Genomic DNA, 116,611 nt, shown 5'->3' with positions numbered 1-116,611 from the left:
AGGGCAGGAAGTCAGCTGGGGTCATAGGATCCCAGCAAGATAAGCATGCAATTTACTCTTGAAGGTGTTCAGTGTAGGTGCTTGAACCACCTTCGGCAGCAGGCTGTTCCAGACCTTGGGGGCTCGGACAGTAAAGAAATTCTTCCTTATGTCCAGCCTGAAACGGTCTTGCAGGAGTTTGTGACCGTTCGACCTCGTCATCCCTTGGGGCGCTCTGGTGAACAAACGTTCCCCCAGATCCTGGTGGTCACCCCTGATAAACTTATAGGTGGCCATCAGATCACCCCTGAGCCTGCGCTTTTCCAGGCTAAAGAGTCCCATGGCTCTCAGCCTGTCATCGTAAGGTCTGTTTTCCTGACCTCTGATCATGCGTGTGACTCTTCTTTGCACCCTTTCAAGCTTCTCCACATCCTTTTTGAATTATGGGACCCAAAACTGGACGCAGTACTCCAGCTGCGGCCTCACCAAGGCCGAGCACAAGGGGGGAACGACGTCCCGGGATTTGCTTGAGAAGCATCTATGGATGCACGCCAGCGTTTTGGTCACTTTACTAGCTGCAGCATCGCATTGCAGGCTCATGTTCATCTTGTGGTCAATGATGACCCCACAAGTCTCTTTCTTCCGTAGTGCTAGCCAGTGTAGCACTGCTGAGCCTATAAGGAAGCTGCAGATTTTTTCCCCCAAGGAATTTAAATAGATTTGCATGTGATTAAGTCAAAAAGCCAAGAAGGAAGGGGGAAATGGACCTCTTACATGGGAGTATACTGCTTGTGCCTAAAAACCTGGCATAAAGAGAGGAGGAGGGAATTTCCCTTGCTGGCTCTTTGCAGCTGGGATCCAGCACTACAGTAGGGAGCAGCATAGGTGTGAGAAGAAGGAAGCTTGAGGTGATGCTTGTTAATAAATCAGAGCACCAGTCATTTGGTACGTAGGCAGCACCAAGCACAATGGGGCCAGAGCTGACTGAGGCGACACACTGGTCATAAAATGAAAGCAACTGGATTTTGCCCTTCTAAAGTATCTGACCTGTCAACAGGCTTTCCCGGTAACTAATGGCATCTCTGAGCTGCCCTGCGGGGTAGGAATGATCAGCCTTATTTTGCTGAGGGAGAAACGAAAGCAAAGGGGTGTGCCCAGTGTCCCTTAACAAGGCAGTTATAGCTATGAGGCCAGAAACCAGGAATCCTTATCCAGTTAACCCTGCTCCAGATCTGTCCTGCATAGCCTTTCGAGGAGAAAAAGCACCATGCCCCTCGGTGCATCCATCTTCTGTCCCCTGCTGGCAGTTAGGGACAGGATTTTAATTGCACTGCACCTGGCACTGACTTTTCTTGCAGCTCCTTGTGCTGCTCGCAGCAGTCAGGATTGTTGCAATTTCTGGGGTGCTGCCCTTGGCTGAGGCCCCATCCCCTCACTCTGGGTGGCTAGATTTTACCTGCTATTGGTCAAGCCCTCCTGGAGACTTTGAGCGAGAAGGGAGAAGCCCCCTCTCACTTGTCTTCCCTTTGGCACACATTGATTATTCTCTCTCCCCATAGCTTGGTGGGAGCTGAAATTAGTCTTTGTTCAGTAACTTCAGTTTCTATTGCAGAAAGCCTTATCATGTGGCAAACAGCTGTGTTTGTGCAACTGCCTCTTTGAATGGGGGGGCATATAACTGTGTTTTCTGCATGCAAAATTGCTGGCTGGTGACTGCGTTAACATATTTATTTCTCAGGCTCAACTGAGGTGGCAGGGCTGCAGAGGTCTGTTTGACATATATAGATAGAAACTTCTTCAAGGCATCTTCTTCCTCTGCTGATCTGGTGCGTGCATCCTGTATCCTATTGCTGTGGCAGCGACACACTTTATCTTAATGAGATCTGAGGCATAAGCGGAACCACAGCAATATTGGAATTGTTTCTTTCCCTCCAAATTGCTGCTGTGTTTTTGCTGTATTGCTGATCTGGCTGCATAAATAGTGTTTTTTTTCTGTCTTAGCTTGCAGGCTTGTTTAAGGGGTCACATAGCTGAGAGGGTCACTAACCAGAGCTTCAGGAAATCTTTCCTCTTTCCACAGCATGGAATCACTGTGAGTGTTTGCTCCTCCTGCTGTCCCACTCATCCCCTATGAGGTTTGGATGCTAGAGGTGCTGCCTTGACCCTGGCCTTGACACCATCGCTTTGTGTGAGGGTCTCCTGGATAGGACTTGAAGTGTAAAGGACCAGCAAAAAGGCTTTGCTTACCCCCTGTGGGATGGCTTGGCCCACTGACGGAAAGAGGAGGAGCTGGGGAAAGAGAACCACGCAAGCTGTTTCTCAGGCACCAACCCTTGTCCCCTGCACCCAACCTCCCCTCACTGTTTTCGCTAGAGCCAGGAACTGAATTTATGTTGCAGAAGGTCTTGTGAAGGGGCAGGGCTTATAGTGTCTGGACCAGTCTTCTTGTCTAGGAAGCACCTGCCAATTATCAGTTGGTCACATAATCAAGTCTGTACTATAAATAAAAACCACAGATAAGCATCAATCTCTGGTAAGGCACTGTTCACCCATACAGCACCAGTCCAAATGCAAATATCACTGCATGAAAGATAAACTGTCAGAGCACTGATTGCTGATAAAATGCAAAGGGTCACCGAATGAGGGCCTGCTAAAGTAAAACAAAACAACCCAATAGTTATATTCAAAAGTAAATGAAAAAGAAGACTCTGGGATTGTGTGGCTCTGCCACTGATGTGCTGTTAGGATATTGGAGCCCTTCATCTCCAGGTCTCCAGATTCAAGCCATGCCACACTGGTAATGGCTGGAAACATTCACCCGCTGATGACTCTTCAGTAGCCCAGGAAATGCCCACAGGACAAAAGAAATCACTGTTATCCATCTCATCATGACTGCTGACTTCACTCCTTGGAGCAGCAGTCTCCCTATATGAAGGTTGAGGCCTGCCGGTGTGTTTGGGCAGGAGAAGTCTGCCCTGGCATTGCAGAGGCAGAGGACATTGAACTGTGGGCTTGTCAGTAGTCTCATCTCTATCTGTGGGACAGGTCTTTAGGTCTGGCAGGCTTTGCTTAACCTGTGCCAGAATGGAACCAGGCCTGTCCTCACCTGAGTGACAGCCTTTGATCCTTCCAGTGTCCCCGATACCTAGACCTAGCAAGAAATTCCTAGGAAGAGGTTTTGCATGCGATGGTCTGCCTGACAGGCCTGGACACCAAACTTTTCCATCTGCAAAGCCAAATGGGTAGGGACAGCCACAGTGAAAACTTCCCCCGTGCTGCCTTATCCATGTCCCTTCCCAGGCTGCTGTCAAAGCTGAAGAGGAGTGGGAAAAGACAGCCAGGCTCATATGTTACCTCCATCTTGAATGAGGAGGAAATAAAAGAGGCCAGATTCCTTTTGGTGCCCTGCATATGAGCCCAGCAATGAGCCTATGCCACTGCAGGAAAAAAAGACACAAGGGACTAGAAGACAAAAGCCAGGGAAACCAATTGTGCCATGTTGACCTCTCAGTAAAGTCACAGAGAAGCTACTGATCCTCTACAGCAAATTAATGTGCAGTAATGGCCTCTCTACACAGACCTCAGGGCTATTTAGAAGCCAGAAGGAGCTGGTAGCTTTTCCAGGTGGAGCGGTTAGCTCTTTCTTGGCTGAGCACTCAGCCCTGGTATGAGCTGTACCAGATATGACCACTCAGGTGGCAAAGGCCACCACTGGAAAGCTGAAGATGGCAGGGGGAACATCCGTTCTGTAGGGCGTTCCAGTCCACTCTAGGGGCTAACTGGCTCTGGGTACAGCTCTGGAGCTGATCCAGATTTGAGGGTTACTGTCAACCCATCAGCCATGTGAGCCACACTACCAACCACTGGGAGTAAGAGCCATGATGACCCAATTTCTTATAGCACTGTCCGTTGAGTCATAGATTTGTCCTTTGTCCACAGAAACAGAAGCTGTCTACAAGCACTGCATGGGGAGATGGTAGACAGCACAGTGTCCAGCCATGGTTGTAGTGTGATTTGCAACTATGCTAGTTCTGGATGTAATGGTCAGTCCTAACTACTGTATGAGGACCCAAGGTAACATGCGTTGCAGAGCTGTGCCCTACACACAAACAGCCCATGCTTTAACCATATCCCTGATTGTGACTCCTTGGCTAGAATCCAAAGAGCAGACTCTCTGCTATGACCCTCCGAAAGCTGAGCGCAGAGGTGCCCGTGCCTCCCAGATTCTGCCTTGCTCTGGTGGGCAGGCCTGCTGCAGCATAAATTAGAATAGCTGCAGGAGCTGCTTGATGTGTAGGAGCATGAGCTGGCTCCAAAGGTCTCCTTGGCACCTCAGAACTGCCAGACTCCCCCCACCCCCACTAATCATACTCCCGCTCCCAGCTCAACCCTAAAACTGGGTACCACGGGGCAGAGGTGCCTTTTCTTACCTAAAGGACCACCAAAAAGGGGACCTCACAGCGGGGCCTCAAGGTTGTAATATCCCAGTTTGGAAGTGTGGTTAAAACCCATTCCCCACTTCAGTTCCCTACTGAGCTATGATTATTGGGCTGCAGTCAGACCCCTGCCTATGACCAGGAACTTTTGAATTGGTCGGCCAACTGGCAGCAGACAAGTGGCACAGAGTGGATAAGGCCCAATAATTTGCAGGACTCAGTGCCCACCCTCTTGTGCATACTAATGACGTCCACTGAGGCTTTTCTCCATAATTACTGCTGTTGTTGCGGGGTGGGTCAGTAAGTACCCATAAAAATTATCCCTCAGTTATGCAGGGTGGGTCAGGACTTCCTCAGGGATCTGCTCCAGCCTGATAGGTGAATACAGCTTTTCCTGCTGCCATGGCTTTGCGAGGAACCTTTCTTCAGAAAGGCTGAAAAGAGGAGACCTGAAGAGTCAGCCGTGGTCAACTGAAGCCAGCGCAGGGGCTTTGGCGGAGGGTTGAGTCATCAGTTCTCTTCATTGTGCAGAAATCCCCCTTCTTACGAGCGTGATGGCAAGGGGGGGAATGCAGACCTCATTACTGCAGGAGTCAGGGCAGACTAGCCTGATTAAATGAAACAATAATACTGCAGTGCCTCGGAGGGCGCTTGATTGTCGGGAGGGAGGAGGAGAGCTTTTGGAGTGGCAAGACAGGTGTACGTGCTCATTGCTCAACTCTAGCAGCAGGAGCCACGTTCAGGAACAAGGGGAAGTAAACATGGGGGGAAAAAACCCCTCTCTGAACTGGAAACTGTTCGTCAGTGGTGGTTGGCCTGGGGTGTCTGTTGTGCAACGGTAACAATTTTGTTTGCAGTGGTTGCTGAACAAAGCCAGATATGCTAACCTCAGAATGTCACAGCCATCAGACCCGAGCTCAGTGGCTGTGAAGATATGGTGCAGTGCAAGGCATTTACTGCTAGCAAGCCAGAGACTGCTTTTAAAGGGGTAAATAAATAGCAAATATCCTAGGCATGAGGAAGCAGCTACAGCTTGGAGCGCTGCAGTAGTTTGTTTGTTTTTTCCCTGGGCATTACAGGCACTTGGCAAACTTTTCCGAAGTCAGTCTCATAACACATGGGTAAGGTCAGGCAGTTCTGCTCTCCAGGTGGGGAAACTGAGGCCTGGAGAGAAGTGACTTGTCCAGGGTGAGATCATGAGTCAGTGGCAGAATTGGAAATGGAAACCACAGCTCTCCGACTACTTGTCATGGGTTTTAGCTACTGGACCACTGGTATTTGGCCAGGGTGCTGCAGCACCCTGCTGTGAGATCCTTTTAAGGGTTCTTCAAGGTGCCAGGCAATATTAGCACTTTTAGGTGTGCATACTCCTACACGTGGTTCATATGAGAAACCCAGAGATTTCAAGTAGGTGTCCACATGGTCCAAAACATTTTGTACTGTTGTGGGGTTTCCAAATTCTTTGCAACAGGGAAATTGCTCCAGTATTTTTCCGTAGTCAAAAAGCAAGTGAGCGCTAAGACAGCTGGGCATTTTCCAAGGGGTGCCCTGAGTCTAACAAGGTAGACAACCACTGCTTGGATAAGTACTCTTTTCCAAGTATGCAAGGGCTCAAAGGATATCACTTTGACTAAATTCTGACAAAACAGAGCCCAAATATCAGCAGCTCAGAAAACTAATGGTTTCCTTCCCCTCCCTTCTGGTTAAAGACCTTTCTAATGCCACAAAAAGATTCCTGCTTAATATTGGTCCTTCCTCTATTGCAAAATAAAATAAGCCCCAAGAACCCTTGCCATTAGGGTAAGTCTTGTATATAGAGTCATGTAACCCCCCTGAGACCACAGAGAGTACATGCATGACTCTTGAGGTACATGTGACATTGGATCATGGCCTGCAATGCCAAGTTTTGCAATAAACCACAACGCAAAAAGATTAATGTATCAAGAAGTCTCCAAAAGGCTTTGCATTTGATGTGGGAGAGAGCATGAGATCAGAGCATGGAGGAGCCAGGATTAACATAAAATTACAAAACCTTCATTATTGCTTGAAGGGACATCCCAGACGGGGAGCTCCCCCCCTCCAGGTCCTGCCTCCCCCTCCCATGTGACCTCATGGTGCCCTAGAATGATAGAACGCGTGGGAACAACACCCGCCCCCCCCCCAATACCACCAAAAACACCTCCTCCCCATAGCCCTGTTTCACGACACAGACACAGAGTCTATTATCCATTTCGTTGGGTCATTCAGATTTCAACAGCGATTAATCTTTAGCCAGAAAATCATGAGCTCAGATCTTTGTAGAAGTTCACAGGTTTCATTGCCAGGGTTAAAATAAGACAGAGAGGGTGACAGAGGGAGAGCGCACATGCCTACTTGCATGTATGTGTGAGCAGGTGTGTATTTTGATGCCCATGGATTTGAAGATGCAAAATAGAAGAAAGGGTCCATTATGGACTTCTCCCTGGAAAAAAAACCTCAGTTGGAACTTGAATTTCTATTCAGACCACTTCTGGCCCATGAAAAAGGCCTTGATGAGGCTAATATTGCAAGGTACTGCAAGTCCTTAGTGCCTGTCAGGATTTGGCCCCCTGCCACTTGATGGCTAGCAAATGGTTTTTAGAGGTTTGCTTTTGGGAACTGGTTTGTAGGTAAAGTAGATATGCATTAGAATAATGGTTCAGGGCAATGGCAAAGGTTAATTGATTTCTAAAGGCCTATTTGTGCGAGTCTCCTCCAAGGTCCACTGTGTCTGACAGGCAAGTAGCAAGCAGACACACAGGCCGGCGAATGGAAGACATGTACCACGCTGGTCCGTAACAGAGATAAGGGACTCAGCAGCATTGGCACTAGGACACAGTGCCTGAGTGCAGAGCCCTTGGGATTTCTGGTTTTGGTAGATGAACCAAATTAGGAGAACACCAGAAAGAACCAAATTAGGAAGTGTGAATGCGATGGGTTTGTGAAACAAGGGAATATACTGACAGGACAGAATGTAGACAGTATGATGACCTGGGTTCCTGGGTTCCCCTGATAAAAATGGCAAATTCTCTGATAAACAGTCATAAATTCTCTGATAAAACCCCCAAACTCTGTTATTAAAATGAAAGGCCCCCCACAGCCCCCTGGCCCTGCTGGTGCCCTTCACTTCTACCCCCATAGCCCCTGCTCCCCCAGCCCTGCTGGAGGGGCCCCCAGCTGCCAGGCCTATGGGGTCAGGGACCCAGGTGCCAGCCCCCTGCCCCTGGCAGGAGGTGGTGGATGCTGCAGTGAAACAAAGCCTGGCTCTCCCTCCCCCCATCTGCCTACTGAGGGCTTAGCAGGCGGTGCTCCCTGCCGGTGCATGCACTGCCAGTGGAGGCAGGGGGATCTGTGCTGTGTGCAGGGTGGGCACAGGCTGCTCACTGTGGGCTTGGGCTCCCCACCCTGCTGCTCTCCCCTGGGGCCTCCACAGCCTGGTGGATGCACAGGCAGGGGGCAGCTCACCAGGGCAGCACAGAGCTCACAGTGGCAAGCAGCTTCCTGTATGGCCCCACTCTGCCCTTCAACACCTGGTCACACCTGTGTGGCCGGGGAGGCCCCAGGAGAGGGCAGTGGGGTGCCCCACCCTGCACACAGATCTGGGGGGCATGGGGCCTTCTGCCCCCTGCGCAGTAGCAAGGAACCAGTCCCTCCCCTCTGCCCCCCTGACGAAGTGCCCGTGGCTCAGTCCTGCTCCCCAAGCCCCGTGCACCACCTGGCTGGGCAGCAACTCCAGCCCCAGCTGTGCCCAACTCATTCCCTCCCAACGGGGGCCTCACTTCCCCACTCCCTCCCCACTTATCTGCAAGAGCTGCTCTCCAGGCTGCCCGGTGGCCACGTGGAACATGCACATGGTTCCCCCTGCCTGACCACCCTCCTTCTGCTGCCCCCAGCCCCTTGCAGACTGGAACTCTGCCGGCCTACAGAGAGCTCTTTGCAAAATTGCAAAATCCATGGGTTTCTCCACTAAAATGAGAAGTCCGCATTTTTCTCCATTAAAGGGGGAAATCTGCATTTTACTCTATTTTTCTGTGGGAAACAGAAAACCTGGATCCCTGATGCTGACCACAGAGAGACCAGTCTGTGATGCCCAAAGATGAAGAGTCATCCGAGGAGAGAAAAAATACAAAAGGAGGGATTTTAGAGGAGCAAAGTGTCCCCAAGAGGGGAACCCAAGGCCACCATGGACAGAGGGCACACTGCCAGCATGTATCACCCACCCCACTGGGGGGGGGGCGGGGGGCGGAGGAGTTAGGCCTCAGCCTCCAACCTCCAGGCTGCTGACATCTGACATTCAAGAGACAACCTCAAAGTGAAGCTCACCTACTGGCCAGACATACCTTCCCTTTGATGACAGCTCTGGGACTGGTAGATAATAGAATCGTTTGCATTATTCTTATCTGGTATCATTGTGTAGCAATAACATGAACCTATTATTGAATGGAGAGGTCATCGTCCATCTGAGGGTTTGGATTAAATGGCACCCCTGCCCCTTCTACATCCTTCTGGGGACCTGCATGATAGCACTAAGCCATTTAGACAGGTGGGGGTGGCTTTCTGGGTTGGCCTGCCTTTAAACTTAGGAAAGGGGCTGCGCCTAATGATAGGAAGAGCAGAGTTGTAGGGCTTTGCTTCTCTTTAAGGTCTAGCTGGCAGCTTTTATTTGGTCTGAGCTATGCAATAGCTATTAGTCTCCCAGATTTGCAAAGGCTGCATGGATGGAACAGTGTGTGGTACCCTGGGTTGCCAGTAGGATGACTCCCTCACCATTGTTCAACACAGGGGACAGAGCCCCTCAGCAGAGAAGCACAGGCTGACCCCTGCCACCCTTGAGAGGGAGCAACACTTGGCACCAGTAGTCTGCTTTTGTCCCCCGGTGGACCTGCCACAGTTAGACTCCTGGTGCTGAGGAATTATGCTGGCCGAGGGACTGGCTGGGATGCTGAGGTGGAGCCAGAAGTCCCTCAGCCAGGGGACTAGCCCCATTCTTATCAAAGTCAACAGTAAATCTTCCATTACTTGCAGGAGGGGGCCTTCTGTTTGGGGGGGAGGGGGCAACGGCTCTCCTATGACAAAATGCCCTGGGCTGGCCCTGAGAAAGACCTCAGGCTGATATCCCAGAATGAACCACCTTTAGCTCACTGCAGGCACAAACTGTGGTCTCCCTCCCCCATGCTTTATTTGCCTAGGGAATTAAGGTCCTGCTGAGAAAGCCTTCCCCCTGCTCTGATAACTGCCTGCATAGTTGGTCTCTAAATGGCCATTTGTAAATGAATGATCAGGATTAACTAGGCTACCCTCTGCAATGTTTACTTAGTATCCAGCCCCCCGCCACTCTGAATCCTCCAGCTCTGCCGTCCAAGGTTCAGGGGCACAGACAGAAAGAAGGATCCCATCAGCAGGAAGAGATTTGGGAGGCCAGAACAATCCAACCCCTCTTCTCCTCAGAGCCTGATTTCTGCCAGGGTGCCTTGGACCACCAAGAAGCCAACGCATGCAAGAGAAGAATGAGATGCTAATAGCAGCCCCAAATCCCTTGTGCACAAGCCAAGAAAGGTCTGAAGGTCTCCAATCCAACATGTAGTGGAATTTCCCAGAGTGGAGAGTCTGATATAACAGGGTTGCCTGGTGATTTGGCCAGGGTGTAGGGCTGCTGAAGTGCATGGTGCTTCCTGGATTGTGTGTTCAGCAAAATGCAGAATAACAATGTCTCTCATTGTCCAAATCTGTGCAATGCTCCGAGGTGAAGACCCCAGAGTGACCTTTCTAACCCCAATATCTATAGATCAGGCGCATGTCTGCATCGGACCAATCAAAATCCAGACAGCTGTAGAGAAGGGCATTTATTTTCTAAGCACCTGCAGTTTTCAAATAATTTGCTAAACAAAGTGGGGTCCAAAGCAACCAGCCCATTTTATTTCTCAGGTCCTGCTTAACCTCTAACATGCCCACCACCACCTGCTACCCGATGGCTGATAAATCAACACATCATAACTCATATCATAAATCAACTGCTCAAGGGAGTGATCCTTGGGGCACAAAAGGAGCCTATCCCCTTATGCAGGAAATGGGGTAAGGGGATAGCACCCCCCCCCTTGGCTGAACAGGGAACTCCAGATAAGACTGGGGGCAAAGAAAGAGGTTTATAGGCAGTGGAAGTGGGGGGCAGCCACCAAGGAGGGATATACCTCCCTGGCATGCTGTTGCAGGGAATCAGATAAGGTAAGACTGAAGCTTTGGCTGGCTACAACAATTAAGGACACTAAAACGTCCTTCTACAGATACATAGCAAGCAAAAGGAAGGCGCAGAGTAACACAGGGCCCCTGCAGGACAAATCAGGACAGCTGGTGGTTGGTGCAGGGAAAAAGGCAGAGCTCTTCAATGAGTTCTTCTCTTCAGTATTCCTGAGTACTGACCCTGACAATCCCCCCACCTTGAGCATAGACAGAGGTCCTAAAGGCACCAGACTGCCAAAGGTTAGTGCTGACTTAGTTAAGGAGCACTTGGAAAGGCTGGATGGGTACAAGTCAGCTGGTTCGGATGACCTTCATCCGCGGGTGCTGAAGGAATTGGCCAGTATCATAGCTGAGCCACTGGCATGGCTGTTCGACTACTCATGGTGCTCCGGCCAGGTCCCTGAGGACTTGAAAAGGGCCGATGTGTTGCCTATTTTTAAGAAGGGATGAGCCAGGTCACTTTAGATCAGTCAGTCTTACTTCTGTCCTGGGGAAAATACTGGAAAAAGTCATCAAAGAGTGCATTTGTACAAGCACAGCAGGGGAAACGATGCTGAAAGGAAACCAGCACAGGTTCATCACAGGTAGATCCTGCCTGACAAACATTATAGCCTTTTATGACCAGGTCATACACTACTTTGACACAGGAGCTGAGGCTGATGTCATCTCCCTGGATTTTAGGAAGGCCTTCGACACAGTTTCGCATCCTATTTTCACAGGGAAACTAGCAGGCTGCGAAGTGGACGCTATACAGTCAGGTGGGTGGCCAAGTGGCTTAGGGACCACACCCAGAGAGTGGTGGTGGACGGGTCGCTCATGGCCTGGAAGGAGGTGGGCAGTGGGGTCCCACAGGGTTTGGTCCTTGGACCGGTGTTATTTGATATCTTCATCAGCGATTTGGATGAGGGTGTGGAGAGCATCCTAAGTTCGCAGATGATACCAAGTTATGGGGCAAAGTTAACACACCGGAGGCAGGGAGCACATACAGGCCGACCTAGACAGGTTGGATCAATGGGCAGCACAAAATAGGATGCAATTCAACAAAGATAAATGTAAGGTACTCCATCTAGGGAGGAGGAATCCGCAGCACACCTATAAGTTGGAGGATGACCTCCTCAGCAGCTCAGAGGCTGAGAGAGATCTTGGAGTCATAGTTTACTCCAAGATGAACATGAGCCGGCAGTGTAACGAGGCCATCCACAAGGCCAATTGCACCTTGCCATGCATTAGCAGATGCACAACCAACAGATCGAGGGAGGTGATGCTCCCCCTCTATGTAGCATTGGTCAGGCTGCAGTTGGAGTACTGTGTCCAGTTTTGGGCGCCGCACTTCAGGATGGACACAGAGGATCTGGAGAGGGTCCAGAGGAGGGCCACTCACATGATTAGCGGCCTCCATGCAAGACCCTACGAGGGGAGGTTGAGGGATCTGGATCTCTTCAGCCTTCACAAGAGACGGCTGAGGGGAGACCTTGTAGCCACCTATAAGTGTATCAAGGGAGGACAACAGGAAATTGGAGATACACTATTTACCAGAGTACCCCTAAGAGGAACTAGGAATAATGGGTGCAAACTAGTGGAGAGTAGATTCAGGTTAGGCATTAGGAAGAAGTTTTTTACAGTAAGGGTGGCCAGAATCTGGAAAGGGCTCCAAGAGAGGTGGTGCTATCACCTAACTTGGAGGTCTTCAAGTGGAGGCTTGACAGTCATTTAGCTGGGATCATCTGACCTCAGTTCTCTGTCCTGCCAGTGGCAGGAGCTCGGACATGATGATCCTTTGTGGTCCCTTCTGACTCTACGATCTATGATCATTGATGTGACAAAAGGGGCCGGTCGAAATATTTCTGCCTTGAGTCAGGAGTTCTACCTCGGGCACTGCCACTGACTCATGGCATGACCTTAACTAAGTCATTTCACCTTTCCAGGCCTCTCTTTCCACCTCTGTAGTAGACAAGGACAGGTTGCTGCATAGATTCCTCAAAAATCATGAAGAAGGAACAGCACTAAGTACTCCCCACCTTCTTCCCAGTCTCCTTTGATACATCTCCTGTGCTTAGAGTTTGCTTTCTATTCACCTGTGGCTGCTGGATCCAGACACTACAGCCTGACCTACAGGCAAACACTGTACTGAGCTAACTCAGTTTGCAATGCCTGCCAGACTCAGCTAAATGGAGATCATGAAGTGAGACGCTGAGTTATGAATGCCCAGCCAGGGGGGTGGCATAGATTTAGCTAAATCAGCTGAAAAGCTGCCATGCAACTTTTGTGGTTAGATCAGGCCCATTAATCAGGTAAGGAGAGAACAGGCAGTTGCTCGGAGCTTTGCAGGGTGAAAATCAACTTCTAAGGTGCGACTCTCATGCTGGATCAAGGCCCCAGTAACTTCAGTTACTGCGCAGTAAACGTGCACATGTAGACGCATGTAGATACACCCACTGAGAATCAGACTCCTAGCATGGACAGAGCTCCAGTTCCTAGTTCAGTTCAGTCACCAGGCAAGTGTGTTTGTGCCACCATGACTGGTGACTCAAATCTTGAGGCAGTGCTGGGGCTGGGCCCGGTGCCTTAGAGATAGGAGAAGTCTGCCACAAATCTGCTGCATTTTGAAAACATTCAAGGCTATAATTGCGTGCTTCCCAGAGTAGAAGACAGAGTTATAAGGTAAGTCCGCAGTGGCAGACAGGCCTGGACTGAGATTTTCCTCTGGAGCACAGAAGCTTTTAGCTTTTAAGCACAGACGTCTCCGGGTGAAATTCAGGCCCCATTAAATGTTGGCTATTGACTCCACTGAGGCCAGAACATCACCCTCTCTGTGCCACCCTGTGGACCCTTCACCTGGGCCACCATGCCCCCTTTAATGTAGGTTGTTAGTGGCTGAAGTAACCACAAATTGTTCCCTGTAATGGAGCTTAGTGACCTTTGGATATTTAGACATTCCTTCCTGTTAATGTGTCTCATGCTGAAAGCTGCTGGAACAAACCATTACCTCCCGCAAACACAGCGAACTTGGCACGTGTGAAACCACAGGCCAACTCTCAGGGTACCCGGCTGATCAATCATAGGAAAGTAGGGCTGGAAAGGGCCTCGCAGGGTCATCTAGTCCAGCCCCCGGCTCAAGTGTCAACCATCCCAGCCAAGTGCCTCTCCGTATCCCTCCTTCACATCCTCTCCCCATCCCACCCTGCTGGGCTGTACAAGCAATCAGTGCTGGGGCTTGAGCGCTTTCCTCGTCTCTTGTGGGGAAGGGGTCTGGAGTACTCTTCTGCTCTGAAAAGCAGCTCTGTAGAAAGAGCGTGGGGAGGCTGTGGTGTACAAATGGCTTCCAGAGCATGGCTGAGATGCTCACAAGCAGAAGAAAGTTATCTTCTACCTACCCACCCTCCAAATGCTCTCTGGGATCTGACAGCCAGGCTGGGTCCTTGTGGCTTGGAAGCCGCCACTAGTCCTCTCAGAACAGCAAGCTCGTCTGCGGATCGTGCATGCGGCCGGGTAGAAGAACATGGCTCCTCCTCTGAAGCACCAGGTGATGTAAAAGAAGAGGATACATCCGTTTTAGTCAGAAGAGTCTAAAGGGGACCTCAAGTCAGAAGGGGGTCTAACTTTTCCAAAAGTCAGAGGTGATTAGTTCCCTGATGTTGATTGGCATCCGTATAAAGCAGAAGGGTCAAACTCACCCCATGCCCCAGACTGGACCCAGACCATGGGACTTCTTAGGGGGTTGGATCCATGAGGCTGGCCATAGCAACTATGGTGGCAGCAACTGCAGTGGGGATTGCCTCACTGTGGGCTCACAGCCCTCCCTCAGCCCCTTACCAAGGGCCGTGTCCACAGGATCCCCTGTGTCTTGGATGAACCTGCCCGGTGCTACCCTCACCCTGGCATGCCAGTAGCCCTGCAGGCCACATGGAGCAGCTCCGCAGGATGCCCCTGGTATAAAGAACAGAAGCCACATGCAAAGTTAAGGATCAGATTCAAGCTCCCCCAAGAGTTGGGCAGTTAGGGACCTGGCTGTCCCCAGAAGCCAGGCTGACTGCTGACTCTCCACTGCTCAGTACCTTGTGTAGCTACATCTGCCTGGACACTGGCTTGGCCTTGTGGTAGGTGCCTCCGCAGAGGCCACCTTGGTGGGGTGTCACGTCCACAGGGATCCCGAAGTGCTGCCAACTCTTGTGAGAGCTGATGTTTCTTTGCAATGCCCGGGTCATGGAGTGAGGCCACGACCTGAGACATCCCTGCTTTCTGCTTCTGAAAATGTCTGCGTTAAGCTCTTGTGATGGCAGAGGAAAGTTGGGAGGGGAGTGGGGCTGGCCAAAAGCGATGCCTGAAGGCTGAAAATCTAGAATTCAAATCAAGATTTAAAATAAAAACCTTGGGATTTTCGTTTTTAAAACCGCTCGCATGATTTCTGCCTGCTTGGGGTTCGCACTTGAGCTCTTCAGAAAGACGCAGCAGATGCTTTTCTACCCTCAACTGCGCTTTTAATAGATCTACCTTATCCCTTCAATCAAACGGAGACGGAGGGCAAAGTGGCTTTTATACGACACGGCAGCATGGCAGCAGTAACAAGAGTTAAAGCCTCTTTCCCCACCTCCCTTTCTTAAGCACTGGAGACACATCTCACAGCGTGCTCTGCTTGTCTCTCCTTTGCAAAGAATCCCCTTTTCTCCCTGCTTCCCTAGCCAGCCGTCGGGGCCGCCACTCCCCACCGTCCTGGGCTGGCTTGTGGTTTGCCAACTGCCAGCTGCACCTACCCGGGCACGTGGGAGCGGGCGGCGGGGGCTGGACTTCACAGCAGTCTCCCCCCGCCAGCCCCGCACAGTGTCCAAGGCAGCGCCAGGAGGAACTAGCTGCACCTGTCCGTTCGGGCACTGCTGGCCCCGCTCTCCCAGCCCCGTTTCTCTTTTCATGGGCAAGCCCTGACCTGCCGGCCCATTGTGTGGCATTCACCGCTGCAGCTGAGAGGCACGTCAGGCAGTAACGGCTGGATGCCATGGCTGTTGTTTATATTTGTTTGCCACCCAGGCCTCTCCTGGGTGCGGGGAGGAGGGAGGCAGCGAGAGGAGGGAACGGTAATAACAACAGCCGTGGAGTGCACGGGCTCCCTCGGGCTCCTCGCTCAGTAGGACACACAGGTATGCACACACGCTAAAGCTGGCAAAGGTGCCGGCGTGGTGCACAGATGGCAAAGGGCTGCATTGCCAGCCCTGGGCACGGCACTGCCTCGGCGATGGGGGGAAACCCGTGAAGAAAAGGCAGAGTCCCCAGTCCGCTCCCTGCCAGGTTTATGGGGTGATGCCGAGACGCAGATGTGGTCCCCTAGAATCTGTCAACAGCCGCGTATTTGCAGTACCCCCGATTGAAAGCCGGGGGGGGGAGGGTACTACTTTCCATCACACCAGCTACACCCCTTTTTTTTTTTAAGCGGGTACATGCAGCCTTGGGCCAGCGAGTTAGAGAAGATTAGCCAAAGGCATGGCCGAGCGTCCCGGTGAGAGGAGAAGGCAAACCATCACAAGGAGACAAGTAGTTCGGCTTTGGGTATCTCTTATCTATCCAGGGGTCGCCAACCGGCGGCACGGTTGCCACAAGTCACACGGGCAGCCTCTGCATGTGCCACACAACAGGTCAGTGAGGGGGTAGGAAGCACAGAGGCAGATAGGGCAGGGAGCAGAAAGCAGAGCAGTAGATCAGCAGGGAAAGGGGATCAGAGAGGCACTCAGGGAAGATTTGGGGCTAATTTGGGGCATGGCTGCCAAAAAAGGTTGCCTTCCACTGAGGAGGCTAAAAAAATTAGCAATTCCTCAAGTGCTTCCCCCTCCATACAGCATGTCTACATCTCATCCCCGTGGCTGTTGGGGACAGGTGTTCTTGAACATGCCCTAACCACCTCCTCCTGCTCCCAGCTGCCAACTGGGAAAGGTGATGAAACCACCCTGGGGGTCATCCCCCGTGGCCTTTCTCAAGCATGCTAGAGACTGAATCGGCAGAGCGATACCAGGCGATGCCCCTGGACTGGCATTACTGTCTTACTTCTGTGTGTGGCGTATACGACTGGCAGTGGATGGCGGGAGTGTGCTCAGGGACATCCACCCTGACAGGGCAATGTCATGGTTGTAGCCAAACCAACAGATGCCAAGGCTAACCTCCTGATACCAGCATGGCTTCTGGGTTTCTTGGTCTAGACATGAAACGGCTTCCAGGTTGCGGTAAGCTTTCCTTCTTAGTTTCATAGTTTCTAGGGTCGGAAGGGACCTGAGTAGATCATCTAGTCTGATCATTCTTGCAGCAATACATCTCAGACCAAGTGTCCTCAAAATCTGGACTAATTCTTAGCCTGCTTTGCTTCCCTGCCCATGGGTTTCTCTTTGCAGTAGCAGCACCAGTAGCCTCACCAGTAAGTTCGTTCCCGTGAGATTTCTCAGCCCTGTCTGCAAGCTCAGAGAGGGCTTGGATAAAGCATGTGAACTCCGGATGCTTATTTGGGAACCTGAATTCCCAAACTTTGGAGGTTCCTTCATTACTATGCAAAGGGTGTTCAACCCCTTCCCTCCCCCAGATCCTGCCCCCTCCCCTCTCACCCTAGTATGTTAAAACTGGCTGAATTTTCATGATGAGAAAAAATAAGGGGGTGGATGGGGGGACCCATCAGCTGTGACCTCCTCAGATCGCAAGGCATCAAACCCACACAAGGAAAACAAAAGGCAGTTGGATTAGCATTTCCAAACAGAGCAGAGATGGGCCCCAATCGCTGAGCTGTTTATTCTAGGCGTTGATTTTCAATATTTAGAATGATTAGCAAGTGAAAGCAGGTTGTTGCCAGGATGGCTCTGTGCCAACTCCACGTTCAATGGAAGAGAGAAAAAGAAGGCAAGAAAAGGAGAGAAAAGAAGGGCTTATGTGTATATTTTCCTTCTGTGAACAGGAGATTGGGTTGGGGCGTTGATGTTTGCCCATTAAGAGAGGCTGATGGATTAAGGGAGAGCTGGGGGAATATGGCAAATAAATAATAAAGGAATAATCATGATGATCCTAATGAGTGGCATTGAGACAGCACCTTTCAGCCCTAAGCACCCTGCAGATTTCACACACTACTTTGCAAACTAGAAGCCAATCAATCCCTGCAGGTCTATGCCCAGCCAAGGCATCCATTGATTCCAGCAGGAGAGGCAGGGACCTGTCACCTCTCAGGATACTGCCCAGGGACTACAGTGCAAGCTTTGGATGAATAAGGACTTTAAAAAAAAAAAAGGCTTCAGGATTTGCCTAGACACTCATCCCTCTCCCCCCACCCCCAATTCTCCATCACTGAAATGAAGCCACCTCTTGAACAGTTTCTTTTAGACCCTGGAGCGTGGTAGTTGAAGACTTCAGTCTAGCAACACCCTTACCTGCCAAAGTCCCCACTGGGCAACTCGTGTGTTTAAAATGATGCATGTGCATAAGTGTCTTCCTGGATCTGGGCCACAGAGTGTCCTCCGTGGCAGCGGGGAGAGAGAAGGGAGGCAGCGTGCCATTGCTGACTGAAACCGCAGGAGGAGGCTAGGCCAGAAGACAGAGTTAACCAAACGGGAATGCAGCTAATCCCCTGCCCATTGAGAGCAGGCAGGGGCTTTTTTTCAGGTCTGACCAGCAGTATCATAGGAGCTGTGAAGGGGGAACCATGAAGAAGGGGATAATTATTCCACCAAGCTGGGGTTGTTAGGTGTTTCCCTTGAGCATTTCCTACTGTTGCCCTTGCTCCGCCAGCAAAAGTAATGATGGAAGAGAGATCAGCTCCTGATGTCCTGTCTACCCCTGCCCAAAGCAGGTCTATGCAACACTTGCATCTTTTTCTTGGTCTGCATCTTGGTGTACCTCACACCTGGCAGCATGGCGATTGCTGGTAGAGCCCTACTGGCAGTCGTATGCACGTGAAGGAAAGCCTTCCCTGCCCTGGCTTAGGTACCTAGATCTCTGTTGCCTTGTACGATACGTAGTTAACTGTCCCAGGGCACAGTGTGCACACACAGGGGGTAATGCAGTACATCAGCATGTCATGCCTGCTTGGTACTGCTGTTTAAGGAGTACATACATGGCACAGGGTAGTGGAAAAAAAAAATCAGACCCTGCAGCCCAATATCGGTCGTACCTATGTTATCCATCGTCCCTATGTCAGTCACCCTTTTGGCTTTGGAGCTGCACAGGAAAAGTACACTAACCTGGGAGCCATCTTGGTTACAATCTCAATATGCAGGATGGCAGGAGGCAAGAGCATCACTGGTAGTCTATATAGTCCTCGCACTTGTAATCATTAAAGTAGACATTAGGAGCCACATCACACAGTCAAATGAATCCTTAATTACCTTGGCATAAAGCAGGAGCTCCCACAAGGCCAGGGGCGAATGCTCCCCTCTGTGAGAACAACCCAAGCAGGGGGATGGGAACATCATGACATTGCACTTGCCGAGCTGACTCCCAATTCTTCCCAGTAGGGATGTGGTGGTGGGGGAGACATCCCCAAAAGCCCATGTATCTCAGGGGGCGTCTTAGAGGCCAAGGTCTTCCACAAAAAGCTTCTGCCTTGTAGGGTGGCCATCATAGAGGACATCCCTGTTTTCTGCTATTCTGTCCTCTGTTGATACGAGTCCTGATGAGTCCTGAAGAGAAAAATAGAGGACATAAAGGCATCCAGTTTTGTATCAGCTGAGGACAACCAGACTGCCATCTATGACAGCCACCCTAATGGTGAGAGAGAAGAGAAGAAACGCAAGGAGCGGAGACGGAGAAGAGACTGAGACGGTGAACAAACACCCAGGGGCCATGGTGCAGGGCATGGCTGATGTACGGAGATCAGAAAGAGAAACCAGCTGTGGGTAAGTAGAGACCAGCGCCATTGACTTTGGCAGGATTATGGACAGGAAAGGGGGAGGGGGAGGAGTTGGGGTCTTGCGTCTGCTCTGGGGAGATCCACTGGAGGGCACAGGGGTCTACGGGAGATCACGGGCCATCTCCCTGCCGTGCACTTCAGTTTGATCAGCTCCTGTCCGGGCCAGTCCCCTTGCAAACTGGAGAGCCATCTCAAACCTCTTTGGGACCTCGGTTGACTAAACAAGCAAATCTACTCCTCCGCTTTTCCATCCGGCTCGTTAGTTTTGCAATTTGTCCTCCCGCTGGCGTGCGGGTGGGGGTAGGGCCGAGGAGGGAAAACGCGCCACAGGCCCGGGAACCGGCTGAGGCAGCAAGATCCACGGAAGAGAAGGAGCCAGGCCTGTAAGCTGCAGTGTTTGAGATCACGCTCTTCCAGGCAAGCCCAGGCAGGCTGAGCACAGGAGGGGCCTTGACCTCCCTTTCTGTCTCTCCCTTTCTCGCTGAGTACACACAGTGCTTTGTAAAAGGCAGCCCAGTCTCGCTAGCCCACATTGGAGGGCAAAGTTTACAACCCAGGGAGAAAGTTTATTGTCTCGCATTCTTTCTCTCAATCTCCTTGGCTGGAGGAAAACCTCCTAGCTTTGATGGAAGAAAAGACAGCCCCCTCCAGCCCTCCCCTCCTCCTCTGCCTGGTTACTACAGTATTGTCCCCATCCACCCACTCCCTCCCCCTGCACACACATTATTTATACATCTTCTGGCTGCTGTAAAAAAAAATCTCATTGAAAAAATTTCACTTGGAAGTTTGTTTTGTTGGTTTCAAAGCCGAACAAAATGAGGTTGTTTCAGACCATGTGCGATGCTCTCTCTCCAGCCCCCATCCCTGCTTCAGAGACTTGACTCTTCCTACAGGGTCTTTCAGGGCAGGGGGAAAAAAAAAAATCTGTCCGTTTAATTTTCTCCCCCCGCCATGTCTATGCAAAATGCTCACCCCTTTCCATGGGGATTAAGCCAAAATAAGCCATTTGCTTCTTGCAAAGCCAAAAAAAAGAAAAGAAAGAAAGAACAAAAAAAAGATGGCTGCTTCACATAGCTTGGCTTAGAACAGCCTTGCTGACACTAAACACAGAGGAAAATAAAATCAAAAAGTCAGCTCCTCCAAATAAGCAGGTTAGCTCCTAAATACTCCAAATGTTTAACCTGCCTGCCCCGCCACACACCATATCACAGTCCATTTATTTGCCTCCTGGGATGTGACCCTTTGACAGTCACTTTTACAAACATTTCTCTGCAAAGAGGCTAAGCTAGAGGCTTCCTTGAGACATCAAAGCTAGGGAAGCTAAGAGTCTCCCAATCACAAGACTCCAGGAGTCTGGGCTCTAAGAACACCACCACTTCCCCCTGCCAGTGAAATCGTGAGAACCGCCTGCCAGGCTCCAGCCTACTCCACAGGGCCATTACAGACTGCCTGGTGTTTGTAAGAAGGTGAGTCTGGCCCATGCTTTGGCCAAAAGATCTCTCCTCCAGCTGCGTGTCATGTATCAGCTGGCCTCCACCCCAGACACAGCTGCATTTCAGCAGGTCTCCCATGTGCATGCGGTTTATCAAGCACTTCACCATCATTGGAAATCAATGTGGGGTAGGGGAGGAGTCTGAAAGCCACCATGGCTTTCATCACCTCCTGGCTCAGATTTTATCTTCTGCTCCTCCCAGGTCACACTGAAAACACTCTGATCCTTCCCTTTCCATCGCCCTCATCCCAAGACACACACCCCCAAACCCCAGACCTACCCCACCCTATCCAGTGCAGCCAACTCACCTACCTGGGGTGCTGGTTTTGGGGATGGTGCATAGCAAACCCACACAGCCAGCAGTGAGGAGCCTCTTCCATTTGTGATGGGAAGAGTCCTGACAGCTGTGGCAGGTGCTGACTCTTAAGGCTTGGCGGGATTTGCATAGTGGCTGGTGTAAGTGTCCCGTAGTCCTGTGCAGTACTGGCTGTGGCAGCACCCCAAGGACTAAGGGCATGGGGAGGGAAGGAAGTAGCTGCAACTCTTCAGCCTTGCTGTCAGTATGTGGCTTTAAAGAACCAGGAACACAGCTTTTTGAGCCAGGTTTAAAAAGGCAGCTCCTCTTTATTAGTCAGGCTGGGGTGTGTTTGCTGCTCAGAGCTGGGGAAGCATTTGTGATTCCTAGACAAAAGCTGCTGCCCTAGTCCCAACCTGGCTTGGGACTGGTCTCTGAATGTGAGGAGGTGGAAGGAGAGAAATCCCCCCTCTCTGTTGGTGGTGTGAGGATGCCTCTCATTACTGCCCCACCTGCTTTTGCATCCTGGCTCTCGAGCTGCAGTAACCCCCCTCCTTTGGTTCAGGGAGCTCTGCACAAGCCACCTTTGATGCCTATGTCAGAGCTTCAATTTAAGCAACTGAAAGAGCTGCCAGCCCTTTTCCATCCCACCAGCCCAGGAGGCCTGAACCCAAGCTCCCTGCTTAGTAGTGCTGGGCCTCACTGTCATGGGACTGACACCTCTGCTATTGCCCTTTACCCTCTCTGCTGCTTGTTTGTCATCTCACCAGAGCCAAGGCAAGGCATCTGACAAGCATTTTGTTTTTTTGAATGAAGTTCCTCCTTCTCCAAGCAGGGCTCGTCACCCGTCGCCCAGCTCCAACTCCCACTGCCAGTCAAGGATGCCGTTACCAGAGATGAGACTAAAAACGTTGCCCCAGCCTGACTCCTTTTGCCCCAGCCTGACTCCTTTTGGGGCCCCGGGTGAAAACCTGACCAGAATCCAAGCAGTCAAGGAGGACCGACGGGCCCACGGGCTGAGAGGATGGGAGATCCATCAATGGAGCCACATCAGACTGAGATGACAATGCAAACTTTTTTCTACAAAACCCCCCGGGCGTGTGCATCCCCTGCCCCTTGTTCCAGGCCCTCTCCTGCTATTGCCCCATGCCTCTGCCTGTAGGTGAAGACTGCATCGTTATCCCTAGACTTGCTGAGCCGATTGATCGGGCTCAGTGTTCCCCGAATGCCGTGCCTCTGTACAGCTCCAAGGTCACGAGGAGTTCACTCTCCCCTGCCTTTTATGCTGCTTTCCCCCCCCACAGCCTCTGACATCCTTGTGGAGCCAATTGCGTTTCAGCGTAATTAACCTCAAGTGGTTTCATCTATTACTGTCTCCTTTGTGCGCCTTCTACCCGGTACCTCCCAACCTCCTTCCCTGGGTTGCTGGGGCTTCTCCTCGGCGCTACACAGCTCGCTGGCTTTGAGATGGAGGATGTCTTTGCCACCACAACAGCCCTTTGAACAGGCACTTGCTGATTCAATTGTTTTCAAAGCACCTGACCCCTCGTGCCCCTGGTCTCATTACCATCCAGTTCAGTTATGAGAATGGGGAAAAGCTAAAACTGCCCTTTTCTCTGGCCCGGCTTAACAAAGTGGTTTTGGGGCAAACCTGAGAGAGACCTAGCATTGCATAAAAGTGTACTACTCCTTGGCAGTGCTGAGGAGATGCATAAGAGACAATTTGAACTCAACAAATGCACACAGCATCCCTCTGGTCCAAGCCATTGTTTGCAATGAGAGTTTTAGCTACTGCCTTGCAATTCCCCTGGCAGGATAGCACAGGATGCTCGTAAACATTTCACTTGTCCATGCCTCAGTCGCCCATCTGTAAAGGTAAAACACACTTCTCCGCTGTCTCCCACTATGTATATACAGACGAAGGCACTCCACAATCCTAGGCAGACCATGACACAAAGCCTCCCTGGGGCTCTGTCCCCATGTTATGGTCCCACCTATAGTCTTTGAGTGAATTAGGATCCCCCTACAACCTCAGGGAAGCTGGAGCAATACTGTGAGGACCCCTTCTCCCTACAAGACTGGCAGCAGGGCTGCTGTTACCCTCGGAAGCTCTGGGCTTGGCACACGCGGGGGCAGAGGGCTCTACCCCAACTGAGAGAGACAGCAAGGGCATCTCTCAGTACTAATCTCAGCATCTGAGGTGTGTGTGTTTGGATAGGCCAGGCCCACCACTCATTTACCCACCTGCCCCACAGACAGTGCCCTGCCAGGGTAGCGTTGGTGAGGACACCAACCACAGTGAATGTTAGCGCCCCATTGAGATGAATTGTAGTTGCACTTCTGTGAGCAGGCTCTCTTCAAGCTCAGGCAGAGGCCGCGTTGTTAGCTACACTCAGACCATGTCTGCAAGCTTCCTTTCTCAATGGTGAGATCTGGGGACTTATTATTATAATACAAGTTTAAATTCAGCTACAGTCACAGGATCTGGGGTATAAGATACAGATCTATTTTACTTCTCTCTGGCAGTGATGTGCCACTGCCTCAGTCTCAGAGTTTTATTTATAATACTTTAGATATTGCAATAATACAAATAATAAGCATAACATTTCATTCTTGACCTCCCAAGTTGTCCTGTTCACACCCCACCAACCTATGCATCTCTGAGAAAAGAAAGAAGTGTTCTCCATTGATTAGGACATTACACTAAGGCTTGAAAGACCTGGTTTGACGCATTTGTTCTGTCTCAGCCTTCCTACATGAACTTGATTAAATAGCCTGAACAATGACAAGAGTACTGCCCTTCTCATAGGGGTACTGGGAGGCTACATCCATTAAAAGACTGAGAGTCACTTATTTCCTACAGTAATGAGCCATCTAGGTATATAAGCTGGACAGAAAAAGCAGCAAGGAGGCAGAAGTAGTTTTTCATTTTTAAGGTTTTTTATTTATTTATTTGTAAATAGCTTTCCATGAAAAAAGGTTAAATTGCACACTTATCTTTGCAGTTCTTCAGCATCAGTATGGAATAGGCCTCAACACAGGAAAAAATGAAACCAAAAAGAAGCATTATAAAAAAAACCCCCAATAACACCTAGGCCCAGTCTGAACCTTGGTAGCCATGGAATGGAGATGAGATTGATGTGGTTATGTCTCGGTTCAGAAATGCTCCCAGCTCTTGAAGCAGGGCAACTAGTGGGGGGGTGAAGATTTACCTTTTTTTTTTTTTGCAGAGGCATTTTGGAGGTTGTTCATCAAGTCATAGATATAGTTCTAATTTTCCCCTGGTCCATCCCATGCAACTAGTAGGACCATACTACAGTCCCAGTGTCTTGCACCTGCTGACTCACCACCAGACCTCAGGGGGCAATAGCTGAACAGTTGATCTTAATAGTCCCACCCCGCACCAGCAGTCATCTGTATGGTGATCCGGGACCAGTGCTCCCAGCTACTGGAAATCTGCATAACTCCAGCGAGGTCAGCGGAGAAAAGCAGAACTGCCCCAGCTGAGAACGTAGCCCAAAATACCTGGAAACCCAAATGCAAAGCATTGCATTTCTGACCTCTGTGATCTTGAATGCAAGTGAATGCATCAGTTAATACAAGGATTTTCTTTTAGGTTTGTTAAGCTACAACTAAACTCCCGCTGAATTAGACTGCTCCCATTAAGGTTCCTAAGTTCTTATTTTCTTACAAAAAAAATGTTTAGGGTTTTTCTTTCTTCAGTAAGTTTAACATACTCCAAAGAAATTACATACTGTGCTAACTAGGAGCTATTTTAACTATATCACCTACGACAACAGAGAGACTTAGAATCTGATTCTCTATAGCTTGAATTCAAGTTTTAGCAAGGTTTTTGTTTGTTTGTTTGTTTTTTATACTACCAAAATATTTCTAGGCTGCCTATGCATACTTCACAGTTACTCTTCCACACTCCCAGTACACAACAAAACCTGGGGCAGCTCTCCCGTATCGATCAGCATAACCCCCCTGGGACTTGGTCAACTTATACTAGCTGAGGAGCTGGCACAGATTGCTAGAAGTCTTCAGAAATAATTATGTCAGGTTGCTTCTCTTTGTCCTGGCTTCCGGGTAGTCAAAAAACCACCCGGATTTTCAAACTGCTTTGGAGATGACCATAGCAAGCTGGTGTCCCCTTCACATGTTTCCAAGGACAGGGGGACAGGTTTTGCTTTTGGCCTAAGGCAAGACAGTTAATGTATCCCTGTCTTGCCATCCCCATCTGTAAAGTGGGAATGATAATACTTGCTTCACAGGGGTGCTGTGAGTTTTAACCGATTAACCGTTGCACAGCGCGTTGAGGGTAGTAAGTGCTGAGAAGTCTTGTTGTCTCAGGAGAGAAGCAAAGTAGAAGGTAAGTATGTTAGAGAAGGCAGAAGAGGGGGCTTTAGCCTCTTCTTTCATCCCCAGCGTCTGTTGCATGCACAGTCTTTGGCCTATGACTCGTTGACTGAGCCTGGATCCAGATTTTATTCCATTTTATTTTTTTGTTAGTCCAATACAAGAGCATTAGTTTAAATAAAAAACAAAACAGTTGGTCCTCATCACCCCGGGTGGGAAACCCAAACACAACAATGCAATGAAACAAAGAAACGTTTTCCCATGGTCCTGGCAGCTCCCTCACCAACGCTGAGAAAAGCCCGGTCCTTCATATGCCTCCTGGATGACCCTAAAGACTGCTCAGAGCCTGACACATGAGCAGACAAGGGGGCATCCCGGTTTCTGATCAGAAAAGAGAGAGTTGTTTTGACAGCGGTTCAAAACCATAGAAGGTTCACAGTGATACAATCCTAGACCTTATGGCAAACATGGCCACGCACGATTTGCAGCAAGGAGTTCAGGATATAAAAAGCTAAAAAACTAAGAGCGAGCACAATCTGGAGAAATTAAGATCCCCTTTGTTCCTCCCTGGTCTTGATGATTTTCTTGATCCTTAAAGAAATCCATTGCTTCCGATGTAGGAATTTTCCCTTGCATATTTTGTTACCACAAACACTTGACACACTTCATATTTAATTTGCAGAACAATTAACATGTCTCTATATAGTAAAAACAGGACCCCATTTCCATTGCCATCCCGCCAACAAGATACTCTACTGATTGTGCATTGGTGCTAAAAATATAGGTCTCTTTGAATATAGATATATATATAATAAGACTATATAAAAAAATCTGAAGAGGCAGACTTGCTGAATTGCATCTGATTTTTCAGAACTCGTCTTCTTCCCTAGCCCCAATTAAGGAGGGAGGCTGCACTCATACAAGCCAGAAGGGACCTTTATTTGCCTGTTATCTAATTATCTCATGTTATACCTGGGAATTTCCCTGGATAGAAAATAAAGAGAGAGAGAAAGACAAATGGAGAGAAGAAAGACGAGAAAATTGCACATGGTCTATAATGTCCTAAACCACCAGGAAATCTCATCTGTCATATCTAACTTAGCAGGTGTTCTCTTCTAACCAAAAAAAGGGAACACATACCCCTTCCATTCCCATGAAAAATAGGATAATCCATTTTTCTTTTAAAAACACAAGTACAAAAATAAGTACAGTTATTCTTTTCTCTTGGGGAAACCCAAGGGCCAGAAACTTTTCCCAAAGGGTTACTTAAAGATATATCCAGCCAAGATGTTCTGTTTTTTTAATTTGGAGTTTTGTGAGTACCCATACTTTGCAAGTGATAAAGTCACCATATATGTTTCCGTTTCTGGAAATTTCATCTCTTGTAAGTTCGAACGGTGCTGGGATCATCCTGCTAAAAGATAAAGTCTGCCTGGGTTCAAGCTGGTTCTTCCAACTGGGAGCTGCCTCTTATAAAAATGATCCCACACTGCTCCAGTCATTCATGTCTGTTGGCAAAGAAGAATCATTGAGTTCAAACAACTGGTCCATGTTGACTGAGTTTGAGAGGTAATCATTTCTCCCTTCATCCCAGGGATGCTGAAGGAAAGATGTAGCCATGAAAGTTTCATCAAAGTCCAAGTTATTCTGGTTGGCTTCTGTAAGGACCTGATCCTGCCCAACTGGGCACCATTCCTGAGGGCAGTCAATGTGTCTTCCATGTACTGTCAAGTCCACATCTCTGGTTATTGGGCTAATAGGAGGTGTGAGCTCCAGGTCCTCAAAAGTAGAGAAGTCGCCATTCAAGGTAGTGTCAAAGATGGCTTCCCAGTCAAAGTCACCTTTCAGTGATCCTAGCTCAGTTTGTTCTTCCTGGGTGAGTAGAGGGGAGCTAGAGAGACGAGATGTTTTGTGTGTCCGTTTGGGCAATGGCTGTTTCCGCTTGTGGCCCATTTTCCCATCTGCTGGATTCCAGTTCTGGTCGCTGGTGACTTCCTCAAACTCTTTGAGCAGCTGCTGAGACTCCATGTTGACGTTCAGGATGCCGTTGTTGGTCCAAGAGGATGCTGCCTGATTAGGAGCCGAGCCAGTGTCTTGCTGGACTCTGTTGGTGAAGGCTGGGTGGATCTGCACAGGAGGCATCCTGCGTTTTTTGAAGGCCCCATTCATGAGCCTGTCAGCATACTGAGGGTCAATTTTCCAGAACCCACCTTTTCCTGGCTCATCCTTCTCACGGGGCACCTTGATGAAGCACTTGTTCAAGGACAGGTTGTGCCGGATGGAGTTCTAAGCCAAAAAGGAAAACAGCAAAGTTGAATACATGCAACTTCATACACAATCCACCTGTTTTTTTAATTAGGAGTTTTGTGAATACTCATACTTTGCAGTTGATAAAACATAACATAAAGCACGCAAAAGGGCAAATGAGCCCATCCTCACCAGGTCCCCGGATAAAGAGGCAGAGATTACAATAGTAAGACAAACCATTCTGGGCTGACTGCTGAATGGTGCCACACTGTAGATCCTCCTCCTTGTTTTGTGGCCCCCAAAGAGATGGTGGAACGGAGCTCCATCACCTTTGTTCTACATCACCTTGAGCAGCAGGGGCCAAAGGGCCTGGGGCCAAAGTCTACTGAAGACACTGGAAGACTTCCTGTTTGCTGTTTGGATCAGGCTCACAGAGCAATGAGACTGGGGAACAAGTGAGTGGTCAACAACATTCCCAGCTAGCTCTAGGAATGAGTGATAAAAGTGTTAGCATCAGTTGGAAATCACTTGGCCAAAATAGCTTTATATAGACTCCCTGCTACCTCTGATTTCACCATGGTGCCTAGAGATTGAACCGGCACATACAATCCCTTACTCAGGAACGACCTCTCTGGACAAGCCTATGGGATGCTTATTCCCCACTCTGAGCAGACTATACAAATGGCTGCTCTGGGCTGGAGTGCAGCATACTGGGACAACCACTTGCACTGCATTTGCACACCCGTTTGTTGGGCCCATGGCTAAATTTCTCCCATAGATCCCAACGCTTGGGAAAGCTTGGTATGAAATCAGTCTGTATCTTCATGAACACAAATCAAACTAGCTGGGAAAAAAAGGGGGCGGGGGAGAAAAAAAAAGGGGGAAAAAAGAGGAGTTTCTGCTCCCGTCGAGCTGTTCTGAAAAACATGAATGTGTCTAGAGTGATATGCATAATCAGAAAGGAAACTCAGTTATTGGGTAAATAACGCTGTGTTACATTGCACAATGCCTAGAGTGTGTTAAGAGATTGGATATGGTGAAGGGTTTTTTTTTTTTTTCAATGTTGCCTGGATATCTTTATGCTTATTCATCCATAATCCGTATTGCCGAATAGCAAAAACAAGGCTTGAATGCCTGGAGTGCTAAATAAAAAAAACACAACAAAAACCTTCCTCTGGGCTGAAACTCCTCGGGCACGCTGGCTCGCCTCCAAAACATGCAGCTCTCCCAGGAATCTATCCATCTCCCCCCTGTGTATGGGTGGCATGACCTTTTGAGTCTGCCTCCACTTACAGGAATTGGGGTGGGGGGGATGAGAATACAGTCATGATGGGAGAAAAGGAAAGAAAGGCAAGGGGAAAAAAAACTCCAGCCCAACAATTCCTCCAAAAGCTCCAGACTTTGGTGATTCAGGATTTACTGTTTAATGAAATTTTACAAGGGTCAGAGAATTCCAAGCCAAATTCTCTACCCCTACCCCGAAATTTCATTCAGCCTGGCTGGTCGACAGTTGATTATTACCCAGCCAGTTAGCATATTTATCATTCCTCCCTGCAAAAAAAAAGAGAAAAAAAAAAATCAATCAAACCACCTGTGTCTATGCAGAGAGGGATTGAGAACTTTTGGTTTTTTAATAAGCTCATTTAATTAAAAATGCAGCGATTCTCCAGATAGGAGATTGCAGGAGAAGGCAAAGCATCAGCACTTAGCTCCTATCCGCCTACTCCGGTGAACTCACCAGCGCACCAGAATGCTGACTTCCTTACAAGTGCTGGGGGATATAAACTGAAAAAGAGCCTCATCTGGGTTGCTCCTCTGTCTAGGGGAGCATTCCTTAACCGCCCATGTCTGCAGCCTTTGTGACTTGTACCTCTCACCATTGGTGAAGCTGGGCTGGGTCAGTGGACCTGCTCCCAGTTTACACAGCAAGTAGGAAGAGAATCAGGTGTTGCTGGGCCCCTGCAGGTTCAACCTCCAGTGCGGACTGGGGAGCACTCGCAGCTGCACTGTTGAGCGTTGGAGCAGTTGAGAGTGAATCAAGTTGAAGGGGAAACCCTGGGCACTTGCTGAGCTAGTCATGGTGCAGAGCTAGAAACCACCACCCTAGCTAACCTCCATCTCGATGGTTCCACTGATGTGTTTAAATCTCGAAGGGCTCTGACTCAGGTCTCAAGCAGGGTAGATTTGGTTTCTTTTCTTTGGGCCCTTACAGGGATGGCCAACACGCAGGATTAGCTGAAGCCCTAATGGGATAAGAGTAATATGGAACCTGGGTAACTTGACTTTGCAGCCTGTGGCCGGTCACCACCACTGTCGCAAGAATGGACCTGATTTACCTCTGTGCCGATGCAGAGTCCAGCATAGACTTCATAGCCAGCTTGAACCTCTCCTGTGCCAGGGCAGTCAGGTCAACTGAGCCCCCAGTGGCAAGGCCAGCTCTCAACCAGCATCCTGCTTGCTACGATGCCCTATGGACATTACGTCAGTCTGGGAATACCATGATGGAGGAACTCCCTGATCCCACCTCCTCCCACCAGTGGTATATCCCCAACATGCCTCCTGTGCCAGGGGTTCCTGTGTGTGCACACAGGGCACTGAGCCAGGCAGGCAGGGAAAGCCCCTGTGCTCTGGCATTCCTTAGGGGGCATGAAACTCTTAGGTAGCCACCACTGAATGGGAGCTCCATGACACAGCTCCCTAACCCATCAGCTGTGGCACAGCTGCAAGCTAGGGGCACAGCTGGGTCTTCAGAGCAGTGCAAGACGTTATTTATCATCAGCATCATCTCCAGCAACCCTGTAGCTTAAGGGAAATTGTTCATATAGACAAGAGGCACAGAAAGTCTTCCATGAGTCGGGGGACACAGGTGACGTGGACAGTGTTTTGGGGCCTCCCTCTGAGCAATGAAGTCTCTCCCTACCCTTGTTCCACAAGCACCTGAGAGTGTGAGCATTTGTCTCAAAATAGACACCATTTCTCATTGTGGTATATTTTGGGAAAGAATGGAGTTTATAAATCTACATGTTTCTGCTCAGGGATTTTCTAAATGAAGGTGTCTCCCCTTCCTCCAAATCTTTTCCTCTGTGGCCTATGAAACTGCTGACTCAGAGAGCTGACGGATTCACTAATCCACCAGGGAACTGCAGAAATAAATCCTCAACCTCAGGACCGACAGCTCCTGCATCTGAAGAGAGCGCGGAGATGGTGCTCAGGGATGGAGATGCCTCCCCAGGAGAGCTGCATCAAGCTGCAAAGAGGAGTTTCAACCACTTGCGGCAGAATCTGTACCGTTCACAACCATCATCAAAATGGTAGTGGCTTATGCCAGGTACCAGGATAATGGCTGTCTCACTGCAGCCAGCAGCTCTTGTAGTCAAAGCCATTTTTCGAGGCATTGTTCAGTTCACAAGCTCCAGACTAGGGAAGTCTCGGCTGTGTCCTTGATCCTGACTGTTCTAGAAGTTCAACACATCAGATAGTTTCCCTGCCTGTGTCTCTTCAACTCGCTTTCTTCCTTCCTGCTGTTTGTTTTGGTCTCCTCTCACCTTCTCTTCCCCCTACCCCACCCCTTTTTTTCTTCTTACTATCCTCCCAGCCTGTCTTTTTCCCCAGTCTCTTTTCCTACCCTTTCCTCCCTTATTATTCCCTCTTCTTGCGCATTCTTTTCCTACCCCTATTTTCGCTCCTCCCTTCATTGCTCTCTGAACCAAATTTTCTTCTCCATTGTACCGGTGCAACACACTGTAGTCAATACAGATGCTCCAGAGAAACGGAGAACAGAATGCATCCTTCTGTCTCTCAATCTCAGCCTCTTTCCAGCAGTGGAGATGCCCTGGACAATCACTAACTTTACAAGGGCAAATTCCTGTTTACCCTGGGCTACATTCTCATTTACTGAAGCTCCTGTATGCTACTGAATGTTCACTCCTGGCAAACCTCGGTACAAAGCATAGCAAGTGTCATTAATTGCACCCTGGAGAGACAGAGAGAAAAAGAGAGAGAAACACTGCCATGACCAGGAACGTTAGAAGATCTAGCAATGCTAATTGGCCGGTAGAAAGTTCATTATTTCTTCCGAACTGTGTAGGATTTCCTGTTACCTCTTTAAATACAGCTAGGCCAATTGCTAGACACACCTTGTTGGTGCATGGTGTGTTTCTCCTCCTGTATCTCTCCAGACCAACTTGGAGTTGGACCACCAACAGCTCTAGAGAAATGCCTGCCTTCATCTGTTTGAACAGGTGCCCATCACTGTATTATCTCCAACCCCAACCCAGTCTTCTTCCATGAAAGAGAGACGGAGAGATGGAGGTCACCTTTGGTCACCTACCTGCCAGGTGGGGTCAGCATGTCTGAAGTAGCAGAAGTTATCTGTAATCCATTTGTAGATGGCCGAGAGGGTGATTTTGCTTTTCTTGCTGGCTTCCATGGCCATGCAGATGAGTGTGGCATAGGAATAAGGTGGCTTTACGTGAGGGTTGGTCTTATAGTCGATGTCTTCCATGGGCTGGGCCTGCATGCCCACTCCAAGATGAGCAGTTCGGGACGTAGAAGAAGAAATGGGCTTGCCAGGGGTATGGGGCATCCCCATGCAAGCTGGGTCAGCAGCCAAGGGTGAACATGGAGCAGCTGAGCCAGGGATCTTGTGGTAGTCGTGAGGGTCCGAGCTGCTGGGAGAGGAGGAAGACTTGCCCACATTGGCATTGATGATGGAGAACTCTTGCAGCCACTGAAGACTGGTGAGGCTGTCGTCCAAATTGCCAGAGTCCCCCATGCTGCTTTCCTGCCCTCTTTCTTCCTCTGCCTGTAGGTTCAACCAGCTATCAGCCATGTCTGAGGAGGCTAGAATAGGCAGATCCAACATTTAGAAGCTGATGGGTGAAAGGGGCAAGGGAAGGGAGCTGGGGAAAAGAGCGATCCTGCAATAACAACATGAAGAGATTCAAGATCCTTGGCATAGAGGCAGCTCATGAGCACTTCAGCAGGTTTTCAGCCTGAGGCTCACAGAGTGGAGGCTACATCTATCCCTAGTGCACCCCTGCCAACCTCCCAGAGCTCCACTCGGGGTGGGGGACACAAGTCGCTTCTCCATCCAGCCTCTTCCACAAAGCTGTTTGCTTTCAATCACTGTTAAAATCTGATGGGATTCCCTGAAACACCTGTGCCATTGACAGCAAGGCTTCGCCTGACTCGCAAAGAAAGCTCCCCAGTAGCTTTGAAGTTAGGGACATGGCACTAGTACTAGCACAGAGGTGTTCAACCAAAGCAGACATCTATATCCTCCTAGGCAGTAATCCTGGCCTTGCTCCATCAATAGCCAACATTTCTCACGCTGCCGTGAATATTTCTTAGGCTGCTAACTTTCATGCCCCGTGTTTATTTCTCTTCATGCAGGGTACTGCCATTTTAGCAAACAACAGGTGTACGTGGTATAACATACAGCATGTGTGTGCATATATAATCTATATTTACAGCAATCTAGATTCAGATGCCCTCTGTCTATTAATTTAAGCAGGAGAGGTGCCTAAGTCCCTTAGCCTGCTACAGAAAGCATAACTTTCTCTATCTTTAAAAGAGGCAAACCATCAGGATTAGCACACAAACTGTCATTTCAGGCCCCAAAAAGGTATTTTCTGTGATAAGCCAACGGCCGAAGGGGACAGCAAATTTTTCTGAGACGCGTCATATGAGTCTCGCAGATGCTAAGTAGCCAAGATAAAATGTTGGGGGCGCTCCGTGAAAATGTTCAGAGTCCAGCAAGCCCCCGCAGGATTTCTAACAGAGACACCCTCTGTTTTAATAAAGGAAAACGGACAAAAAATAAAGGGAAGGGTCACCGTACTAACCCGTTTAAACTCCAGACTATTATTAGTCAGTGGTGGGGGGAGGGGGGGCGGCAGGGAAGACCCTCTGTAAATACACCTGCAATGAAAAACCAAACCAAACCAACTTGGGCAGAGTTATACATTAACTCCCGAATCAATTTTCCCACTAATGGCCTTGACTCCAGTCGCGGGCGTTGCAGTATCGGCGGCTGGAAAAGTTGTCGGATAGACCTGGTGTCAGAAATACAGTGCAAGGCATTTCCCACGCAAAGGGACCACCTCGCCCAGCGGTTCGGGGGTCCTTACCTGAGGCTACGCAAAGTCCCACCGCGTCCAAAGTTCCCAACAAAGCAGGAATGTTCTGGAAAGGGGGAAAAAAAAGGGGGGGGAATTTCTACTTTTCCCCCTGGGATAAATTATGACCCAAAGCCCTGCCAGAGCTCCTTTATTCCAGAGCTGCAGTGATTTGTAAGCAGCAGAATGACTGTCATTAAGTAGCTGCTCCAAAAGGCTTCGCTGGCTGCTATGGAAACGCTCCGCCCCTGTAAACAGCTTCCATCCCTCCCATTGGTCCAGAGATCTCCATGGAGAGCTCAGTCACTCGCCAGTCTGCTCTGTAGTTTTGCCACTTTTGCGCTGCCTCGCGCTCTCCCCCCGTCCCTCCCGCTTCGCAAAGGCATTTCTCTTCCCCGGCCCAGCGATTCGGATCTGGACGGCGAGACAGGCCAGTGGTCCCGCTGGCCCCGCCGAAACCGGGGCGGGGTTCGTTTCCTCAGGGGCGGCCGGTGGTGTGTGGGGGAGCTCGGCCCCTGGCCCGCGCGTGGTGGTAGCCCGGAGCGGGCATTGGGAATGGCTGCTCTGAGTTTCATTAAGACAAATGAAAGTCCATTTGAAACCGCTCTCAGCCGCCCATTGTTCATGTGGACACGAAACAAGCTGCTGCCAAAAAAAACCAACTGGGCCACCAGAGCGATCCATGCCTTGAAAAGAAGGGAATGATTTAAAACCGCTCCTCTGCCCCTCGGGACGAGCCTGTGCCTCCGTCTCCTCCACCGGCTCCACTTGCCATTTAGCGGCCCCTCGTCCCTGCCCATGCAACTGGGCTCCTGTTCAACGGCCTCCCCGGCGTCCAGGCCGTGTGTGGGGAGAGGATGATGAAGAGGCGGTGGCAGCATTCATGCGGAAAGGTCTGTGCCCTCCTCGAGGCTTTGCTATGAGGAGGATTAAGAGCGCGCTGTCCGCGCGGCTGAGCATTTGGAAGCCAAAATCATCCCCCTTGCAACCGGCGGAGTTGCTACCAGGCCGGGAACGGGCCCCTTTGTTCCTACCTGGTTCAGCTCTGTGAGGCTGCGTTCGTCTGACCTCTGCGTAACCTACGGTAATTAGATCAAAGGGAGAGCTGAAGGGGGGCGAGGGGCCCAGCAGACCCCCTCAATCAAAGACCCTGCTGGGTCCTTCCTATATTTAATTAAGATGGTTACAGTCACATTCCCTTATAATGAGTCCCTGCCCCCCCGCCAGTCAGTTATTCTAAGAGTCCTTAATGAAAAATCCCCCCCCGCCCCCCATGTGAAGAGAAAAGCCCCTTGCCCTTTGTACACCCAGCCAGGGTCAGGGCCAGGCATCTCCTGGAAGGGGAAAGCACCCCCCACACCCTGCATCACCTCGGACCTGCTGGAGGACGGGGGAGGATTTTAGTATGCAAGGGCTGCTAGCTGAGGCTCTCAGTGCTGCCTGTGTGTCTGAGCCGGGCCTCCAATGGGACCGCACCAACATGACCACACACTTCTGGCATCCCAAATCCCTGTTAATCAGTCATCCCAGCCACTGAAACGGGGCCACGCTATGATGGGACTGAAAGGAATAAACAAAACTCCCCACTTCTCCCTCCTCCCAGTAAAGGACGGGAAGGGGAGGGAGGCTGAGAACAGCCAGGACTGCTGAGTGCCTCAAGGAAACTCCATCAGTGGCTGCCGTGCACGGTGAGAGCCAGTACGGGCCACGATGATCTTGGCTGGATCCACCTTGATGTATGATAAGTGACCCGGCCACTCTCTGGTCTCTTCCTGAAATGAGAGAGCCATTCTCCCAACCCCCCCCACACGATGTTGGTACTGCAACATCCATACAAAAGCACCTCCCAAAGCTTCGAGGCTGGTCACACGCCACCGTGTCACGGCAGGGATGGATCGGGCTCAGCACAAACAGGACAGCAGTCATTTTGGCTGACACCGGGAAGACTGTGGATGGGGTCTCTCCAGAGCTGAAAGTGAGAGATGTCACTTAGCAGGAGCTCCAGTTGATTGACATCAGCTATGGGGAGGCACCAGTAATGCATTTTGCTCCATGGATAGCACACAAAAAAGGGTGACAATGGTGTCCGTATACTATGCAATGGTGCATGGGGACATGGCAGCTGTTGTCCTACTCAGAAAGATAAGGCAGTGAATAAATGTCCTTTCATTCCTCATGTTTCCAACAAAAAGAACCAGGTGCCAGTGCCCTAGGCCACTAAAGCAACACAACTTTGAAAAGAGGGCCTACAGCTCCCTGGACAGCCTGGAAGATGAAGCTAGGAGTTGAGAAGTATTCATGAAAGGGCATCTTGGAAAGTCCCAGGACAGCCCTTCTCAGCGCTTGACCAGGACTCTGAAGCAACAAAAGAGGAGGCTGTTCCCTTTCACTGCTAATTTGGGCTCACAGAGCTGGAGCATTCACACTCAAAGCTCCACTGGCAAGGAGTTAAACCATCTCTGCTGAGCAGACTAAGACATCCAGTAGAGTCTCCTGCAGCTTCTCTCTCTCCTAAAGGCTCCCCTCCTTAATCCCAATACTGTAGAAGGTGGTTTTCCTTCAAGGACCCAGAGGATTTTCTGAAGGCTTCGTTACAGCATCAGGCAACAATCAGGGAATTGATGTGTTTTCTAACTTCCACCCACCCCTGCCAGTTCATGCAATAATGGGAAGGATACATTGGCCTCCTTAGAGAAGATACCACTTTCCTCCAGGCTCCCTTGTTATCCCAGCACAAGTACCCCTTGGTGATATTCGGAGCTAACCTGTTCTACCCTGCTATGAAGAACTGTGTAGTTGGAAACAGCTTGGAGTGGTGTTGATTACGGGTCTGGGGGAAACTGCAGTCTTGTTTGCTGTTGATACTCAGGAAGTCATTACAGGTGGGATCCTGTCAGCCTCTACCAGCCCAGTCCCTTCGGAGAGAAAGTTGTCACTCAAGCAACGGGAACTTACCTGAGTACATCAAAGGCTAAGCGTCCTCCTCAGGACTGGGTTCTACATGCTGCTTTCCAGACTCTGAGATTAGTCATGCCAGTCATACAAAGAAAGAGTCGATGATGGCAGATCAGGTAAATCAGTGCTTTCCGTATTTAATAACTACTTTTGAACATAAAATACCCAGCTTTAAAGAGAAACACATACAACTTTATGCCACTCTAAATAGCTCCCTCCTTCTCCAGAGTTACTGCATCAAAGCAATAGATGAAGGCACCAGGTTGGGAATCACGAGCTCTGGACTCTGACCCGCCAGAGGTTTCCTGGCACAAGCCTTGAACAAGTCACTTAATCTCTTTGTGCCTCAGTCTTCCCAGCTGGGGGGACAATAGTACCGACCTACTTCACAGGGTTATCAGGGCAATTATTCATTAACATGATTATTTACTATTTCTATCACGGTAGCACCTCAGAGCCCTTGGCCTGAGCTAGGACACCGCTGTGCTAAGTCATTGGACACATACAGAATAAGAGCAGTCTTTGCCCCCAAAGAGCTTACAATCTAAATAATATCCATCAGTGCCTGTAAAGTGCTTTGAAAACCATGGAAGGAAGGTGCAACAGACATGCAAACTATAATTCAATATTAATCATCATCATCAGACTAATTATTAATCGCTATAAGTATGAAGCTCACTCACTTCTCCCTCCATGCCCAGTGCCACCACATTCGTTTTCTTTCACCGCTTCCACTTTTCTTAGAGATGAACGCAGCCTTCCCTGTGACCTCTCTCCTATCTCCCTTCAGTCTCCCTTGGCCTTATAAAGTTTCCCTTTCATGTGCCCTGTTCCCATGCTGTTGGGAAGACCTGGCATAGAAAAACATCCACCTCTTGTGCAGGTTTGATCCGTTATCTGTGGAGCAGTGACGTTTTGATTGTGGGATGCCACCTGGTGCTTGTCGTTGATCACTGCACCCTTCCAAAGACTCACTAGGAAGGTAGGCCCAGCAGCTGAGTCATCCTGGGTCAGGTGTATCCTGCCCTTCTGGGTGGCATTTTACTAGAAGCTCCAGCCAAAACCTTTAGGTCCATTTCATCACCAGGAGAGAACCCCTGGGGACCTTAGAGAAGGAGGAAATTCTTCTCTCTTTGAACTCCGTTAGCATCATGGCTGAAGAATAAAGGGCCTGCAAAATCCACAAGTTCATACCCCCTCCTGCTGTTTATGTCATCATAACTCTAAGCATCATCTTGGCAACTATCCCAACATTTTACGGGTGTGGACTCCTATTTTTCGTTTGCCTACAATACTCCGTGGGACACTCAACTTTTCATTGTATAAATGTGGGGTAGCTTTTTTTTAATTAAACTTGGTGTAATGGAGAAAAGAGCCTCATGCCTAATGATACCATTTCAGAAACTAAGAACAGGTTTTAAAGCAAGTCATAAGCATCAAACTGGGGTTTGCTTCTTTTTATGTTCATGACAGTTTCATCTCTGGGAGCATTACATTAATCAGTGAGAGCAGAGGGCATTAAACTTGAGGATTTAGTTTCGTGGCAATTTTGTGACTGAAAAGCTGACACTGCTAAGGCCCTGGGCAAGCAGCAGCAAACTTGTGACCAAGACAGGCCTATTGCCCCAGTGAGATGAACTAAGGCTAGAGCAGATTTTCCACAACATTTTCCATCTGCGGAATAATAGGCCTCTGTTGGGTCAGAGTATTCAGGGAAGGTGTGATTACAGCACTCACTAGCATACCCATGCTAGCATAATCTAGCTAGCATGAGTAACTAACAGTGAAGATGTCAGAGCATGGGGTTGAGCAAGAATGAGCACTTGAGTACAAACTCTGCAGAGCCTATGTATGGGTACATATTATGGTTGCTAGCGTGGGATAAACCCTCTGCTACTGTGTCTTCCACACAACGGCAAGGATGTTTGCTTCTCCATTGGCGGGATGAAATCGTACAAGTCTCTCACACGAAGTTCTCCCAATGTCCTTTCCCAGTTCTTCACAAACCTGCCTGGTAGCCCAGTTCTGCTTTCCCATATAGTTCTTCCAAAGTATCCTCATCCTCAGCATGGCTTTCCTGTGCACTGAGTGCCCATCTTGTGGGCAGATGGCCAGTAGGAATGACTACAAAGCTACAAAACTGAACTGGAAGTCAAGTCGCTAAGGGTGGAAGCTTGCTACTGTATGTTGGTTCATTTTGACACCTGGCTTACTTGATGCAGTTAGTTTATTGCGTTAAGCTAAAGATGAATTCAGCCATCCCCTCCTACTGCCTGCTTCAGCAGAGACTTCATGCAAACATCATAGGAGGGGCTTCCATCTTCACCTGTTCCCTTGCTGCTGTTCTGTCTGTTATGCATCTCCTGGTCCTTTAGCAATGCAGGCTCAGAAATGCCAAAGCAGAAACTAAAACTTCTCTGTTAAACTGGATGGATGCTCCCTTTCAATTAGAAGAGGCAATGAGCAAGGATACTTTGCACCTACTTTCCTTCCCCAGTCCAGAAGTCAGAAAGACTACACTTACAATGCTCCTGGACTCCCAGTTTCCATAACCCTGGTATAAGGTTTCCATGACCCCCATTTACACCAGAATAATCATGTGGTAAGTGTGTGATGCCACCAGTCTGGGTTGGCACTTACCTTCCACCGTTGCTGTTCTACTTGCCTGCACACTGACATGAAATACAGGGGAGCAGAACTCCTCAGGAACCCCTGAAAACGGCTTGGCCTTTCCTCCCAGGGAAACAGAACATGATTGCTGAATGGGTCATAAGCTACTTTGTTACGTCACTGCAAAACTAGACTGCTGCCATTGCTTTAAATGGAACTCCTCCTGATTTACACCGCAGCCCACTCGTACAAGTGGGAATGGGGAATAAGATATCAGCTCCAACAGTGTCCACCAAGGAAAGGGGGGAGGATGCAGTACCGTTTTGAGATCCTAATGGAACAATGCTTGCAGAGAGCAAACATCAATCACAAGCTAGTGCAGCCCTTTGACTGGTGCCTCAAAAAAGGATCCTAAGGAAATGGACCTTCTCCCATGCCCAAACACACCTCCTAGTCCCAGCTGCCCTTCCCTTATAACCTAACCCACATATTCTCAGAATTATGCAGCAACAAACACATCTTGCATTGGTATCACTATGACATGCCTAGGGCTAGGAGGGGCCTACCTACCCACCCCTGCACACACACCTATGGGCACTGAGTCCTTCTGTAGCCCTGGGTTGTTCTCTGCATTGTGAGAATAACAGATATGCACCACTCCAACCAACCTCTCCTGTTCTAATAGAAAGAGCAGTTCCATCACCCTCAACACCCAACACATAGCAGGAGCAGGGAGCAGAGAGAGCCAAGGGCAGGAGTCAAGAGAATGGGATAGGGGTCTATCTGTTCTTCATTCAAACAGCCATTGTGTTCTGCTGCTCTGGTCCAAAAAGCCACCAACCCCCAGTGAGTGGGGGCTATTACTGATGTGTCCTCTGCAGAAGGGGATCTCAGGTCATGAATAAAGCAACAGTTCTGACAATACCCAACTCACATGCGTTACTCTCAACATCCCCTATTGCACCCACTCTGAAGCTTTTCCATGAGCCCCTTGAATACAGCATGAGACTGAATTCTCCACCCCCCACCCCCCAAGGCAAGCTGAACACTTCTTCTAGCTGCTGACTCTCCTCAATCACTTCACCACCAATCAGGACTGTCCTTCCCTCTGCCTTGGCCTGCATTTCCCATGGGCCTTTCTGGTCTTTGGTAGGTCCCTAGTCATGACCTGCCTCCCCAGGACCTTTGACTTTTGCCCTGTGGATTGGAGTCTCAGTTCCATTGTTGACCCAGTACCCATACCTTCCCCTGAAAAATCTGGCTGGAAACACAGGGCAGACTGATCAATGTGGGATAGGGAGAGCAGAAGGGGTGGCATTGTATATAGTTCCTGGTTTGCCCCCACTTGGTAAAAATGCCTTAGAAACAAGAAACAAAAGGAGGGACCGAGCCTTCGTCACTGAAACTGCTCCAGAGAAAGGGGCATCTGGAGAATCTGAAGCCTGTCCAGCTGAAACAAATGGAGCCAGCATGGCAGCAGATTGGAAGACAAGATGGAAAAATCCCATAACTATGTATCTCCAAGGGGCTGGCTATTTGTCCCTGCTGTGGCTTTCATTGTAGGCTACCATTTACCTTCCCCAAATCAATGCGTCACATAACAGACAGATGCAAAGGCTAACCATCATGAAGGAAGCCCCCTCAGCCCATAACTGCCCTTCATCTAATCTCTTGCTGAGGCTGTGGAGCTAGGTTATTGCTTGTTTTTGTTTTGCAAGAGGAAGAAAAAGTTGGCAGCTGCCCTGCAGCAATGGGAGGAGGGCACAGGGAGTGGAAGAGACATTTGGAACCTGCCAAAGCAGCAGCAGCCATGTTTAAAGCACTTGTTTTCAAGCTTATATCTTGTGAGTTGGTCCTAGTTAGGACAAGAACCTCTTGCAAGGCGAGAGAGAGGAATGAGCCATTATGAATGTGCACATGCAACCAGGTGAGTGGACTCTTATGGACTGTCACAGCACACTTCAGCAAACCTACAGGTGTACCAGCCTTCCCTGGAAGTGCACCAGTCAATGTGCATTAGCACAGGGTTCTGGCCCATGTGCCCAAGCTTGCCCATTGATGGTTCATCACAAACACCACATTCTGGCCTTCTGAAGTCAACAGCTAAATTTCCTGTGACCCCAAAGGACCTGGGGCGTAGCTCTAGATAGTCGTAACAAGCAGAACTTACCCTTGCAGCATGTCTGCACTCAGATGAGCCAGCGAGATGGTTACTCTACACTGGGTGATATGGAGATGGGTGAGCACACCAACCAGTCTACACAGGGGTGCACATGCTAATGGAAGGTGCCTTAGGGCATGTGATGGATGGAGACAGGAGAGCCTGCCCAGAAAGCAGCCACACTGCCATGCCCCTACGAAAGGCATGCGACAATGTTCTTTCCTTAACCACCACTTGTTCCTGTTGGCACCCTCTTCTCCCAATCCATTCCTCTCAGCCTCTTTCCTTGTTGGGTGATCTTCCAGGCCACAAAGTCATCTCACTGAAGAGAAGTCTCCTCCACGTACCCATTCAATGCCACATGGCAGCCCAGCCAAGAAGTTGGAGTCTCCAACTGCCAAGGAGGGCTGAAGGGAAGAGGAGACAGTGGAGGACATGTGCTGACATCAGTTCCCTCCTACCTTACAACCAGTTCACAGCAGGGAACAGGGAGAAGAGTGGGAAGGGAAACACCCCAACTGTTCTTGGCTACAACACATGGACAGAGGCCTCTGAATTACAGTTACAGTTCATGAACATAACCAGCCTCCTTTCTGCTGTTATCAAGGTGAACATCAACAGTTAGTCCTAGCATAAATATAGGGAAACAGTTCAAAGGGAGGAGGGGTGAGAATTGCAGCTTAAATTTAAAAATAATATATATATATTTTTATATATATATAACAGTATCGCTACATCTGCCATATTTGAGGTGTTAATGCCCACAGATTGGCTGCTCCAGATTTCTTTAGTGTTGGGGAAATGTGTTGGGTAGCTGGCTTTGCCCTCCATCTAGCATGCAGTCCCAGAGAGGGCAGAGTCTCGTCAGACTGCCAGAGGTCCCATCATGCATTGCATATCCTCATCATCTTCCTGGTTGATGCTGCTGGTGGACAGATGGTGTCTCGGGACTCGCCGGCAGGTCAGGGCGTTGTCATCGGACGCCTCAACACCTGTGGTTACAAGACATATGAGGATAGCCACTGTCAACAGAGAGCACGGTGTCTTAGAGCTACCTCTTGGTATATTAAATCTGAGCACAGGTGCCCATGTAGATTGAGAGATGCACAATTAGTTCTGCCCAGTGCAAGCAGCTGGTGTTTGGAGTCTTTTATTAAACCACACTGGGACCAGTCTCCTTTCTGGGTTCTATTTTATCCAGACCCCTAAATGTCAACAGGCAAGAGACGGGGCTTCATGTGAGCTCACAGACAGGGCAACCCAACTTCAACTGAAACAGCATGAGCTTACAATCTTATACGTCCCAGAGTCAATTCCAAGCTCCATGGGGCAAACCAAACCGACTTCCTTCTAATTGGCTTCCACTGTACAAAAAAGAAATGACCCCAGCAAAAGCACGGCTAGTTTCAATAGGACAGGTCCTGCACAGCAACAGCTCCAGGGCTGCTTGACACTGAAGTGACAGGGAGTCACTAGTGCTCTATCCAGCTGAAATGTGACAGCGGCAGGAAAGATCCCTTCTGTCTCTTAATGACTTGGCTTCCAAATGGAGCCTGCAGCTGTAGGCAAATTTAAAAAAAAAAAAATCCAAACTATCCCCTAGAGATGAGCAGGGATTTTCACTTAGCACAGGAAGTGGGTGTGTTAATTTGGGCCCGAGGTGTTACATTTTTGCCCAGGAAATGTACAAAGCTTTTCTTGCCTGCAGCACAATGCTAAATGAGATGCTTAACTCCAGTGAGCTTGCATTGGGATTCAGAATCCCTGCAGGAGTCTGTTCCAGAACCACAGTGATGCTACCCCTACCTCCAGCCCCCACAGTATGAAAGAAGAAAGAAACTTCCAACAAGGGGGAATCTCCTTTTTCTTACCCTATAAGACCTGGAGTTTTGTTTGGCAGCTGCAGATGTTGCTGACATGTAACAAATAATTGGGGGGGATGCACTGAAACAACAATGTTTCTGGCACATGGCTGTGCTACTGGCATCCCATGTTGACAGCACTCCCAAAGGCAACCAAGGAAAAGCACTGTCAGGATGTCAAGTGAGATTATTTTCTGGCTCTTTGCAAGGCCACTGCAAGTGCTCGGCCAAATTAATCCTTGGTCTAACCCCGCTGACAGCCAAGAAATTATATTGGGGATGACTCTAGCCTGCCAACTGCTTTATCCTTCGCTTGCTGCTGGGAAACTTAAGAAGGAACCAGGGCCCAGCATTTCCCCCATCACTATGCACACGCCATAGGGAGGACTCAAGTTGAGCTTCATTCTGCCCAGGACGTGGTATAACACAAAGAACTAAAGGCCTAGACACAGCACATTTACTCCATATTAAAAAAAGGAATGGACACACTACATAAAGCCCTATACCAACATAGCTTATGAGAAGTCAGTATAGAATGATGGGTACTTCTAGCAGCAAATCTACACTAGCATGAGTGCCACATTTCCAAAGCACTGCAAACAGCTACAGGAGAGGAATGGCTTACAAACTCACATGAACTACTCAGAAATGGGGTCTAGACTGAGCCCCAGGGGGCCTGGATTAAAATTTCATCCTACTATATGACTAAGTCTCTGTCAGCTTGATCCTGCTTGCAACAAGACCTATAGCGAGACTTCTGCAGCACCTGATTGGGCCCTGCAACTTGTCTGTGTTTGGTGATAACTATGTTTCTTTGGTCTACTTGGATCATAAGATCTTTGTCCAGGTATCATGCCTCTCTGCTTACACAGGGTCTAGCATGAAACAGCCTGGAATTTGGTTGGGGTATCTGATCACTGCTGCAATACAAATAATAAAATAGAAAGGGTTAACATCAACATGGAAACGTCCTCTTTTGGACTGGCTAGGCCCAAAGCGGCCAAACCAAGCCTGAACAAGATATCTCTAGATAGGAACTATTTTCTTGAAGCACTCCAATATGAGTCCCAGAATCTCCTTTCTGGGAGTTTAGGGGTAATTTATTTTCTTTATTCTCTTGAGATTTTTTTAGCAAAGGAGAGGGGCAAGAACTGTACTAGGACTGGTGCTGCTTTTTCCTTGGCGTGTGGAGTGTTAGCAGATGTGGATTGTTAGTCCACCCGAACATAACAGCCCATTGGACTGGTGTGATTAAAGCACACTAATTTAAGCCATCAGCCCACCATGGAATAAGATGGCCAGATCATACCCAGCCACCCCTGACACTTCAACCTGAGTGACCAAGTGTCCATTTATGGCTGGGCAGATTGAGAGCAGTCTTTGGCATGATCCCTGGGCAGGACCTTGACACTGGCCCTCCAGAACTATAGCAAGACACTAAATCCTTTGCTACTGGACCCCAAGCAGATATGGGCACAACTCATTTCAGCATGTAGAGTTTGTCTTTATACAACAAGTGGCAGATGCAGGTGGGAGGTCCAGTTTGAAAGCAAGTCTAAACATAATACAATCTATGTCTTTTAGGACAGATCCAACAGATTCTTCAGTGCTTGTTATAACTTACACCAGTTTCAAGTGGGTGTAATCAGCTACTACTCTGGTCCTGTGATGTTCAACACCCATATACATTGGGGTAAAGCATGGCATGCGGTGCAGAACAATGAAGAGTCAGGGAGGCTGAGTTTTGAATTCCTCTTTGCCGTTACTGAGGGGTGCTCTTGACATGGGACAAGGTTTTCCCCTTCCCCCTCCCCCTCACTTTAGTTATGAAATGGGGTGATTCAACTCATCCAAAGACATCTTTAAAAAAATGTAAAAACATAAACAGTAGAACCAGAGTGAGATTCATTCAGACTTTGCGGATGTCATACCTATTCGTCAATGTTAATAGGGCAGGACTCCGGAACAACAGCTGTTCAGCAGAAAAAAACCAAAAGCAAATGGTGAACAAGAGAGAAGACACCACACACACACACACACACAAAAGAAAAACAGCAAGACAAGAGGTTTGCTAGGCTGAGACCTGTTTTGCTACTGTAGAAGCCTCTTAGTACTAAGGCCAATGTGCCCTGACTATATTAACTCAAGGCCATGCTGCTCCAGCTCTGATGGGACCCTCAGAGAGGTTGGTGAAGGAAATAAATGAAACCCAAGTTGGCTACCCAAAATATCTGGGTAGAAGGGATGGAGGCTTGATTAAACACAACTCTGGTGATGTTCTCTAGAGACCATCCAAGCTGCCTTTGGTCAAGGGAATGAATGTTACCCAACTTGGCTACCTAACTGGGCAGAAGGGTTTATACAGAGTTCTGTACTTCACACCCTGCCATTAATGCAACAAGCTTGGAAAACACAGCTCTAAAAACTCATACATTCTGGCTCAGCAGTCGTATTTGAGTCACCAGAAGCTGAATGGTACATTTAAAACCCCTCAAGAGCACCTGAAGATACAAGACTTGAGGAATGGGACTGAAGAGCTCTCTTCTAAGAGGCAGGCTTTTATAAAGGGTTGCCCAGATTCCTTCTCTTCCCCCGCAAACTCCCTTTTAACCCATTAGTTCAGCACTGCTCTCTTATGAACCTCACACCAGTCACCCCGGCTGCCAAAGAGGAGACAGATCAACAAAAGTTTACCCAGCTTGACCCACCCCTGGCTTGGAGCTGCATAGATGTGGCTGCTCTATGAACCCACCTTCTGCAGAACCCACAGGCCCTGGTTTTTCACCACATTGATTTCAATGGGGGTTCTTCTCAATTTAATAAAGTGTAAGCAGGAACAGAAGGAGTTCACACACCAGTCTCTCTGTTGGGGGCCTTCTGGGCTGAGGTGTGGAGATCAAGAGGGCCAAGGATTTTGAAAGAAGCCAAACAGGGAAGCACAAATTCCACTGACTTTTAGTGGGAGTTCAGCACCTAATACCCATAGCCCTCTCTGGAGACACAAGCCCTCAAAGCACCTGTGAGCCTGTATTTACATTCTTTCATTGCATTGCCCTGGGAAGATACCCAATCTGGATTGCCCTGAGGGTTTTATTGTCCTCATAGCACATGACCCCAGCCCCAAGTATCTATATTTGTCACCTGGATGTGTGAGACAATACATGGCCAGTCAGAACAGGACACAGTATAACAATACTTTCATGGTGCTAATTTGGGCTGGTTTCATTATGACCCTTAACGACAGCAAAGATCAAATATGACTCAGTTAAAGGGGCTTTGGGTTTTCCATGAAAGAGGTCTCTATTTTTCAGGTTTTGTGTCTCCAGGATAAAATATGGATCCACAGTGGATCTACAGCTGAAAAGCGGAGCTAGATAATCCTGTAGCTGCATGCTTATCACCTGCCCCATTTATCATGGTGCTTCACATAGGCTTCTACCTTGCTTTTACAGCATCTAAGGACTGCACATGGAGAATGCTGTGAAGAGCAGCTACTTAAGAAGCAGCACTGGGGTTTGGGGCCACGATTCAGCAAAGCATTTCAGCACATGCTTAAACAGCATGTGCTTAAGTCCCCAGTGACTACAATGGGATTTAGCTGGTATTTTAGGGCTTTGTTGGGTTGGCACTTTAGAACCCAGGAAGCAAGTGCACGGTTTCAGCCTACCATAGCACACCCAGCCAGACCACAGCAGAGAAGAGGAGGATCACTAGTTATTTTACAAGCAAAAGTCATCCAACAAAAGCTACGTGAAGAGCATGGGAACAGCAGGCTGAAGTTAACCAGTTTGTGGCAGCCTACCATATCTTCTTGCATACAAAATGGACCTCTCCCGCATTCAGCTGCTGGAAATTGGGGTGTGCAATATAACGAAGGAAATATGATAATAGGAGTTCCAGCCTTTGCCCAGGAGAAGGCAAAAGTAAAGTTGGACGTATGGCCAGGGAGAAAAACCAGGAGCACCTGGGACTCCCCAGCTGCTGACTGTGGACCCTTTCTCTTTTCCCCTCTTCCCAGCAGAAGCTCATGCTGCAGAAGCTGCTACACAGTTACTTACTGCTACTTACCGGCATTTTCAAAGCAAGATCTTTTTTTCTTCATTCTGCCTTTCAAAAACAAGCCACGTCTCTCACTGGGGGGCATGTCATATGCAAGAATATACGGTATTTCTTCCAGACCTTAATAAAGGCTAAGCAGTCAAGTGCTCCTAGACTGGATTGTTTGTACGACGTATTATAGTAACTGAGCTCAGGTTCTGCTTTCCTTCAGGCTGTTAATCTGCCACTTTATTTGCTAATAGCCCTCCAATGCCTTCCCACAATTCCCCTCCCTGCAAGGCCTGAAGGACAGGCAAGCTCTCCTGCAATCGACAGAAAAAGGGTTCTATAGTGACTCGGTTTACTGTAGCCCAAAGGATTATGGGAAATACAACACACAGGTAAATTCCCATTGGGACATAGCTTTCATCCGGGCTCAGCTAACTCTGGTGCTCAAGCAGAGGTGCTTATCATCTGAGTTAATTCTGCAGTGAAGACCTACCCTAAATATCTTGCTATGGCACACAGCTAGAACCAGCTTTTATACAAAATATGATTTCATCAGGCAGAAACAGATTCTTTCATTTCAATAGGTTTTTCATCAGCTGAAGAGTTGGCAAATGATCCCAGTGGTGATGGACAATTAACAAGACTAGACAACTTACTAAAAGCATAACTCGTGTTATTGCTAAGGTGCCTGTATGCAGAGACCTGGATTATTTAGAAGGGCCCTTGGAAAGAACAGAAGGCGATCCCACAGGGAGGCTTCATACAGGTTGTCCCCGGGAGAGCTGTCCATACATTTCTCCCCCCAACATGTAATAAAATATTTAGGGCCTGATTCAAAACACAATGAAGTCAGTAGGAATCATCCTACTAACTTCAAAAGGCTTTGGATTAACTAGTTCTTCGAAGAGAGGCCACAATAAGATGTAACCATTTGAAATAGGCTCAGAATCCTGCAGTTCACATCACTAAAACAACCAAGACTCTTGCCCGACTATGGATCATCTACATGCTCAGAATAATCTCATCGTGTTCGTTTAAATCTACAAGTTTAAAAAAGAAATATACACTATATTCCACTGCATCTACCTTCTCTGCCTTCTGCCTTTTCCAAGGATGCTCTTACTTGATTCAAAACTAAAGAGACATCATCGTGGAAATGAAAGGGGTGACTGTGCTTTGAGATCTCATTCACAAGGGGAGTCACTTGTCATAGAAAACGTTGTGGTTTATTGTGACACATCTGGCCAAAGATTCAGCAAAAATTCAGCAGAAAACAAATTACTGGGTCCACCCCTTTTAAAAAAAAATATATATATATTTGATGCTATTTAAAAAAAGCCAGGTCAGTCTTGCACGCTCTGTAGCTCTGCTTGGGTAAAGGTTTAAATTTGTAAGAACTGAGAGGAACTTATGCAAGCACGCGATGCCTGGAGTGGAAAGCTCTTGATTTCTTGTGAAAACCCCACACTTTTTTTTAAATCACAAAGCCTACAATGGTCACAAACAGAGCCTCAGGCAGCTCAAAAGCAATGTAGTCACCACTTTCAGTCCGCTATGTTAGTTTGATGCTATCAGAGTGGCCCACGCAATTTTCCTGAAATCACTTTATTCTCTTGCACATTAGGTGGTGTGTGGGAGCTTCAGGTGGGCAGGGGAAGTGTGCAGATTTGCTCACCTTTTGAACAGGCAGGCTGTCCTGCCATACGCACAAATTTGCTGTAGATATCTACCCAGGATCTCTAGATCTTTATCTGTGCATGTGGCATTCAAACTTTGCAAGATGTAAACCCATTTAAAAAAGAAAAAAAGAAAAACATGGAGCATTTGTTGACTGAACTGTCTTTCAGATCTGGTTTGTTGCAAAGCAAGTGAACTTGATACAGCTGACACAGCAAGATTAACTGTACAGCTATGCTTCTGCTGCAGTGGCATGAGCTAGAGAAGCCAGGTCCACACTACAAAACTTTGCCAACTTAATTATGTCTGGCAAAGATCATACCCCTATGCTGATGAAGCTAGGTCAGCAAACCTCTGGGTTTGGTCCCAGTGACACTGGCAGAATAATGCTTTGACTTACATAGGCCATAGACATGCATGCTGTTTGAAGTGCTCCAAATGGCCAAAATTCATGCCTGAAAAGGTGCTTCAAAAATAGCTGCAGGGCTTTAAAAATACCCCTACAAACATCTCTGAACCACTTCCCAAAACATTTACACCCTCCAGCATCCCACAATGCTCCATTCCCCTCCTCAGGGGAATAGTGGGGCAGACACCAGACAGCCAATTACTGCTCTCCTGCCTCTGTGTCCCTTTTTGAAGTACTTTCAGGGAGGGGCAGGGAAGATACATCTGCACAGCACTGAAGCATGCCAAATTTGTAATGTTCGGGCATCTGGAGCAGTTCAAATGAATGTTTGTCCATGCCCATAGCTAGGGTGGCATTGCTGTAGTAGCAGAGACTGTAGTGCAGACATACCCACAGAAGAAGCAGCTTGAGGTATGGCAATGACGTCTCACAACAGGAGGGGCATTACAAGGAATACATACTGCAAGCGATAAAGAAACAAGACGTTCCTCTCATTGTCTCCACCTTTCTTCTGGTGCATCAGGCTAGACACGAACACATATGGGCCAGATTCTCAGCTCGGGACACACTGATGCCAGTGGAAGTAAGTAGATCATCAACAGCTGAGGATCCAGCCTCTTCACTCTACTGCATGTTTCCTCCCCTTCTTGGATGATATCCCAACCTTTTTTCAATAAGAGCTTGACTGAACAGTCACAGCCATCAATCGGAGTCTTCTCGTTGCTGCAGCGGGGACTGAGTGAGACTCTAGGTCTAACCATGACTTGTCCTCCAGCTACTTCAATGTGTATCACGTACTTCATGATCTGTCATGTAATTTCCTTTCCCTGGCCTGACCCAACTTTCATTCCAATATTCTTTACTCGTCTCTAGTTATCTGGGTTCCCATTCACTGCACCAATCCTCAGACTCGATTTTCTGAGCTGACTATTCACTCTGGGAGTGCTTTTGAGAGGAAGTCCACAAAGCAACACATAAATAAGGAAGGAGAGGAGGGAATAAATGACTGACTGTGGAATATAAACCACCACCTATCCCACAGTAAACTAGCTGGCTTCCATAAAGACCCTTACAGAGCAGGAATGGATTCACCTGAGCGGAGGAAGAAGTGGGGCGCGGGCTGCATACAGACACTGAAAAGAAGATCGGGTCATGCAGAGAGCTGCTGCCACTACGGGTTCCATAGACAGTGTACGGCCTGTGGGAAGCAGCGGGGACTCGGCGTGTCCATGGATAGGCAGCCTGGAGGTGCTGTGCTCCATTTTGTTTTGTGTAGGTGCTTCCCTGTTTCCGCAAACCAAGGTAAATAAAGCATATCCTACTCTAAAGCACAAGATGGGACTGAGCTCAGACACCGCAAGCCCACAGCATGGCTAGGAGACCCATGCCACACTATGCATCATGCACAAGGTTGAAGACAGCTTTACTTTATGAGCTCAGAAGCAGCAAAGATACCAGACAGACTGCTGGCCAAAGGCTGGAAACACACCAGACCCATTAAACATTTGTTTTATTCCACATGGGCTCCTGAGATGTTCCCTTTGTTTGCACCGTTATGCTGACCAAGAGCTATGAACTCAGGGGCATCGCCTCACATGCACATGCGTGTTACCACTGAAAGCAGTAGCTCTACATCTAGAACTGGGCAGAACATGGCCCTTTGCACCTTCCTTATCTGCCACAATGGGGCTGACTTATTAATAAAGATTCTGATTAAGGAAAGGTATAACCACTGCAGGGAGGTTTCAAACAACCTGATCATTGAACATTGAAATGGACCCACTGCTATGATTAAAAAGCCATGGAGCTTGGAGGCCTGTGGCTCTGGGTTTTTATATAGTTGTGGATAAGTAGACGCACAGCCTGCATGGCTGAAACCTTGAGTATGCTGCCCCAAGAAAAAGGTGGAAAGGGGAATTCCCATGGCTGCACTTCCATAGCAAGAGCCAGTATCATCCCAGCCTCTTCATAAATTTCCCCAAGTGGAATAAATTATACCAAAACAGGACGGCTGTGAAAGGAGAGGAGGCAGTGGAAGAAGCATTAACATCATTTTGGGAGTGGAGGGATAAGAAAGGATTCCCCCTAGCCCCCAAAACCATTATGAAAACCAGAGCCCCTGGAAGACAACAGGGAGGGTTTTCAAATAGCTCAGGCCTAGAGCCCTCAAGGAGCTGCTGGGTCCACAGATCTGGAGTTTGCCACTGATTCTGCAGAAGGGGAACAGGTAGCAGTGGGGTGCAGGGGTTGCTTTAAGCATGGCCACAAATGTACTGATATTGCGCCAGAATCAGCCCACTGGCATCAAGTGTTCGATTTGAGCCTCTGCAGGGATCAAACCCTCTTACTCTTTGCACCCGTGCCAAACTGAGAACTCTGCCTGGCCCTCAGCTTGACCTAAGGAAGCCATTCCCCCAAACAGGAAAGAGCATGCGGCAGTCCTGATCCTTCAGTCCTCAAGTCCGCTCCCAGCCTGATGCACAAACGGCTCATTGATCCATTTGTGACCATTCAGCAACCCGGGGCATGGAGAGGACACAAGCATGGGTTAAGAAAACTGTGTTGGCACAGAGTGAACATGAACTTTCACGCAGATGGTGTCCAGTGAAAACAAACTCAACAGAGGAAAGAAAGACAGACAGAGAAAGAGACCGATAGTTGGTTAACAGAAATGTGGAGAGAAGAAATGGATAAAGAAAGAAAGAATAGGAAAGAGGGGTGGGTCATTAGGGTGGCTGGCTGGAGTATTAAAAGCAGCAATGACTAGACTATCCCACCACTAACAGCTGTCTTGTAGTTGGTGCTTTATGAAACACTGATGCTTACATCAAAAAAATGGAGACACTTAGGCAACTTCATGGTACAACCTGGCTCCTGTACAACCAGGCCAAGTGGCTACTGTTTTTCTTTAAGTGGGAGAAGGCCTACTATAATATAACTATAACTGGTTGTGGCAAACTGTGCAAGCCAAATGCTTTGCTGATGAGATTCAGTGTCTAGCTCTGCCGGAGTTGAGAGAGTTATGCAGAGTTACGTCAGCAGAACACCCTGTCCTGCATTTCCAAGCCTGCCTAAACGAAGCGTACGTTCTAACGTACACCTGCAGACCTACTGCTTCAGCTCAAGGACTCTCTAGACTACCCAAAGCCACTGTGTTGACAGGAGAACTAGGAACACCACAGCAGACCACTTTGAGTTGGAACATGGTTTATATCAGAGCGCATACAAGACTGCATCATGTTTGAACCACGTTCCAAATTGCAGGACTGTAGCATGGTTCAGAAATGTGGAAATAGCTGATTCCTGCCCTGATATAAGCTCAGATCTTTTTTCTAACTGTGCTGGAAGCTGGGGTGTTGCAAAATGTTGGCTCTTGGTAGACAAGAGGACTCGAATACAATCCTGGCCAATAACAAAAAACAATCTCCATAACTCTCCTTTATAAACTAGGAAAGCTCTGTAGGTAGGACAACCCACCATGAGAGCTTTGTTCCTCACTCATGCTCAACCAACACTGACTAGACATGAAGAAAAGCAACGGCTCCCTCAGACCCTTTTTCCACTCTGCCTCCAAAGAGTTCGATCCTGCAATATATCCCAAAGTAGCTTTTTGTACCCTTTTTCCTACGGACATAACACAGAAAGTTTTGAAACAGTGAGGAAATGGAGGCCCCTGATCATCCGCTCCATCCAGCTCTGACCCACTAAGTCATACTGGGCTACAGACGCAACTCTCTATTCTGTCCCTTGGCCTGACGGGTCTGTAGCTTGCTCTGCTCATGAGGAGGCACTTGATTTTGGTGAAGGGTTCACATAGCAAGCAACAAGGGATAAGGTCTACTGGACACACTGGCTCAAAGAGGTATATCATTCATTTCCAGTCACCACCCTCCATAACAAGAGTCTGAGCCCTGCACGCCTGCTCTGCTCTGCTCTGTCCTAGTAGCCCTGAGGCCAGATGGTGCGTCTGTGGGGGACTGCTTTGAACACTGGAGCTAAACACCTTTTGCCTGTTTTCTGGTGACCCTCTGCTCCTAGTGACGCTCGCATCTGTCGTCCAGGCCGCTGTGGGGCAAGTGATGGAGGTTCAAAAGCAGGGAGGGTGGAGGTGGGGGAGAGTGGAAATCACACCCCCAGCCCAAGTTCATGTTCAGCAGACTGCCACTCACCAGGTAAGCAGGCCTCAGAGCACAGCTTATTGTCCAGAGCTTTCACGCTTGCGATGCCAATGTCATTGTTATTGTCACACTCCATACCTAGGTAAGCGCCTGTCCTCTGGCCTGTAACGGAGTTAACGCAGTTAGAGAGGCGACTGGGTTTTGGGGGAGGGTTCCCACTTTGATTTATTTTTTTTTCCCTTTTAAAATAAAAGTTATACATGGAAGAGACAAAAATATAGAAAAATTATGTATCTAAAAATAACAACGGTAACTGAATGGGTAAAGAGTGGACAATAAGGAGTCAGATCATTGCTGCGTGCGTGTGTGTTTCATGCCATCCTACTCTGTTTTTTCCAACTGTCTCTTTTCTTGAGCTGTGACTTTTCTGTCAGTGAGGAGGGCCATGGAACACAGGAAGGTACTTCAGACAATTACCCACAAGAGCAATACATATGCAGGTAAAAAAAAAAAAAAAAAGGCAGAGAAAAAGAGTAGGCTGGAAAAGCTAAAGAAAGCAGCTAATAGGATTACCCCTTGTCCATGCATCAGGTTGCCTCTGGTTTGTATCCGAGGGATTTATGACGGGGGCATGTGGCTTTGGAAAACAACGGTGAGTATAGCAAAACCCACCAATTCTTGCTTTGCTCATCGGAAGAACAGATAGTCAACTGCCACCCTTTTGGAGGAGGCACAGTGCCAGCCACCACCCCTCGCTTTGCAGTACAGAGCTGATAGCCAAGACGGTGCTGGGTAGAAGTGGCAAACCTAACTAAGCTGACACAATAAGCTACAGTCAAGCATTGCCAAATGCTACTCAATTTTTTTTTTTTAGTGGCAAGTAAAATTCACTTTTACAAGGTAAGAATGACCAAGTGAATCTAGATTTGATCCTTGTCTCTTTGGGCACCTATACACGTGCAGAGAGGCTGCCTGGATGTGCTGGTCTTACAACACACCGGAGCAGACTCGATTAATCGAGTCTGCTGGAGCGCAATAATTACCGCGTTCCAGCAGACGCCAGTCACGGGCATCAGCATCCCCACGCTGACAAATGGTGGGGGGGCACTTTGACCAAAAGCACCCATACCGCCATCTTTCAACGTGGCGATGCTGATACATGTGATGCTCTGGGTACTTTAATTAGAGTGGCTCTCGGAACCATTCTAATTAAAGCCCCCCCAACCCCCCTCCCCCCGTACCTCCCAGAGCATGTCTATAAATGCCCTTTGGCGTATTCTTAAGCACACACAAGACAACTTACAACAGATGTTCCCAATTCACACTCATGTTGGAGACCCATCCAAAGCAGAGAAGCCAGCAGGTGCATCTCCATTAACTTTTTGGGGTATGTCTACACTGCACAACATAGTGAAGTGTAGAGACACCACAGCTAGCTCTTGCACAAACCTCTGCACTAACATGACTATGGATAGGTCTAACCAGCTTCTACAGAGCTGCCAAGGACACTGAGGAGAGACCCTGCCCCAAGCCACCCCAGATCCCACTCCACACACACCAAAGCTGGAAGTGAGGTAGTAAAGTTACCCTGACAGCGTTCCCCTCTGCTTCCAACCTCAGGCACTCAGGAGACAGACATGGAGAGCAGAGATGATGGGCACCGCTGAGGATGACTTCCCTGCCTCACTTCTAGCTCTGGCATATGCAAAGGAGGTGCGGGTAGGCAGAGGGATGAGCTCAGTCACACTCTCAGAAGCACTGTGGGAGCACTACAGGCACACTGTATATTGCTTCTACTCTGAATTGCACAGTGTAAACACATCCAACAGTTTTCTAAATAAGAAGGACATCAGCTCTTTTGTACCTGAAGTGGAAAATTTTCATAGCCGACTTATTGACTGGTGTCTGAAGTGACCGGATTATCATTCAACTAAGCTACAATTATTAGCATGAATGAACAAAAGCATTTTGTGGAGCCAAATCTCTGATGGCTTTATAACCATGTTCCTTTATTTGCTGATCCTCAAATTTCAGCAACTTATAACGAGCCTCCTTGTCATCAGGGCAAGTTAGAATGATTTTATGACAAAGAAACAAACAGTGGAGCTCAGGATCCATTATTATTCACGCTTGGTAATACCACATCACCGGGGGAAAATATTTTTGCAACTTCATTTGGAGGGGGTGTTAGGTTTTTGCTAACCAGAGACAGGCAAACATGGAAAGGGAGGAAAAAAGGTGTTCGTCTGTGCCTCATTAACTATCCCAATGAAATCAGTGGAAGTTTGGCCATTGAGTTCAATGGGAACAGACTGAGGCATTGGACTAAGTCATCCTTTTCAGCACCTTTTTTTTTTCCAGAGGGCAGAGAAATCCAGAACGTAAGTCTGCTGACTCACTAAAGCGCACTATGGAAAATGAAACACATCAAGGGGATAGTTTTGTGTCCCCTGACTAAAGGAAAAAAGAAAGAAAGGACCCAATGCAGACAATCACATTGACAGGAAAGATTTTCAAAGCCACAAACAAGAGGGATTTTCGTTGGGAACTGAGCGGCTCAAGAGTCGTGTTTTTGAAAATGCCTCCCTTAAATAAAAATAAGGATTTAAAAAAAAAGGACTGTAAAATCCCGACATACTGCAGATGTAGTACGAGTCAAGGAACCTCTCTTCAGAGACCGTCCAATCCCCAGTTCCAATGGCGACATAGGGATTTCCAACGTGGACCTCTCTTGACAAAGGGAGGCACGTTGGTTTGGCTGCTCGGAGGGCTGCGTATGAGGTAAGCATGCACGCCCACGGGATCTCTACCCGTGCAGCCAGCGCTAAAGCATAAAGCTATGGCCTGAGGTAAAGGAGGGAGGAAAGTGGGAGGAAAAGGGAGAGAGGATGTCTGCTGACCCATGAGGATGGTTTCTGGGGCAGGAGGGCCCAGGTCTTTTCTGGCTATAGCTGGTCTCTTAGGACACCTCCAGAACACTGGATGCTCCAGCCAACTCCTTGCTCCTTATAGCGGTGGCCACTAAAGGAAGTTGGGATGAAACCCCAAAATGTGCTGAATGCCACTGAAGCATATAAAGCTGCACTGGGCCCAGTTATTTTGCTAGAAGGGTGGAGATGAATTTCACCCAGTACAGAGGGTCAATTGAGGCCTGCTCCTTTTTTTTGAGGGCTTGCCTGGTACCTAGGTCTCATGCTGGTCTTCTGGATGGGAGTGGATTTCAATTCAGAAAGACTCTGAGGAGCTCCCTTCCTGCGCAGGGTACCAGGAAGCAGTATTTCAGAGCTGCCTGAGCATACCAAGCTGCAGTCCTCAGACTGTGTACCGCCTACAGTGAACATCACTGTGTTTTCCAGAGTTCATGACACTCCTCTGCTCACCTGCTAGTTCTCTTCTTTCTGCCTGACCTCAGCTTTTGCCATTAGAGCTGGCACTGCCTGGTAAGCAGGCGCAAGCAGGCAGGGGAGGAGCAGGTTGGACCTGCTGTGACTCCACGCCACGCCATGTTTTTTTCTCCTGTGCTGCAGTCTCACTCCAAACATGACCATGTCTCATGCACCCACTAGAGAAAGTAATCAGCCCATACAGAGTTGGCGGTGGGGTGAAGGGGACATTTTAGTTTCTGCTCTAGAGGGACATGAACCAAACCCTCAGTACAGGAGACCCTTCATCTGCAAGATGCTCTTGGCCCTCAGTTCTTTGTCTCAGACCCATTTCTAATTTCTGCTGCCTTCTGAGAACCAGGTGACCTGCACCACAGCTCAAAATAACCATCAGGGGAGTGTAAGGAGAAAGAAGGGGGAAACCCAGGGTGTTGAAGACTACTGTGTCCACATAGTCTATTTTGCAGATGGAAGCTCATCCTGTGCCTCCATGATGGACCCCATAGCCTGCGTCTCCACACCCAGGGACTTGCTTCCACTAATCCATCACAGAAAGCCAAGGCCATTCATCTCTTTTTGACTCCCCACCAAGTGCCCATGTTCACACTTCCCTTCTAGCTCTACACCACCCCTCTCCATTGTTATAGAACAGAAGACACCCCGCTCCAGCAAGACAGCATTCCTGGGAAAGCCAACTCCCCTTCTCCGATAATGCCCAGTGCCCTGGGTGTACAGTCTGACCCCTACTGATGAAACAGACAAAATGAGAAGGGAAGGGAGGAATGGCCCATATCTGTTACCGTCTTCCTGAGTGGGAGATGCATCCTCTTCCTCCATGACATCATTCCCCTGTGACACAGAAGACAGGCTGTGAATGCTAACAGCAAAGGACTCTCTGTCCGAGGTGCAGAACCTTTGCCTTTCAAACACGTTCAGCCTCCTGGACATGATAGCATCCTTTCCTCTACCCTTACCTATCTCCCCTGGACACCTGCCCACTGAATATGGGCTTGGCATGTACCGTGGGTTTAAACTCAGAGCTGAATTTAAACCAGACTCTGAAGAGCCAAAAGGGCAGCATCCTAGCAAGGTTTTAAGGCTGAGGCATACTAGTGACAGGATCTGTCTTTGGGCCAAATCCTGCTCCCATGGAGCTCAATGGGGGATTTTCCATAGGTCTCAGAGAAACAAGGATTTAAGGGATAACCTGATACCTTTCCCGTTCTATCCCATTTGAATCAGTTTGTTTTACAAATCACTGGAGCCAGCCTCTGAGTTTAGAAAGATTTGGCTGCTGACACAAAACAATTAAGCGCAGGTTTCATGTCAATGTTAGTGTGAGCTTAAGAGCTTTGTTGAGCTGGGGACAACTGCATTCTCTGATGGGAAATGACTGTACTCTGTAAGGGGAATGTGCCTAGTGTCTGCTGGACTGCAATGGTGCAATTCAGAGATGCCTCAGCACAGATTCCTTCACTGCTATACCTAGCACACTCCTGCCCCACACGGGAGACCTGGTGGGTTGCAAAGGGGTTCAGTGCTAATGGAAATAGTGGTAGGGCTGAATCGTTTGTGTCCTTCTCTGAGTGGCTATGCCCTGAGCTTTGCATTATCCCAGCAATTTCTTGGGCAATGCATGCCCTACACCACTTAAATTCTTGACAATTCTCTTTCATCTCCCCCTTGAAGGCTTTCTGCCATAAGATCTCCAGTCCAGGAAGACACATTAGGAACCATTAGCTTCTGACCACCTACATGGGCGGGCCTTTACTACAGAGCTAGCCTGGGCTCTGGCACAGCTGTCAACCTCTGCACACAAAAACTTTTCACCCATATGAAGTGGTGCTTTCAACCCAGGTAAATGGCCTGGCTGATTTGAGCTCAGGAGTAACTATTACCTGGGCTGGTAACCCAGCCACCAGAACCCTGAAGGGTTAAACCACATGAATGTTGATGGACTTCTAAGGCTTTCAAACCAGGGGCGCAGAAGGACATACCAGCTCTCCCACAATGAATCAGGAACCCACCAGAGTGGCTCCACTTAATGCAGCACAGGGGTCCGTGAGACACGTCCCAGAAGTCTGAAGACTACATCTGGGTAAATGCTGTTCCAGTGAATATATAGTAACTTGGGTAGAGCTCTATGGTGTGGCTGCTCACACCCAGGCCATGCTAACCCAGGAACTCAGACCTTGATGCCCATCTCCTGAGTTAATTCTGTGAGGAAGACATGCCGCATAGGTCATAGCTGCCTGGTCTTCTACTCTGTGGGCCCAGCCATTAGTAGGAGATGCAATCTTGCACAGAAATCCGGCGTACTACACAGACATGGCACATCGATCAGGTAGGTGGCAGTTTGCTTCCTTTGAATGTAGTGTTTTACCTCTGCATCTCGCTCCTCCGTGGGGATACTGACAAAGTTTGTATCTGGAGATTCCACAGGAGTCGACTGCAGAGAGGACAAAAGAAATCAGATGTCTTTACTTCCCGGCTGTGCCATGTGTCAGTGGAATATGGAAGCTAACACTGTCCGCCACCAGTGACCACTCCTATCTAGCTGGGAATGCAGACCCTGGTAGGATTCATGCTCGCTCTCAGAAAAGAGAAATTTCCCGCAAATGAAGGAAGGCTTATTAACTGACCTATTTCCATGATTTGGTGCTGTATGTTTATGTTAAAAACTATGGATGTCAAAAAAACCAGAGCTCAATGTTCCTTGAGCAAAAAAAAAAAAAAAAAGAAAAAGAAATTACCATATGTTATTATAATTATGAATGTAATATTACAAAGACAAATGCCTGTGCAACCCAAATAAAGGCTGATTTATATTATAGTAACACCTAGAGGTCAAAATTGAAATCAGTGGCCCATTGTGCAAGGCGCTGTACATATAAAGAAGTGAAACATTCTCTGCCCTTAAAGAGCTCGCTATCTAATCGGGCAAGTCAGAGAAAGGGTTGGAGAGAAAGGAAAACAAAGGCACAAAGCACTGCAGTGATTTGTCCAACATCACTCAACAGATCCATGACAGGATCCTGGTTTCCTGACCCCCATCCCAGTACCCTACTCACTGGGCCACACTGCCAAACATTGTTCCCGTCTTCTCTCACCCATATATGAATTGCGCCTGACTGTTACAAAGAAAAGCAAGGGAGAGAGGAAAGGGGAGGAAAGAAAGAAAGGGATCTCCCACTAGAAATGTTTATTTCCACCTATCACTATGAATGCAGACAGTTTTAACATGTTAAACCTTAATCCCTCTAACCTGAAACTGCAACCATGTGTTTCAGTGCACCAGATAAGTATGCTCCAAGGACATTTACTCTCTAAATCATGGAGTGTACGTGTAACCACTCCAAGGTGGGAATCAGGCCAACACTGGCTGAAAAGCCTGAGAGATTAGAGACTCCATTTACAGAAAGTCAGTGCAACATCAGCCCCAAAATCTATTTTTGCAGATGGGGTCTGGGGCTACCAGGTCACTTGGGGACTTCTAAAAATTCTACCCCATGTCTTAAAGCAGAATCCCAGTAGAAACACAGCAAAGTGCCTGGTTCTGTTCCATGTGCATAAAGGAATTGCCTGGTTTCTACACAACTCAGCTGTTTAATCTGACAGCCTACTTGGGACAGCGATCAATGCCAGAGGCTGCTGATGTAAGTGCATTCTTGCCTACAAACCAATTCCCATCCTTCCCCCAAAATATTGGGCTATAGGGGGAATTTCTTGGTAGTCCCAAAAGAGGATCATCTTAAGGAGCTGACATATCTTGCCTGACCTACCTCTCCTTCTGAAGGTATTCCACTGGCAGCAGCAGGGGATGGGAGCATATCCCCCTCTTCCTCTGTGCCAGGAGCAATGTAGGAGCCTGACATGGAAGACACAGTATCGGTGCTGAGCTGGGAGTGCTGACTTTGGGAGGAAGCCATGGACATGATGGACTGGGCAAGGCTGCTGCTGACAGGATCTAGATAGGAAGAAAGAGGGGAGAATGCAGGGTGCCATTAGGGCAGAATAGTCTGGGCAGGGCTGGACTGCAAGGAACAGTGTACGACAGGGCTTCTGAAGCCTGGTGCTGATGCCTACAGGCTGGAACCTTTCATCTCCATGCCCTGTGGCCCAGAGACTACAGAGGAAGGAATTCCTCTTCAAAACAAAGAGTCTATGTGATCTTCTGAGGAACAAGCTGCAACTGCATTCAATCCCTGCATCAAGTCTAACTCCTGGGCTTGATTCAGGGATCCCTGGGTAAGGGGCTCTGTCCTGGGTTCTTCAGGATGTCAAGTCAGGCAACTATAACAATCCCTTCTAGATTTCAGGCCAAATCCTATTCCACTGAATAGACACCCAAGCACAATCCTACTCTACCCTGTTCAAATCACTGAAAAACCATTAATCCATCTATTTTAGTAACACATCATATCAGTCTTATGATTAAGTCACAAAAAGCAGCAAAGAGGAGGACAATCCATCCATATTTTGAGTTAACGGCTTTTCACGGACTCGAGGTTGGTTGAAATAGTATCAGACAGGCCCCGTAATAAGTGGAACAGGAGTCTGTGAAACCTACAAATACTGGGGTTTTATCGTTATATTATCATATTACCATTCTATCATATTATCTTTATATCATATTATCATTATGTCAGCATGTAGCATATCATTATCATATTATCATTATATCAGCATGAAGCAACTCAAATCCTACTTACCTAATTCAGGCCAAACTTCCCATGTATCACATCCATAACTAAGGAGAGCAGTGAGCAGGATTAGACATGAGAACTTTGTCATCTAGTTCATCTTGTGAGGTGCCATGTATTCACTGGGTGCTACCATCAGGACATGTGACCACAGTAATTTTCCATGTCCCTTCCAACCCAACATACCTTCTGGGGAGGAGATGGTAGAGGAGAGTGGCGTTCCTGTACATGAAGACTGGTCTATTGCTCCTGAGGAGGACAAGGTGAGGTTCTCACTGTCCGGGGTCACACTGCATTCCTGGAAGGAGAGTGAACACACCAGACTCAGAGGAAAACAAGTCCCTTGAGGGCCAGTCATGGTGGCTTTTCCATGCATTGCACTGTCCCGGGCAGGTTCTGAATTGGAAGCCCTGGAGAGGGAGCTCCTACGTTTCTGGACCATAAAGTAAAGTGAGTGTCCTCACAATGCCCTGATAACATATGCGTTCCCCAGGGAGGGGTCTCCAAGGAGGAAAGACTTTTTAAGTCTGCCATTCTACCATTGGCCTTGTTGATCAAACTGTCAATCAGTGCATCAATTATCAGGGGAATTTTCATGACGTGGACACCAAAGGATGGTCAGACAGCAACAGCATCCAGTCAATAATGAACTGATGTAGATTTAATACCCTAGATTTTAAAGTGCATTGGAGAGTAGGAACGCATCCATGAGTGATCCTCAAGTTAGGAGGCCATGTATGGGACTATTTCCCACTAGCCAACGCCACCCCAGAACTTCCGAGCAGGCAAAACCCTTGAATGGATGGAGAACAGGCCTGAGAAGCAGGAACTGTGGAGTGAAATCCCAGCTGTTTCACTGAGTTGCTGTGGGACCTTATGAAAGTCTCTTTTCTTTGTACCACAGTTGCCCAACCCACATAATGGACGGATACCGACCAATGTGACAGGACTACTGATTACTAGTAAATAGCAGGGGCTCTGAGTAGGACCAACGCATGTCTTCTCCTTGGAAGAGACTGTGTTAAAAAACCAGCACCTTCCTACTTAGCAGAGCTGCCTTGCATAAATATTTGAGGTCCAATCTACTTAGATTTTGCTCCCTTTTGATGCTCTCAGCCCTGCAGAGCCAACAAGACCTCAGGACAATAAACAATGTCCTTCCCTGACTCTGCCAGCCAGATAAATATTCTCTACATCCTACCCACAAGGTCACCTGGGCATCATCTTCCAATGATGCCCTCTGTGACATCATCTCAGCCCCGTGACGACAACAGAGATATGTAGGGGTAACTTTGGAAGGACAGCATTGGGTCTGAAGATTCCCAGCGCAGGTGGTGACACACAGGAAGAAGAGAACCTACCCTGGGTTACAGATCTCACTATGTGGAAAAACAAACCCCCCCCCCCCACTCCTGACTTATAAGTAGAGCCCATTTTACATGGAATCATAGAGGGACAAACACCTGAAACGGCACAGTGCCAGACTTATAAAGCCTCAGCAGAAGGCCAGGCCTGAGGTAGAAGCAAAGCCCTCTGAAATGATCACCTCCTCATGTTGAGGAGGAGATTTCCTCCTGGAAATCCTGATCTCCGACTCACTGCAGGACTTCTCATCACCTTCTTCAGGCAGGACAGAGGAATTCTGGGAAATGGACCTATGAAGGAGGGAAAACAAAAAAGACACCCCTGTTATTTTAAAGAATTTCTCCATGATTTAATGAGTGCACACCACACCGAAAATACGTTGGCTGGAGCCCGACAGAAACCCCTGTTACAGACCACCCCCGCCTCCATCAGCCAGAAATAGTAGCCTTTATGAGGAAGGACTACTCTGGTCAGGGGAAAGTGTGTCAAAGCCTTTGTAGCGCAGGCCCATGTCAAGTGACAGGGACAACCTTAGAGACAGACCAAATGGAAAGGCAACCTGTCCCCTGCTGCAGATGTTTAAGTAGACCAGTAAAACTACTCTCTCTGTTTTTGCCCCATTTTCTGCATTCTCCACCTGCTCTGCCATCTGGACCAAAAATCTAGCCACACCAACACCAATATAAATCCAGAGTGCTTCTTTGAATCCAGTGGGCTTCTGACCAACTCCCACCAAACCTAACTGGGAGATGAAGGTGCCTAGTGCCTCACAAACCCCTGGCCATTGGCAAATCCCTGCCCTTTGTCCAGAGCATCCACTGTAGCTTTTCTTCCTATTGCCAAGTGTTCCTCTGGACCATCAGTACATCCTTGAGGACATACCAGGCAGTGTGGTGAGAGACAGGGGACAAGGTATGCTTGGCAGGAACAAGCAGTTAAGAAAGGACAGGGCCAATACATCTGCTCAGAAGAGGTCCTGTGGCCTGACTCAGATATGGCTGGAGTCAATGGAAATGTCCCCATAGGCACTCATGGGAAGAGCAACAGTTCCTTCAATGATACATGACTTGACTGGCCATGAGCCCAGTCCTGGAGTCATTGCTCACAAAGAGTGGAGGCAGGATTGCAGGACTGAACCCTCCCTGAGGAAACCCCTCTGTGACAGGTGGAAGAGCAACTGCTAACTCACAGGAGGGACAGCAGTAGGATACTCACTTTGACAGACTCTTCTTGAGTTTTAGGCCTTGGCTGCTGCAGTCGGACAGGCGGTCAAGGGGAGACAGCGTCCTGATGGGAGGCATGTGGCTGTCGCTGCCATAGGAAGGCAGCATCCCTGACCCGTGACCGTCACCCAGTACGTGAAGCGGAAGGGCTGCCGGAGAGGGAGTGAGGGGCCCATTGAGAGCTTCCAGCAGAGAGACCACCTCATATCCAGGAGGGATGTTCTCAGAAGACTGCAGGGAGCAGACAGGCCACAGAACATGCAAACACTTGGTTTTTCAACAATACATCTTCTGCTGTTGGCAGAGAATGGCAAGGCAGTTCACTCCCTGAGGGGTGCTTGAATGTAAGTGGGGGTGGCTGTAAAAGCACAGAGCTGACACAGCTGATTAGAGGGAGGCCAAGAACAGTTAAGGTCTGGGCCAATTTCCAGCGCACCCCATAAAGCACCTGCAGCCCTGATAATAATCCACTCATCAGGTCCCTACTAGCTTAGCCCTGGATTTCCCACCACATGCCATGCCCTTGATCCTGGATATCGGACAGACTTGCCATTACCATTAGATCGGTGACAGGAATATGCCTCTGCGTGCTACAACCCTGCTAGGGACCTGTGAGCCATTTCACATCACAGTGACTGCATTATAGCTCTAACTTCCCCAGTAGAGGCTTACCGAGTGTTCCTCTGAGTCTGACGTTTGGGAGGCAATGATGGGGTTGAAGCTGGTGGGAGACAAGGGGCCGAGTTTCTTCCTCATTGCACGGATCTGAAGCAAGGCTCTAAATGCTGCAAAGCAGTGGAGAGGGGGGAAGGAATCAAAATAAATGTCTAACGCAACAGAACAGGAGACTCCAGGAAGAATTCTTAGGTGTTTCCATAGAATTGATTCGTCTTAATCTAGCCTCCAGTAAGCAAAACCCTGGGGATGTAAGTGGAGGTGTCTGTACTTGTCAAGCATTCAAGGCTTTCCACTTTATTGTAATTTTGTGGGCAACCTGCAAAATTTCAGCTTTTCTACTCTAAGCTACAGCATCTTTGGTGGAAAAAAAATGACTGTTTTCACTCAGAATGGTCCCATTTTCAGGCAAGGAACACTGACATTTTCAACATTTTGAACTTTTGAAATTTGGGTCAGCCAAAAGTTTTTTGCCCCAGAACTTGCAAAAAAGGTCTAATTGGGACATTTTACTTACAGGCCTCAACATCCTCATATTTCATCGCACATTGCAATAAAACAACACAATGAAATGGGGGATGAGAAAGGATGAAAAGTGATATTAAAGAGTTTTGTTCAAAGCTCCTATTATCTTCAATCCTTGATTATGATGCCCATCTCAGGGCACCAGCATTTCTAGTACAGCAAGAATCCTTGCTTGATTTCAAAACTTGCAATGAGCTCTGTTCCTAGCCAACAGTTAAGAGGAACTGGCCTTTGTTCCCCAGAAACAGGCCAGTTATAGCCAACTCCAACCTTGCATACTGAGTCATCACCCAAGTAGTTTAAATGAAGCCAAAGGCTTTCATGTTGGACCTAAGGGGCAAAATGGAAGAGTGATTTCCCCAAATTAGAGAGTGTGACTGCTCAGACAATGACCTCCGACCTCTCTAGGACTTGGTCCCTTCCACCATGCACTCCCCAAGTCTTACGCAGCCTGCAGATGGGGCAGTTGTTGGCCTGGTAACGCAATGTATCTGCACATGTGTTGCAGAGGCAGAGATGCCGGCAGGGTAGAATCAAGGTGTCCCGGACGTCTGAGAGGCAAACGACACATTCTGCGCTGTTATCGCTCACCTCGTCCTCGGCAACCTGGGCAGGAATGGCAAAGACATGTCTGAAAGAGCTGGCATCTCCATCCCATGGCCCAATTGCAGGAGTTGCCACGTTGCCCTTGGAATAGTAGCTATAGCAACCCAAGCTTGCAGGGCTCTGGAGGACTCCTGTTCTGCAGTGGGTCAATGGCCCATGGGGGTTCAGAATGGGGGTGGAGGCAGCTCACCTTATCCTTGTAATCTGTTACTTGCCAAACAGGCTGGGAGTCCCTGAGGTGCTGTGCTTTGGTCCCACCCCTAGTGCAGCTTCCTCCAAGTCTAGACCTGCACCAGTCTCACAGCATCTAGGACCCTTGGCAGTCATTAACTTACTCCTTTCGGTCACGATAAGCTATTTGATAGGAAGGTCAGTGGAAAAGCAGGCCAGTGCTTTGACTTGCTACCTTCCAGACACCTGGATTCCAATCCTTAGGGAACGTGAGTTTGAAGCTCTCTTCCTATAGCCTGCTGCTATTTTTGGTGGTTACTAGTCTCACAGTCATGCCATCCTTTGCTTTCTGCATTCAGAAGCCATCTGATATTGTATCAGACTGAGGGGAGAGTGACTGCCAGCCTTTACTGCTGAGGAGATGAGGTAGGCCTGGAATTGCAACTGGTTTTGCCAGTCAGCATTAAGGACGCTGGCACACCAGAGTTACCTGGAGCCTACCACGGAGGCATAATAGCAGCTCCGAGTAAGGGAAGCTACTACACAAGTCCCTTGCACTGTGCTATAAATCCTTGACCGCTATGAATACTAAATATTTCCTATATTAAGTGAGAAGAGAGGAGGAAGTCAAACAGAATTAGCACAAGGATTGTGTGCTTGAAAGGCATCTCCATTTCAAATCAAGGAGAAGGGCACTGAGGAGGGACTTCTTTAGGCCCTGCTCCCTGCTTTCCATTTCCAGGGAGCATCATCCTTACCTTGGAGTCCTGTGTGTTGTATTTGTTCTCAATCCCATAGATTTCCTGAAGGAGGTAACTAACGCCATCCACCTGGAGATGCCAATAGGGGGAGAGCACATGAGGACAGGACACAAGGCAACAGATTCAAATGACAGCAAAGGAGATTTAGATAAACTCTCAGGAAAACCTTCCTAACTGTATGAACAAGTAGGACACCACAGTAAGTTGCTCAGAGAAGTGGTAGAATCACTTTCCTTGGAGGCTAATAAGAGGCTGGAGCTATTTGGGATGATTTGGGAATATCACATCTTTCATTTGTGCAGAGTTGGACTAGATGACCCTTGATGTCCCTTCCATCTCAGTAATTCTAAGTGCAGAGTAAGCTGTATGCCTCTAAGCAAGCCCGTTTCAAATGCTCGTGTGGGAAGGCTTCTTCCTAAGCTCTCTTCCCTACCAAGTATTCGAGTCCTCCCTCAGTCTCCCAGAGCTCTGTCCCACACAGGGAAAAGATTTTTTCTATGCTTGCCAACTCCATGCTGTGGAAAGAGTACCTCAGCCTACCAATGATCCTGCCAGACTCACTGTTCCTCACAGATTCAAGTTCTTGTCCAGGGCAGCTCCATTCAAAGCTGTCAGCAAGGAGCAGTGGACCTTTCTTCCTTAGCAATGTGTCAATATGAGCTAATCATAGTCCCAGGCACACTCACCACTTGTTTCTGCTTGAGGGGCTTCACACAAATGCTGCCATCTGCATGCTGAAATAAAAAAGTGGTGCCCAGAGTCAGCACAAAGCAACAAGACACCTCAGGGGCAGCTCGGGAAACAGTAGAGCTTTTATCTAGTATACAGTAATATCTATAATTAAGCACCTGGACACAATGGTCCACAGTGATTCATCAAATGAACTTCTATCAAGGTTGGTCCTTCTCTATGCATTTAAACACTGGCCTATCAATATAAACATGGATGGGTAACATAGAAATACATCCCATAAAGACAGATCTAGGGGTGGTTCAACGGACCAAAGTTTGTGGACAGAACTAGTGTCTCATACGCAGCATCTTGACCAATATTCAGGCAAACAAACAAGCAGTCAACATCCTTGGAGGTGCTCAGTGACTTGGAAAAGTCAGGTATCTTGCACTCTCTGGGACTGGGTGCTTCCTTTCAGTTTCCATGTTTGGCACTTTTGCCCTGTACATGCTGATGTCCCATATACTCTGGAAAGACTGGGCTTAAATGGGCCACTTCACTCCAAAGGGAAGCAGGATGGAAACTCACCTTCTCAAATGTTGCTAGCAGCACGTGGCAGTGGCCGATGTGCTCTGCAAGACACAAATGGGATAGGGGTAAGAGGTAGAAGAGAAGGTGACCTCTCCTGTTGGGATAGCTATGTCCATGTTTGGGGGGTTACTGGTATAGCTGTGTCAACTAAGCGACATGATGCTGTCACCCTTTTTGCCAAAGTAGCTAGGCCAGCAAACCTTTGTAGTGCAGACTAACCTTTGGTCCTTGCCCCAGCTCCCCTCAAGGAGAACTACAGTGAGCTGTGCTGGGCAAGGAGATTGCTTGCAGGGAAGTGCAGTGGGAGAAGCAGATGGGACCAGAGAGTGGCAAGTCTTTCAATAAATAGAAGACGTTAGGCTGCCCATAACCCAAAGACCATCAGGAGGACATGACTGAGCTCTCCTCAGCTCCTACAAATGGGAGATGACACAAGATCAGGGCACGTTCAACTCCTGGCCTCTCACCCCAACTGCCCTTTAAAGGTTTATATGTCAAGCAAAGGAGAGTCTTTCTTAGGGGTCTGGAAAATGCCTTTTAATAAAGGGGCCCTAGAAGCCTAGGCAGATGCCAGCAAGTCCTGGGACTCTGGTGAGAGCCTCATGAGATAAGGGAAAAGGCAAAAGGCTCATGATCAGACACTGGGCACACGTGGCACACTCCTGTCTGTACTAGTGTGGCCTTGGCCTGCTGTCCCAGCGAGAGCTGCACCCACATGCCAGAAACCATCCATATGCCCAGTGGAAGGATGGATGCCTGCTGAGAGCCTTATCTGGGTTTGGTAAAGTATAACCAGGTTATCAAGTGACACTGAGAGACCTTTATCAAAGCTGAGGACAAATATTTAAAGGGCAAGACACAGGGTCCCCATTTGGAGCATGGGAGAACTGCATTTCTTTGTGCTCAGAAAGGGCAGCCTGGTCTGCTAGGACTATGAGAATCAGTGGTATGGGGCTACCGTGGTACGGTGGTGAATCAACAGAGCGAATACTACAATGTGGGCACCAGCGTGGATACGGATTCCACCTGTCTCCACACAGAGCCAAATCCTGCCAAGGACTAAGCCTGGTGACGGCCTACTGATTTCAGTGACAGAAGAAGGGGTTCAAAACCCCATAGGCTGAGTCACAGCCTGAGACAGGTCCAGTCAGGACCACAAAGTCCATCACTGGGATAACGCACCTGCTAACACAGTGGTTTACTGGTTTTTAAACTTTCTTAAGTCACAGAACCCTTTCACATATCTTCTTCTGCCATGGAGCCCTACTCCCATCCTGAAGACTGAAGTGGAACCAGGCAACCCAGCCCAACAATGGTGGTGCGGTGCCTCCTGGCCAGGACCAGATGAACGCATAGGCAAACTAGGCACATGCCTAGGGCCCTGAGCTGCAGGGGGACCCCGGTCCTTCCCTCTGCAGCAGCGGCATGAATGGCCTCGTCTGCCTCCCTTTCCTTCCTCTCCCCTCCACTGGCCTCGCTGCTGCGGTGGCCGCTTCCTAGCGGTGGCTCTGAACTGCACTCCTCACAGGGGGCCACACCAAGGTGGGGAGGAGGGTCTTGACTGGCTCGGGGCCCACAAGTTTGTTTGCCTAGGGCCCATTAAAGGGTTAAGGCGGCTCTGCTCCCGACCTGCTCTGCCGTTACTCCTGGGCTTTTTGCAAAATCCTCGATGACCTATCATGGAACCCAGTTTGAACACCACTGTACCTTCACATTTCTTTTCCTTTGATTTGGGCTGCTATGGGCCTGACCCAAAGGTTATCAGAATTAGAGGGAAGGTTTTGTTGACTGCAGTGAGCTTTGGACCAAGCAGTAGAGAGAATGGCCAAAACATGGCCTTCTGGTTTGGCCAAAAACACCACTATTGTGAAATGTCATTTCATCCCAAACTGGGAAGGAGAGGAGGACCCTGTTACCTAGGGATCACAATGAACCTGCATGTCCTCTCTGCAGCAGGAACAAAGCAGACCTGCCCTTCCAATTCTGGGCTGGCTCTTAGCAGCAGAGGGGACAAGGTACATGAGTAAAACCTAGAAGCTCCTTGGCAAATAGCAGGGTGCCTTGTTGAAACACAGAGGCAGCCAGAGGACAAGCGGGGCTGGGCTGGGCAGCATTAAAGTTTATCTGTGTCAGGGCTCCTGTAAAGAAAACAAACCCCTTTTAATCCCAAGAGGAGGCTCCTACCGTCTCCCTCATCCACCACAGCGTGCACCACCATGGGGTACACCTCCCGGTCCAGATCAAAGCCCAGCTGGAAGGAGACAGAGAGGGAGGAAAACAAGACATCAGGAAGAGGCTACCAAAACTCAAAGTTACTCTATCGATTCCAACGGAGCCAAGTCAACTGACTCCAGCTTCACACTGATCTGTGCCAGCTAGCTCGGTGGTATGAGCGGAACCACCCTGATTCCCCCAGTTTGCAATCTACCCCCTCAGGGGAGCAACTGAAAGCCAAGGCTGGCTTGTAGCGCCTTCTCCCCAGTGCTTAGGCTCCCAATGAATCATGCCCTGTAAAACCTAGAGGTACACACATGTTAATCCTGTATTCACTCCAAGATGGAGCCAACAAATAAATGCTCCACTCTGCTGCCCTACAGCATGGGGCATGGGGCACTGAGATACAGCAAGGCAGGAAAGGCAGAATCCTGTCACCAGAGTGGGCACTGCTCCCTCCTCAAGGACCTGCAGTTCATAGGATCATAGGAAAACAGGGCTTGAAGGGATCTCACATAGTCATCTAGTTCAGCCCTCTCCTCAAGGAAGGATCATCCGTGACTAAACCGTCCTAAGCAAACATCTGTCTAACCTGCTCTTGCAAATTCCCAGGGATGCAGAGCCCCAAATCTTCAGGGCTAGAAACAGACATTGCATTTGTCCCTGGACAAGCTGCTCCTGTGTTTGTCTCAGAACAAAAATACCCCACACCACACTTCTAATTAGGGTTTAGCGAGTGGCTGCTTTTCTGCTATTGATTCAATGATGCAATCCCAGGATAATCAGTCAGATGCACTGTGCTCTGTTCCAGGATAAGCTGTTAGTTTTTCCTATCCCATGAACCTTTTTAGGATTAATCCCAGGACCATGGATGTCTGAATGACTGCACTTTGTATTGGGGTCAAATGGTTTATCCCAGGACAAATGCAACAAATTTAGCCTAGGCAGCCTGTTTCAATGCTTAACCAGCCTCATAATCAAGAAGCTCTTCTGAATTTCCAACCTAAATTTCCTTTGCTGCAGTCTCAGACCATTGCTGCTAGCCCAGTCCTCCACAGGCACAGCGGAAAGCCTATCTCCATCCTTTTTAAAACCGCCCTTCAGGCATTTGAAGACTTTTATCAAATCCACCCCCCAGTCTTCTGTTCTGCAGACTGAATAACCCTAGCTCTTTCAGCCTGTCCTCCTAAGTCATGCTTCCCAGGCCTCTAATCATTTTTGTCACTCTCCACTGGACTCTTTCCGGTTGCTGGTGCCCGGAATATTTTAAAGTGTCAATTTCAGTTCCATGCCTTGTTAAAGCTCCCTCATTTTTTACTGTGCATCCTACAGTGAAGAACAGGCTGCTTCCCATTCCTTCATTGCAACAGGCTCAGAAACGTGCTGGCTCCCTCTTGCTGATCCACCCTGTTTGGACATGACTCTCTCACTGGATCTAATGAGGATGACATAGTTGCCAAGCCCCTGGATCAGTTAGCAGCTGAAAAGGCAACTTCTAAAACCAGATTTTAATTTTCTTATTGAAAACAACGGCCAAAAAAGCACAACCCCTATTTCGGCTATTCAAGTGCAATGGGATGAGAGCCCTGATCCATTACAGGCTTTTGGAAATGCTCCTCCGAGCTCCTGAAATCTCAGGAGCTCTGAAGGGTTCTCCAGGACCCTACTGTGGCTTGTGGATTTTGACTGATGCTACTGAACATCTCAACCACTTGGCCGTCCCTCCCTCTTCAGTCCTTCAGACTTCTGAGACTTGCTTTCCAGGCCCTCCTCTCCGTGTGCCACTGCTATCCACATCTGATTCACTTGTGTGCACTCTCTTTCCCTGGAATGGGCTGTGAGCTGCTCCAGAGCACAGCAGAGTGCATGCAAACCAATGGGAATCACCAGGATAGGTCCAGGCAGGACCCTAGCTAGCTGGGTTGACTGAAAAGAGCTGACAATCTGCTGCCAAATGGCTTCATGTCAGGTTTGGCTTACCTCCTCTTCTGTCCACTCTGAGGGATCAACAGTGTGAGAGGGTAAGCAGAACTGCTGGCATACCCCTCGCTTATAATGGACCGTCTCCGACTGCAAGCTGTTGTCTTTGGGAATGTAACTGCCAAGCAGAGAGGAAGACACATCACTGCATTTTCAATATCCTTGTCTCAGTTTATCAGCTCTCCCCAGCAGGGAGCACTCTCTGAAACACCAGAGGAAGAGAAGCCACCCCTCACTCATTTTTTTATACAAAGCCTTGGTCTGACCTCAGTCCTGGTCAGACCTCAGTCCTGGTCAGCCCCCACTCAGGATGGCTGAGCCAGGGGGTTCTGTGAAGTACATCAGCTATTTCAGGCCTGTTTTCAAACATCCCACCAGCTATCCAGGGCAGTGAAATATTAACATGCAACCTGTGCCCACAGCAAGGGGGTGATGCCCGGTCAAGGCTAACAGCTGAGGGAGGATAGGTTTAGGTTAGATATTAGGAAGAACTACTTCACAGTAAGGGTGGCCAGAGCCTGGAATAGGCTTCCCAGAGAGGTGGTGCTCTCACCTTCCCTGGGGATCTTCAAGAGGAGACTGGACAGGCACCTGGCTGGGGTCTTATGACCCCTGCCACCCCCAGTGCTCCTTGCTGCCCATGGCAGGGGGTTGGACTAGATGATCTGTCTAGGTCCCTCCCCACTCATTGATTCTATGACTATGCAAGAAAAACCAAAACTTCTTCTCACACCTGTGAGAGAGTGGAAGGAAACATGAGTGAGGCAGTTCCTGACTCCCTGACTTGTTGGAGGGAAATAAAGATTCAGATGTGCTGGACTGGTCAAGGCTCCTGGAGGGGGGACATGACAGACATAAGCCATCCAACCAAACCTAACCCTTGAATCCCAGGGCCTTGATTCCTCTGCTAAGGAGCATAGAGAAGCCATCTTTGTCTTCAACAGGCAGCAAAATAGAACAGGATGAGACAGGAGCCATCTCTGACCATGCTTCCCCAGAGCACCGGGCTTATCACTCCTTTGAGCAGCAGTGACTGAGGGAGGGCTGTGGCTGTGAGGGAAGCCACGCCACCAAGGGCAGGAGGAAAACCCTGCTCATCATTGGTGAGAGCATCCTCTCTTGTTGAAGGGTGACGTACCCCAGCCTGTGCCTTCCCCGGACTTCTCACCTTGCTATTCCATTCTGGAACTCTTCAGTAGCTTGGTAATAGATGGTGATGGCCACCCGTGCATCGGTGTCAAACGTGAACTCCACGTTGTAACGGACCTTGGCTTTGCTGACTTCCTCCCCAGGGGTCTTCACTTCCTCTGTACACCTGGAAAAGCAGGGGAGAAAAGGACTTCACTTGGATCCAAGATCCCATTCAACAACCTGTCCCTCCCCCCACAGTGAAAAGCTTTTGTTCAAAGTGACCCTTCAGAGGCAAAACTTCCCTTCAGAACTGGGAAAGCCAGAAGGGATGGAGCTCCAGTGAGCCACAAGCAGGACTGACGCTCCCCTGGCAATAAATCCTGGATGTCAGTAAGAACTGCAGACATCAGCACTCAAAGGACCACAGTGGTGATGGAGCAATAACCCATCACATAAATATTAATGCTGTATACCAAAAGGACAGGGAAGTGAACAAACCCTCCCCACCTACCAATGAAAACCAGCTTTCCCTCTAGAAGAACTATCCCATCAGTGTGATGGAAGAAGTTTCTTTTGCAAGTGAGGAGGGCAAGAATCAACTTCAGAGGAGAGGTCTAGTCAGGAACCAAAAAGTTTAGAGGGCTATGAATGAAAACATATGAGCAGCCCCTAGCTACAGTCTTACAAGCCAGAGCATAGCCATGTGGAGGGGACCCAGTATATTGCAACTGGGGACTTCAGCAAAGGACCTGCGGAGAGATGGGAGTTGGCATATTCTTGTTGGCCAGCAGAAAATGACTCCTGTTGGTGCCACTTACAAGGCTGCTGTAGAAAAAGAAGCTTGAGTCCTAAAGATAGGGTCACTCATACCCTTCTTAATGAAAACTTGGCCCTTCAGTTCTGGTAAACACAGAGGACAGTACGAGCAGACAGTAGGATGACATGGTGGCCAGGGAGATGACTGGAACTCCGACTGGGGTTCAGTCCCTGACACTGTCATTGACTTCTGGTGTTACCCTGGAGAAGTCATTTAACTTTTTTGTGTGCCTCAATTCCCATTTGTCCAACAGGAACAATAGCACCACCTCACTTCTCTTCCCACAACCCCCCTGTGAGGTGAACTACTGGACCACGTGGTGATGATAGCCATGTTAGTACCAAAGATAGGTGCAGGTGCCATGGGGCACAGTACTGATGTCCGTTTAGCTTGACTCTTAACATAAGCAGAGTTATACCACTGTACATGAGATCCAAGTCCTGCCCCGTGTCCTTAAGAGAATTAATCACCACTTTGCCCTCCCACAGGTTGTCTGGTCCCCTCCTCTCCTCCTATGCCGAGCTCTCTGGAGCCTGTGCTAGGAGTCGGGCTTATTTCTGATTCATCAATGAAGCTGTTTGCATTTTGACAAACAGGCTCTTTCACCATCGATTCCAAATTGCTCTTTTCCATCTCCAGCCAGATCACTGTTGTGCTGCTCCTGGGCGCCAGCACAGACAAATGGGACAGGCGGCTACATGGGAGGTAATAATCAATGGATGAACAGGCAAACACAGCAGGCAGAAGAAATGCTGCGCACAGAGGACTTTCAACAGCACCAGTTTTGCACAACACACCACACTGGGGAAATGGTTCTGAACATTTTTTGTCTGGAAATTTGCAATCTACCCTCTCAGGAGCAACTGAAAGCCAAGGCTGGCTCATGGCACCTTGTCCCCAGTGCTTTGGCTCCCGATGAGTCATGCCCTGTAAAACCTAAAGGTACAAACATGTTAAATCCTGTATTCACTCCAAGATGGAGCCAGCAAATAGATGCTCTGCTCCGCTACCCTACAGCCCCTTTCACCTTTAGAACTCAAAGCACGTCCCAAGCTCTGATGGACTAAGCTCCGACCCCCTGACCCCACTCCCCCCAGTGTGGCAGGTAACTGTTACATCTTGCACTGAAGCAGACAGGGAAAACTGAAGCACAAAAGAGGAGCTCTCTCTTCCAGAGGTCACAGGGCCAGTTAGAGGCCGAGCTGAAAATAGAAGTCAAATTCCCGCTTCCATTAGTTTCCGCTAATGACTAGGTCACGCTTCCAGTCTTCCTCCTAATAAAGCCATTTGCTAAAGAAAACCAACTTCAAAGGCAGCATTAAGCTTCATTTAATCCTCCAGGTCTCAAGAGCATGAGGGCAGAATATGGAAATGAGGACACATTTCCACTGCTTGCAAAGTGGGTTTCTAATCAGCATTGAAATCCTCATGCTCTGGGAATTAGGATGGAGGGGAGGGAAGCGAAAAGAGTCTATGAGAAAGCTATCATAGCTCACACCCTCCCCCTTGCCAAATCAAAGGCTAATGCTGCCAGTGCCACTGTTTCCATCTAAACTCAGCTTTTTGGCAGCCGTAGGGTTAGAGGAGCTGCTCTGGGAAACCCCGTCTTCTAGGCACTTCTTTGGTGTGTCCCTCTGGCATGTGAACATGGAAGGGCACACGGCAAAGGTTCATCCCCTGGCCCACGTCTGTCTTGCTTTCATAAACATCATGCTCTGCTCCATGTGCCCAGCTATCAAGCTCACTTCTCCATTTCTCTCACCATTGCTCCTTTTCTTTTCTTTCTCTCCCTTTTGCTTTACTCCTTTTCCTCTCTCCCTCCATTTGCCTAGGATGGCCATCCAGGGAGAGTGCACCTTTGTTACAACCTCCTACTTGGGTGCCCTACTCCATATTATCTACCACCAGGTTCTCATGGTTGGGGAGGTGGGGGTGTCTCTTGCCACCCGGCCCATGTTCCACTGCTGTGCTGCTGAACTGGGGTAACAGCAAGCCCAAAGTCTCGTTTGAAACCATTTTCAAGGCTTCTGTGACTTCAGAAGCCAGGGAGGCATCAGATGCTCACATTTTCAGACGCAATCGTTAGGCATGCAGAAGATGCTGCATGGCAATGGGGTCTGGCATATACATGATTCGTTGGCACAAGGCAACAGAGCACGTGCTCTTTTGCAAGGTTCCAGCAGTCAGGAGGGACGCAGATGAAACCAGAAGGGAAGGGAAAAGGGAACCTTTGTAGCTCATCTCGCAGAAAGGCTCATACCGGCCTTAGTAGGTCACTTCCTGCCTCTGGTCCTGAACTTTGTGCTGCTGCATGTCATTAGGTTCCAAGTGATGGCTCCCAGGCAGCAGCAGGAGCTGGATTAGCTCAGGTTCATTCCTGCTGTCACCTCTAATGACCCTGCAGATCAACCAGGGAACTGAGAAATCCAGGAGGTAGACAATCCTGGCAAAGTCCGGACGTTAGGGGGCATCTCTGTGTGACAGCATGATGCAGCCAGCTGCAATTCATCATCAGTGGCTTCACTAGGAACATGAAGAGCTCTATTTTCATGTAAGCTCTATACCTCTATGCACTAGTTTCCCTTCACTGACCCGGTCCCTTTCCAGCTCTGTGCTCACCTGGACAAGCAGGTAGGCACAGAGCTCCCCTTAGAGGTGGTTTAGGATACTGGCACACAGGTGGTACCACCACTGCTACTGTGATGCTGAACAGTAGACTGTAGTTCCCAGTCCAGACCGGCACATACAACCTACCACTTCTGGCAATGTGGACTTACTTGACGAGGCGCAGGGTGTCTTTGCGGATGTTGATTAAGCTTCGGAGTGTCTTCACTGGCTCCTGGGGGGGCGGGGCGGCATACGGAAACTGGGGTTCAACAAGCAAAAGAGAAAGGCACAAATGAATGGAGTTCTACAAGATCTATCATACCCCATAGATCAAAAAACACCAACCACTTCTTCAACAGGAGACAGCTCCTGTGTTATGTTAGGGAACCACCAACTTCAACTCTGCCACCTCTGGCTTCACATCAGACGCCACATTGTCCCCCTCCCAAAAATGTTATGAGATTGGCTTAAAAGTCATGAGATGAAAAATATATAGTAATAAACGTAGGGGCTTTTTATTTGTTTTTTGGTTATTAGACTTTCCAAGTCCTGGTTTCCAGTTTTTTCTCCAGCCACAAGGCCCAGGCATTTGCCATATGTTCTTGCATACAACCCACACCTCCTTGCCCCCCCAAAATCCAGCTGCTTGAGACTGGAGCGTGCTTTATATGCAAGGAAATATGGTAAGAGCTGTTTCTGTCACTTATGGGCTAAAAGCAAAAGGTAAAATCTGCCCGGGGAGCAGAACAAAGAGTTCAAGATCCCCAGCTGCTGTTATGCAACTACTTACTGCAAGAGCCTTTTTTCCCCGCCATTATGCCTTTCAAAAACAGTGTATTTTATTCCAGGGGGTGTCACATGTGAGAAAATATGGTATTCTAATTGGTACATGAAAGCAGAGCATCTCAGCCATCACATGCCTGTAGAGGCAGGGCTTTATGGAAAACCCACCAAATATCTCAAGATTGCAGATGAGTGCAAGATGAGACTTGGCTGCATTCTCACACCCCTGACAGATTCCCCAGCAGAGCTCTGTACAGCTGCCGACACAGGGGATACAATGCCGCGCTCTGTACCTGTGCCCCATCCGATGATGGAACATCCTCCACCACCCATCACTGGGTGGAACCAAATCAACATGCCCCAAACTCTATCAAGGGCACTGGCGTTGGAGCTGGTCAAGCAGGCCTGATCCTGCCTGCAGCTGTGCAGTGTTTGTTCTCAGTGACTCCCTGGGAGCAGAGAGCCCTCTGCACCTCATTGGACTGGGGCCTTTGCTCTATACCTCCTTATTTGAGAGGAACATGCCAAAGCCCAAGGTAGCAGAACGTGGCTCTAGGGTTTCGAGGTCTAATCCAGTCCAGGCAGGTCAAGATGAAGCCACATCCTGTGTTGGCCACACCATAGGCTGTTGCTCAGGATTGGGCCCCTGCTCCCCAACTATCCAGCTTTGCATCATACACACAGACCCTATGGATGAACGTCAGTGTGCGTCACCACAGCACCGTCTGCAGTCCAGCTCCCAACATGCTTGATGCCAGAGAAAGGAGGAGAGCACCCAGGACCCACACCTCTGCATAGGCCATGGATTCTTCTGCAAGATTTTAATCCCCAACAGCCTTGCCCAAGTGGCCAGAGTGCTATCAGCTAACCTCTGGGAGCATGGTGGGGGAGAGGGAAGGGACTGCCTAATGGCTTGAGGGTCTTGGGAACACAAGCATCCAGCATCCACTCCCAGAGCCCTCTCAGAGAGGTACTGAGTACTTCTCCCTCAGCATCTCCCAGGATCAGGATTTCTGCACCTCTGAGGACCAAGCTCTTAGCACATTTCCTGGTAGCACACCACAGCCTCTGGTCTGTTGGAGACCATCAAGCGTCTGCAGCAGAGCAGCTGAGACTGCATGCTCCCTGTGGATACCAAGATGCAGGTCAGGCCCCACAAAGGCAAGACCTCTCTCTCCAAAATCACCTGCTGCAGGAGAGCCCCCTCACACCCTTTCACAGCGGTCCAGCTGGCAGCAGCATCCAGCCTCCCTGCTCCCCAAGGCTATGTTGGCTTGGACAGATCAGGCTAGGCTTTCCCCATGCTCACAATAGCTGGATGTCACGTGTGCAGACCCCGGGCCTGTGTCCCACGTGCCGGTCTACAGGGTCTTGGCCTCTTCTCCACAGCCCCTCACAGTAGCTTGATGTAATGGGAGAGGGTGTGCAGCTTGGGTAGGGACTTTGAGCAAAGCAACTGAATGCATTTCATTCCCCGTTGTCTTTACAAACCAGTCCAGTCAGCATGGAAGAAGGGACAGTCATCAAGGCAGCTACAGCCTCGCTGTGCAGAACAGAGCTCAGAACACCTTCAAGACGGGAAGAGAAGAGAACCTGGCATCCATTACTGATCGCCCTGCCCTTGCATACTCCCAGAAACAGGCAAGAGGATCAGTGCTGTTGGTCTGAAGGCATTAAAAGCTCCAGCATCAGCAGGAGCAGATTTACACTGACGTACCCAAGATCGGGCTCCAGGCTAAGCTAAGCTATCTCCACCACCTGTGATAGGAAAGGCTGCCAATCCCTGGTCACGGCACCTGTGGGCACCAGATAATGGCCTATCTGTCTTTGGCTTGATTGGGAAATGTCTCACTGCCAGCCAGGCTATTGTGGGTCTCGGTAATAACTCTAAGCAGACATGACGCTGAGGCTCTATTCGGTTGTTTGCAACACTCTGGGGTAGGAGGGAGAGGATAACCCTTTGGGCTGAAATTTCTCAGGCTTGTTTTTTTTGCCTAAGGGGCAAAAAGGAGGACTGGGTAAAATCCCATCCAGTGATGTACCCAAGAGGGGGAGAGGGGTGTTAATTATTTAGGCTTCAGCAAATATTTCCAGTGTGCTCCGGAGACTCTGAATGGGATCATTTTTGAAAACCATCCTCAAGGAGAGAGACAGCTGATGCCCCTTAGCAGCAACACCCAATAAGAGCAGCACCTTAACAGAAAACGTTTGTGTTATATAATCAGATGACATGCCGAATAGCAGTCCATAGGTCTGTATGTGTGTGTTGTGTCTCATCAAGAATGAAGACGGGCATCTTTGCATTGATTTTCCCCAGCCAGAAATAGTGCTGGTTGGCTTCAGAGTGAACTACGTCTCGATCCCAAAGCATCTGAAATCTAAAGTTATCCCAAAATAGGCAGGGCCACATTCTCATCTCAGCCAGGCTGTAGTAAGCTGCAGTTTTGCCATCGATTCCAGCTGAACCAAGGATTGGCCCCGACTTCGCTGACTGGACTGACATCTCCGTACCTACAATACACCCACATTGCACGGCAACTGGTGGTTCTTGCCTTGGGGCCATCCCAATAACCCAACAGCCTTTCCCGGGCCTTACCAGCTCCCATTCCCTAGTAAGGTAGTAACCTTATGGCAGGGCTGTTATCCTGACAAATGACAATGGCAAGCTCTGTCCCAGGTGCAGCACAGCTGGGGTTGTAGCTGCTGTGAAAACTGTTAAAGCTGAGGCTTTGCAAGCCAGCCACAGCCAGCCCAGTTGGGTGTGAACTCCCATGGAGGAGGCTGGTTTTTGCATTCGATTTCTAGTTCCTTTGACAGGGGGATGGAGAAAACCTGCCGGCATTATCTTTGCAATCTTGGCTCCTTGCTCCAGACTCCTTGCTGGAGTTTAATGTGTCCAGCACACTAATGGTGGGTATTTTTAGACTGCTGATGCAGCAGAAAAACACTGATGGATGAGGATCGGGGGGGTGGTGCTTATTCTCTGCCTGGCTGCTAGGGAATGAATACAGATTTGCCTATTTAACCAGCTGCGCCCCTGAGACAGATGGGATTATGGCTTTTGGGAGGGAGGGCGAAGAGAGGAAGAAATGGCATCTCCATTCCCCGTGCTGGGAGGTGGTGACAAAGTGCTCTCCCACCTCGAAGAGACGTTTCAATCAGGAGGGTGAGGGGAGGCGAGACAAGCAGGGAGTGTGGCAGCCCTTGCTCACAGGGAATCAGTGCTGGAGGGAGAAGGAGGAAGGGGATAAGACAGATGCTGCAAGGGGCTCCAAGGTGACCTTGAGCAAAAAGATGCTGCAGTCCTTGGTGGGCTGCCCCAGTGTCACGTTAGGGACACAGTACAGAGATCGCAGCAAAGGGGGACAGATCTGCCAGGTCTGAGGCTCTCAGGAGGCAACAGCATTACCGGATATTGAATCCAACTCAGGGATGCTTGAGCCTTTGCTGCAGACCTGGGGGCAGCTGTGCAAGGAGACCTGTCTGCTGTGTGATGCTGGAGCAGGGGACACTGTTCCTCTGCTCTCCTGTGAGGACACCACCTCCTCATGCCCCCAGGCTGCCCCAGCTCATGGGTTCCAACTGTCCTTCTTATGCCACAGGCAGCTGCAGAGGAAACTATGTCTTCTAGCGTGCTCCCTTCATTCCCATGCCCTCCCTAGTGCAGGCCTGCTGCAGAGGGGTATAATCAGAAAGAGCACTAGGGGAAAAGCAGTGGGAACTTCATCTGCCTGGCACCCTGAAAGGACAATCTGAAAGCAACCAGGTATCATATGGAGGAGCAAATCAAGGCCTTGCACTTGGCAGGGGCATCTGTCATTCCCCAGCTCCATGGTGCCCCTCTGCGTGATGCAGCTGTGACAGCCCAATCTCATTTCCCGGGACCTTGCTGGCTGGGTGTTCATGCTGTGAATTCTTCCAATTTCTCTCCAGCAAGCAGCAGGTTCCAATATAAATCAGGACCAAAAACAGTGGTAAAATGCTGGCCGGAGGTACAAGCAGATCCATCAGAGACAGCTTCTGTAGGGGTTTGTCAGGCCATAGCCAGGGGCTGCGGGTCTATTTAAATTCTTAGAAAAATAGCTATCTATTGTAGCTGAATTGGAAACAGTAGCACAACTAGGAGGGTAAGCTGGGGGAGTGCAAAACCAGTTCCCACTATCCTGTTACTCCTCTGATTTGGAAAGTAAATGTAGTATAAAGCAGGAGTAACTCCACTGCAAACCTGGTTTAATTGCCAACAGAACCCGCTTCTTGGCTTCTCCAAAGGGTTTCTCTCTCAAAGTTGATCTCTTCCACCCACACACCTCCTTTCCCTGTTGTGCGTACACTGCAGTTGTGTCTGGCTTCTTTTCTGTCGCCAAGACAATAGCATTGCACATACGGCCTTGACAATGCTCCGTCTGTTCTGAGGATAAGGCTGGGTGAAGGCAAACAAGACAGCGTGTTCACAAAAACACCCTGCCTCTTCCCTGCCCCATTAACACTACCCATTCGGCTCCCATTGACCACTCTGCCGCTACGTGGTAGCATCCCAGGTGTGTTCAGCAGACATGCTCATGAGGCAAAGCCAGTGGTTATCAACCCTATTCGAGTCAGAGAGATCACAACTGGGCAGAATGTTTCTAACACGCTGGATTCCTATTTGAAATCTCAGGGCTTATCTTGTGAATCACTGGGTTAAGCATCTGCTGTGACTGTATGGTCCAGTTTGTGCCCTATTTGGGACACACGTGTTTGAGAAGAGTTAATGCTCCTAGATTGAGCTGTATTATTTGTATGACTAACCGCAGGAAGCCTCAAGGAGGGCAAGTTACTGGACACACCTTCCCAAGAGTGCCTCCAATGGTCAGCTATTGCCCATTCAGATGGGGAAAGCTGCAGATGAACTCTGGGGGAGATCTCTCAATGGCAAAGTATCTACTTCTCAGGGCAAGTCAAAGCCGAGCCCCCAATTCCTATTTGTATTTTCACAAATCTTCTGGTTGGAAAACTCTTAAAACAAGCATGGATCCTTTCTCCCCTGGTTAGGGACACCAATGCAAAGCGCTGGGGCCTGATCTCAGAGGCAAAACTCCCCCAGACCTGTGAGATCCAGAACCTGAAAGCTTTTTCTTTGCCCGGATACACTCTCCCCTGGGAATGTTTGCAGTGACAGGAATGGAAAGGCCAGAGCATGATCTTCAAACAACAGGGTCAATATTCCTAGGTCTTGAGAAAGAGCCAGGCTCATAGGTCACTCTCTCCCGGACAACGCGGAAACAGCCTCCTTATTTTACATGTTTTGGTGCCACCAAGTGGTGAAATTGCCTTGCTACCACAGAGCAGCCGCAAGTTGGACTTGGCCTGGACACCCTGTATGACAGCAACAATGACCAAACCCTTGAAGTCACTGGAGCAGACCCAGTTGCTGGTGTGGGCCAGCACAATGCCAGCTGAAGTCAATGCAGGTGCTCCTGCCCTCCAGGTCTGCAACCAGAGGGCTCTCCTCTGCAGGCAAGCCCAGGGGAAGGAGGATTTCTAGCACAGAACTGGACTGAAGCACTGCTGTGCCAAGGAGGGCACTAGAAAGAACATCAGGCCAACATGGCTAAGTCTGCTGGGACCACGGGCTGCTGTTAACTCAGCAACAGGAAGCCAGGCTTGCTTTGCACTCCTAAAATAAGCCCATTACTGCTTCCCAGAGTGGGCCTTTTCAACACCGACAGCTGGGTGTTCAGAATCAAAGCTACCCCTGCTGCATCTAATAGCCTCAATGTGGCCTCAAACCCTCCTTCATTTTAATCCATCAAAGGCATGTGTTAGTCAAAATGGCAGACTCTCAGGTACGGGCATCTCCCGTTACCTGCTTCCATACCAAAAACTCAAAGGCCCACCCCAAGCTTGCCTGGTTAAGGCATGCCAGCTTCCATACAAATGGTCCACAAAGAAATAATATAGCCAGGGTCACATCCAGCCACCCTCAGTTCCTGAGCCTCAATGGCAAGGTTCCCATTTACAGCTGTGTCAATTGGGGTTGGCTGCTGGCATGAGTTCAGAGGCAGGACGTGGACCCACAAGGAGATGTCCGAATTGCTTTGCTAACACAGCCCCTGCAGCTTGCATGTCGTGGCTCCGAAGTGCTGATTTTTGGTTTCACCTAAAAGCAGTCCTCACTCAACCCTACAGTGCATGGAAGGTACAGTGCATGGAATAAGAGACTCTACTCTCATGCAGTTTACATAATGCCAGCCTCCATACCGCTCACTCCCAGCTCCTGCCACACTTCCAAAAAATTTACACCACTATCACTTCACTGTTCTCAGTGGAGCTGCTCCTGATTTGCATCCTTGTAACAAAGAACAGAACCCAGGCCTTTATTCCACTGAACTAAGTTTAGACAACTATGCCTAGAGACAGGAGGCTGTGGAGAGTGTATTAGAATTAAGGTCCACCATGCTTCGTCTGTTGGGTCAGTAAATGATTTGCTTCTCCGTGCCCTTGTAAGCTGGATGCCTGTTCCATTTGGCTGATCAGAGGGAAATGTAGATTTCAAATCTAGTTTGAAGTGATTAAGCATCAACGGCCCCGGCGCTGACTATAGCAGACAGCCCGTTAGCCAATCTGGCTGCACAGTTCCAAGCCAGTGACAATGTCCATAAAACTTATTAATTTTTGTCACATCCCAGACATCTCCAAATGGCAGTCTTTCTCTTCCCCACACATGCAGCCCTGAGGATGGAAAATAAAAAAGCTGCTGAGACATTAACTTCTAGCTAATGGGCTTTTTAATGAGTCATGAGAAATAAATGGAAACCCGGTAGAATTGCTAATTTCATGTGGAACAAAATGGCATGCGAGGGGGAAGTCCGTGCCCCTTGACTGCTGCTCCCCACGTCTCAGCTATTAATATCAAAGTCTCTGGGCACCCTAGATGGTAAAAGGGCTCCACAGTTCATTTGACAAGGTAACTGGACAGCTGTTCAGTCCTCCAACTGCTCTGCTTCCATGAACCCCCCCCCAGAGCTGTGACAAATCTACAGTGACCTGAAAAACACCATGTTCTCCATGTGACTCGTCCAGTGACGAGTGTCCAAGTCAATGGAAACCATTTAAACCAGCATTAGAGGAAGTGCTGTTTATAGCAGCCAAGCCCAGGACTAGGAAGCAAGAAAGCGTGGGGTCTTCTTTACAGCAAGAATTAGCTGGAGCTGGATTAATGATATGCCCCACTTGGTGAGTGAACTATGGGGATATTACCAGTACTTCAGCTCACAGCATCCAAACTAGCTATGCAGCTTCACCCCCAGCCCTTACCCCTGCTGTGTAATGCAGCCCTGCAGCTGCACTGATCCTGGCAGCTCTTCTCAGCACAGATCCTCAAAGCAGTGGCTTCTGGGAGGAGCCAGGTGAGAAGGTGCTTAGTTTTTGTAAGTCCCCAGGTACTGGTGCTGTTTCTGAGGCCTTCCCTCAATACAGAGGCTAAGATGAAGGCCCAGCTCTCACTCCACTCAGCAAGGCTTTGGAAAGGCTAAACAGTAAAGGCGATGCAGGGGAAAGCCTTCTGGCAGTACTTAGGGAGCACCAGTGAGTCGCACCAACGCACACTTACTCCTGCAACATCTGGGCAGGCCCTGTCCATCTCAAAGGTGGTGTTGAGCCACTTGAGTTCAGAGTATGACCAAGAGGCAGCAGTGGCTACAAAACTCTCCGTGTACCCATTTGCCAAGTTTACTATGACACAGGGGTGCCACACCAAGAAGGTGGCAGTAGCCCTCTCTAGATAGGTCCCCACTGCAAATGTCTACATGACTGTAGTAAATGGAGCTCTACTTTACCTACCTCAGGCAACCTGGACTTCAGCACAAGGCATACAAGCCTACTGGTGTGACACCACTAACCCTGGTACACACCAGTCTGACTGCAGAGCAAGGCCAAATCTTGGTCCCAGTGAATTTCAAACGGTCATTTTTCTACTGACTTTGAATGGATCACTATTTGGCCCTGGCCCTGAAGTCCTGAACTCAAAAGAGAATAGCATCCTGGCCTGTGAAAGAGTAGACAGAGGCAAGGTCTGACTGTGATTTACACCAGCTTTACAGCCATGTAACCTCTCCGATAACAGAGTCACTCCCAACACCACCACAAGTCTAAAGAAGAGCAGAATCGTGTAGAGAACAGAAAGCAGCCTGTCCTCTGTAGTACAATATATTTTGCTGCATCCACCATTTAGCCAAGTCATATTATGGGCAAAAACTAAAAGATACAGAACTGGTTGGGGAAGTAGGGGGGAAAAGGCACCTTACAGCTTATGATAAAGCAGGCTGAAAACCAGACTGTTGGTTCCCCAGGAAACTCTCAACATTTTTTTTCATCCTGAGCTGGAACATAAAAGTGAAAAAAAAACCCTCCTGAATCACTGGGTTCTGTTGACTAAGTACTGAATGAAACAGAACACGCATTATTGTTTCAATGGTACTGAAACCACCCTGAAGTGGAAGAAAAGTAGAGAAGAAAAATTATTCTGAATCCCTAAGTCTTCAACAATGTTGAAACAATATTCAAATATTGCATAGCAGAATAAATATTTTTATAGCAAAATCCAATCACAATGGATCCAAATACAGTAAAAATTAAATGTTTTTACCTCCCTGAAACAAAAGCAAGACAATCCAAAGCCACTAGATTATCTTTCTTTTCCTACTGAAAAATCATCACTGAAATAAATGCAACTCTGGGCAATGGTTCAAATTTGACAAAATGTCATAGCTCAACCAGAAATGGTTCTTACCCCTTTGTCACCTAATGATTCTTCTGATAAACATTTTCCAAAAAATTTACTTATGACACAAGTTAACATCTTGGGTGGAGCCAAATACTACACCTGCCCACTACAGGGTGGAACCCAACGTGGAAAGTTATGGGAAATTCTCATAGAAAAATATGATTTAAAAAAAATTATTTCTGTTTTTGGTCAAATTTCTCATAAAAAAAATCATCAAAATATCACAACTTTCCCCAAATGGAAGCTTTCTGGAATGAAAAAAGTTTTTTTATTTTTTATTTTAGTTGAAAACTCAGTTTTCATTGGGGGAAAAAGTGTTTCTAGGAAAGATCGTTAACTAACCCTATATAAAATGATGTGCTGTGTTTTCCAGGCCCTGTACGGTTGTTAAATAGTAAAGATTCTCCTTCAACTCCTGTGCTAAGGCCTTGTGTTTCTGCAGCACTGGGGTGCCCAATGACAACCTGCATGGCAGTAACAGGGAATTTCTAGAGCATCAAGGATTTGTAACAGAACAATACTCTTGAAAGGAAAAAAAAAATCTCTGCTTTGCATTTTCCTTTATTTAAGGAGATCAATCCTTTTGCTCGCAAGTGCATGGTGGGTAACCGTCCGAAGAAAAGATTGGCTCGACCTTTATCCACCCTTGGCAGGAGCTCCCTATAAATTGACCTTTATCTCAATCGGTTTGGTGACATGGTTTTGGTGCAGTAATTACTCAGCACATTAAAACAACAACAAACCGAAAACCAACTATTAAGCTGTGGCTTTCAAATCAGAAATTGAAAATTCAGCCCTAGGCAAAGCTGTCTGCAACTGTCAGAGGGACAGGGAAGCTGTGAGAAGATCCGCTCCAGCTTCGCCTACATAGGGAAGTGAGTGTGAAACAGATGAAGGTGCGAGACTGAAGCGTGAGGGCTGTGCTGCAGTAACTTCCCACGTGGACACATTGACCCTTTCCTGAGCGCTTGTGTGGTTCTTCTTCATTCACTTCCAAAGGGGAGAGAAAGCCTCAGGCAGCTCCCCCAGGGCTGAGGGGTCCCACGCTGGCTTCTCGTGACACACAACAAGTGATAGGACAGGGAGTGAGTGTATGTGCCTGGACGGCGGAGGTGACTGCGGATGTACATGTGGTTTCAAAGCCTTCGTGAAGAGTCCTTGAGGAAACCTTCTCCTGTCCTGGTTTAACGTAGGCATTGGAGTGAAACCAGCCCCACTGCAGCATGATTAGGGGCTCAAAAGCAAATCCTCCAGCAACTCTGCTTGTGTGTTTTTCTTCCCTGCTTGCACCCCTTATACCCTTGGAAGATAAGACTTTGTATACAGTTACGGCTGCCCTACCAGCTCCAGATGGTTACTCAGATGAAGGAGCTCACCCATGACACCTTCTCTTGGGGCTCTCTCTGTCCATCACAGACCGGTGTGATTAGCTGTAGAAACTGGCTCAGATCCCAGTGCTCAATTGGCAGAAGTACCCAAGGGCTCCACTACTGCATAGCTGGGTTTGATGCATGGGGTGGGAGAGGGTGGGTGAGCGGTACTCTTCAGGGCACTGTAGAAGCATTACAGACATATCCTCCCACCTCCAAGTCCTCCATCTCACTGTCAGTGTTGAGCACACATGCATGGCCAGGTTCCCTTCCTCCTTCCTGCCTCTGCATACCCTGCACCAGGTTAGGCTTCCTCAGAGACAGGCCAAGGCTGCACCATTTTGAATCTATGTTCACATTTGAAGCTCCCACACAGAACTCATGGGTATTCTAATCTTGAGTGCTTGTCCAGCACAGGTTTATTCAACCCCTGGCCTGAAGGCCAGATCTGGCCCATGGACCCATGTAATCCAGCCCACGGGGCTCTACCCGTGTCAAAAATGTGACGCTGGGGAACCAGTGGGACTGAATTGTCACCCTCTGCTGTCATATTTCCAGGCCTGTGGGGAGCCCTGCAGCCTGGGTAGCATGGGCCTGTGCACTTAATCAGATGTGCAGGGCAGCACGAGGCCAATCCAGGTGTGTGGGCTCGAATTTGGCATGTGAGGCCAGGCTGAGGCAGTATGGGACCTGATCAGCATATGCAGGACCAGAGCGGGCGATGCAGGACCTGACTGGGGCATGCAGGGCTGGGCAGAGGCAGTGCGGGGCCCAATCCAGTCCACAGGGACAAAAGAGTGAGCACCACTGGTCTAACACATCACTGAAAGGGAGGCCAGATCTGCAATGTGGGTCTGGACTTGCATTCTGCAACCTTGAAGGCTAGAAATGCACATTCCCTCCCCACCAGAATGAAAATGGAGATTTTCATGGATTTCCCTACTCCAACGGCTGGAGCGCTAAGAAAAGCAACAAACGGCAAAACTCACCAGGCAAATCATGACTGTTGGCAACACCACATGTAAGGCAGGGGCTTCCTAGGTTGCTGAGTCCAGCCCCCCCTCCATACACAGTCTTCACCATACCGACATAGGAGAAAAGTTCTTTCCTGGCTCCAAGTATAACTCTGAGCAGAAGAGCAGGACCCTGCAGCCAGAAGCCAGCATTACAGCTAAGCACTAATACACTGCAGTAGTAAATCTAGTTCTGACTGCCTCGGTCTCCTCTTCCAGGCTGCATTTATCAGGCACCATAGCCTGCCGACTGGGCAAGGAACTGGAAATTGGTATTGATTTCTGGGCCCTGCATCAAGTATGCAGTGACAGCTCATATAGAGTTAAAGTGGGTATGTCAAAAAGCAAAAGGAATGGGTTACATTCATCCCTAGCTGGGCAGGCATTGAGGACTGGGCTATTATGCATTGCAGTACAATAGCGATGCACATAGCGATGTGATACATGGGTACTTCTAGCCTCTATTGACTTTAGTAGGGATTGAGAGCACCCATCTTGCATGTTTTGGCCCTAGGTTCCCTGGGTCATCTAGGTTACAGCTTCTAAAATGGCTTATGGGACTGGGTCCAGACTGTTTGAAGGACAGACGTGAGCACAAACAGCATCTCAAACGTATGTTCAAACTCCATTCAGCCAGTAGAAGTCTGTTACCATCAGGAACCACTGATGAGCCAGTATCTGCCCTCCACCTCCCCACCCCAAACCTCAGCCTTACCTCTGCTAGTAAGAGCATGGCCAACCACAGACATCTCCTGAGCTACCAAACATGCTCTCTTCAGCAGGAGTCTACATCTAACAGGCTTAACAGAGGAGCCCTGCATCCATCCTACTTCCAGACCCAGCATGAAGATACCGGTTAATGCAGGGGTGGGCAGAATGCGGCTCAGGGGCCAGATGCAGCCCACCAGGCCATTCTATCTGGCCCGTGGGGCCCCTAAAAAATTTAGAAAATGAATATTTATCTGCCCCTGGCTGCCTGTCATGCAGCCCTCGATGGCTTGCCAAAACTCAGTAAGCGGCCCTCCACCCAAAATAATTGCTCGCCCGTGGGTTAATGGCTGCTATGTGGGTGCCCATGTGGTCCCCTCATCCTGTAGTACCTGAGAGCCTCAAAATCATCCCTTTCTCTGGCTTCATGTAATATTCCTGCCTACACCCCACTGGTGCCAGTGGCCACTGCCCCTTGTCCCTTCAAACAAGCATCTCTGCGCTTTCTTCCATAGCTTTCCACCCTTGGCAGGAGCTCCCTATAAACACCCCCAAAGCCACTCCACTGTCAAAGCCCTCATTAAAACTCCCCTTTGCTAGGATTCCTAAACAAAAAAAGTTAGGTCAATGTGTGCAGAGACTCCAGACCATGACCCTGACTAACCTCATCTCACACAGGCCTTGTAGTCCCCACACTTGTCCATCTGTATCCCTTGGTCTCCTCTAGTCATAGATGTGGACTGTATATTCTTGGGTCAAGGACTGTCCTTTAATTGTCTGTGGGCACCTCTACCGTGATGGGGTCCTAGGCCATGGGTAGGTGTTGTAGGAGCTATGGTTATATAAGCAAGACCACAATTTCACTTCACAACCTCCTAGAGAGGTAACAAGCATTATTTCCATTTCACAAAGGTGGTACTGAAGGACCAGGGATATTAAATGACATGCCTGAAGTCTGTGGTCCAAGCAGGTATCAAATGCGGTCAAATGTCTAATCCCAATCCAGAGCCCCATCCATGAATATTGTGCCTCACACCTGCTGTATCCTCAGTCAATAGGCAGGGGAGGAGCATCTCCAGAGGTGGTTCTGGATGAGTGATATCACGCATGGAAAATCGTGTGAACAGCCAAGGCTAAGAGGAACGTTTGAGCCAAGTTCTCTCCAATGAGTGCTAGATAAGATCCCCCAGAAGCCTAACCCAAGATGTGTGGCACACTGGTACCAGAAACAGTGGGTGGTCGCTCTATTCAGAGTGGGACTGACAGCTGCTTACTCCACAATTGTCTGATTTGCAAGTGGAAAAGCAACCTGCGAGATCTCCTTCCATCTCCCTGGATTCACAGGCAGGGAGGCAAGATGCGCTGATAATAAATCACTAATATCCCTAGGTAGGAAGCCTGGGCACTGCGAGGGGGTTACAAAGTGCCACGCTGAGCAGAATCTCCTGCATGCCACTGTGAGGACGAAGCCCGTCTGCTCGGTGTGTGAAGAGCTGTTGAGAAAGGCCGAGGCATCCGAAAGCCTCGGGCGCTGCGGAGACAAACGGCAGCGAGGCGGCGGCACAGCAAGCAACATGCCGATGAACGACACAAAGTGGGCTTTTTTGTAGGCGAGTGAGCAATTATCTGGCTCGAATTTCCTGCTGGCAAGAACTGCACGATTAGCAAGTAAATAAACAGCGGGCAGTTACGGACACAAATGGAAAAGCAAAGCCTGGCTGACTGCAGTGTCCCCAATGCACCTTTGAGGTGTAAAGCAAGGTCTGCCTTCTCTGAGCAGGGAGGGATGTTTCCAGTCTATTCGCTTCCCTTCCTCTGGCCCAGGCAAGTCAGGGCCTGTCACTGGGCCACTGCTGCGGGTCACGATGGCAGAGCACAGCACGAGAAGGAACAAGGAAGGGGAGAAAACAAAGGACAAAGATTCTGCCAGGAAACGGAGCAATGGATGGCTGCCAGGATGTCTTTGGCCACTCTCTTGCCTTAGACCCAAGATGTTAATTGGGCAACATCCCCCAAGGGAATGCACAGAATAGAGAAAGCTGTGATGAAGGGTTAAAAATCTCCGCTTGGTAGAGCTGAACCTAAGCCACAAAATTCAGGCAGGAGCATGAAATATCAATGACAAAGGGATATTCAATCAGCCCCTAGCTAGAGATAGCACCAGCCAAGCTCAGAGCTCCTGGGAAGGTCAGATACATTCAGAGCCACGCTTAGGACTGGGCCTATCTTGGCGAGTTTTGATATCCCTCTTTCCTGGGCCTCCGGGGTGAAGCTCCCCGAAATGAAGGGCTAGTGCTATAGAGAGGCTAGTACTATGTCAAGCCGCAACAAATGTCAGAAGTACTCGCCATACGGGAAATGGCTAGCAGCGAGTCCTGGAACAAAAAAGGGAAGCGTTAGAGGGCGAGCTGCTTGTCGGTGCCCCTTTGCACCTACAGCTGGAATTTCCTTAGCTTTTGCAAAATAAATTGGCCTCTCACAAGGGGGCTTTTCAGAGGGACGCCCTCCCCTTTCTCTCTCCCTTAACAAAAGGGCTTTAGAGAGACCAATTTCACTCACGCTTTTGACCATGTTTTAACATTATTTTTGGCAGGTCAATGAAATGCTCGCAAAATCTTTGGTGATTTTTTTGTGCGGGTAAAAATAGGCCAGTGGCTAATTTGGCAGTGAAATGCAAGAAATGTGTTCTGAATGGTTTTTAGTTTCCTGGTAAATGTTAACAGCTTGTTTCCATTAGCCCTCCACTTCCTGTCTCACGCTTCCTGTCTGCCTCCTGACGTTTCTTGTTCGGGTCTGTCCTCGCGAAGACCGGCAAGACCTCTTCTGTTGACCTCGGCTCCCTACCACCCTCCAGGCTGCTGACAAGACTGAAAAAGCGGGACGTACATGACCTCCCTCCTTTAGGGCTGCAGCGTGGCGTGGCTGTTAGAGTAGGAACATGGGGTCCTGACCCTGCCAGTGACTTGCTGGAGGGCTGATTGTGTCCCTAATTTCCTCACCTGTCAAATGGGAATGATGCTTATTTGCCTCCTAGGCAGTGCATGGGAGGCTTTTACTGCACTGAAGTACTTTGAGATCCCTCCAAGGGCAACCCCTAGGAGATCTTCCAGCCACAAATCAGAGGTGACGTATCAGCTTCATGACTGGGCTCTGCAAGGGCCCAAGGTGAAGTGGAGACATACTTAAGTGAGGTACCCTGTTAAGTAAACTTCCTAAGACGCACAGTAAATTCTCTTATACTGAGTTTCCACGCTGCCATGGCTGACCTGTTACCATCCCCAAAGCAAGCTAGGTTAAGGCTGGCTCATACAGCCCTAGCACTACACTAACCTTCAGTGTCCACTGCACAGACAGACCTAAACTGGGGTCACTTATGTGCCAAGGAGAAGCATTTCACAGAAGGGGCGAATCCCAGTAGCCTCCGCCTTCCATTCATTTCTTTCCACTGCATTTGCTATCTCAAGTGGAAGCTCAGGGCCCTTACAGCTGCTCAGCACATACAGCTCTGTGCATCCTTCCACAAATCAACCACGTTACCCTTAAGAAGGCTGTTGAACCCAGCATGGAAAGGTTTAATCGGGCTCCTCACGCCTGTTGTGCATAAAGATTAGACAAACTGAACTTCAATATGCTTGGCAGGGGAAAGATGCTAAACCCAGAGGTTTAACGAATGAGCTACAACACTGCCGCTCAGCACATCTGTGATGCTTCACCTTGGGGCCAGTGAGCTTGGGAGAAGGGAGCCCAAAACCCATCACATTGGATGCTTAGTGGGAAAAAAAAGGGTGTGTAATCTAGAGCCATCCGTCTGCTCCTACGTCGCCTGATGCAGCTGCAGGATGGTGCCAAGGCCACCTTCCCAATCCCCTTCAGGAGCAAGCAGAGCTCAAGCAAGCTGCTGGCAAGGGCATGCCTCTGAATTCAATGGAAGAGATGAGGGATGGCAGCAGGAAGTCCATGTAGCTTCCTAGCATCTCCTACCCCAATACCTGGGCCAAAAGTCATCTTAATGACACCACTGGCTTGAATGGCTTCATCTGGTTGACAGTGTGAAGGGAGGAGTGGCCTCGTGAACGTACCCACTGAGGAGGCCTTCCATCAGCCTTGGCGTCTTCCTCACCTTTGCCTTGGAAGGCACTTACAGGGCCACCGTGAAAAGTGGTGCAATGAGTGGGTGCATAAGGCAGGGTGGCTGTTTGGTGGAGTGGGTTTCTGAAAGAATTCCACCTATATTCACACATGGTTTTAAACACAACTAGGTTCCTTCCTTTTAAAAATCAATTAGTCTCCATTGACATCCCACCAAGAGGTTCTCCGCCTCCTCCTTCCCCCATTAGGTCAGGCCAGCAGCCGCCTTCCTGCCTGTCCCTCATAGACCAGGGCCGGCAAGGGGAGCACTGCCCACAATTCATGTCTCACGAGTCCTGGGGGGGTTGTGACAGCATCTGACATTTAACGCTGAGCTGAGCTGCCTGGCAATGCGGCAAGCTCCGGCTTGGGAGAGGATCACAGGCACTTCACGGCTGTTCTTTAAATAAATAAATCCCAACACAGAGACCTGAAGGAAAGGAGGAGGTAGCGGGGGAAGAAAAAGAGCAAAAGCCTGTCTAGAATAATCTGCATCAAGTTGCCAGGCTTCTTTGCAAGCCTCCTTTCCTCTCCCGATATGAAGGAACTGTTTATCCTGTCAATAGAGGAGTTCATGACAGAAGCAGACAGAGACGGCTTAACCCCTTGGCTTCTACTGGCTCGGGCCTCCATGCCAAGTCCAGGCTGCCCAGAAGGTCAGGCTTTGGTGTAGGGTACATCTGCCCAGCCTTGCTGGGACACCTTATATACATGGATTTCTTCCATCAACAGTCACCAGGTCCCAGGCAGTCTGAAGGGGGACACCAAAGACAGCAGCACCCCAAGTCTCAACTCTTCTGGGTATGTTCGACTGTAAAACGGTGGCAGCAGGAGGGGGCTTCAGTGGCAATCTAGAGAATACTGCAGGGCACACAGCATCCTAAAGAATTAAAAAAAACCCATATAGCTCCTTTTGGCTACTAAAGACTTCATGGCCAAAGGAATTCAGCTCCCCCTGCCTTCAGGATCCTGTTCGAAACCACCGCCCCTGGTTTCAAAACTCTTCACAGGACCAACTCCATCTTCACTAGGATGCAGTGCTGCTGTCATGCCCGTGAGCATTGCAAAATAGCGCTGCTGGCTGTGTTTCAGCAATTAGGATCTGAGGCACGGGGTTCATTAAGGCCTGGATAAGACATTTAGGCTGGAGACACTTAAACACCTTAAAAACATACACACCCCTACTTGAATGCCCACAACCCCACTAGAAAGATGGGGCCAAGTCCACATCCTAGTCAAGAGGCCAAACCACTAAGCCATCACTGCACTCCCCTGTCTCTGTATTTCTGCCTACCACCCTCTGTTTAGTTGGCATTGGCTGCCTCTATCTAGTCTACTCATGCTTCATGCAGAAGTCTTCTTCTCTGAATCTCCTTCCTATCTCTCTACTCCAAATCTTATCTCTGAGCCTACTGCTGTAGCTCAGAGGCTATAACCATATTTACTTTGCAGAAGGTTTTGGGGGGAATAATCTGTACAACAACAGTGCTATGGAGAATAACCATCACCGATGTGCAGAGCAAGAAGGGACTTCAGGAGACCACTTAGTGCATCTTTCTCTACTTCCAAGCAGCACTACCTACTCCTGAGAGCCCATCTAAGGGCAAGACACAGGTCAAAATGAAATTCTCAGCCCCACAAAAGGAAGCTCAGGCCTGATTGCAGGCCTTCATGGCTAACAAAAAGAGGCCAAATGGAAAAGGATACCCCAGGTCTAAACACCCCCTGAACCTTGGCAAAATTGAATGGAGAGCAGAGCTCTGCAGCTCGAGACCAGCGTTAATTAAGAATAAGCCATGTAATTTTGTTTGTAATGCTGTATTCATTCTTTCTGCTGTTTTCAAGCTGTTTGTTTCCCTTCCCTGCTGGTGTAGACAATACGAAGCCAAGGCCCCCGGTACAAAGAATCACGCCCGGTGGGCAGTTTATAGGGTTTTACTGCAAATCAGGAGGAGGATTCCTTGAGCTCATGGCTAGAGCAGGAGGGTAGTGAAGGGACTCCTACTGATTTTAATAAGCAGCAAAAGCTTCCTTCTCCCTCACTGCTGCACTGCATTGGAATTCAGTGGCAATTCAGATAGATACAGCAAGATATTGGAGAGGTGTTATCACACCAGTTTGTAGAAATCCACAGCAAAAAGCCCGGTATTTATATTCCACTATTTTTTTTAAAAAGAGAAGTAGAAGAGCTTCAATGAAAACGTACCATCTCCATGCAAACAAACTCAGATACATGGCAAATGTTGTTTAGCTCAAGCTGCAAGAGCTGTGCAAGTATTAAACAGCTGTTTCTCTCTAAATATCAAGAGTTTTAGCACCTTTTAAATACATTACAAGCCAAAAATGAAATCCTCCCAAGCCATCAGCAAGCAGTATATGCAGCTCCAAGGTCATGAATCTGTCAGGTGCAAAAAATGCATGCAAGGGATGGAGGAAGCAAAAAAAATCTTAAAGGTAAAGTTCTAGATTTCATTGTCATGCATCGAACTCAGCCCTCCCTGCCCCTGCAAAAGGGAGCAAGACAAACTTGATGGCTTTATAAACTACATGCTCATTCGTTCACTTCCACAGAGCCTGCTGGGGGACTGATGAACAGAAGGCAAAGAGTCCTTCAGCCCCTGGGCTATTATTAAGAATAACTCCTGACATGAGGGAATACTGCAAACAGCTGTAGATGATTCTAGCAAAAGTAGGCGCTCTCCTTTTTATTACTGTCTCACAATATAAAAACCTTTTGCCATAAATCACCCAGTTGCAGATCTATCAACAATTTAAGAAGTAATACTATATGGGAAAGCAGAGAACAAGCTGCTTTAACCAGGGGGAAGGATGATTTCATGGATTATGGACCAAAACAGGTCACATGAGATCAGGGATCTGTTTCTGGCCCTGCCACAGAACATCCTAGAGACCTTCAACAAGTTGTTTGTACCCACCTATAAAATGGGGATAATATCTCCTTTCTCCTACCCTCCATCTCTTCAATATTTAGGGTCAAAGGGTTAACTTTCAAGGCCTTTGGGACAGGGACAGGGACAGTGAGTCTATGTCTAATGCCGCAGGGCCCCCATCTCAGTTGCTTCTGGTCAACAGGGCCATTATATCATGTACAGGAATAGCACTAGAAAGAGTTTTAAAAGGATTTAATTTAAGACAGATCTTGACCATCTGACTGCAGGAGAGAATGGAGAATACAGCTGCCATCGCGTACACGAGGAAGCAAGGCCTTTCCAAGAAGATGAATGGCAAGCTCTGTGATCTATATCACTTAATGCTAATTCCTCTGAATAGAAAAATTCTACCAGACAGTGAAAAGGCCAGAGCTACGAGACAGATGAGAGTGCTGGCCAATGAAGAAGCAGTAGGTTTCCAGGATGAGGATGTTGAGATGGATTTGCGGAGTCAGCAGAAAAGGTCACGAGAGAGACGGGGAGCTTCAGGAAGTGGCAACCGTGACTCAGCACTTTGCAGGGTCCCAAGTGACTGGACCCCAGTCATGCAATGACCCAGGAGCAGAGCCCTGATCTTCTGAATACCGGGTTTCTACCCTCACCACAAAGCCATCCTGTCTGTCTTGCACGTCAAGGCCACACAAAGCGAAGCAATGACCATTTTGGTCATGGATATGGACAAGCTCATAGCTGAAGAGGGGCCCCTTGAGGGACATGCTGGGGCAATGTCTCATCCTGAGCTGTGGTGTGGTATTCACTCATACTAGGGTGAGGGACAGGAGTGGCTTGATACTAACCAAGAGCTTTTTGTGGGGACTACCCAACATAGACTGGAATCTGAAGGCCTTGGCATGGCTCTGGCATGGCACATGGCAACCTTAGCCATGTATAACAGGAAAGCTCTACACACTGACCCTCACAGCATAGGGGCTAGTCCCTGGGGTCTCTGTCCCTTCTTCCAAACAGGAGAGTCACATTGCAATCCTCTGCAGCATCAGCCCTCACCTTGATCAAGTCACTCGTACCTCAGCAGGACCCTCCAATGTTGGTTTGCGTGGGTTGTCCCCATACTCACTTTCCTTTTGTAACCAAGTCATTCATAAGCCCCAAGGATTCCATTATAACCTAAAGGTTGTTTAATTGTCTCAGTTGTGGCCCAGCGTTGTATTAGTCTCCACCAGTTTGGTCAGACCCAGCAAAGCAAGTGACATGTCCCAACATGGGCAGAGAGAGGTAGGCAGCATTGTTAGTCTAAAGTCAGGCAGAAGGCAGAGTAGTAATGCACTTCATAGACTAACTGAATCAGAGATGCCTAAGCTTTCATACACAAGAGCTCATATGAGTAACATGCAATTAAAAACCTCAAGTTGTGGGCAAGCTTGGAAGACAGAAACTCTTCTATTTTTAACTTGCTTCTGTTACTTCATCATAGTAATTTATTCTTCAAACAAGTGGAAGACAGAAAGAATAACCACCTATTAAATGGCTATCATGATTCAGGTCCTATGCATGAAGATCATCATCATGGTGTCTCAGAACCTCTACATGCCTGGTAAGAGCCTGATTTTGCCTTGAGTCCCCAAGGAGAGGCCAATTAAAAGAAAACAGCATTGTCTCTGGTTGACAGGCAAATTCATGGGCTCGATTTCTTTTAGTCACACATCAGAAGTAATGCCACTGAACCCAAAGGAATTACAACAAGGCAAGTGAAAGAATCAGTTCTGTGGACTTAAAAAAAAGTCTTGTAAGGTTATAAACATGTCCTGGTGGAGTTTGCAAGCAAAACTGATCATAACCATCAAGTGCAGGCAGGAAAAGAAAGTAATTCACGATGCACACGGTATCCCTCTTCATTCCAGCAAGAAAGAGCCCAATATGATCTGCTCATCTGACCTGAAACGCACAGAACTTTCCTTCCCAACTGTTAAATAACCATCACGTCCAAGCAACAAGATGCAGCAGGCGATTCACAATAATACTGTAGAAATTAGCATGCGCCCCAGCAACAAGAGTCAATCTGGTAGAATGTGGTAGAGGTTCTTCCTCTTTAGCTGCATTTTTTTCCAAGTTGCTTTTTTAAGGTACAGTGTTATGAAGCTGTACTGAATATTCAACAAACAAAGCAACTTCATCATGGAAAATGAGCCTTTTGCTCTATTACCGACCGAATTCAAAGGCAGTTTGTGCTACTCCAAACTGGTGCTGCTATTCCAAAGGGGGAAGTGGGAGAAAGCAATCTCCCAATGGAAATTCAAAAGTCAACATGGAAAGGTGGCAGATTGTCAATCAATCTGCAAAACGATTATCAGAAGCCAGGATTTAAGGGTGTGCTAAAATCGTTCATGCATATAAACAGTGGAATTCTCTCTCACACTCACACAGCCAATTAGTGAGCAGCACAAATCAAGCACACAATGCAATTTGGATTAGAGCAGCGGGATTATGCATGCAGTTCATGATGTTAATGTTTCCATTTCCATGTAACACCATTGTCAATGGTTCCCCCAGTGTCTTGACCTGCCACCCTCTGCTCCATTTAGCCACAACCCTTCATGCTGGAAACAGAGACATGGGAAGGGTGTCAGGACCCCCAGGATTAGGATCCATGACTTAGCTCACCCAGCATCTTGGTGGTTCCTAAACATGATGTTACCAGCAAAAGGTAACAACAGAGATGCCCCACTGCAATAGACTGAGTCCCACTGCAATGGACTGGTGGAGATGGACGAGTCCCGTGCAGTCCATGTCTCACCTCTGGAATACAAGGAGCCCAATATGCAAAATACAGCTGCCTTAACAGAACATCAGCACTCCATTAACCTGAATGGGCACAGCCAATCACAGGAAAAATAAACAGCGTGGGACCCAAGGACAACCCATTCAGAGAATGGAGGCGTGTAAACTAGATGGATGGTCTTATAAGGGCCGAACTTTTGGAAATGTGCAGACTGCAAAAACATCTTAATCACCCTTGATCCTAACTAGACATGTCAGACACTGCTGGATGGCCATGTATGGGGCTTGCCACACAGGGAACTTGAGAAGAAATGGGAGATCTGGTACAGGAAAGAGGTGAAGGTACCAGTCTATCCTCCCTTGGAGGCCTGGGTTCAACCCCAAGCTCAGGTCACAGGTAAGAATGGGTGGGCTCAGATCTGTGTCCCATTTGCCCCACAGCCCAGTGCAATGTGGCTCAATGCAATTGGCAGGGTAGATTTTTCTAAGACCCAATGACAGCAGGCCACAAGTTTGAAGGGCACTGGCGTACCTGCCTGGAGCATCTGGTACAGGATGAAATCTTAGTCCTATTACAGTCAACAAGCATTGTGCCACTGATTTAAAATGGGGCCAGGGTTTCACCCAGGAAGTATCATTTACACATATCGTAACTGTTGAGATGGGTTTGAAACCAGCCAACAAACCCGACCTGGAGGAAGCTCAGATTTGGATGCAAATATGTACAGCCACCTGCTCCCACCCATCTTTACAACATACTGGCCCAAACACCCAGATCCATGCACCCTCCAACCAGATCCATGTACCCTCCAACCATCAGTAAGATTTGGGTCAAAATCTGGAGTGGAGAGGGATAACTCAGAAGCAGATGCCACAATGGTGGTATGACATAAGAACCTGACAATTAATTAAGCCCAATATCTCCCAAGATGCCTACACACAGCAGCAGAGCAGCTTGCAAGCCTCTAGAAGCATGAACTGGAATACTACCCTAGGCTTGTGCTGAAGGCTGTCCCCAGTTGACCCAGATGTAAATGGGCACTTGGCCACTCAGGCTGGGGAATCAAAGGTGGCTAGACACGGTGCTAGCCACAACACTCTCTTGGATACCAGTAACAGCAGAGTCTGGGGTGCTTTAATCGCACTAGCACATTGTGACATTTGGCTTGGGCCCACCTTTGACTTTCTGATGATCTCACAACCTCCAGTTCTATTACAACTATCTGCAAACACAGCTGAATTAGGCACGGCTCCCCTACCGCTACGGGTCTGTTCCCCAGGAAGTTCAGGTCACTGTTCTCTCCGAAGAGGTAACCCTCAGGATGCGTTGAGTCAAACTTCTCACCTCCCATGATGAAGTGGTTGGCAAAGTAGTTCCCTAGAAAGAAGGACAGGGAAAAAAAGAATACAGAAGCTGTCAAAGGCACTGAACGGCACAGAAAAACTACAGTAATTCAATCTACTACCCAGCTCCAGAAGCAGCTCAGCCATTTTCAACTCCGATGCTCATTCCCATGATACCACTTGAGGTAATGACACATTGCACACAGGGAAAGTAGCAATATTAACACACTGAATCAAGACTCTCCAGTTCTGCTTTGTCTGTAACATCACTTTGCTTGCATCCCCTCAACTAGAGATACCTAGGAAGCCAATGCTTACATTCATAACCCATGTGAGACCTGGTAGAAGCTTCTCTATCACTAAGGGGTGATTTTGTGAACAAGACCTGGGCTTCATGCTGCTCCCAAAGGTGGGAGGCACCAGCTATTTGTTCTTAATGGGAAAACCTTACCATGTGCCCCAGATTAGACAGACAGAACTAAGTTAAAGAAAACTTAAGGCTTGATCCCATCACCATTTTGACAGCTCTTTGAGTAGGGAACCTTATTTAGGACATTTCCCCAACAGGCCTTGCAACTGAGCAGTGCTCTCCACTTGCTCCAAACAAGACAGCAAAGACAGACAAAAGTCCCCTGGAGCTGGGGCTATTAACAAGGTATTTCCTCGAGCACTAACAGCAGTCTGATCATTCTCCATCAGTCCACGCACACCCCACCCACCAGCAAACCCATGGTCAGTTCTCTCTCTGCTTGAGACACCAAATATTCCCACCTCTCTCTCTCCCCTACCTGAAGAAGAGCCAGCTACACACCCACAGCTCAGCAAAACCTACTTAATGGCTTTCCCACCACTTGCTAAATCAGGAAAGGTGCGTCAGGCCAACACAGTCAGCGTGGACAGGTAGTCTTAATTGCTGATGGTGAGACAAAGGCTCAGCTCCCCCACTGGAAAGCACTGGGAACCTGACAGCTTCCAAGCTGCTCTAAGACCCATATGGTTCAGTCATTTCAGCAAAGCCACTCAGCTCTCTTTCCCTGCATTTAAAGGGACAGGAGCCCCTCGGTCACCCTGCTGGAAGCTTCCCCCCTTTTGGCTTTGTTTAATTTAGTTTTATTTCAGCTGCAATTAAGGGAACTAGAGAGGCAAAAGACACAGCAACAAAACAAACTGGGCTCTTGCAGATTTACAGCTATATCCATTGCATGCACTGCAACACAGAAGGGGAAATAAAAAAAGACATCAGTCTGAATGGATGGGTCAGATGCAGTGGCCCACAGCCCAGCACAAAGGCTAGGTGTCATTTAATGCCATCAGGGACTTAAGTGAGGTGTAAATATTGCTTAGACCAATGATTTTCAACCAAGGTGCAAGAGCACCCTGAGGTGCTGAGTGATTTTTTTGAATGGTGCTGTGAGGTGTGAATTGATGAGTGCAGGCTCAGAGTCATCTATGCCTGGCCACCACCCTGTCCCCACTGCCCAGCCCCTCCGCAAGGAGGTAGGCACTGTAAAAAATTAGTTTTTGAAATGGGGTGCTGCTCAGTTCCCAGATGCTATGAATGCCTCAAGTCTCACAAGGTAGAGAACCACCGGCCCAGAGCTTGCACTTGCCTTCTGCAGAGAGGGGACCCAATTCAGCCCACTTATCATGACTGCAGCTCTCCTATGAAACCAAGCCCCGGCTCTCCTGGCAAACGCTGATCTCATCAGCCCCCGTTTGCATCTTTGGCTCGGCAGGCTGGTGATTTCTCACCTACAAACTGGGTTGATTTTGAAGGTACTGCTTTGATGAGTCAGTTGATTTCCTTTGCCACTGGCTGCGGGGGCCTTCCTTCATCCCAAAGGAGCCAGACCCCAAGATCCCTAGTCAGATTTTACTGAGGGCACTGTTTTCAAGCGCACCTAATTGACTTAAGAGTCTGAGTCATTACTTGGGTAAATCCTCAACAGAGGCAGCAGGCTAGCCTTTGGATTGAGGGGAAATCAATTTCAGGAACTGGCCCTTTGAGCCAAAACACTGACACACTCCTTTAGGTCAAACAAAGCTGTAGCCACCGCACTTAGATCTGGTGTGGGCTGGCAGAAACAGAGAGCCTCCAACAAACAATGAAGGAAGACAAGCGTGATGCTGAACTGAAGATTCACCAGCAAGCAGACAGACACAGATCAGAGACATTTTGGGATTAGGAAGAGAAATGCTAATCCTTTTAATAAGCTTTATTTAATTTCCAAGGCTGCTAGAGAGGACGGTACTAGAAGCTCACATGCATGCACATACACACATATGCACATGCATGCATGTACACAAACACAGGGATATCTCCAGAAGGGGAACTGAAGGAGAGGAAGCAATCAGAGTTCAGCATCTGAGTCAGCTTTGCTCTGATGAGCCACTGAACACTGCTAGCATAACTGCCACCGATAAGGGATGACAGTACATTGAGGCAGCTGTAAAGGTTGGGTCTCATTCTAAAACAGGGGTGTTCAGCCCCCAGCCCTATGGGCCAGATCCAGTCCCCAGTGCCTTGTCATCTGGTCTACAGAGGGTCCCCCAGATCCATGGTCCTGCAAGCTTGGTCACAGAATCACACAGAAGTCAAGCTGGAAGGGACCCCCAAAGCTCATCTAGTCAACCCCCAGCCTGAGACAGGATCAGCCCCATCCAAACCACCCTATATCAATCCATAATCTAACCTCTTAGTAAAACGACGGTGAACCCTGACACAACACAAGACAGGACACCCTAACCTGTGAGGGGTAAAGCAGGGGAAGCACAGCAGCCAATGACCTTCTTTTCTAAAGGCTGTTAATATACACTCAAGAGATCCCAGGTAGAAGGCCATGCCCCCCGCTACAGAGGAAGGCGAAAATGCCCACAGTCCAATGTGACTGTGGGATTGTACTGGCAGGGCAACACAGGGCCTGATCCCAGCCAGGTGGGTGTGGGATCCTGGACCACAGGGAACAGGCATGGGCTGTGCGGGGCCCAATCTGGCCATGCGCCATTCATCTGACCTAAGTCATCTGACTTGAGCGCCACCGTCCTCACACTACCGCTGACGTCAGTCAGGAGTTGCGCTATTGTAACTGACTGCATTAAGCCTGACACAGGATCAGAATCAAATCTGATGCAGCTGAATAGTCTTCTTGGTTACAAAGGTCACTGCCACCTGCTAGCAACTTGACGCTCGACAGGCTGGATGGCAGAGAGCTGAAGTGTGTTCTGCTAGTTCTCAGCCAGCTGTATTCTCCAGCATCCTCCCCCTCCAAGCCACAACAAGTGTAGATCAAAAACTAAAAAACTAAGGTCCAAAATTGACTTCCATTCTGCTGCCCCCAGCAGGGGCTCTGTTGGGGTCTGCAGCAAGTCTTCAACATGTCCCATGCAGGCCCACCCCAGGACCCACTCAGGATGTCAGTGGGCATCTGCATCTTCTGGACATGCTGCAGATAAGGGTCTAAGACAAAGTTAGCAATTTTCCAGGACAGTCCCAACTTTCAGGGCTGCATCACGCATCACCAAGGAGTCCTTAACATGGGACTTCTGTTCTAAATTTGAAAGACTGGCCCTGAATTGACTGAACACTTTCCTAAGGCCAGGCAGTGTCCTGGTATAGCTGCCAAGAGGAGGCAGTACAATTCACCACCTGGACAACTTTGTGCTGCCTCTCAGCAGAGCTAACCAGCCTGCTCACAGCACTGACAGGGAGCAATAGGAACTGGGACCAGCAGTAGCATTGACTGCTTCTGGTTTGGAAGATCCATGAAGCTGTGACCTGGATTTTGCTCCCTAATCAAGTCCAAGTCATGATGGAGCCTTGACATATAGTTGCACTTCGTGCATTTGAAGGCTGCAGTGTGAGCATGCAAGGTCATTTTTCATTAAGTAAGTGCACCCTTCAACTGACACACTGCACACATGAGCAGTTAGCAGCATATGCGGTTTTAAACCTATGATAGTAAGTGATCTAAATTAGAACAACTGGGATTCCATCACCTCCCTGCCACATGCCAACTTGGCTTGTTTGATCAACCCAAGATTTAAAATTCCAGTCAAGTTTGAAGAAGTGCCGTATTTCAAAGCCTTGGAATGGTATTCACTCCTATATACTCATTTAGGGGCACACAGTTACATGCTTGTATACATGGGTGCATGTGTCCTGTAACAAACACTGATCAAGTTTGACATGTTTCTGAGGGCAAAAAAATAGAGGTACCCAATCCCACACCAAGTATCAGTAGCAGATGGGTACCTAACAACCTTTGCAAATATTCGCTCAAGCTGGCAAGCATTCAGTTGGCCAGCACACAAGCAGGTGCTAGCTTGCTTATACAAACCAGTATCTCTATTATGAATGGGCCTTGTCTTAATGTGAAAAATAAGGAAGTTAATGACAACGTAAAGCAATGGGGTATTACAGAGTTGCACTTAAACGCTGGAAAATTGGAAAAGGCAAAATTACGCATGTGTACAGACAGCCTTAGCCCTATGATTGTGTGTGGACATTACACAGCTGTGAATCACCCCAGACACCAGTACATACTTCTGGCTGTTGAAACATGCAAAAACAGGGGCCAGCTACCTTTCACTAAGAGCAGACCAAATGAACACAGTTCGGTGCTATGGCAGATCTGGCCCGTGGGCTGCAGGGTGGTGACTCCTAATCTAAGAGATGCTATTGTAATCCTAAGACTATTGCAAGGTATAAGTGCTGGGAAAGAGATTTCAGGTAAAAGGCAGCAGTGTCACAGCAGGGCACTGGGCTGGGACTCTGGAGACCAGTGCTCTATGCTCAGCTGCATCTTGAAAAGCCCTTTCACCACCCTGTGCTCCACCTCCTCTCCTGTGCTCTGCCTGCGTTGCCCACAGAGCCTGTAAACTGCGGAGTGAGGATGCACACAGGGACCCCACTCCTTGGATCTACTGGTAGAACCAAGTCAATAATGCAATTGCTTCTCCAACCTTAGCTGCCAGGCTTTAACTCCAGAGGTTGCTTTGGAACCGTTAGCACCAATCCTGTACTGGGCCCCACACAAGTGTAGCATCTCCTGGACCTTCGTATTGCGCTGATGCTGGGTCAGTTTGTTTTGCATGTAAATCAGTTAATCCACGTTAAGGAAGCCCAGAGCAGGGCAGCTGAGACATGGCGACAGCTCCCGGAGCCATCCCAATGTCATTGCTCCCATCCCAACATCTGACATTGCTCCCAACAGAACCTAAAAACTTGAGGGTGAAAGAGCCAGAATACCAAACCCCTCCACCAGCACCTACCCCCGATGCGATACAGAAATGCAGGCCATCACTGAGGAAAACTCAGCCATCATTTATTGATGCCTGCTGCTTTCTGGCCCTATTTTCCACGTGCATAATTTATAGGGAAAGTAGTTTCACAGCAAGCAAGCAAGCAAGCAAGCAGCTGGCTGAAAGAAGCCAAGAGCAACCCATTGTTAGCTCTCGCTACAGCCCATGTGTGCATGGGTCCAGGGGAGAGGGAAGAGAGAGGAGGGTGCACATTAGGTTTATTGGGACAGATTAAATGATCTGGGCCAAGAGGAAATCAAAGAAGTGCACATTTAGCCTCTTAATGGGAAGTTTCCTAGGCACTTAGGAAGCCCCTCGAAGGACAAACTCTACAGTAAATGATGCTGCCTCTGCAGCCCTGGAGACTGGGGTTCCAAGCTTGGTGTAGCACTAGGTCCAGTTCCAGGAAGCTCGGCAGAAAGAGTCTCAACAAGCGATTGCACGTGTATCTCAGAGACACAACAGTCCTTGTTTTCTAGTCAGTGAACATCTGACTCCCCCCCTTGCCCATCAGTCAGCACCTTCTCTGCATGAGTCGTGGGGGCCATCTTCTCAGCCCAGCTGGAGCATAGGAGATGCCGCATACCAGGAGGCAAACACATCACATGTGTGCATATTGCTTGATACAACGGACATGGACAAATGTGCACATGCCAGTGTAATTGGGATCACTTGCTTACACCAATGAAAATTACAGCGGGATCAGGAGCAGATAGACGTACAGCTACTTTGGAGTAGCTCATGCCACTGTCTGCACTCAGTGGCAGGAGACCAGGCAACAGACAGTTTGCCTTTGGCAATGGCTACTCCAGGCTAAAAATAAAATAAAATAAAATAAAATAATACAGCCTAAATTTTGGAAAGGGAGGGAGATGCATATGACAGACATATTCCACTCACAGCTGCAGGAATACCTTGACTTTCACTGTTGCTATCAGAGCAACACTTAGATGGGTTACAAATACTTGGGGGCGAAAATATTGGCTAATGGAACGAGGAAAAAAAGGATGTAAAGGGAAAATAAAACAGGATTTTCTGGGCTCTTTGGTTCTGACTTCACAGCAAAGACCTATACACAAATCCTCACCTAAAGCATTCAGTGTCTCTCCCAATCGGGCACAAACAGCTAATCAGAGAGCAAAAGTTCCTGGATCAATGTGGGGCTTGATGCTTCCCTCCCCTACCTAAGCTATGATCCATATTTCACCAGCAAACCTCTGCGAGGGCCCAGCTACAAGCCTCTCTGCTCCTCCAGGCAACCATCAGAGTGGAAAGCTTTATAAATTTTACATGGCCCTGACGGAGTTGCCGTCAGTCATAGCAAATGAGATTAAAAAGACAGGAGGTAACTTGGCAATTTTGTCTCATCGATACAAAAACAGGGGAAGAAGGCAACAGGCTGCGCTGCCCTGATGCTCGCTCGCCTTCTAAGTGCAAAGAGGTGGGGTGGGAGGTAAGAAACCCATTAGATGCAGCCTGCCCAGGCTCCTTGCCTCTGCTTGACAAGGGCTCCGAGAAGGCATCTTTAACGAGTGCAGCAGCGTAAAATCTTTCAGCAGGATCAGAGCTCCCTTGCATGCCACTATCGCATGTCAGTGCCAACACCTGACTGCAGCCACACCGGCTCCTGCCTCCATTGCCCCGAGCTCAGAGGCTTCATGGCCTCATTTCCTGCATGCACCCACGCACATCCAGGCCGAGCTAGGAGCCAGAAGGATACACAGACGGCGGGCACCCGAGGGGCAGAGAGCGGGCAGAGCAGGCTGCTTTCCTCCCTTCCCCACTTTGGGAAAGAGCTGGCTTTGAACCCTGATGCCAAGGATCCAACCTTACATGACCTGGGTGCTGCTGGAAAAAGAAGAGGGGGGAGAAATCCTTGGGTCTCTCTTCAGCAACAAGCTGCCTATTATTGGCTAATTAGAATGCTTTAAGAGCCACCAGCCTTTAGAGAATTCAAACCCTGTCAAGGATGGTTAAATTATTGAGGGAGAGCCAGGGTCTAATGAGATCGAAAACTTCTGAGTCCCAAGGAGCCCATTACAGCAGGCAAAAGGGAACAGAAAGGTAAGGGCTGCTTTAAAAAGCCAATGAAAGCCAAACAGGGTGGAGCCAAAGCCCCCATAATTTAAAAGGCGAGTCTCCCAAGCAACACCTCCCTCTAAAATACATGCACAAGAGAAGCCACAGATGCTCACAGCACAGCCGCCTGATGCTAGGCCCCACTTGCATCAAGAACCCAGCAGGTGAACTGTTCTAAGGGATGGAGCTCAGCCTCAGCCTGTCCCAGGAAACAATTTAATTAGGGGTCCGCTTGCTGTGCAGAACACTCCTAGATAAAGAGCTCCACCTTCCAGTAGATGAGTGCAAAGCCAAGGAGCTGGCGAGCAACCAGAAGCTCTTTTCAGCTGCTGTACATCACCGAATGCCACAAGTCTAACCTGCTAATGGTAACTGGGATAATCAACTCCCTGGCACAAACAAAGCTCCCAATGTGGCCACTCCATCCTGCTGATCAGGAAGAATTTGCCTGTGATCTGGGATGGGGTGGGGAGCAACAACACCCCAGCCAGGTCTATAGAAAACACTGCATTTTTAAAACAGGAGTCAACTGATATCCCAGCACAATGCAGCAAGCAGCTTTGATGGGCAGGTTGGAAAGGCACGGCAAGCCAATTTAGCAAGTTCCCTGTGCTCATATCATCCACACACGCAGCTGCAGCATCTTAGATTTCATCCCCTCGTCTCCTTTCAGCTCCAACTCTACTGGACCGCATTCCTTGCAAGATGCACACGCTGCTCATTACGCTCCAGCTCCAAAAAATGCATTGTTTTAGCCCAGGCCCTAAGACCAATAACCCTTTGTATTTCAGGAGACCTCCATGGATTAGCTGAGTCTGGGGAGCAGAGAAAGGGACGACTGTTTTTATACAATCTGATGTATTCATTAAAAAAAATGGTTTTGGTTTCAATGAAAAACTGGAGTTTTGAGGAAAGAGCAAGTTAATAATTCATTACCTAGCCTTGGAGCACTTAGCACACCGCTGGGGCTGCACACATAATAATTACGGGACTCTAATCAGCTCTGCCATTTTCACATTAAAGTGAAACTAATTAAAAAAGACAGTGAAACTAAGCAGGCTCCTGCCCAACCTTATCATTCCCCCCACCCTCCTCCTTCCAACAGTACAAATGGGGATAAGTCGATACATTTTGTTTGGATTTGGCTTTATCATCCAAAGGAACAAGAGAGGCTCTGCTTAGGGAGACCTGCAGTACAGGGCATCCACGCTCATGATAAACAAAAACCCCTGTTCCCTTTGAGACTGACTGTTCCCATCCCTACCAGTACAGTTCTCCAGTTCAGGTAGCAGCAGAAAGCCACCTGCATTAGCTGCTTTATGACTGGGCTGCTTCCTCCTCTGAAGCAAAAAACTCAGGTGATTGATAGTTGAAATGGCAAAGCTTGGAGATAATGCACCACCTGCCCTGTGTGGGCAGGCAAAAAGCAGGAGAGTATACGTGCAATTCTGCACCCCCAACATCTTTCTTTCTCCCCTTGCAGGAAACCAAGGAGAACCCACTAGTCCACTTTATAAGGGCACAGTGGATGCAGGTGATAAAGGAGACCTCACCTCTGCCTCCAGGTCAGTCTCTCACCATGGAAAGTGGCACAGAGCTGTCAGATAGCCCTATATTAATTAAGCTATCACACTGTGGGCTATAAACCAGACAGCATCAACACACACAAGGACAGGGGGTCAGAGGAGAGAGCAGAGACCCAGAGCTGCAGTGACCTGATCAAGGTCACCCAGAAAGTGAGCAGAAAAGCCAGGAGCAGAAACAGAAGCAAGTTCTCCCAACCCCTCTCTTACCACCCCTGCTTCTAGTGAACTCAGATCTCTCTACTGCTCAGGGCACTTCCCACAGCTGTGAAGGGACCACTGCAATGGCCTGAATTGTGTAAAATCTCTCCCCCGTGGCAAGGCCTCCCTCTAGCCCAGCCTGCCAGGGAACGCGTGGCTTTTGAAGACAGGCACCAAGCAATAATAAGAAGGCTGCCATCTCCCTCGGTAGATCCTAGGAAGGCAGGGCTGGAAAGCAGGGACCTCAGGAGGTCAGCTAGACCAGCACCCTGCTCAAGGCAGGATCCTTGGTTTCCAAATCATCCCATACAATGGCTCATCTGACCTATCCAATCCAGTGCTTAGTTGCCCTCATTGTTAGACACCTGTGTCTCCTTCCAGGGAGAGAAGCTGGGGTCCCTAAGGCACTAACGGAGAGGCGAACAAGTATATTCAGCTTTCAGAATGGCCTATCATCCAACTGCCATGCCCCGGTGGGGCTCTGTCAGCAGAGTTATCAGCACAGCAGCTGCTCAGGGGACTTACGGGCTTCGTAGTTGCTCTGGAGGATGGCAGGATGCTGAATTAAGTGCCAACCACAGATCCATCCAGACCACAGCTCTAAAATGTCTCTCTCTGGGGATGCAAAAAAAGCAGAAGCCACTACGCTGGCCCATGGAGCACAGGGCTGGGCCTTGCCTGGCCCTGAGGTACAAACTCAGTGACTTGCATCCTCTGCCCAGCACAGAGGTAATCGGACATCACCATGAGAAGCAGAGAAAAAGTAGCTCCCCCTCCTTCCCGCCTTTTTCAAGTAATAACCCATTTCAGTGGCTTGCTGGAAGCATGCCGACATGGCCATATTTTATGAACATGGCTGCATGCGCCTGGTGCCTTGCATGCATGAGCAAGGCCCCTGAATCAGCAAAACTGTGACACTGGCTGAAGCAGCATCTCAGGCTTTTCAGTGCGGAAATCTCTGTGGCTGGACTGAATCAGACACTGGCACAAGGAGAGAAATGGCACCAGGTTGACTCCAGGCGACTGGCTGATTCCCACAGAGCCTGGCTCCCCAGGATGGAGAGAGTGAGCCAGGGGAATGAGAAATCCCCAGCACCACCGACTCAGGGAATTTCTGCAGACAGCACCTGCATTCTGACTTCATCCACATCCCCCATCCTATGATCATACTGCTCGTCTGCTGCCAGGGACGGTCGTTTGTAAATGCACCCCCTTCTAGATCCCCAACTCTTTCATTATTTTACCCTTAAGACACACCAGACATTGAAATCACAGCAATCGGCACCAGCAGTCTCAAGCATCTGGCCCCCAATCCAGTCTTTCAGCTCAGCTCCTCAGCAAAATAAGCAGCAGAACCCACAACAGATTAAAAGCAAAGCACCTGTACCCTTACCTGCTCACCAGGTCCCATTTCTCTGGGAAGCAGGTGGTTGTATTCACTCCCAGAACAACTTCTAGTAAACAACTGGCTTTGTAAATGACTACATCAGTCCCAGGAGAAGTCCCACCGTGCTAGGCCCGAGACATGCCGACAAATCACTTGGGGAAAGCCAGACAGTGCCATGACCTGTCTCACCCCACGGTGCTATTCCTGGCCAGGGACCAGGCAGGGCTTGCTCCCGGCAGGTGAGTTTTTGTTGCTCTGATTTCTCCACCCATAATCAACAGCCTAAAACAGGGGCAAGCAATTATTTCGGGTGGAGGGCTGCATACTGAGTTTTGGCAAGTCATCAAGGGCCACATGACAGGAAGCCAGGGGCAGATGAATATTAATTTTCTAAATTTTGTAGGAGCCCCATGGGCCAGATAGAATGGGCTGGTGGGTCTCATCTGGCCCACGGGCCATATTTTACCCACCCCTGGCCTAAAGTGTTTAGCAGCTTAAATGAACTTTGAGATGTTCAGCTGAGCTTTGCTCTCTGGTCTCGAGCAATTCAACCAAAGACAAAAGTGAGGGTGGTGGACTCCTTGTAGGGGCTGACTGGAGACACACCAGCTATGTTGCGATAGCCAATGTAATTGGCACCAGCCATTGAGAACATAGTCAGAGTAATTATGATAATGCTGTGCCCTTCCACCCTGCCTTCCAGCTGTGACCTGCAGAGCACTTAGGTCTCTCCCATCCTGGGGAAGAGTATTGGTAGAAACAAATCTAAAGGCAGGGAAATGAAGGCTGAGGGAGGGTGACTTGTGTGGTATGGGACAGGTAAGAACAGACCCCCAAACTCAACTCCTCATCCTTTACTGCAGCCACAAGGGACCATTCTCCCACATGCACGTGTGACCGATGCTGTGGAATTCAACCTAATACACTGATTTCACAAATGTTATAGATGTCGTGGGCTCATGAATGGCTGTGTTCCTAGCTAAATGGAGAAGACAAGGAACACTTCTTGCAGGAACTAAAAAGCGTGCAAGATAACAAAGGCAAATAGCCCACTCTTCAAACAATGCAGGTAACAAATCCTTAGAGGTGTCATCTCTAAGGAGGAAGACCATAGACTGGCCAGTCCTGGTTTGAGAGACCTAAGATGACAGACAGACCCCCCCCCAAGGTTTTCTGGCAGTTCCTTCTGCAAAGCTCAGATGCAGGGCAGTCAGTCTCCCCCGGCGCACACAAGAAGAATACAACAAAAAAAATTGACAACATTTAAAGTGGCTCCTGGTACAATGGGAAAAGAATCAGCTCCAGCAAACCCTTGACAAGCTAACATCAGAGTCCCTTACAGCACTCATCATTCCCCTTGATGTAAAAAGCCAGACTCTGACTCGTCTATCAGCCAGAGATGAAAATGGGTTGAAATTATGGTTCGCCCGAATCCACCTCATATCCCAATTGGAGAGAAAGAAGTATTACATACCGACAATCAGGCAGATGTTTTGGCAGACCGATTCCAGCTGTGCTGTCTGCTAAAGAGCCAAGTGCATATTTTTAGTGCATGGATCCAGTTTATGTTGGCAATAATTCTTTCTAAAGAGGTCTTTACAAGTAATTAGCAAGTCATTTGTTACACTATTACTGACCCAAGCTTTTACCTTATCCTATTAACTACTAAACATAGTTATCCATTAATAATATTCAGTACCTCTGGGGTGGTTTTGCAATAGAGCCCATATGCAGAGCAGAGCCAGACATCCAATGTATAGAACAGCGTTTGAAACCTCCCTTGCAGCTTCCAGCACAGAATCAAAAGAGCATTTTACCAATAGCACCCGGCGTGCCACATTCTTCGAGCACCCATTCCACAGCTGGGGAAACTGAGACACAAGGATATGCCAAGGTCACCCAGCAGGGCCAGTCACGTCTCTGTCGTGCTGATGCAACCAGGCCAGGTAACTTACTCTGCCTGACCCACAGGCAGAAAACCCGGTTCCCCACTCCTCAGCTGCTGGACAGAGCCTGCCAGGATTGCTAATAAGAAGAAACCCCTCTGGAGCCGTGAGGAGGGCTTGCCTCAGACGGCTCCCAAAGCTAGAGCTGAAAACAACAGTTGCAAAAATATTTGTGCGCAGCCCTGGTGAGGGTCTCTAGGAGCACAGACCTGACGCACCGAGTTCTGTGGGCACAGGGGGATTAACACCCCCTTACGGGGGGGAATCCAAAAAAAATAATCAGCGGAGCGTGGCTTGGTAAGCCTCCAGTCAGGTCATGCCCTGCACCTGGTACCTGCAGCTCAAGCGATTATCACAAAAAGAATTGTTTTAAACCTCTGAAACAGGCCTGCACCTGCTGAATTTGTCCTCAAGCGCCCAGCTCTCAAAGACCCTCCGCTGTAAGAGCTGGACCCCATTCTTTCCCACGCCGGCACCCGAGGCACACGGCTGGCGGGAGCCCCCCACAGCAGCTCGGGATTATGGAGCATGAGCCTGGGGAGCGTGCATTTTATACAGGGGGGGTGAATGGCAGATACGGCAGGCACCCGAGACACTAGATCTAGAGGCGTGTGCACCTGTCACACTCACACACTCGCTCCAGAGCAGTGTGCGCCTATCACACTCACTCACACACACACTCGCAGGCTGTGGAGCTGCTGTGCAGACCCGCCCAGGTGAGTCGGCAACTCGGCAGCGCGGTCCCAGCCCGGGCGCCCCAGGGCGGAGGCGGGCGGGGGTCGCTCCCTCCTCGCGCCGGGCAGACCCCCACCGCGGCGCGCGGCTCTTACCGGATTTGGGGGGGTATCTGTAGACGGAATTAGCCGGCACGTCCAGCTCCTCCACCCCGGCCTGCTGCCGGCTGGCCAGTGCGCCCATGGCTGCCCGGCGCGGGGCAGGGGCAGGGCAGGGTAGGGCGGGCGGCGCTGCCCCCTTGGCGCTCAGGGCAGGCGGGCGGCGGGCGGCCGGCGGGCTCCCATGCTGCGGGGCCGGGCCGGGGCGCGCCCAGCGCTGAGCGGGGGGCGGCGGCGGGAGGCAGCCCCCGCCCGCAGCATCCTCGGCTCTGCGGCACAGCCCCGGCGCCGGCCGGCGGCTCGCGGGGGCCGGGCTGGGCTGGGCCCGCCCAGACGTGCGCGGCGGCGCCGGAGCCAATGGGAGCGGGCGCGGCCGCGGGTGGCGCCGGGCCGCTGAGGAGAAGTTCGGGAGGCGTCGAGAGGGGGGCCCGCGCCCCTCCCCCCGCCACCAGCTCGGCGCCCGGCAGAGAGAAGCCGACGCCGACAGGGCCTGGGCACTGGGACTCGGTGCACGCAGTCCTGCCCGTACCTGGCAGGGGAAACGCCGGGGATCTGGGGCCACGAAGGCAGTCATCCCTGAGCCGTCCCGGGGTGAGCTGCTTGCGTGCCTACCCACCTTATGGAAAGCCCCTGCATGGAAATGGGAGGCTGCCGCGGCCACACGGCTGAGGGCAGGCGAAACCTGGGGGCACCCGAACCCCGAGCGTGGGCCTGCACCGAGGACATCCGCCAAAGGATTTTGGCAACATCTGGAGCCCCAGGTGGGGTGGAGGAAGTTGCTGGTTGTAGGGCTACATGTGGTTCTGGCCTGACTGCTGGATCTGGACTCGAGTTGGCTGATTCGGCTTGGAGCACAGAAAATTTCTTTAAAAAAACCCAGCCCTGCGACTGGTTGCGGGTGCTGGCGCCTTGCAGAGGAATCGACACAAGCCTAGACGCTGTTCTGCGAGGCCCAGGGAGGCCGGGACCCCTGGGGCTGGGGCTGCCCGGCTCCCAGATCTCCAGGCACTTCCGGGCAGGATGTATCTGCAGGCTCCTTTGGATACATTCAAGGGGCAGTGGGCATTTGCCAGCATCCTCTGCTTGGATCCCTCCTGTTTTGCCTATGACCTTCCCTCCCACCCCTGCCTTCTCTTTTCTGGTCCCACTGAATCTGTGACTGCACACTTAGCACCCCTCCCTTTGAATCAGGGAGGATTATCCTTTCGGGGGGGGCTTAGGCCCACTGTCCCTGTGTGGTTAATAGGCTGTTCTGTGCAGGCACTAAAAACCCATGGGGGGGGGGGGGGGTTTCCCTTTCTTTTTTTGGCAAATGTGATTTACACTCCTTTTTTCCTCCTCCTTTTGCATTGGTCGTTCTGCTCCACCCCAGCACAGCAGCATTTTACTGCTATTGTGCGTATGGAGGCAGGGAAATGCTTTGGGAATGACAGCCACTATAGAAATGCGAGACTGTGAATCAGTGGCAGGTTACTCAGTGTCTTTATGGAGTTTACCACATACTCACGCTTTCCCCCACAACACTAAAGCATCAGCACTGATTCAAAAAAAAAATTACCAATTGAGATTCCATTGGTCTCCGTCTCAGCTTGGAAATAAGAAGGCTCAGCCATGTCCCCCCCCCAGTCACTTCATGTAGACAGGGTGCAAAGCAGAAACTTGAGCTGCTTATTGAAAGATGATGGAAATGCATTTATCCTGTAGGGTGAGCTAATGAAGGAGCCCAGGAATTTGATTTCAGCTGATAACATGATTGCCTCAAATATCTTAAATTATCTTAAAGGTGCGTGCGTGAAACCAGCTGAAAAGCCAAAGCACCCCAAGCCATACATTGAGTGATGGATGAAATGGCTGGTGGCCTCTCTCTTCTCCAGGAGTCTCACCCCATTTTTCTGCTTTTTTTAATTTAACTTCTTGTTTCTCAGGAGGATCAAGACATTCAGCAAAGCCCAAAGCCTCCAGGTTGGTTTCATTTCAAACAGCTGCATGTCTTCAGGGCATTGATCTGCTCCAAAATCATGAGTGGTGCCTTAAAAAAAAATCAAGAGTTTTGATTAAAAAAGCAATATCTTCTGAGTTCTTCATTCACCCTCTGTACATCAGAGATTTGGGTCTCACTTTCAAGCTTCCTTCTACCACCATGAAAAAGAAAAGCTGTTTTTTTTTAAAGTTG

The 116,611-nt window shown here is 48.9% G+C and overlaps 2 protein-coding genes across 5 annotated transcripts; both read right to left on the bottom strand.

Annotated features, from left to right (window-relative positions):
- Nucleotides 1-24,241: 24,241 nt before the first annotated feature.
- Nucleotides 24,242-36,971, bottom strand: FOXJ1 (forkhead box J1). Of its 2 annotated transcripts, none has more exons than XM_090058946.1 (4): nucleotides 35,419-36,971; nucleotides 35,083-35,127; nucleotides 32,260-32,771; nucleotides 24,242-27,968 (listed from the first exon to the last, which is right to left on the bottom strand). In XM_090058946.1, the coding sequence occupies exons 1-4, from the start codon at nucleotides 35,528-35,530 to the stop codon at nucleotides 27,153-27,155; spliced, it is 1,485 nt and encodes a 494-aa protein (XP_089915072.1). In that variant the 5' UTR covers nucleotides 35,531-36,971; the 3' UTR covers nucleotides 24,242-27,152. The 2 variants fall into 2 exon arrangements, with proteins under 2 accessions (XP_089915072.1, XP_089915070.1); XM_090058944.1 differs by lacking the exon at nucleotides 35,419-36,971 and adding an exon at nucleotides 34,061-34,115 and having other exon boundaries at nucleotides 35,083-35,265.
- Nucleotides 36,972-37,115: 144 nt separating this feature from the next.
- On the bottom strand, nucleotides 37,116-114,746 carry RNF157 (ring finger protein 157). Of its 3 annotated transcripts, XM_090058942.1 has the most exons (20): nucleotides 114,436-114,746; nucleotides 101,024-101,142; nucleotides 77,482-77,570; nucleotides 73,925-74,071; nucleotides 72,757-72,874; nucleotides 70,747-70,813; nucleotides 68,560-68,603; nucleotides 67,986-68,033; nucleotides 67,297-67,368; nucleotides 66,208-66,367; nucleotides 65,234-65,346; nucleotides 64,554-64,792; nucleotides 63,520-63,628; nucleotides 62,160-62,271; nucleotides 61,053-61,237; nucleotides 59,654-59,719; nucleotides 58,071-58,119; nucleotides 53,939-54,049; nucleotides 45,568-45,608; nucleotides 37,116-42,766 (listed from the first exon to the last, which is right to left on the bottom strand). In XM_090058942.1, the coding sequence occupies exons 1-19, from the start codon at nucleotides 114,521-114,523 to the stop codon at nucleotides 45,568-45,570; spliced, it is 1,977 nt and encodes a 658-aa protein (XP_089915068.1). In that variant the 5' UTR covers nucleotides 114,524-114,746; the 3' UTR covers nucleotides 37,116-42,766. The 3 variants fall into 3 exon arrangements, with proteins under 3 accessions (XP_089915068.1, XP_089915067.1, XP_089915069.1); XM_090058941.1 differs by lacking the exon at nucleotides 45,568-45,608; XM_090058943.1 differs by lacking the exons at nucleotides 45,568-45,608; nucleotides 53,939-54,049.
- Nucleotides 114,747-116,611: the final 1,865 nt, after the last annotated feature.

The sequence above is a fragment of the Crocodylus siamensis genome, chromosome 8 (assembly GCF_052110815.1).
Source record: "Crocodylus siamensis isolate JL-2025a chromosome 8, ASM5211081v1, whole genome shotgun sequence".
NCBI classification, from domain to species: Eukaryota; Metazoa; Chordata; order Crocodylia; family Crocodylidae; genus Crocodylus; species Crocodylus siamensis.
The sequence above is the reverse complement of the archived record's forward strand: the minus strand, read 5'-3'. Positions and strand labels throughout refer to the sequence as shown.

What these genes read in the sequence shown, in the direction of transcription:
- RNF157 (XM_090058941.1), bottom strand. Translation starts at nt 114,523, where the DNA reads ATGGGCGCACTGGCCAGCCGGCAGCAGGCCGGGGTGGAGGAGCTGGAC. An exon ending in GACACCCTGCGCCTCGTCAA is followed by an intron (nt 74,072 to 77,481) that starts GTAAGTCCACAT and finishes CTGCTTTTCCAG; the next exon opens with GTGTACAGAGGAAGTGAAGA. An exon ending in CAGAGTGGACAGAAGAGGAG is followed by an intron (nt 70,814 to 72,756) that starts GTAAGCCAAACC and finishes GTCTCCTTCCAG; the next exon opens with CTGGGCTTTGATCTGGACCG.
- FOXJ1 (XM_090058946.1), bottom strand. Translation starts at nt 35,530, where the DNA reads ATGTTGGTGCGGTCCCATTGGAGGCCCGGCTCAGACACACAGGCAGCA. An exon ending in GCCTCACAGAGCTGAACCAG is followed by an intron (nt 32,772 to 35,082) that starts GTAGGAACAAAG and finishes TGCCTATTCTAG; the next exon opens with CCTCCTCAGACATGGCTGAT. An exon ending in ATGCTGACCCCACCTGGCAG is followed by an intron (nt 27,969 to 32,259) that starts GTAGGTGACCAA and finishes TTTTTGGCTTAG; the next exon opens with AACTCCATCCGGCACAACCT.